The 124,503-nt window shown below is 37.1% G+C and overlaps 4 protein-coding genes and 1 pseudogene across 6 annotated transcripts; 2 read left to right on the top strand and 3 right to left on the bottom strand.

Annotated features, from left to right (window-relative positions):
• Positions 1–2,928: 2,928 nt before the first annotated feature.
• LOC105059781 (condensin complex subunit 2) lies at positions 2,929–39,953 on the bottom strand. Of its 3 annotated transcripts, none has more exons than XM_019855573.3 (13): positions 39,459–39,952; positions 39,244–39,345; positions 39,005–39,125; positions 27,643–27,716; positions 27,510–27,570; positions 27,230–27,430; positions 26,846–27,129; positions 26,625–26,769; positions 26,296–26,543; positions 26,178–26,208; positions 6,591–6,730; positions 3,992–4,060; positions 2,929–3,280 (listed from the first exon to the last, which is right to left on the bottom strand). In XM_019855573.3, the coding sequence occupies exons 1-13, from the start codon at positions 39,753–39,755 to the stop codon at positions 3,077–3,079; spliced, it is 1,977 nt and encodes a 658-aa protein (XP_019711132.1). In that variant the 5' UTR covers positions 39,756–39,952; the 3' UTR covers positions 2,929–3,076. The 3 variants fall into 3 exon arrangements, with proteins under 3 accessions (XP_019711132.1, XP_010941516.1, XP_073101144.1); XM_010943214.4 differs by having other exon boundaries at positions 3,992–4,102; positions 39,459–39,946; XM_073245043.1 differs by lacking the exon at positions 3,992–4,060 and having other exon boundaries at positions 39,459–39,953.
• Positions 31,608–33,833, top strand: LOC140851963 (uncharacterized; annotated as a pseudogene).
• Positions 39,954–41,885: 1,932 nt separating the features above from the next.
• On the top strand, positions 41,886–88,532 carry LOC105059780 (short integuments 2, mitochondrial). The gene is made up of 8 exons (XM_010943213.3): positions 41,886–42,291; positions 50,876–50,980; positions 51,194–51,271; positions 52,842–52,983; positions 53,108–53,178; positions 78,143–78,239; positions 84,793–85,019; positions 88,029–88,532. Exons 1-8 carry the CDS (start codon positions 42,130–42,132, stop codon positions 88,308–88,310), a joined length of 1,164 nt encoding a protein of 387 aa, XP_010941515.1. The 5' UTR covers positions 41,886–42,129; the 3' UTR covers positions 88,311–88,532.
• Positions 88,533–93,419: 4,887 nt separating this feature from the next.
• On the bottom strand, positions 93,420–99,536 carry LOC105059779 (neutral/alkaline invertase 1, mitochondrial). Its single transcript, XM_010943212.3, has 6 exons — positions 98,693–99,536; positions 97,578–97,743; positions 97,245–97,456; positions 95,503–95,996; positions 94,201–94,249; positions 93,420–94,109 (listed from the first exon to the last, which is right to left on the bottom strand). The coding sequence occupies exons 1-6, from the start codon at positions 99,338–99,340 to the stop codon at positions 93,774–93,776; spliced, it is 1,905 nt and encodes a 634-aa protein (XP_010941514.1). The 5' UTR covers positions 99,341–99,536; the 3' UTR covers positions 93,420–93,773.
• A 9,169-nt stretch (positions 99,537–108,705) lies between these two features.
• LOC105059778 (transcription factor MYB78-like) lies at positions 108,706–111,254 on the bottom strand. Its single transcript, XM_010943211.4, has 3 exons — positions 110,979–111,254; positions 110,242–110,371; positions 108,706–109,459 (listed from the first exon to the last, which is right to left on the bottom strand). The coding sequence occupies exons 1-3, from the start codon at positions 111,136–111,138 to the stop codon at positions 108,973–108,975; spliced, it is 777 nt and encodes a 258-aa protein (XP_010941513.1). The 5' UTR covers positions 111,139–111,254; the 3' UTR covers positions 108,706–108,972.
• Positions 111,255–124,503: the final 13,249 nt, after the last annotated feature.

The following is a 124,503-nucleotide window of genomic DNA, read 5'->3' as shown; positions in this document are numbered from 1 at the left end:
TTAATTTTATCAATATATATTTTAAAGATGTAGTTTGTAAGAATCGCACCATATGTTAGAATGATCAATTTGTTGCATGAAATTTTAAAGTTTGTCAGATGAAAATTTATTTTCATGAATGATCAGTTTTGTGCTTAGCAAAATTATTGATTTAACAAATCTTTCTGAAAACAGGAACTTCAATTTTGTAGGCATTATCATTTTTTAATTTTGAACAGGTCATCTATTCAACATGATAACTTGGCATTCTTGAAAGGAAATCACTCTCCTCAAGTGCATCCAAACCAGATCACTTTCTTTGAAAACGACATATTTCATGTGCTTGTTGGTGTGACATTGGTATTTTGCTATTTGTCAAAGAATCCTTTATCACACCTCTTCATGTAGCTTTTTGATCTTCTTTCCTTATGCATTAACATCTCCTCTGAATTGGCACACCATTGGTAGGGACACAAGGCCTATCGTATTCAAATGTTGTTTGCCACAGATAACTTCAAATGGACACTTCCTAGTTTCTCGGCTCACTAAATTGTTGTAGGAAATTTCAGCTTGGGCCAATAAAAGATCCCAATGTCGCACATGGGTACCAATAGAACTCCACAATAAATTCCCTAAATCTCGGTTCATAGCTTTAGTCTAATAGTTTATTTGCAGATGGCTGCCTGAGCTAAATTGAAGTGGAGTACTGATCTTCCACCATAAGGATCACCAAACTAATACACTTCACATCCCTATTAGATGTTATTATCTTAGGAATATATTAGGTTATAGGCATCCTTCAAAATTGGGACATCCATTTTGATACCAAAGAACGATGGTTGCAATATGGCCTTCATTCATATCAGTGTTGGGCATCTTCTTTGCTTGGTAAGGATGCCTTTCTATTATAGAATGGATTAAAATGTTCTACTTCTTCATTGGAACACTTTAATCATCAAAGGGCTCTCCATCAAAATAATGATTGGACCACCAGCGGTGTTAGCATTCATATTGCAGCAATGAGGCGGCATCTTAAAATATCAACTGATGCTAAGGAGGTGTTGAATTTTGGCTATAAACTCGAAAAAGAAAGAGTATGTTGGCACAACCTATTGTAAGATAGAAATCCCACTACGACACGCACAACACAAAAGAAGATGATATTTTGAAGATGATTTTGGAGAATAATTTTTATGATAAAATTTTCACTGCTCAAGAATTTTTAGTATTGATTACAAGAGAAGCCCACTTTGGATATTTATAGGTAGTATAAAGGTTTTTTTTTTTTTTCAACATGTCAAATGAGATTTTAAGTCATATTCTAATTTGAAGAATCCTAACTATTTCCTAATAACATCAGAGATTCTCAAAAGAAAAGTTTGTAAAAAGTCAAATCTCTCTAGAATTAACTAACATCAATTTTTCTAACTGAAATAGAAAAATAACTAATCATCAGAAACTAATTATCCCGGGAGGGTGAGACCTGTGCATATGGGACCTGTGACCCGTGCAACTGGGATGTGCGACCTGTGCAGTTAGGATCCGCAACCCATGTTGCTAGGACTCGCGACCAGTATGGCAGTCACGTGTGCTAGGCACTCCTACATCACAAAAGAAAGAAGTGGTGCACGTGGCTCATTTTGGGTGTTTTCCTTCCCCAACCATTTTTGGCTTGATTGGAGAGCTGTAATAGTGATAGCAAAAATGGAAAATAGAACAAGGAAAGGTCAACAATGCAAACAGAAATGTTTTAAGAAAAGGGTGCTACATCGTTAGATGATTGGATAATTGATTTTATCCTCATTTTAATGAAATTTCAATACATTATTTCTGATATTGAGATACTCGAATGGAACACTTTGGATCTTTGAAAAGCCCTCCATTGAAAAGCCCTCCATTGGATATTTTTTCTGTTAATTACTTACGTGGATTGTGAAAGATGATTATTACTAAGTAAATTATAATGATATCCCATTTAATGGCACAACAAAGGAAAAGAGTGTGGCATTGCTCTTCCTTGGCTCATTTTTTGCAAACATTTATATCCATTCTGCATCTAATATATATAAATGTATACAGGGCCAAGGTCTAAAATAATAAACCATTTAAGTCATGAGACGGGAATTAAACTTTCAATCAACAAGGAAGAAACATAAAAGTTTAATCAATCAAAGGACCAAATGTCAATTTTCCGAGTCCAAAATAGTTTGTTTCAGCAAAACAAATGTAGCCTTTTTTTGGATGTATGACAATAAAGGGGAGTGTATGAACCGAGCTTTTGCTTAGTGGTCACAACCCCTCTTCTACAAGCAGGGGTAGAAGATTCAAGTCTAAAGTGATATCGTCCTTCAAAATATTCAACTTTCCAGGAACTTTCTCAACTACATATCCTAGAGCAGCAGAGGTACCTCTTCCCCGATGGATAGGAACTTCCCTCATCTCCAGCGAAAAAGAAAAAAACCGGGAAGCATGGGAATGTGTGTACACTGCAGAGACTGCAGAATCGCTCCCACAGCACAACTGTTTCTTCACAAGTTTAGGATGGAGACTTCTTCTGTTTAGGAAGCCTGTGGGAATGGAATATCTCGTTCCACAGCATAAGAAAAAAAAGGATGAAAGAGGAAAAAGGAGGCTTCAGAATTCAAGCCCCAGTTGGCCCAACTGCAGTCAGTTCACATTATAAATTCTGTGAGTTTAGTACACTAGAAGTTTGCTGATGGATCTTGCTACCATGAGCACATTATGCTCCATATAATTTGCATTGCGTTTTAAACTCATCTTAAGAAGCAGCTTTAAAACAATGCTTCACATTGCAACAATGGCTTGCCAAGTCTAATTTCAGATCTCAATGACAAATGCAAGTGGCCTTTGACAGCTCCATGAAGTCATTCCGTACTCAGTCTGACACACTAAACCAAAGCAGTGTACATGAAGTAAATGAAATACATATCATGAAAAAAGTGCATGCTTTATTTCATCTGAGCACAGCATAAACCTCAAAACCCTGTAGCACAACGTACTTTTTGTGGCTCAGTGGAAAAATATAAGCAATATGTTGCAGCTTGGCATGTGGCAATGTGAGCTGCTAATCTGAACATCACTTCACAAGTGCTGCAGAGGGAATGTGGATGTCAAGCTCATCTAAGCTTGGACAATCGTGGATGCTCAAACAGTGCTCATTAGCTAAATGTAGGAGACAGATGAAAAACAGGTGTGGGGAGATGTCATTGGCCGGAGTTGTAGGGCAGTCACTTGGAAACTGAAGTAAAACCTGCCTTAGAGACACTGTAGCCTCATGTTCCTGAAATATATATATAATGAACCATGGAATATGAATGAAGGGAATAATGAAATCAAGATTAAGGAAACCTATTGTCAACAAAAAAAAAAAAAAGAACAAAGAAAAAGTGATTTTCTGGTTAAGAGCTTAGCAGCCACTTCTTCAAAATAATTTAGTAAAACTGGCTTAAAATCTATAGAGGCTCTGAGCACTATCTTCAGCTGCTAAGTTTTAGCATTACAAGATAATAAAGAAGAATCAGCTGTACCAAACAAATGGCATAAACAGTTATATAGGTTTGATAAATTTCAAAAATGAAAAATCCTTCCATACCGTTGGTAAGAATAAGAATTAAGTACTACTGTAAACAGTTCCATCAAATAAAGATATAGAAGAACCTTTATGTGATGTCCATCGTTGTCAGTTAAGCATCATAAGCACAAACAAAAAAAGGTTACACTTGTTGTATGCTAGATTATATTTATTCATCAACATATCTATAAGAGAGAGCAGAATGCATGATTCAGCTCCACTAGTAAACAAAACAAGCATGATATCAAACTCTACAAAAATTAAGTATTTTTCTCTGGTTTCTCATTTAAGCCATTAGAACATGCTAGATGTGCAATTTTGACAAATATCATTTATCTGTCATGATATCAAACTATGACAACCAACTACGCTCATTAAAGAGATAGATAGTTTTTAAGAAACAAAGCAGAAATGACTTACCACACCAGAAATCTGAACAGATTCTTGTATATGATTCCAGAGCATATCTTTTAATGCATGAACATCAACCTGTTTTGATACTTTGTCATACTGAATATCGACTTTATTTACCTATATTAATAAAGGAAATGAATAAAGCTTCAGTATATAGATCATCATTTCTTTCTTCTTGTATTGAAATAATCAATAAGAATTACTTCCATGCTCATCTTCCTATAAAAACTTCCAAATTTTGCCAACTTGTGTGAAAGATGGAATATTTGGACAATAAACATGCCAACAGTTCTCCAATTAAATGTTTGCTTTCTTTTAAAGGTTTTTCTATATTGGTTTGGGCCCAATATGAAACAGCATGAGGACATACTGAGCCATACCAAAGGCAGACCAATCCGGGCCCTGGTACTGACACAACAAACCTTGATTATAGTAATAATTTTATATTTATATATCTTCGCATATAATTGTATCATATTATATGACTATATTATAATTATATAATATATAGCTCTATATGATATCATGAAATTCATTATTACATTATCATATAAGAACTATTACACAAGAATTATGATGGTGTCATAAAATGGTAGCCTGGTGCAGGGGTCCGAGGATGGTAAGACATGCATAGACTTACCCCCACGTGTAGAGGTTGTTTGCACGTTTCCAAGCCATGACCTCCACAGAACAATGGAGTAACCTTACCATTACACCAAACCTCACCCTCATCCTGATAATATTTCATATTCATAATCAAAGTTTGCCATATCGATTGATACTATATCATATCTATGTCCCATACTGCACCGGTATCAAACCGATATGCAGTCTCCTACCATACTGACACTCGGTATGCCTCACCATCTCATACTGTACCGCATTCTAACACTGTAATAAGATGGTACCAGTATGGGATCTGGTACCATGATGGCAAATCTTGTTCATAATTGTAACATTACTGACATATGATTATTGGAGAGGAAGGAAGGTGATGGTAGCACTTCAATGCTAGTTCTAGAGCTTGCATATAGAGATGTGGCTATTTTTGGCTACATCACTAGATGCAACAAAAGGGCAATTGGATGCAACTCAGTGGCCGCGTCTAGCCTAGTTGCAAGCAACCAAATACCAGCATCTATCTACTTGCAACTAGGATGCAGCATCTAAGGCTCAAATGAAGGCAACCAATCCCTTAAAACAATACTCGGCATGAATTAGTAGATATGTAAGTGAAGAAGAACATGCTTGCAAAAGATATAGGATAGATGAAATTATGAAGAACCAGATGATAACAAGGTTATGAGCAACCAAAAGAATATGATTGTGATGATGATGACAATGATAATGATTAGATGTAACTGCACCATCCTCACAATAATAAGCTCAAAGATCACAAACCTCATTTCCATATTGTAACAATCCAAGACCTCATATAAGAAAACTAACCAAAAGTTATCATTTATATTCCCTGGCTCCATATAAATACCCAGGATCTCCCCAACGCATAATTGATGTGAGACTAAATATACTCACACACTCCCCCATTTAAGCCCTAGCATGTCGGGCTAAGGGTCCAAATCCAATTACCAATACCAAGATAGGCATGTCATCATCTTAGATGGGACTGTGTTGCACTGTCCCCTAGTTACACATGGGTCATAGGCTGGGTCAGCTCTAATACCATTTATAACAATCCAGAATCTCAACCAAAAAGATTTGACATAAGTTATTGTTTGGATTCCTCGATCCTGTATGAGTATCCAAAATCTCCCTAGTGCACAAATATGGGACTAGATGCCTCTATAATGACTGATAATCTCATCCAAAAAGACTGATCGAAAGGTATTATTTAGATTCTTTGACCCTATATAAGTATCCAAGATATCTCCAATGCACAGCCGAGTGGGACTAGCACATGCCTGTATGGACTTTCATATATTCTCCATATTTAAGTCCTGGCATCCTCGCCAAGCTAAAGGTCCAAATTCAATCACAAACACCAAGATCTACCCATGATCAATATCAAAAGGCTTCTACTACAATTTTCCCCAGTTCATATGGGCTATATTTTGGATTTGCTCTAGTCCCAATTATGACAACCAAAGACCTCACCCCAAAAGGCTAGCTAGCAATTATCATTTAAGTTCCTTGGCCCTATATAAGTATCCAAGATCTCCCTAGTGCATAAATAATGTAAGACAATGCCTGCTCGCACAAGTCCTCACAAGTTTAAATGACATAGAAAAAGTAAATCAAGTGTCATATTGGTCCATTTCCTATCATCTATAGGATACTACTAACAAAAGGTGACCTAATACACAAGACTCTTACCACTACAGAATCTGGGGCCGATTAGTAGTATATAACCTTACCTCCCCCCCAAATGAAGCTACTTACATGTTTTGAACCAATGTCACCCATGTCACAATGGAGCAACCATACTATCTACAAGATATTGCTAAAGTTGCATTATGTCATTTGTATATGATGGATGACATCCTTCGAAACAAAGATAAATGAAGACGGTATCTATGACTACCCCTAAAAAACAAATTGAAGTAAAAGAAAGGAATATGACACAATAACAAGTGAAGAAACAAACCTGGCGTGGCTGGCTAACAAGAATACCTATATCTTCATGATCACTATAGACATTTCCATCATCACACGGATCATTGTTCATACTTTCATTGTCCCACGATGTCAATGGAATGTTTGTATCAGTATGTTGCTTTATGTCATCTATAAAATACAAAAGCAAAATAATAAGTATTCAATAGCTTTAGATATCTTAGGTGGTAAAAGCAAATAGTGAAAAGAATATGTTCACTCGTTTCATATGATGAACCAAAAAACTATTCTAATATATGTCATACTTTTGCTTTGAGAGTGAAAATATTACAAAGCACAAAGTCATGCAACTTTATGAATCACAAAGGAATTCAACTAATAAGGAAACCAAATTAAAGCCACAAAGAAGATTTATATTGTGGTAATTTATAACTAACTTTTATAATAGCAATAACTCAATACAAACTCAAATTAACACAACATGGTCCCCCACCAGTTTTAGTTGGACATGTACATCTCTGTTGAGATCCAAAAGTAAAAAAAAAAAAACTCCAGGTATTTATCTTTGAAACTTGGTCAAGGAATCTACGTAAAGAATTTAGTAAGGCCATTTTATGTGAAACAAAAGAGAATCTTTAACAATGTTCAGGAATTATTGAAGGAAGACAGAACCACCCTAGTATTACTAGTCAATTGATTAGCTAGATGATTAGCTTCCAATTGATAGACGCCAAAAAATTAGTAGTTTTGTTGTCATATATTCATTTTCTAATTAATAAAACAAACTTATCAAACAAGTAATTATAATTTCCTTTTAGGAACTTCAAAAGCATTCATCAACTTAGTCAAGATCCACACTTGAAGTTGCCTTTTCTATTTGGACAGCATTCAAGATGACTAAAATCTCCTCCTAGAGAACATTATTAATTATTTTTACTAGCTGAGTCAACACTTCTAGGCTATAGATAAGTCATATCTATTCCAAAGTTATGCATGAATCCACCTTAAACAAAAGAGTACCTTAATACAATTAGCATAATTAAGTGTTTCAGCATAAATGAAGTAATACCTTAATTTCTTCATCCCACAAGATAATTAGTGATGGAAATCCAATATCTCGTAAAAGGGATAAAATCCAACCACCTGATAAATAGCCAAGATGGGCGAGGAGAGGCTAGCAAATGTTATTCTTGATGGATTTATTCATAAGTTTCATAAGAGCGACTGACCATGCAACGAGTTCCATGTTAAAGAAGAAAGGCTGACTAGCCAATTATATGGATCCCACACATAACCATAGGCAGGGATTTATAGTGTAACGAGTCAACTAAAGGAGAGGTAGGTTCAATTGGTAAAAGGTAAGCTAACTTCCAATTTAAGACTAACACTTTTTTAAGGGGCTTTTCTCTATTCAACCAATATTAAGGATAGAAGAAGGTCCATCATCTTGGGGTGCACCCGAGCAACTAACCATAATAAGGCATGCCATGTATCACCTTAAGCTTTGTCTAATTGCTAAGATTATGAAAAGGAAAAAAAAAAAAAGGAAAAGCAGAATCTTCTTTTCCAACACTTGGCAAGGAAAAGAAATTTAAGTAGAATATCTGAGGTAAAAATTTCTCACAAAAAATTAACTCTAGTTTAGACGATAGAAAAACAAAAAAAGCATGCGATGTTTTCTCCAAGTATTGTTCACAAATTTAGCCAAGATCTAGTAGAATAAAGAAACCTCAGCAAACTAATCAGTTTTCAGTCAAAATAGAATGTCTTATTAATACAAAACCACCAAATTGATAGCCAAGATGGATGACGAGAGGCTAGTAAATTTTATTCTTGATCGTTATACATCACAAATTTCATAAGAGTGGCTGACTATGTAAAGATGTTAAAGAAGAAAAAATGGTTGGACACTTATATGGGCCCCAATCCATCACAAACTACAAGTAGAGATTTATAATTTAATGGAGCAGCTAAAGGAGAGGCCAGTTCAACTAGGACTTCAAATATGAAAAAGAAGCCAAGAAGCACCAGCTGGCTACATAAAGTATGCTCAATATAAAAAGGGGATAAAGAAATAGAGTTATAAAATTCCAAGCAAAAGAGGAATAATAAAGCAACTTGCCACCTTAAGGACTCCTTGACTGACACCTTTAGGGAGCTTTTCTCTTTTCAACAGCATTAAGAACAAAAGATCCATCCGTTGGGGTGCCCGAAGCAATTAGCCACCTTAAGATCTATCTAATCAATGATACAAATTAATTTAAAAGGAGAATCTTCTTTTCCAATACTTGGCAATGAAAAGAAAATTTAAATAGAAGCTATAAGATGAAAAAAATTTCACTAAAAATGAACGGCGTTTTAGCTTGGATAAAAAGGAGGGAAAGCAAGGACCATGCAGGCCCATATCTAGTCAAAAAGGGACACTACAACACAAATCCATTTGGGCTAACCACAAGCTGATTGTGGTACTTGTGACTGGATCTATCACACTCTTAATTGGATTTGGATGGATCTAGATCCTTAACCTGATGAGGATGCCAGGGTTTAAATGGTTGGAGTATGTGAGGATCCATATATGCATGTGTTTGGTCCTATATGGGTTATGTGCTGAAAAGATCTAGGGTACTTGACATGTGTGCAGGTGTGTGTTTCATTTGACATTGATTATACATCGGGGAGATCTTAGATAACTAGACAAGACTAAGGAACCCAGATAACACCTTCTGGTTAGCCCTTTTAAGAGACATCTTGAATCATTATAAATGGTATTAAAGCAGATACGGTCCATTGTTCCATTTGGGTTGACTACAGGCAGATCATAGTGTTTATGATTAGATTGTGGTACTGATATTTGAATGGAATTGGACTCTCGGCCTACAAGAATAGGAGGACTTAATCAAGGGGAGTATATGAGGATCCGTAAAGGTGTGTATTTAGTCTCGCATCAGTTATGCTTTGAGGAGATCTTAGATAATTATACAAAGCCAAGAAACTCAAATAACACCTAGCTAGCCTTTTCAGATGAGGTCTTATGTCATTGCAAGGCCAAGGAATCTAAAGAATATCTTCCAGCTAGCCTTTTTGGATAAGGTCCTATGTCGTTACAAAAAAAATGGCATTTTTTCCAATTATTCTTTGTCTACTTGGCCAATCTAAGTCGTGAAAAATCCGAGTATATTTCACATACATAGTTATTAAAAGATCCTTTTCAAGAATGAACTTTTAGTAATTGTGGAAAATCCATTAGATAAAAATCTTGAATTTTGAAACACTATAAAATTTAAAACATGGAAATGAAGGAATAAGTGATCACAAAGTGCTAGTCTTAAGTTCAAAGAAGGCGCCTCTTTTGGGCCAAAACTATTTACTTTGAAAGGTTTTGGATAGAGTAGAAACATACACAAAGAACAATATAAGAGGCTTGGAACAACGAGCTGGCAACTCCAATGAAATATAGCATTTATTTGCTACTATCTAGAATAACATGTGCCCCTAAATAGTAGGATAAATAGAATAAGGGTGCCATTCATTATAGATTCAAGGTATCATGGGAGAAGAAAATGTTGTTGCAAATTCAAGAAGGAACAGGCTTAGAAATGAAGAATTATCAAACTTTGTGCTTTGAAGAACCACTACAAATGAGACAAGAGGAAATAAAGCTACATTAATAGTCTAGACCAAATGAACTGGAAGCGGCAATGCTAACATAGGAAATTTACATGTAGTTATAACAAAAAAGATGTTGACCCAACGATTGATTTTGATGAATATAAAATATTTAAGTATATAGTTTGGTATTAATGAGTTATTGAAGTTCATATTGAGAATGTTTCAGAAAGCTTAGTTCACTCTCAGAAAGTCTTTTGTGAATGCCAAATTAAGGAGCCAAAGAAAGTAGATTGAAAAAGCCACATCATGAAAAATCAACTGGAGAAAATCAAGAGCCGACTCTAAGTTTCAAAGAGTCGACTCTGGCATGCAAAATTTAAGTGGTACAACCTGTGAGTCAATCCCTACTTTTGTCGAGTCAACTCTCTCAGGCGAGACAGAGTTGGATTCTTTAGCCTGATCTTGACTTGGCCCCTGCTTGATCTCGAGTCGACTCCTGAACAGCTCCAAGCCGACATCCAATAGCTGAGTCGACTCTTTCAAGAAAGATAGAGATGCATATTTTTCATATTAGATCTCAAGCCAACCCCCACTTTTGTCGAGCCAACTTATAGTCATCCCGAATCGACCCCTACTTGATCCAAGTCGACTCGACTATGACTGACAGCTCCAACAGCTAGTTTTACATAAGTTCCAAAATTATGTCGAATATGTCTAACGGCTAGTTTTTGGTCTCTAATGCCAAAAAACATATTTGTGGACAATTTAAGATGGTTTAAAGGTTACCAAACAAAAAGAAAAGCCAAGAAAAAAAGAAAAACAAAGAGAAAATCCAAAGAGCATTAAGTATGCATTCAAAAGAGAACTACAACTTTCCAACCACCAATTTCTTGAAGTCTTTGGTGGTTTTCAGAGAAAAAATAGTGCATTCATTGTCAAACTTCCTCGATATAATTTTTAAGAGCTTCAACGACATTCTTTTTACTCTTTTAGGTGTTGAGGAAAATGCCTCGAGATTCGGTCCACAATAAGCCAAGAATGAGATCCAAGACGACAACAAAATCCAACAAGCCCAAGAACAGCCCAAACAGAGTCCAGATGAAGGAGATACACACAAGAAAACTCACGAACGCGAGAGGAGGGGCCCAAGGGGGCCCAGGCCCGACTTGCAGGCCAACAGGGACCCAGGCCCACGGGCGCGGCCCAGCCAGGCGCTAGCGCATGTGGGCCGACCCAGCAGGCGAGAGGGCACAGTGTATCGTGGTCTACCGCGCCATGCAATCCATGGGAGGCTGCGTGGACCAGGCACCGGTTCCCAGGCATTTCTCGCAGCCCATCATGGACCGACGCACGATCTGATGGCTGGCGATGCACCCGATCGCAATCGAATGGCCATGGTGAAATCCCAAGTTGATCAGGAGCTTGGGGATCCTAATTGTGCGATCGAACAACTTTGGTTCGAGCCGATCATGATCGGATGGTCCAGAAGAATTCTAGGGTTTGATTTGAGTCCGGTATCCTAATGAAACACTTTTTTGATGATTATGGAGCCTATATAAATTGATGAGCCGTTTGTTGCATCGAGTAGCTGGTGACGTCCAGATCATGTAGAGAGGCTTCAAGAAAGATTTCAAAGAGTTTTTATGAGGGTTTTGGGATTTTTTGTTGAGAGATCTTTGTATAAGGGTGGAATGGTGAGTTTCTCTTGTATTTGTTTGATTTTCTTTCTCCCATAGTGAAGCTTGCACGCCCCATGGAGATAGGCTTGAGGTCAATCCATGTTACTTAATTTATTTGTGGTATTTTTCTCTCTCTTTCTTCTTTCTTCCTCCCTCAATAAGTGGTATCAGAGCACAACAATTGGTATCAGAGCCTGATTACCATGGACAAGTGGTACCAGACGATCCAAACAGAGATGGTGTTGATCGAGATTGGAGATGGAGAAGACAAGCACAATCAGGGTGAAGATCAATCGGTTCAATGAAAAAAGCAATTTCTCCTTATAGCAAGTGAGAGTGAAGGACGTGCTCATCCAACACGAGTTTATCGATGCTCTCTTGTATGAGAAGAAGTCAGCCACCATGGACGAGAAGAACTGAGAGCGGCTACAGATGCAAACGGTGAGTACCATCCACTTATACTTGACGGATGAGAGGGTGATCATGTACTTGACGAGACTTCTCCGATGTTACTGTGGTCGAAGCTCGAGGAGTTCTACATGATGAAGTTCCTCACCAACACTCTCTTTCTCTGGAAGCAGTTCTACCAACTGCTAATGGATGAGGGACAGAGTATGCAGGAGTATCTCAACCACTTTCAAAAGATTCTCACCGATCTTCTCAGTGTAGGTGAGAAGGTTGAGGAGAAGATCAAGATGTTGGTCTTGCTAGCATCGCTTCTCTCTTCATATAAGTCCTTGGTAACTACTCTTCTAATAGAGAAGAGTACCATCAAGATGGATGAGATCACCATGGCGATTCTTCAGAACGAGATTATCAGACAAGAGAATCAGACTTCAAGATTAGATAGTGGCAACTCAGTTTTGGCGATTTCTGGAGGAGCAGGTGGCAGCAGACAGAGTGATAGAAGATCGCGAGGAAAACGATCCAGGTCCAAGATGAGGGATCCCAGTAAGATCATGTGCTTTCGGTGTGATGAGTTGGAGCATCGTGTCAGAGATTGCACTCAACTCAGAGATCGGATGAAGGCTACTGCAACGACGACCAGTAGCGAGTCAGAGGATGATGTCTTATTGATATCTGACGAAGTATCTATTTCTTTCCAGCAGTGGATTTTAGATTTTGTATGCATCCATCATATATATTACAAAAAGGAGCTGTTTGACTCCCTAGAGAGTAGTAGGGGCACTGTTCATCTGCCGGATGGATCAAGCTATGTGATCAGGAGCACCGGGATGATCGACTGGAGGACACATGATGGTGTAATGAGGAGATTGGACGAGCTCCGATACATATTCGATTTCAGATAGAATCTTATCTTACTGAGCAGACTGAATTCAAACGGCTATAAATTGGTAGCTGGTGATGGAAATCTGAAAGTTATGCATGGCGATAAGGTGATATTGGAGGGGAAGAAGAGGACAAGAGGACATTACTATCTGATAGAGAGCCCAGTGCGAGATGGACCTTCAGGAGCCAAAGGGAGTCCAATGCAAGATGGAGCTCCAGGTGGAGGTGGATCAGGCACAAGATGCGAGACTCGGGAGGATGAGAGGTGACGTTGCAGAGTGAAGTTCCTATTGCGGCAGAAAACTTCCTCGAGCAGATCTTTGGTCAGAGTGGACATAGCCCATGATGAAGGTGGGATTGAGCGGCATCACTCGACTCCCATGTTTGCCTATCCATGAGATAGCAGGCGTGCCCCAGGGCATGGGGGAGAGACAGATCACAAGCTCTCAGAGATAGATGGAGACCTAATATCGAATCGAGATAGAGATTGTTGAAAAAAATACCTCGAGATTTGATTCACAATAAGCCTAGAACAAGATTCAAGATGATGAACAGAATCTAATGAACCAAAGAACAGTCCAAACGAAGTCCAAATGGAAGAGATACACGCGAGAAGATCCACGAATGTGAGAAGAGGGGCCTAAGGGGGCCTAGGCCCAGCATACAGGCCAGCAGGGACCCAAGCACGTGTGCACGGCCCACCCAGGCACAACCCAACACGCAGGCAAGCGCAACGCACGGACGCATGCGAGCCAGCCCAGCAGGCGAGAGGGCACAGTGTACCACGGTCTATCATGCCGTGCGGTCCATAGGAAGCCGCATGGACCAAGCGCTAGTTTCTCAAGCATTTCTCACAATCCACCGTGGATCGAAGCACCATCTGACGGCTGGCGGTGCATCCGATCACGATCGGATGGCCATGATGAAATTCCAAGTTGATCAGGAGCCTGGAGACCCTGATTGTGTGATCAGATGACTCTGGTTTGAGCCAATCACGATCAGATGGTCCAAAAGGGTTCTAGGTTTTGATTTAAGCCCAATATCCTAGTGAAACACTATTTTGATGATTCTGAAGTCTATATAGCTCCGATTGATGAGCCGTTTATTACGTTGGATAGCTGATGATGTTCTAATCGTGCAGAGAGGCTTTAAGAGAGATTTCAGAGAGCTTTTGTGAGGATTTTGAGATTTTTTGTTGAGAGATCTTTATATGAGGGTGGAATGGTGAGTTCCTCTTGTATTTGTTTGATTTTTTTCTCACATGGTGAAGCTTGCACGCCCCGTAGAGATAGACTTGAGGCCAATCCACATTACCTTGATTTGTTTGTGATGTTTTTCTCTCTCTTTCTTCTTTCTTCCTCCCTCAACAAGTGGTATCACAACACAACATTAGGAGCTTTTCTTTGTGCTTTATACATCCTATTCTCTATCATAAACAAGTTTCAATTGGAATTGAAATTTGAAAATAGGCTCATCCAAGCCTTGAATTGGAGTGTGTTTGTTATGTAAGCCAAAGAGTGGCTTAAGGGAGTGGTTTTGGCTGATTTTCACAGAAAAAATCAATTGAATTTTGATTGTGAGCTCAAAAAAACTATCAAACTCTAATCTATGAAAGGTTATGGTGGGATCCCAAGGATGGCTTGGAGAGTGGACGTAGGTGATGGGTTTGAAGCTAAACCATTATAAAACTTTTACATTTTCTTGTGCCTTTTTCTTCTCTTTATTACTTATTATTTTTATGTTCATGCTGTCGTCATATTGCATAGCTCACTACATATTGCTTCACTTAGTTAAATTTTTATACATAGCAAGATTTTGAAAAACACAATTCACCCCCCCCCCTCCCCTCTTGGGTTATTTATCTAGGCAATAAGTAGTATCAGAACTTGGTACTCAATCTTGTTTGATCTAACAATCAAAAGAAGATATGATGGCAACCCAAATTGGACTGTCACTTGCCAACAGGCAATCGACAAATAGACCTTTGTTGAATAGCACCAATTATATTGAAAAGCACGCATGTGTATTTTCATTCAAGAATTTAATATGATCTTTGGAGTGTCATAATCAATAACCCACACACACCCATAATCATGGTAGATGGCATTGTCACTCCCAAACCTGACAAGGATTGGGATGACTTAGATAAAAAAAATAGCCCAACTCAATGCAAAGGCCATGAATATTCTTTAGATACAAATGAATTTAATAAATTTTTATTTTATTTCTGCCAAAAAAAATATGGGATCGTTTAGAAGTTACCTATAAGGATACCAATCAAGCTAAAGAATCTAAAATAAATATGCTTGTTCATAAATATAAATTATTTAAAATAGAAAATGAATCAATTACTAAAATATTTACTAAATTTGCTAATATTATCAATGATTTTAAAGCTTAAGAAAGTCTTATACTAATAGTGAGCTTGTTGGAAAAATTCTTAGGTCACTTCCTAGAGCTTGGGAGGCTAAAGTAATAGTTATTCAAGAGGCCAAAGACCTCAACATTCTGCCATTAGAAAAACTTTTTGGTTCTCTCATGACTCATAGGCTAACCATGAAGCAAACTGATGAAGAGGAAGCCAAGAAAAAGAAGACATTGCGCTCAAATCCATAGCCAAAGATGAGGATGATAGTGAAGAGTCAGAAGAACGAGATGAGGATATCGCACTCATCACTAGAAAATTCAAAAGGTTCATAAAGAAAAAGAAAAAATTTTAGAAGAAAGCCCTTCTCAAAAGGTGAACCTACTAAGGAGAAAGTCAAAGAAAAAGAGCCGCTCGTGTGCTATAAGTGCAAGAAATCTGGGCACTTCAAGATTGATTATCCCCTTCTCAAGAAATCCTCCAAGTCAAGAAGAAAGCAATGATAGCCACTTAGAGCGATAGTGAAGATTCAAGCTCCAATAAGGAAACTAAAAAAATGGCAAAGCTATGCCTTATGGCACATGAGGAGGAGATAGCTTCTAAAACTAGGATTGATTTTACATTTAATAAATTGCAAGATGCATTTTATGACCTTCTAGATGAATTTAAAAAGTTTGGTTTGAAAAATAAAGAGCTTAAAAGATGTAATCATGTTTTGATCAAAGAAAAAGAAGTTTGTTTGAAAGAAAAAGATTCTTTACTTCAAGAAAATCAAAATTTAAAGAAGTTGAAAAATTTAAACCCATTGTTGAAAAATTTACTCTTACACAAAAAAAACTCTAAATGATTTTAAGGAATGAAAGAGCTATTTTCAATAAAGTTGGCCTTGGTTATAACCCTTTTAGGAAACAAAAATTCAAAAAAAAATTTTGTAAAATTCACATCAAATACATCTTCAAATGTCCCTTATTTTTGCTATGAAAAAATTGGACACAAAGCTTGCTTATGTGATTTCAGAAAATTAAACAGAAATAATGTCAAAAAGGTTTGGGTTCCCAAAGGAACTATTATAACTAAACTTAAGAGACCCAAGAAAGCTTGGGTACCTAAAATTACAACTTAGTTTTCTCTTGTAGGTATGTCTTGCAACCCAAAAAAGAAAAATAAGATGATACCTCGATAGTAACTGCTCAAGGCACATGCCTGGTGATAAGTCACAGTTCGTCACCCTTGATGCTAAGGAGTGGTGATCTTTGGTAATAATGGCAAAGGGCATATCATTGGAGTGGGTAATATTTGTATCACTCCTCCTTACACTGAGAATATTTTGTTTGTAGATGTTTTAAAACACAACTTTCTCAATATCAGTCAACTTTGTGACAAGGCTTTAAAATTGTTTCTGAATATTTAATGTGCATTGTTTCTAGTCCCAATGATGATGGTATTGCGTTCATTGGACATGGATATGGCAATATCTACATGATAGATCTAGATGATCTTCCCATAAAGAATGGTCAATCTCTAGTTGCAATAGATGTCAAAGTCAATGAAACTAGTTGATTTTGGCAATATAGATTAGGACATGCTAGCATAGATTTGATTTCAAAACTTATTAAAGTAGATCTTGTAAAAGGCTTGCCAAAGATGAATTTTGAAAAGAGTAAAATTTGTAATGCATGTCAACTTGAAAAACAAAACATAAGTTCTTTCTAATTGAAAAATATATTATTTCAACTTCTAGACATTTAAAATTGATTCATATAGATTTGTTTGGACTTACTAGCACTACAAGCCTAGAAGGAAAAAAATATGGACCTGTGATAGTTGATGATTTCTCTCATTTTACATGGGTTTTGTTTTTCGCTTAAAAGAATGAAGCATTTTCTACATTTTCAAAGTTTTATCAAAAAGTTTCAAATAAAAAGAATTCTTGTACTAGAACTGATCATGGAACTAAATTTAAAAATCAATAATTTGAAAGTTTTTATAACGAAAAAGAAATTAAACACAACTTTTTTCCTCCTAGGACACATCAACAAAATGTAGTGAAAAAAAATAGAACTTTAAAAGAAATGGCTCATATTATATTGTGTGAAAGCGACTTCCAAGATCTTTTTAGACGAAAGCAATTAACATAGCATGTTATATTTTAAATCGTGCTTTAACTCGATCAATTTTGAAGAAAACTCCTTGCGAGCTTTGGAAAGGAAGAAAATCTAATATTAGTTATTTTTGTATTTTTGGTTACCAATGCTTCGTTTTAAATAATAGAAAAGATAGAATTGAAAAGTTTGATGCTAAGTCTAATAAAAATATCTTTTTGGGATACTTTTCATCTAACAAGGCACATGGAATCTTCAACAAGAGAATATTAGTTGTTCAAGAATCTATTCATGTTGTATTTGATGAAACTAACAGTATATCTTCAAAAAAAGAAGATATTGTTGATGATGATGTTGGAACCTTAGATAAAAGAATGCAAAATCTTACTCTAAGAGAAACTCCAGCACAAAATGATGAAGGAAATAATAAGGATGCTAAAGATGAAGAAGGAAATTATGAGAGCACTCAAGGACAAAATGAAAGTCTACCCAAGGAATGGAGGTATGCCTATGGATATCCTAAAGATCTTATCATTGGTGATCCATCACAAGTAAGAACTCAATCTTTCTTGAGAAATATCAATAATTATTTAGCTTTTGTATCTCAAATAAAACCAAAATCAATGGAGGAAATTAAAAACAAGTCTAATTGGATCAATACAATACAAAAGGAACTTAATCAATTTGAAAGAAATAAAATTTAGACATTGGTAAGAAAAGCTGTAGATCATCCTATAATTGAAACAAAATGGGTATATAGAAATAAATTAGATGAAAATATAGTAGTAAAAAATAAAGCTAGATAGTTGCTAAAGATTATAATCAAGAAGGAATTGATTTTGATGAAACCTTTGCACCTATAGCTAGACTAGAAGCGATTAGATTGTTGCTTGCTTTTTTATGTTTCATGAGTTTCAAACTTTATCAGATGGATGTTAAAAGTATATTTTTGAATGGATATATTGCTGAGGTGTATGTTAAACAACTTTCTGATTTTAAAAATTATGCTTTCCTAAATTATGTTTTCAAACTAAATAAAGTATTGTATAACTTGAAGCAAGCACCTCGTGCATGGTATGAAAGATTAAGTAAATTTTTGCTTGATAATAAATTTACTAGAAGAAATGTAGATACTACTTTATTTTTAAGAAAAAAAGATGATGATTTGTTGTTAGTGTAAATTTATGCGGATGATAATATTTCTGATGCTATTGATAAATGTCTTGATCAAATATTTGTTAATGCACGAGGAGTTCAAGATGAGCATAATGGGAGAATTGAACTTCTTTCTCGTACTCCAAATTAAGCAAACCAAAGAGATGTTCATCAACCAAGCCAAGTACAAAAAGAAAATTCTCAAAAAGTTTGGAATGGAGAATAACAAGCCAATTAGCACCTCCATAAGTACCTCATGTAAGCTTTATAATGATGACAATGGTGAGAGTATTGATCTCAAACCTTATTTAGGTATAATTAGATCTTTACTCTATCTGACTGCTAGTAAACCTAACATAATATTTAGTATTTGTATGTGTGCCAGATTTCAATATAATCCTAAAGAATCATATTTATTTGTTGTTAAAAGAATTCTTAGACACTTATTTGATACTTTCAATATTGATTTATAATACTCTAAACATTCTTCTATTAAGTTGATTAGATTTTCTAATGTTAATTTTGCTGGTTACAAACTTGATAGAAAAAGTACAAACAAAATTTGCTAATTTCTAGGAGTTAATCTCTTGGTTTAGCAAGACATAAAATTTAGTAGCATTATCAACAGTAGAAACAGAGTATATTTGTGGCCGAAAGTTATTATGCTCAAATCTTGTGAACTAAGCAACAACTAGATTATGGCATTAAACTAAATAAAACTCTCATAAAGTATGACAATTCAAAAGCAATAAATCTAACTAAAAATCTAATTCAGCACTCAAAAACTACACACATTGAGATAAGACATTACTTTACAAGAGATCAGGTTCAGAATGGTAATGTAATGCTTGATTTTGTGAGCACTGATAGACAATTAGTAGACAAATTCACCAAGCCCTCAAATAAAGAAAGGTTTAGTATAATTAGAAGAGAGTTAGAAGTGTGTAATCCCTTCGATTAAGCAATTTCCTAGCCCCTTTCTCTCTCTTTGAAACTTTCTAATTTAATCACCCCTTGAACCTTATTTGATTGATTCCAAATTTGAATATTTTTTGTTTGTGATCCCTAAAGTCATCTCATTGCCTTGAGTGTTGATTTTTCTTTTGAAAAAATTATTTTTGGTTTGAGACCAAGCTTGAGTTGACTCAAGCAGAATTCATGAGTCGACTCGAAGTCGGGACCACTCGTTTAAAATCGAGCCATCCCTTTCCCAATCCTCTTTATTCTTTCACTGTTTGTCCTAAGTCCCTCTATACTATTTCACCAAACCTTTTTGAGCCCTCCACTTGTCGTTTTCTGTCAATTCCTTCTGGTTTTGAGCACAAATGGGTCCCAGGAAGTAGTTGGCCTATCAATTGAAGCACCCACGTGTCCAAAACTAAGTCAAGAGGAGGACCAAAGCGCGGAATGACACTTCTTCCCATTGTAAGCCCATGCCTTCCCCTCCTCGCCTCATTTCCCTTCGTCCACAGTGCCTTTTGCCGCTCGTGTGGTGACCATCAGCCATAAGATTAGGAGTTCTTATATAGTCCAACCTACTGACCTACCCCAACCTCATCCGAGAGTTACTACGGTAGCCTACGTCGAGGATCAAAGAGTGTCAAGTCTTCAATGAAGGGCACCTTCATCGTTTTAAGCGGCAACTAGATCGGATTCTTCAATTGCTGAGACAAAGAGTTGCACCCAGCAGACCTTTAGATCAAGGGGCAACTTTGCGAGTTATTTTGGAGAGGCAGGAGGTTAATGTATTGGAGATCTTGGCCAACCAGTCATCCATCGAGATGAGGCTTCTCCACCATGGGAAGATTTGACTTTGTTTCAGAGGAAAACATGATTGTGATGTACCATATGGTTCAGGGCATCCCCCCGAACCTCCCAACCCTGATGATTCAGCAGATGCAGCAAGCAACCTACAAGGCAAAGGCTTGTCTTCCGTATGGCATGGCTCTTACTCTTGTTTTTAGAGAATTTGGTGTGGCACTTGATGGAGAGACTACTAGAGTTCTGATGCACTCAAATACCACAACAACCGATCCCTTCATCGTATGGGGCATCGAAAGTTGGAAGTAGATGGGTTTGGAGGAATTTATGGCAAGAGAGAGAGAGACAAAGCTGAGGAAGGACCCAACCAACCTTAGCCTGAGTCTCCACCATGAACAGAGCCACAGACCCCATCTACAACAGAACCACCATCTTCCACAACCCCAGTGACACCTACAAGAGCATCTCGACCAACTCAACCCTCCACTGTACAATTAAATGATGACTAGATAAGGAGGATAGCTAAGCTCGTGTTGGATGGATTAAGGACAGATAGAGAGCAGCCGGTGGCACCTCCGACAGACCTGACACAAATCTCCTCGATAGTTCAAACTGAGCTATGAGGTTTGAGGATCATGCCAGCTTGATTGAGAGGGAAGCAACTTTGGAGTAGTGAGCCAGACCAAAGGATCATGAAGACTTATCAAATTTGGCTTACAAGGCTACTAGGCTCAGAGGGAGGATAAAGACTAGAGTTGCTCCAATCCAGTCAGAAGTCAGAGACTTAAAAGCATCATGGAGATCAAGTTTCTCTCTCTTGACCTTGATGAGACATTCGATTGAGTAGCTTGAGAGCATCGCACCTGGAGCCGCCACAGCAATTGCCCCCCAAGCTCATGGTCAGGGACAGAGTTCTCCTACTAGGTCTTCTTCTCAACAGTGCCAGTTGACTTAGCATGCCCGGCCTTCCCAATCCTTTTAGGACTTATACCGAATCCGATGTTGGTTTGCCCACCCATGCACTAGGCCCCTCCAATAGGACCCAAAGCAGGAGAGGTGGAGACTCATCATCTAGGGCTAGCATTCCTTCCACAATTGACTTGTCTTCTGATGAGTAGGTCTAGGATCTATCCATTGTCTTGAAGTGGCTCACTTATGTTCTACCATTATTATTATTATTATCTAGTTTACTTATGTATTTTTATTGATGTCTTTGTGTTGTATCATGGTGTACTGTAATTGATCTCTTTTTGTATACAGTACATTTATTTTGGTTGATACTCTTGTAAAAGACACCTTTATGTAATGAAAATGTGTTCTTCTTCTTATCTCTTGCTAGTTGTACAATGTATGTTTTTGCTGATGACAAAAAGGGAGAGAAAGCAAATAAATGATAAGTACAAGCAAATAACTGATAATTGACAACTAAAGAAAATAATTAAAGAAGACTATTTGCTCTAACATTGAATTAATATTATAATTGTTTTGATGCCTTGAATGCATATAATAATTGCGCTGAATCTGATGTCTTGAATTCAATATTGATTCTTCTAGCTCTGATACATTTTCTCTTCCTTTTTAGCTCTGATACATTTCACTCTAATACATTTTCTCTTCTTTTTTAGATTTGATATACTTTGCTTTGATACATTTGTTTCTAGCTTTGATATGCATTATTTTTCATCTCCTTTTCAGCTTTGATACATAATGCTTCAATTTCTTTTTGCTCGAATACCTATCTAGTTTAGCTCATCATACTCTGATGCGCACTCAAGTTATCTTAATACATAGATTTTCTACTCTGATAGTTGATTCCCTTATTAATATTTGGTATGTGACTGAATTTCAAAGTGTTCACAACAGGCCAAATTCAAGTCACAAAGAAATTTCACAATCTTTCTATGCATGCTTTGCACTCCAATTAAATTACTCTTAAGATAAGATGAAACCCACTTTGATACATTTACATCAGTTGCATTATTTGCTTTTACTCAAAGTTTTGTCAACATCAAAAAGTGGGAGATTGTTGACCTAAGGATTGATTTTCATGAATACAAAACATTGAATATATATTTTGGTACTACTGAGTTGTTGAAGTTCATATAGAGAATGTTTTAGGAAGATAAGTTCACTCTAAGGAAGTCTCTTGTGAATGCCAAATTAAGGAGCCAATGAAAATAGATTGAAGAAGCTACATCATGAAAAATCAAGTGGAGAAAGTCATGAGCCGACACCAAACTTTAAAGAGTCGACTTTAGCATGCAAAATTCAAGTGGCACATTCTGCAAGTCGACCCCTATTTTTATCGAGCTGACTCTCTCAGGTGGGATAGAGATTTGGATTCTTCAATCTAATCTCGAGTCGACCTCTACTTGATCTCAAGTCGACTCCTGAACAGCTCTGAGCCGACTACCAATAGCCGAGTTGACTCTATCAAGAAAAATAGAGAGGCATATTTTTCAAACTAAATCTCGAGTCGACCCTCACTTTTGTCTAGCCGACTCATAGTGACCTCAAGTTGACTCGATTGTAGCTGACAGCTTCAATGGCTAGTTTTGCAGAAGTTTCAGAATTATGCAGAACATGTCTAACAACTAGTTTTTGATCTCTAACAGTTACAAACGGATTTTTGAAAATTTTAAGATAGTTTAAAAGCTACCAAACAAAAAAAAAGAGACAAGAAAAAGAGAAAAACAAATAGAACACCCAAAGAGCATTAAGTCTGCATTTAAGAGAGAGTTATAACTTTTCAACCACCAATTTCTTGAAGTCTTCAATGGTTTTCAGAGAAAGAGAGTGCATTTATTGTCAAGCTTCCTCGACACAATTTTCAAGAGCTTCATTGACATTCTTTTTACTCTTTTAGGAGCTTTTCTTTGTACTTTATTGTACTCCTATTCTCTATTGTAAACAAGTTTCAATTGGGATTGAAACTTGGGATAGGCCCACCTAAGCCTTGAATTGGAGTGTTTGTTGCGTAACCCTAGGAGTGGCTTAAGAGAGTGATGTTGGTTAATTTCCACTGAGAAAATCAACTGGGTTTTGGTTGTGAGCCCAGGAAAACAATCATACTATAATCTAGGAAAGATTATGTGGAATTCCCAAGTGTGGATGTAGGTGCTAGGTTTGGCGCCAAACCTCTATAAAACTTTTGTATTTGCTTGCGCCTTATCTCTTCTATTTATTACTTATTATTTGCATCTTCATATTGTTGTTATATTGCATAACTCTTACTACACATTGCTTCACTTAGTTTAATTTCTATGCAGAGTAAGTTTTAAATTTTTTGTAAAACCTAATTCACCCCCACCTCCTCTTTGGTTATCTATCTAGGCAACAAAGGAGATGGAAAAAACACATTGATGAATAACTAGAATAAGATAATGAAGGAATTTAAAAAACATCATGACAAAATTAAAGCTTTCTAATTTCACATGAAGATGAAATATTCATTAGCAAGTCACAACTAACTTTGGGCACTATTTTCATCCTTTAAGCAGCAACCAGCAAATTAGGAATCATGACTTTCAATCGATTTTACGATACATTGGTGATGCAAACAAATAAGTCAGAAATATTTTGCAACTAATCACCCCATCACAAATTCACAAACTCTGCAAAAACTTCGTAAATATTATGATTTTTATCCTTGCTTTATTTTATAGAACTTTCTTTCCTATCAACCAAACAAGAGAAATTCTGTCATTTTCCTTTTGTAAAAAACAATTAATTTGTTGTAATCCATTTTCTTGGAAACCAAACACATCCTAGGTGATGAGGACCCACTCAGACTATTATTCTTTTGTCTTACTTTTTTTATTTTTCGGCTAGAGTGAAAATCTTATTTTTAAAGTTAGAATGTATGTATAATTTCACACTTAGTTTTGAAATTCTATGAATTCTAAATGATTTGTTGTTGTCTTTAAAAATCTTTGAATCATCAATAAGTTGTCTCTAGGAATCAAAGTGAGTTTGATTTTTAAGTGCAATCATCACAAATAATCCAAACTAAGATACAAAAGTCTTCCTTATGCATCATATTGCATCTTTAAGGGTTGAGATCTAATTTCAGGAGCAATTTGTAATTTGAACAGCAGAGGTAGTTTTTGTTTTATAACAGCTACCTTTTTGATTTAAGAAGAATCACTTGGATTTGGTCTAGGGCTGGAGTGAACTACTTGGTAATTTTATTTGATTACGATAGCTAGCATGTTTCTTTGTTTGAGAACAAAAATCCAACAATTATGAAATTCAATCACCCTACTGTTATTTTGAGCATTAATTTTTCAGATTGTCCAGCACAAATAGTTGATTATTTTAAGCTAATTATGATACCATTTCAGTCAACCATGACAGCATGTACCTTAGCCATTTTTTTCCTAAGAAGATGTAAGTCCAAAGACACAAAAGGTCCTTCAAATTTTCCATTGCAAAATGACCGAAAAATATCATATTTTCCAATATATATCTCTAAGCCACACAATTAACATAGCTGCTAAATTCTCGACCATCAACCATAAATAGCAGATGAAGTTTAGTTGACTTGATAGCTATATTCTAAAATTGATGAAGTGTTGGATACATGACCTTGAAATATTTTACAACATAATACTTTAATAGATTAAAAAAGAGTGACCAAAAAAAAAGCTGGACACCATTAAAATAGTGCATACCAGTAAATTTTGAAAACTTAAAAGTTAAAACACATGTAACAGCATTTCCTAGACTAGACATTTCAATCGATCATTTCAACTGTAGAAGCTTAAAATGATTGCTGTACATTTCATTTTTCAAGTAACAACAATGCTGTGTCTTGTCATGTCATGTCCAAATGCCCACATACAGTTCAGAATTTCTTGAACTGAGTTTACAGATAAGGCAAAGAAAATATGCATGAAAAAAATATTATCAGCATCCAATGATAGAAACTGCAAAAAAGTGTACTATAATGTTTGAAAAGATTAATATTAAGTTACTTCATTCTAAACAATATAAATATAAACATATACATATATACATAATGCATCTTCTTCATCCATTATCACTTGCGATTAATTGCATCAGTTTGAATCCACAACCTTAGGGTCAAAATATCTTGTTCAATCAACAAGTTATGGTTCAAGTAGGAAAACTACTAGAAGAATGGAAAATCCAGTACAGCTCTTCATTTGGCTATCAACTAGAAAAACAAGATAAAAACACTAAATTAATTAATCTACAATTGTAAATTTTAACCAAATTTTTACATAATACTCTAGGGCATACAGCTGATATTTTTTTAAGAAAACATTTTTTATTGTTAGAAAAGCATGGGAAAAAAAAGAAAAAATTGCACCATGGATGTACAAATTCACTAGAATGCTAAAGCAAATCTCGAAGCACAAAATTTTCTTAATTATTAACTAAATGTTTCCAGCACTATGCATCTTAATGCTAATGGCTATACTTATCTGCACTCTAGCTATGGAAAGACGATGCTTGCAAAATGTATAAAGTACAAATAGAAGATGCTAACGAAGTAAATATATGTCCATGTAACAAAATGCAGATGAAAATCCTATAATTATAGGATTTTACATGGCAATAAGGAAATAACTAACCAGGAAAAATTTGCAAGTTGTAAGACTCTAGATGATGTTAAAGAGAGAACTACTTACCAGAGGAATTTCTTCCTTTCTTCCCCAGACACTGCAAGAAATTTCGATAATATGTTATGCAAAACAGAAGGAACAGAGACTCCATAAAAATCAAGTTTCTCTGAAACAATTGTTGTACCATAACATTAGGAAGAACAAACAATTTGACCAGAGTATCAGGACTGTAGTGACAGTCTTCTGGAAGTGTGATATTGCAGGGCACTTTGTTCATGGGTAGTAGTAATGATCTTGGATTCTTCGGGGGTGTAAAGACAGGTGGCATCTCATTGTCCAGTAATTTCATGAAGTCAACATCAGGGACTTCTTTTCTGTTCTTTGCCTTATTGGTTACTAGCTCTGGTTCGCTAGCTGAAACTGGAACTTGTTCTAAACCAGCAACAACATCCATAACATAACTGAACTGCATATATTATAATCAGTAAAAATTAAATGTTTATTCTACCTTACCTTTAACTTTTCGATACTTCCAATGATCAGGACCTGCCCATGCATTTGATTTTGAAGTAAATCCCAAGCCTAGAGACAAGAAACAAGTGATTTTCTCGAATTTTTCACCTATATCTGGATCATCCAACATATATTCACCATTTTCCTGCATCAACAGCGAAGATCTTGTTAATCACATGACATTTGTTAACATACATAGTCTGCAAAACATAATCATATACCTCTTGATGGCTAGCGGAATTTGGATTTGGGCTAATGGAGCTATCATGAATGACATTTGTGTGGTCATCATGATCGAAACTCAAAGGTCCACCATCATCAAACAAATTATCATCCAGCTCTAGATTGTTATCCTCCAGTTCATGACAAAGCTCAAGCACTTGTGCTAAAGATTTTGTGTCTGATGGCCTTTGATTATCTTCATCAAACTGATTCACAATATCCTTTAGAGTTGGTGAGATGTCATTTCTCAGGGGCATGTAAACCATCATCTTCTCAACATAATCTGTGAGGAAAGAAAACGTGTAATGCAAACAAGAAAAGAAGCTTGTATTTACAATTAAGGCTTATGCAACAGAAGCAATTCTGTGGCATTGTATCCATACCTTTGCAAAATGAAAGATCAATCATTTCAATTTTGTTGTTTTGTGTTTCAAGCGAGACACTCCTCTCAGGTTTTTCAAATGAATCAAAGAGTATACGACAGCCATCGTATACTCCAAGGTTGTTTAATAGTAGACCTTTGGCACCACCTTCATCAAACTGTGCAGAAGTTTGATGATACAGAGGATCCACAGTGAATGCCACTAGAATGTAAAAAGTAGCAAAATGGTTTTAGACGAGGCATTAAAATTCTTATATTACAAGTAAGCCATATGATTTTACCTTCAATTTTTTTCACATTAAGAGCCTCAAAAAATGACTCCAGCGTTGATAAAGGTGACATCTGTAATTAATGAAGTGGTATGAGCTGAAAATAACAAATGAAAAATATCAATTCTTCAGAAACTATATATACCTTCCTTTCTAATTCTTTCATAGAAAGCCCATCCTCTCGAGCAATTCCAGTATGATCACCATCCATCACAGTTTCTGTTGTGGCAAACCACAATATTAGAATATTGATCAAAATTACAACAAAAAACTGCATGGCTCCAGATAATAACAACATTGAAATGAAACCTGGACACCATAGTAGGAGGCTAGAAGCCCAGATAGAAACTTAAAATAGTGAGATGTAAACTTGAAACAATGGCCCAGTCAAAGAGAAAATTATCCTAGAACTTATTATGATCATATTAGCAAACTAGGGGAAAAGAAGAAAGAAAGAAAAAAAAAGTCTATGCAGTTGGCAGCATTCATTTAGGTGGGACAACCCGGAAAGAAATGATAAGAAGGAAAATTAGTTGATCAGGCCTTGTTGCTGAGTAATTTACTTGGATCTTCAGGTTGAGTAGACAATTTCACCAGCATACTTCCCTCCGGAATAAAGCCAACTCAATCACTTGAGAATGCAAAAGAAGTTACAAATCTTGAAAACATATGGAATCGAGAACCGGAAGAGAGGTTGAAGGGCACTAGTTGTAGAAATCCTAAGATGTTTTTGAGCAGAAATCTAAATGGACCCAGACCAAAACATATTTTAGCTGTACAAGATCTGGGAAACTGCACATGTTGAGGATATATAGACAAATATAAAGAAAATCTGATAGGTCAAGTGACAGCAGTATATCTCCATATTTGATGCAAAGGAAACAATATGTATAGATGTCAGTTATAAAAGGAACAAGGTGAGCTTTAGTGAACAGCAAGTAAATTTTTTCCAAATATTAATAAGCATCTGGATGTGAGAAAGTGGTATTGAATTGTAGTCAGTATAAAAGGAATCTTTTCAGATATTACCAATGTTAGACACATGAAATGGATGCGAAGAGTCAATCATGATTTATTAGCAAAGATGATGATACAACTTAATTTGTGTAAAACAGGGTTTAGACTAATTTATCATAGAACTAATTTTCAGGCACTATGATTTTGAGAGGCTGCACCTAGCATGTGTTTATACAGGACCAAGTAACCCTAATAATACCTTCTGCTTGCTTTTTTGGATGAGGTCCTGGATTGTTACAAATGGTATCGGAGCAAACCTAGCTCATAGCTTATGGGCTATAGGACGCTTTAGTACAAGTCTTTTTAGGGCTGACTATAGAATAATCATGGTGCTTGTGATTGGATTTGGAGCTATAGCCTAGCAAGGATGCTAGGCCTTCAATGGAAGGAGTATGTGAGAGCTCATATAGGCGTGTACTTTGTCCCATATAGGTAGTGCAATGGAAAAATTTTGGATAGTTATACAGGGCTAATGAATCCAAATAATATCTTTCAACTAGCCTTTTGATTGAAGTCCTAGATTGTTGTAATGATCTACCGATTTTGAAAAGCAGGCTTTATGGAAAAAGCCATTAGATTTCGTGTACCTAATATAACTAAACAGTCCCTAAGTGTCCAGTATTTACAAAGAACCACCAATCCCACATTCATAAGACACAACTAAAAGCATGCACAAACTTATCAAAAACTTACCAATTGCAAGATTAAAATAACTTGTCCATGATACTTTTTGATAAAGGGAAAAACTTATGTTCATGTCATATAACATAAGAGGGAATATGGTGAGAAACTTCGCCAGAATTCTTCATATAGTTTAGACTTAGCACTTGAAATAGTTAATATTTGAAGTGCCATAATTTAGAAAAAAAAGTATTTTTGGACATGATAATTCAAAAAACTGCACAAAGTGCCAATACTTCTAGCAAATATATGCAAAAATATTTTAATGGTTGAAGTCAGTGTAGGGGTGTGTTGGTGCTCTGGAATATTGCAAACTAAAGAGTCCCCAAGCAAATAATTGGTGTCATCATGAAGAGATCAGAGATGACATTTAAACAATATGCTTTGTGTCATATCAAACTTCTAGAAAAAACCCTCAAAAGAATCTTAATTAACGATCAATCTTTAAATGCCGACGAAATCATTCGACAGCACTTATTTTTACTAAATCAATTATGAGAAGTAATGTGTAGACTAAATGGAAATAAAAGGAAATAATGTCAACAAGCCCATTAGGTATCCTTTATCTGATACAGAACACATATAGGAAAACTAAATCTAATAATTCTGCATGCTTATAAGACTTCAAAGTAAAAATACAACATCAGTTAACTTCTATTAAGCCAAATAACAATTTACTCTTACAAGACACTTAAAATCTAAACAACTGAGTGGGTGTTTAATTACTCTAGCAAAATCCATTGATTTATCTCCATTTTCTTTTTGTAACAGGTTATTGGGTATGTTAAGCCTATAGCTTCAGGGCATTGCCACTTTAACCAGCCAACTAAATAGCCAGCCTTGAACAGGAGCAGTTATTTCATCAGCCCCTCATTAGTGCGCCAATATAGCTACCAATGCTACGAGCTGGTGATATGGTACCACCATCCACCATCCCCTTCTCTCTCTCTCTCTCTCCATATATATAGCCACAACCATTAAATTGAGAAGTGATTACACATAATCAGCAAAGCTTACTAGTTTACCTCACTAAAATAAGAGGGTAAAGCAATAAAAACCCAAATGGAAATCTATAATTAGTACTCTTCTCCAACAATGTACCCAAAACAACTCTCTTGCATAACATGTGGATCAAAAAGTGCACTCCCAACTGTTCCGTGGTTGAGAAAATAAGTAAAATGTAGCTAGTATAGTTAGCGACTATTTTAGTAAAATACATTAATTGTCTTGTGTTTTCAATGGGGATGGGTGTGGGTGTGAGCCAAGTGTTTGGTCAAAGGGAGGTTGTTCCTAACTTAAGTGATATTTAAGCAAGGGAAGCACTACAATGACTAGGATTTATCAAGATACCCAATTTGTTCCTCCCCCACATCATTTTCTCCATCCCAAGGTCCACCATTTTCTTGAATCCCAAGTTCTCTCTTTCTTTCTGAGCATCCCCTCTTCCCAACATAGTGGTGAAATCTCTGTTGTTAGAATCGTACGAGTCAACTCGTGACTCGTACGATTCGCGACGATTCACAGCGTGGCCGAGTCGAACTGGAAGGAAGAATCGGGAAAAGAGAAGAATCGCACCTGAATCGTGAGTCCATCGGCTGAATCATGCGACTCGAGGAATCGTCCGATACTGTCGAGTCGGAAAAGGCAAGTCCGATGGTGGTTTCTTGCCATTTTTGGAAGCCGAAGAGCCAGGGAATCAAAATAGCACAAGCAAATCAAAGAGATTTCTTACCTTTGAACTCTCCTCTGGCTGCTTCAAGCGTTCGAAGACAACGACGAGAAGAGGAAGAGGTCGCATGGGGAAGAGGAAGCCTCGAGCTCGAAGCCTTCGAAGCATCACCGCAAGTTCGTCGTAGGTCTGGTAGGTTCCTCTTTCCCGTTGCTTTGTTTATTTCTCTTCCTCGGTCTCTCTGTTTCTCCTTTCAAGAAGCTTTTTTTTTTTTTGATCAAACCGAAACCTTCCCAATCCCTCTGTTTCTCCCCTATTTCTCTTCCCCGAAGCCACCCGAAACCCTCCCCTGTTTCTCTTTCCTGAAGCCGCCCAAAACCCCCCTTGTTTCTCTTCCCCGAAGCCGCCGGAGCCTGCAAGCCTTTTTTTTCGATCAGACCGGAGCTTTCCTTGTCCCTTTTTTTTTAAAGCGGGACTTCTCTCGAAGCTTCGAGACCGAGAGGTGAGAGGGGAACGGGGAGAGGTCGGTGACAGTCCCGTTCCATTCCGTTGCCACCAATAGAACAGAACGGTTTGTTTCTTCTTCTTTTTTTGACTTTAGATAAATACTTATCCACTTAAATCCTCACCCAAAAAAATAAAAAAAAATAAAAACAGCAGTAATAGTAAGATTAAAATTTTTTTTTGATAATTTTTTTTAACAATTTTTATTTTTTTAACAGAAATTTATTTACATACTTGTAGTGGAATTGTGTATTATTATTTTATTGAATAATGGCACCTAGAAAAAAATCTAAAGTTGTGGATCTCACTTGGAATCATTGTAAAAAATTTGATGATGGCAAAGGAGGCGATGGAAATCGATTACATCTTGTATGCAATTATTGTAACAAGAGTTTTTGGGGAGGAGTGAATAGAATGAAAAATCATCTTGCTGGTACACATAACAATGTTTCTCTCTGTACTCAAGTTTCTGAAGAAATTCAAAAATTTTTTTAAAATTTGTTGGGGGAGAAAGAAATAGAAAAAAATTTGGGTGATGATGTTGAGTGCTTTGAAGTAGATGAGCCAAATGCAAAAATAAGGGAACTATGGATTCATTTATGATGAAAGGAAAGAAAAATGTATGTAAACAACGAACAATGAATGAAATGATAAAAAAAAAGAGAACCAGTGGTCAGAGATATTTGTAGATTTCTATATGGACATGCATTGGCATTCAATTTGGTCAAAAGCCCTTTATTTGCTCAAATGATGAAATCTGTTGGGGAGTATGGAAGAGGATTGAAACTCCCTTCTTATCATGAAGCCAGAGTTACTTTCTTGAAGAAAGAGGTGGAAAGTATTAATGAATGTTTGATAAAATATAAAGATGAGCGAAAAAAAATGGGATGTTCAATCATGTCCGATGGTTGGACTAATGGAAAAAGTAGGTCTATTACTAATTTTCTTGTGAATAGTCCAAGTGGAACAATGTTCCTCAAATCATTGGATACCTCTGATGTTAGTAAGGATTCAAATAAATTGTTTGAATTGTTTGACAGCTTAGTAGAGGAGATTGGAGAGAAAAATATAGTTCAAGTGGTGACAGATAGTGCCTCTGCTTATGTTGGCGCGGGTAGACTCTTAGAAGATAAGAGAAAGCATCTTTTTTGGTCTCCATGTGCAGCCCATTGTTTAGATTTAATACTTAGTGACATTGGAAATATTCCAATTTTTTTTAATACACTTGGCAAGGCAAGGCAAATTACAGTTTATATTCACCGTCATACTTGAGTTCTTAGTTTGTTTAGAAAATATTCTAAGAACAAGGAATTGACAAGACTGGCGGTTACTAGATTTGCGACATCCTATCTCACTTTGAGAAGCATACTAGACAGGAAGATTGCTTTAAGGGCTATGTTTGCTTCAGAAGAATGGGCAAGGAGCACTTATGCATGCAAATTTGAGGCTAGAAAAGTTCAAAAAATTGTATTGAGTGATAACAGATTTTGGAAAGCTACAAAATATTGTTTGATAAGTGTCCTTCTTTTAGTCAAAGTGTTGAGACTTGTTGATGGAGATGCAAAACCGGCTATGGGTTATATTTATGAAGCAATGGATAGAGCAAAGGAACAAATTGGCAAAAATTTCAACAATGTTAAGAAGAGATATGATCGGATTTGGGAGATAATAGACATTCGTTGGGATTTGCAACTTCATAGACCACTCCATGCGGCAGCATATTATCTTAATCCCAAGTAAGTCACACTTTTTTTAATTTACATTATTCCATGAGTAAATTTTATTATTTTAAATTTAAATTAATTTTTTGATTCTTGATCTTTAGGTTCCAATATGATCCTAATTTTAATACTGATGCTGAAGTAAAAATTGGATTGTTTAAGACAATTGAGAAGATGTATCCAGATGTTGAGACAAGAGTCATCATTCATTCACAACTTGAAAAATTTAAGAAGGCCGAAGGTTTATTTGGGATGGACATAGCGGTATCAACAAGAAATAAAAAACAACCAGGTAATTATAATTTTAATTTTATGAATTCATTTTTACCTATCAAATTTAAATTTAATTTATCTTATTTTATTTGTCTAGCTCTATGGTGGGAAAGTTTTGGAGAACAGTGCAAAGAATTTCAAAAGCTAGCAATTCGAGTACTAAGTCTTACTTGTAGTGCCACTGGATGTGAAAGAAATTGGAACACATTTGAACATATTCATTCCAAAAAAAGAAACCGTTTGGAGCAACAAAGATTGAATGCCTTGGTATTTGTCAAGTACAATATTCAACTTGAGATGAGACAACAAAAAAGACAAGAAAAGGGGGAGACATATGATCCAATATATTTATCAGATATGGAATCAGATGATGAGTGGATAACTGAGCAAGAAGAGCCATGCTTACCGGATGATGTGTCTTGGTTGGATGTAAATGAATGTTTTGATATTGATGAGGGACCTAATAACTGAACAAGGAAGAAAGGTATGCAAATTATTTTCTAATTCTTTTTTTAGTTCTTAATTTTTAAAACAATTGCATTATTTTCTTATTTGGCTTTGTTGATTCTTAAAATATTTTTGTAGGACCAAGAAACTTAAATCTTGATAGTAAAGGTAAAGGAAAAGAAAAGGTTGTTAAGGAAGAAGATATTGAAGTGATAGAAGAAGATGAAGGTAATGAGGAAGAAGAAGAGAATCAAGAGATGATTATGCTTAAAGATGATGATGATGACAACGACGACGGCAGCGGCGGTGATGACGACATTAGCCTTGAGGATGATTGTGATGACTGAAGATTCTATTAAATTTTTTGAGTGAATAGTGAATTAGTGATACTTCATGTTTATTTTTAATTTATATTTTGGACGTAGTATTTTAAACTTATCTATACTTTTTGGACATCTTTTTGAGTATTCGTTAATGAATAGATTGGTATACATTTTGATTGTGCTTTTTGTTACTGAATCTTACGATTCGAGTCACGATTCGAGTCACGATTCGAGTCGCGATTCCAGTTAAGGCATGGATGATTCACGAGTCGAATCCCGATTTGACAACATTGGGTGAAATTAAAAATTAATTGTGCAATATTATCTTCTTTTAGGCATACCTAATTCGCAATTAGGATGCTGCAATTGTCCTTTGCTTACATCATTCCCAACATGTACTGTTCTCTTTTGCATCCCTTATATCACCATCTAGTATCTTCTATCACATCAAATTTAGTCCCTATGCATGTCATTGATGGTGGAGGTTCCCTCTTTTTCCATAATTTTTTTTTTGTGGTAGAAATACTTTGTATTAGAATGTCCTATACTAAAGAAACCATAATGTCTAAATTATATTCATAAAGCATAATCATAAATAGCAAGCTTTCCAGCTACTCAGGGTATACTACATGAATCCTCATTCAAACATATTTCCTATGAACGGTTATATCTGATGTTCTTGCAAGCTTCCCAACTTCTCTTAGAAATGCATCCACATGACCTTAGGCCTTTTCCTCTCCCTTCTTAAGGCCTTCAGCACAAAACTTGAGTACCTCTCTTAACAAACATTTCCTTGTATGTTTGTTGTAGATGGTCATACACCTCTTTAGTTCATGCAACACTTATAACTTCTCTAATATACTCATTTCACACTTTATTCCTTCCAAGAATTATCATATATTCAACTTGTCTTCATAGACCCACTTTCTTGCCATTAGCTTGTGTCACAACATTTTAGGCCTTACTATCACTGTGCATATTTTTTTCCAAAATTCATCAAGCTGCAAAAGTCAAACAACACCATAGAAGCACCTTTCCAATTAGTCCATTTGGCTTTAATTTTATATCTATCTTTTCATCTATCTTTCCACTCTTTTTAGAGAACAAAACAAATGACTTTCTATATCCTTTGTATCAATCTTGACTAGGAAATTATTTTCATCTTTATTTTGGTTAAAGTTGCCTTGCATTCCATGTACTATGATTTTGTTTAGCTAACTCATTAAGGTCTTATCCTCTGCATCTTTCTTGAAACACTGAATTTAGCATTTGATTTTATCCTCTTCCAATCAAATGATACTATAATTGGTACTAGGGCTCGTAGCTGTCAGTGATTGATTTGGCATAGTACAGGTCCATACTATGCTGTTCAAGAGCGCGCCAAAACAAGGAAAGGGGAGGGGGACAGGGATGGAGAGAAAGAAAGAGAGAGGAAGAAAGAGAGGGAGGGGGGAGAGAGAGTGAGAGGGCGAGGAGGCTTGCTAGTGACAAATCCTCCTTGTTCCGGCAAGCTAGGAATACGAACACCATGCACAGTGGCAAATCCCCTCAAATCAGCCAAGGTCCAATTGAGAGCCCATAGGGGTTTGGGGACCATGGAAGAAGGCCACTATTCACCAAGGTAGGCCCATAATCCGAGGATGAGGGCCATGGCAAATGTGGAAAGGGGGAGAGAGGGGGAGGAGGATTATTGGTGATGGCCGAGAGGGCAGTGAGTGGCATCCCATGGCTTTGTGAAGGAGTGCCCTCAAAGGCTCACAAATCTTCGAATAGAGGCAAGGGAGACCATCAAACCATCGAAAGAGTTTTTATAGCTGAATCAAGGTGTGACGCTAAACCATTCCAACTGGGTGTCATTCGATTGAGTATAGGTCAAACCACGCAATTCAGTTCAGTTCAGCAATCACTGCTATATAGTATACACCATGGTACTTCTTGATGAATATTATCAAAAATCTTATCAATTGTAAGCATAAAAGGGCATAAGCTTAGTGATTATCTTGAATATATGCCCACTATAACTAGAAAGAAACTAGTCACACTACAGGTACTCCTAATACTTGTCAGTTCTCTGGCGTACATGTGCCTAATAATTTCATTACAATGTTTATGCGCATCCTTTCTTCTTAAAATCCATTGCATTTTTTCGTATGCTACAGTTAGTTTTCCTTCTCTAAGTTGATAAATACTATGTGCCAGCTCTTTTAATTCTACATTTCTTTCTATAAATTGCATTAGCAAGAAGATAGATAGTCTCAAATACATTGACCTTGCTGACAATAAACAAACTTGTAGTTTGAGATTGTTGTTTTCATCTTAATGTTATAACTTTAAATTCAAAATACTTGGATCAATTTTCTGCCTCTTTTCCTACAGAAAAGTTCCATAATATGTCTACAATTAATATTTGGTATTCCTTGGTTACTAAAACCTCTGAATAAACTAGTAGACCAAATTATCCCAACACTCGCCATGATTTTCCGAACATATTTGATCTAGCCCTAATGACTTGTCTTTTATATCCTTTGCAAAGCTATCCCAACTTTGGTACTTTTGGATTTAGCTAAGAAAACTTGGCAACTACCAATTCATGCATTTATACAAATTTCTCTAACAAAATCTAATTTAATTTATAGAACATTCATCTTGAATATCCTTAGTCTCTCACCAAATATCACGATCCCATTTTTAAATGCATAAAACATGATTCATATCTCCAAGATTTCACATCCTCCTACAATTTACTTTTAAAAAGTTTTGTTCTCATAATTTATAAATTATCACGGGCCCATATTTAGCCTTGCAAGCTCTTCTTACATGTTTCTCAACTTTCTCCATATCTTTCAAGGTCCTTCATACTGATTTTTCTTTATCTTTGTTTCAAGAAAACTCTTTTTTAAATTTAATTTCTTCTTGTTCCTCATCATTCAACCACCAATTTATCTATGTATATGGCCTTTACCTTTCAGCTCCCAAGAACATCTTAATATCTCTCTTAATACACTCAACCACATAATCTCATGTTCTATTGGCATAATTCTCAGGTTCCATTTTCTTTCATCAATAATTTATCTATAGAAGATGGTTACATGTTCCCCTTCTAAACTTTGCCATCTTATCATTGGACATTTCATGATTTACTTGCTTTTGTTCCTGCACCTAGTGAAAACATTGGGACTAGCAGCTTATCTCATGTGATCAATCTTTTCCTTGTTTTCACCTTACAATTTGTGCATTCTAATGTCTCTTTTTTCTCCATAGGACAATGTGATCTAGTGATGAAATATCAATATACTCCTTGAAATATCAATATACTCCTTGAAATGTAACTAGAAAATTTTCATCTCTCTTCTTAAAATATGTGTTTAATTTGCTAGGTAAGAAGCCACTACAAACTCAAAAATTGAATCTTCCTATAAATTCTTATAACCAAACTCGTATCCACCATTACCCTCTCATATCCCATATCACTTTCCCTACTTTCCCATATATGTCGATGCTAATATCTATCTATTCTCTTTTTGGTACATGGAATGAATCCATTAACATCCAAAACTACTAACATACTCCTTCCTCCATACCCGGTTGCAATAAAAAAGTACTAGCTACATTAAATGTCTCCTAATCTATATGAAACCTAATAATCATGAGTATTCTCTGCCCTTTTCTACATCTACAACATTATCCTTTGTTTCTTTGTCCACTATGACAGTGTTTGGTTGCGGAATGATCATGGGGTACCCCACAAATAGGGGGATATCCTCACCAAGTGCAAAATGGACCATGGACTAGGAACTTATGCCATGTGGGAGTATAAATGGGCCCACACGATATATGTTTATTCTGCCAAAATGGAGGAATAGACATATACTATGGAATAGGCTTGTCCCAATTTCCTTCAATTATCATTTTGTCCATATCTACATTATAAACAATCAAAAAAGTGAGAGAGGTATTTGGTCTCTTCCATAAAATCTAAATCATCACAATGTTTAATGTGCATTAAATGCACCTTATTTCCTCCACTTAATTTGTGCACTTATTCCATCAGTCAAATACTAAAATATGCCTCTTTCACAGAATAGGATATCCTTTCAACAGTATAAGGGATATCCTTTCCAAAGCTATTTTGCAACCAAGCATCCCCTCTAGTATCTACTAAGTTTCTAGTATTTTTCCATTTGTACCTATAGAAGCTTGTAACAATTGTATGTGCCCAATAATTTTCGAGCTTTCATTCTTGAAAACATACAATGTTGATTCCCCTTCACATAATTCTATCCACTAAGTACTCTTTCCAGTCAAAGTTACAACATTTCAAGTTGCAAAACAAATCTTTCTTTTTCTCTAGATTGGCTTCTGTTCTTTGTTAATTTGATGTGGAACCTTGTCTCCATCCCTCTTCCATTAGACACATTTGGAAAACTTTATCCCTAGGAGGCCTTGCCTATTTCTTGCTGCAATGAAGATATGGCATGGCACATTGCTTATGAGTGATGATTTGATTGGCAAGTGCTCAGTTTGTTTCACAACATGGTCACATTACAGCACATGATATATGAGTGGTATCCTGGCCTACCCCCCTGCCAACTTACTGCAAACTAGTTGGGTCGTGGCACTTGCATACAAGAAAAGTCTTAGCACTTAACAAATATCAGATTAAAAACCATTTCAAAGTTTGCCATGCTTTTTAAATATGGGCACTGTCCCAGCGCCAACCCTTTACCTTTTTCTACTAAATCCGATACCAGCGTTGGCTGTGTTCTTTATTTCATTCATGGTCAATATAAAGTACAAAAACCACCTAGAGGACGAAATTAAAACTTTTTTAAAAAAAGAGAGAGAGAGAGAGATAAGAAAAAAGAATAAAACCTTTCTCTTCTTCTTCTCTGCCAGCCCGATTGATCCCTCCAAGGACCTTGTATGCCTCAGAATGCACTGAATCTACTCTCATAGAATATATCTTCACCCCAGCCTCCAGAGTGCAGCTCGCCTACACCAGAAATTGTAATAAGTCAGTGAAGGAGACCAACTCTTGCCATGTAAATACCAGCGCCAAGAAATCCAAAAGAATCAGCCAAAAAACAAGAACGATTATAAAAAAAAAAAACCTTCTGGAAATTGGTCTCGTCATCATCTTCGGGTCTAACTCGGATGATCTCGCTGAGATGGTCTATGAGACCCAGCTCCCACGTGTTTTTCTGGTTTATCTTCTGCAGAACAAAAACAGAACAAAAAGAACATGAGAAAAGAAGTTGAAGAAGATTTGAGATCATAACCCTAGATAGACAATGCAGCACAAGGAGGCATGAGGGAGAGGACGAACATTCTCGCTTGCGAGCTTGATGCAGTTGTGGAATAGATCCATGATCTGGTCGTGGTCCAAGAGATCGTGGGGGGCGGAGGGTGCGGCAGAACGGTTGGGGGCGAAGGACCGGCGGCGGATGGAGGCGGCGCGGGCGGCGCGGGCCTGGGCGCGTTCGAGCTCATCGTCGTTGGAGCCCAGAGGAAAGGCGTGGGACGTCGGCGACTGCAGAATGGCGGCCGTGGGAGTCCGTGGCCGGGGCTTCGACGCCATCGGCCTCGAAGGGTTCGGCGGCGGGGTGCGGCACTCATCTCCCATTTTGGTGCCTCTCTCCCCTTTCCGATATCCGTCTACGGATCGACCGCTGGGACGAAGGGTTCCCCTCTTTTTGTTTCTTTTATTTTCTCTCGCTTTAAGAGAGAGAAAGGGGGAGAGAAATTGGATTTCCCTCCGTTGCTGTGTAATTTGAATCCAAGGAAGAAACCGCTCGGCCCTTCTTGAATGATATTTGGACGACTTTAAACCCGGTTTGTCTTCTCAAGATGCAGCGGGTCGGTGATTAATATTAGCCGAAATACCAATTGTGCCCCCGTGATTCAGTAAAAACCGTCGGCTGAATTGCTAAGGTTTTCGGCGTTATCGGGCACTTTCCGTTTCAAATATATGCGACGGCTGTACTGCTAAAAGATATATCACGAGCGGAGTCACGGATGGATGGAGAAGTGGAGCATATGAGGAAGCATTTCACCGAAGGATCTTCAAGCAAGCTTTGGGCCGCGTCCAAGCAAATCTCCCGGTAGAAGAATGGGGCAAAAGTTTCTGTCCAAAGCTTGAAGGATAGATAGAAAGTGGTTGGCGATTTTAAGATCCACTGCATCTCCAAGTTCCATTGCGAGAACTGCCAAAAAGTGATAGTCCGAACAATATCTGAAAGGTTCATTTGGATGATTGGATTGAAAATCCAATGAGATTTGTGGTTGGGCCAGTTTATTTAACAAAATCATTAGATTGCAAATGTACTCTGCCTACAATTCAATAATTTTACTGATTGTACTGACCTAACTTATAAATCTCATTAGATTTTCGACTTAATCATCTGGTCCTAAATTGTCACTTGGGGAAAAGAAAAGTAAATCTTCTATACTTGGATGCAACCCAAACTAAAACCCTCAATCCAACATCAATGTAGGCCCAAAATCCATCCAAACTAAGCTCTAAACGTGACCTGAGCCTAAAATACAATCCAACCCAAACCCAATTGACCAGGACCTAAGACAAAATATTCTAGACAAATCTTCTAGGGAACTACACTTGCACAAAAATGTTTTAGCATGATTCTAGAGTATGAGCCTTGGCCCAACCTAATCATCTAATCACACTCAGCACGTCCAATTATCCTAGCTTACATAGACACCAAGTCGAGCCTTTGCCTCACTATTTTACACCCTTGTTATTCTGCCCCATTCAACTTAGCCTTATCCTCTTTTACATCTTGGTTGAAAGGGAAGAATAGGAGGGAAGAGAAAAAAATGAAAGAGAAAGTTAATATTTTTTTTATAATTTTTTTTATAAGTATAAAAAAAAGAAATGGGACAAACAGATAGAATACAAATTTTTTTAAATCTGTAATTTTTTCTCCTCCAAATCGAGCAAATTTGAAGAGAAAAATTGAAAAGGAATATAGATTTAAGTCTAGAAACAGTTTTTAAGTCCAAACTGATAGAAATGCATCATAAATTTATTCTTTTTAAAATTAATTTTAGATAAATTATTTACTAAAATATTATATTAGTATAAATATTAAAATAATATTAAAATAAAAATTATAATATAAATATTAATATAAATATAGTTTTATATTTATATAAAATTTAGGATAATATTAATATAATGCTATATTAATATTTATTATGATAATATTTAAATGATATTTTTGAGAATTTATATTTTTCATTAATTACATATTTACATCATCATCATAACATCTATTGATATTTTGCAAAAGCTTAGTGATGGATTTTAAAATGATATTTGTGGTAAAAAAATATCATCAATTTTCATTCCATGAGAAGTTTTAAAACCCACATATTCATGAGTTTTCATTTCCTATGAAACATGAGAAGTTTCAATGAGAAGTGATTTTTCTATTCTCTCTCCCCTTAAACCTACAATCAAATACTGAGACTTTCTTCCAAATTTTCAGAAATTACTTCTTTCCTCTCAAATTTTTGTGAACTAAACAAGTCCTAAAGGACTGAATTATGATAATATTTTAATCAAAACTATAATAATTTAACAAAATGATCGAGAAAAAAAAAAAAAAAAAAAAAAAATCCAGCGCGGGCAGGGCTTCATGACCGGGCCGGGGTCCGCGACATTAAACAGCAGCGCTCCGCCTGGAAAATTTAGGCTCGGGTGCGGGCTGGCCGAGGCTCGAGCCATACGAAGCAGTCTCCCACCGCGGTGCTCTTCATCTCTTCTGTTTCCCGCATCGCCTCCAACGCAAACAACCACAGAGAGATGAAATAGAGGAGCAGAGGCATAGCGACATCATATTCTTTCTTTTTTGTCCCCTCACCACGAAAAAGAAACCAAAAGAAAAGGAAAAAAAAAAAAACTGTTTCTCCTCCTCCTCCAGTTGAGCGTTTCCTTGGGATTATAAGAGTTTGTTCTAGTGCTGGGTTTGGAGGGGATGGGGGTAATGGCGAAGGTGGGGAAACGGATAGCAGATATGGGGTTCAACGCCAGCGGCGGGGTCATCAACTGGTTCCCTGGCCACATGGCCGCCGCCACTCGGGCCATCCGCGACCGCCTCAAGATTGCTGACCTCGTCATTGAGGTCCGCGACTCTCGGGTCAGTCATCCTTTTGCTTCGCTTTCTTCTTCTCGCAAGTGCATCGTTATGAATCATGAAAAAACAAGCAAATCCCATGCTTTTCTGGTGTTTTTTTAATGGAGACTTTGTCGTTTTGCATAAAGGGAAATTGTCTTTAATAAGAAGAATGGGCTTTGAAGATGCAATTATATCTCTTTAGGAGCTTGGGTGCTTCGATTGTCTTCTTTGGCCTTCCGAAGAGTCTGAAACTATCACCAAGGAATTTCAATTTATCAGTGACGCTAAATGATCGCAAATTCCGAAAAAAGAACCAATCTAAACCTGCTCGCTACTTCATTGGTTTATATAATGATTGAACAAATCAGTCTTCTTTCTTATTTTATGTTGGAGCAAAATCAAGTACTACATATGCCTTATTCCAGAACCTTGCATCTTATTTAAGAACCACCTTACAGAGCCTACTTTTTTGGGATATTCTAAATCCCATTTGGAGGGGCAAGCCTACCACTCGGCAAAAAGAACATACGCAAGGGCAGGTTATGCAGATAGATTTGTTCCTGCTTTTTTCTGTCCAAAACTATTTCATAGCCTTTCTTTCTCTTTCGATCTGAAAGTAGGTCCGCTTTGGTCTCTTATAAGAAAGAAGAGAAGGTCACAGTGAAAACGCAGGTCAGGTCTGGTACGCTATCAAGAAGTGGTTAAGTGCTTGGGCCTGACTCCGTTCGCTTTGCTGCTCGCCCCTGGTCCAATATATCTGAAGCTTGAAAGCTCATTTTCATTCAGCCAGGTGCAGTGGAACCTGGGGAAGATAGACCACAATTAATTTCAGTTGTCATTGCAAAGTTTTTTTCTGAATGATACACTTCTTGAACCTTAAGTTCTTTGCTCTCTTGTCTTGATGGCATGCCGCGGCTTGTATCCTCCCCCTACAGGGCCTTGCACATGCCCATGTCAGTTCATGTTAATAGTAAGTCATCTCTTAGTCTTTAGGATTGATCACAGCCCCCATTTGAATGAAGTGTCTTCTTCATATTATCTTATCATTAATTGGAAGGGAAAGACTTTTTCCCCTCTTAAAAATTTCATAGTATGATATGAATGTGGTTTAATTTTGAATCTCATTGGTGATGCCATATGGATGCCATTTGCATGTTGCCTATTCTTCCCCTCACTTGGGAAGTTTGTGGAACTTGGTGGGATTTTCATGATGGTCATAATTTATCAAAATTAGGGTGAAGGTCTCACTTTAATCATGGAGGTAACTATATTTTCTTTGCAAGAGAATTAATCTTTTTTGCTACATTTGGACCTCTAGCGGCATTTCTTTTGAACAATCTAAATGTAACTAAGCATCTTACTTTGAGCAAAAATTGTCTAAATGAATATTACTTTCAATCAAATTTAGATTAGACAATTCTTTTAAAATCATATATATTTATATCCCACTGGGTCGTATGTAGAATTGCTAATTATAAACTAAAATAAAGAATAGAGCCTTTTATTTTCTCCAACCAGGAATCAGGTTCCAGTCTTAACATTTTAACAAACTTGATAAATATTATTGCTTTGTTTTAAAGAATGACTTTTGTCTATGCTACTAACATTTGGTCCTTGTTACCTATACAAAACCCTACCATAAACCTCACGAATAGCAAGCAAGTCCATGACTCCTCCTGTAAAGCCAACCCTAGTGAAATATTAAACCTGAATTAATTGCTTCAACCATAATGCTCCAAAGTCTTCATGGGTTAGGACATATCCTAATCAAGTTAAACATACATTTTGCCTCAATTTACTTGGATCAAGATAAAATTCTTAAACTATCATGAACAAACATGCACACACACACACGCTCTTTTGCATCTTCATGTCATTTTAATTCTCTTGTAACTATGTAGAAATCTGATTTATTACTTCCAGTTGATGAATGCATTATCAAAAAGGGCTTATTTGAGGGTTACTTCACTTTACAGCGGAAGGGAAATCTTTCCAAAAATTACTTGTGATATAGTCAAAGGCACTCTAGGTGCTTGCCAAGGCTCTTGGGTGGGTGAGGCAACTCTATACCAACTTAACAGTTCCCAGGTGAGGCAGGTTTAGTAAGGTGGTGCCTGGGTAAGTGCTTGGGCCAAAGTGAAGGTGTTCGTGTTTGAGAGAGACAGAGAGTGCCTCTCTAATTCCAGCACTACTCTTTATATCCTTTTCATGCCCTAAGATTTGTCTTAATGTTACTTTGAGGGTCTTTCTGTTGAGTGAAGCTGATAGAAATAAAGGGAGCTAATGTAAAAGGTTAACTTGAAGGAGATAGACAAGGAGGATGATGATTATAAATCTAGTGCAGATAGAAGTGATGAGAATTCAAGTAATGATTTTGATAATAATTTGTGAAGGCATTAAGCTACTCTAGCATGTCTACTGATTCGTTTTTGTTATGTTTTGTTCAGCTACATGCTTTGGAAAGTGGTATTTTGATGTTGTTTTTGAACTTTAAATATGCTTTAAGATGCTTGGTGGTTTACTTCTCTCTCTTTTTTCAAGATCATGTTATGGAAAGTTGTATTTTGATGTGATATTTTTCAAATATCTAGAGATTAGGGGCAAATAGATGTAACAAAGAGAATATAGAAGGGCTATAATGCTCAATAGAGAGCAAATATTCAATATATTCAATATTTGTCATCAAAAAAAGATTTTTACACTCTTTTATAGCAAAAAGGACCATATGGCTTTACTAAATTTGACTCTTTAATTGACTTGGACGAGGACTTGTTCCGTTTCACTTTCCTAGCGAAAAGAACAAACTCTCCTAGAATAGAAAATTTGTATCTCCATAGGATCTGTCGTAAAAGGCCGTCATGATCTTTTCAAATCACACTGCTAATAAGTTTAAAACATCCTATTCCAATCTTGACCCAGAGAAGGACCTTTAGATGATACCTTAATCAGAATAGTACTCAAAATGTTATTATAATAATGGCCTCAAAATTAAATATCTCTATGAATTGACCGAAAATAAAAATTAGAGAATTTAAAGTTGTTCAAGTGAATCATGATTCAAAACTAAACTACATCATAATGTGAGTGTTCAAGCTTAGAAATTAGTGTTCAGCCTTACATGAGGGGCATACAACTTCGGGTATGATTATTTCCATACCCAAATAGATGGAAGGATATGGATATCTTTTTATATCATTACATGATGAAAGCTTTGATTGCTGTCACAATCAAAGAGAAGGAAAATCTGTATCATTACATGACATTGTCTATTGACTCAAATTACAAACTTAGGTATGGTTTAGTCACTACTGTAGTCTAGACATTAGGAGACCTTTACACATTTATTGTGCGGAATGTTTTGTTTCTACCCAACAACTTAGCCAAGTCAAAATAATATGTGCATCCTTTAATTTGATTATTTTCACATTATTTTATCCTAAATTTATAAATGTTTTAGGAAAAAACAAGAGGCTTACTCCTAATGCCTTGAGGCTTATGTCTATCCCGTTAGGAGTCTGAACACCTTCCCTTGCGCCACCTGCTTTATCAAATAGTGGACAGATGTGCGAATGATCTTTAGCCTAGAAAGGATGCTCCGGTAGCTCCTTGAAGAATATCTGTAATGTTTGAGTGTCCATCTGGATATGAGGCTTTATTTGAAGTTCAAGAAGGCTTTTTTAATTTGTCATCCTTTGTTATCTAATATCTCATTTTATGTTCATGTTATGAGGAAGGTAGTTGAGGACATTTGCAAGGTTATGATTTGACTAATTTTAGATTTCTAATATGTCTTGTTGGAAGGCCACCTATCATTTTTCCTTTTTGCCCATTTTCTCCTTTGGATTTTAGATACACGTGTCTCCTCTTGGACATGGCAATGGTTTTCTCCTTTCACTATTGCTTATACTTCTTGAAGTTTGAAAATTTATGCATATAGTTAGTCCTTTAGGCATTTGAGTCATAATCTAGAAGAATGAACAGCTTCCAAGTCTCCTCTTAGTGTTCACACATATTATTAAGGAAGAAACTTTACTTTTGTAGTTTCCAATGCATCATTTGTATGCATATATGTTTTCAAATCATCTAACAGAAGTTTGAGCAAAGATATACAAGTATTTGAGTGCAGGATTGAGAAACAAGTTTTGGTTTCAACTAGGCTTATAATGAGTTTCATTTTGGCAAATTTTGTAGTTTTAGTGTTTTAAACTTTATCAGATTTCACTTGAACTAAAACTAGTGAAGAATTTATAGTAATAAAGCAAACTAAAATGGGCCAAGAAAATAGACTAATTATCATGTTAAAATTTATCTTGTTCAGGCCTTTAAAAAATTTCTGTCTAATAAAAAACTATTTATACCATATTATGTTACTTTATATTATATCAACTATTGTAAAAATTAAGGTTCACCATTTCGGTATCGGACCCTGTATCCGTACCATCCTATTATAATGTCGGTATACAGTTCGGTATGATACGAGAGTGTTGATAAAGTGTTTGTATGAGACACTGTACTGGTATGGTGCAGTATGCCCTGTATGGGGTGGTACAACAAACCTACTAAAAACTATATTTTCTTTTAATCCCTATGGAGCATAATTTTATAGTGCATCAAGAATCTTCTAAGAATTCACAAATTGGAGCTTGATCTAAATAAAATGTTTTCAAGATTGAAAGCAAGGCTTAAAATATCGATTCTAGACCCTATACCAGTTTTGAGCTAGAATGGTAGGATATCAGTATAGTTAGGATGGACTGTAATAGTTAATATCAACAAGAATGAAAAGGAACCAGTCATACTGACTCCTAGTGCATCTTGATTGTTGGTATAGTATGATCGTAAAAACCGGTTCCACCTTTTTTGGCATCCCACACCGAGTATCGATCCCATTTCTTCATCAAAATGGTACAGTACCATAAATATTGTCCCATGTTGATGGTATTTGAAATCTGATTGAAAGAAATGAAGAAACAATGAAACCTAAAGACCAAATATCTGATATATATATAATGAAATGAAACTAATCATGTGCTGTGCATGGTATTAAATGAAATTAACCGGAACAAAGAGACAAGGGGTTTTTTATATTTTATCATGTTTCTTAAATACAATACATAATTTAGAAATAACAAAATAAAAATCCCTTGAAGTAAGCATGGATAAAATAATCAGATCATGTAACTATATGTTTGATGGAGCCATCCAAGAGAGGATGGGGAGCTTTGGCATATTCCTATTTGTTCATAAAAAATAAAAAAACATTATACACAACACATTATCAACCCCCTGCTCACCCAAAATAAAATTAATCAAGGAACTATCAAACTATACATGAAAAAATAATACCTTTGTAATTGATTATTGTTGGAACTAGACATGGGAAAAATTGGCTCGCTAAGACTTTTGGTCCAATTAGTGTGAAAGAGTTGAGTTTTCGATCGAGTTGGACTTAGGCTTGCCATATTTTAGCTCAGCCTTGCCTGACACAAATTATAGATATAATATATATAACATATGTATTTTTTATGTGAAACTTATTGGTTAAAATTTATATACTATACAACATAATTTTTTTTAAAACTGAATTGAAAAGAAAAGTTAATAAAAGAAAAAAAAGGAAATGCAGAAACTCTAAACCTATTACCCTCTCCAAGGAATGCCGAACTGTTCCAAACCACCTAGTTTGGGGCTTGTCGGACCGTATCAGTGGCCCATCGGGATGGTTCTGCTATTCAAAACAAGAAACTGGCGAGGAGAGAAGGAAAGAGAGGAAAAGAGAGAGGAATGGGAAAGGCTGGGAAGGCCATTAGAGGTGGCCAGAGGGCTGCCAGAGGCCCGTGGATGCTGGTGGTGCGCGGGATAGGATGAATCGAAGAGAGAGAGAGGGAGGAAAAAAGAGGGAGAGCCGTTTATAGTCGGCGATGGCCATCAGCCAACTGGAGGGCTGGGGAGGCCCCTAGATGGCCCTGCCCCTCAGTGCGGCTGAAACAGGGATGAGAAGCCCTTGTTACAATTGTGAAATTGCGATCTTTATTTTTTTGGGGATTTAATAGTGAAGTTGGCAATTGGTTTGTTGGCTTCACTTAAGTGAACCCGACAAATCAGTTGCCGACTTCATCTTAAATCTTTCCAAAAAAAATTACTCTAAAATAGGGGCATGTTGTCCCTGTATCGACACCATGGAAGCTGTGGGGCCCATTTTTGCCATCAGGGGCCTCGACGAGCCTCTGATGGCCTCCCCACTGCCTTCCCCTCCTTTTCTCTTTCTCCCTCCCTCTCTCACTCTCTCTACTCTTGTCTCCTTTGAGAGATGGTGGAGCTCTAGAGGTGTTGCTGGCCCTTTGAGGGCCTCCACGGCCCTCTGGTGGCCACCATCGGCATCTTCACCAGTCTTCCTTTTTTTTTCCTCTGTCTCGTCCCTCTCTCGCTTTTTTCCTTTTCGGTTCTTCCTCTTCCTTGCTTTCACTTTCATGTCGGTTCGGGCTTGGTATGGGTTGCTACAGGACGTACCAATCCGTACCGCCAGCTGGCTGGTATGGGATCCGGTTTCAAGTCGGCAAACTTTGATCCTCTCCTCCTCTTGCCACCCCCACCCCGACCCTTTGCTCCTTTAATAACTTGCTCTCTCCCACATGAGATGGGTACCTCTATCTCCCCCCTTTTCCTCCATCTCCTGCCCTCTGTCGCCCTCACTTTGCTCTCTCTCTCTCTTCATGTGACCACCATTGGCAGACGGTGAACTTAGTCAAAGTTGCTTGCCGAAACCACCTCCTCCTTTTCTTGCCTCCCTTGCCTAACCAAAATGGCCACCTCCTCTTTCTCTTTCGCTTCCGTATTTCACGGTTTGAAACCACCACCACCTCCTCCTCCTCCTCTCTCTCTCTATCTCCCTCTCCTGCTTGCTCCCTTTATCCAACCAAAATTTCCACCACCTCCTCTCTCTCTCATTAAGTCAAGTACGATTAGTGCTTCTTATTTGGGTTGGTTTAGGTCGGACTATGCTGAGGCTCTCTTGTTTCTCATTTTCAAGCTTGAGATCAGATTGGGAGTAATCAAGTTGGAATAATCAAGTTGGAAATAAAGATCGCATGCTAGAGAAAGCTGAAGAGATATTGGATTTCAACCTTCTAGGTATAGATCAAGAAAAAAACATAGAAAAAGTGAAAAAAGTGAGCACCAAACTAACCATGGGAGGGATAAAGAATATAGGATAAAGATCCATTGTGAGTTGTGAATAACTTGATCGGATACAGAATCTTAGATTCAAGTTTTAAACAATACAGAGATGGCCTACACCATAATCTACCACATACCTTCAGAGCATCAAAGATATTCAAACTAGATTTAAGAAATAGCATTATTGGTTTTCTTGTTGAGTCCTAGTTTTTTTGCTTATTAGAATAGGAATCATGAAAGAAAGGTGATATGGAATAAAGAGATTGGAGATGGGGAAAGTAGAATGAGAAGTGGCTCTTTAGTTATTAGACTGTAAAGAAGAGTTATAAGGGTCACACATAGAGAGAGTAGTCCCATGTGGGGAATTCATTTAGGCTGGATGTTTTTAGAAAAATTATGTCATGGATGGGAATCTTATGTGTGTAGAGCTCTCTTATGCAGGAGGGGAACCTACACGAGTTACCAGATAACAAGAGGACTTGGATTTATGCGATAACTAGGTTTTGTGGAGATTGAAGTGTGAGGTGGCTTCATGGTTGATTTTTTTCAGTTGATAAATTTTTATTATTTCTGGCTCAAAACTTCCTTATCTATATTCTATAGTATGTATAATTGGCTCAAAACTGGCTCTAGTTTATGGTTTGGTTCTGAGACAAAACTGAGACTTATGTTTCCAATATAGAAGTTTTAGGTGAAACTTCAAACTTCCTGCTTTGACTATCCCTTGTGGACTAAGGGTGCTAGGTTGAGAGTTTTCAGTCATTCCATGCTTACCTACCCTTTTAATGCTGTGTTTAGATGCAATCAGCCCCTCTGGTGGGTATTTGCGGTTTGGATTCTTTCCTTTGTTTGGGCTGTTTACTTTTGTAAGAACTTTTTTATTCTCTTTTTTGATCTAGATGAAGGGTTTGAAACCATGTATTCTCTCTCCTTTGCATATATATTGTTGATGTTTTAAAAGAAATGTAAGAAAGGATTCTTAATTTTTGTGGTTCAAAGAGAAACTGAAGTGTTTTAATGTACCAGTATCACGATTCACGAGTCTTTCTATTATTTGCGCTCATGTCATTCTTTTCTTTGTTTGCTTTTATTTAGTGGTTTGATAAGTATTCCTAGTAGATTGTCAAAAAAGGTAAATTTTCTTGCACCTGATAGGTTGTATGTTATTGATCTGTACATTTTCTTTCCTTTTTTCTGTCAAGAGCTTAGCATCATAAAATTCTATTTACATGAATCTTTTTGGCCCAAGCATTGCCAAATTTATGCAATCAAACTCATCAATATGAGGCTGCAACATTTACAACTTCCAGTGCGAATGCTTGAACAATTTTAATTTGAAAGATATGAGGAGATCCAAGACAATCTCTTTTTGACATTCTTTTTATCAGTTGACAAGAAGCTTATTTCTAATTCTGTGACTTATGGACAGATTCCATTATCCTCAGCCAATAAGGACCTCCAAAGTGTGCTTTCCTCTAAGAGGCGTGTAATTGCTCTAAACAAGAAGGATTTAGCAAATCCGAATATAATGCATGTAAGTGGTTTTGCTTTAATTCATTATCTTGTTTGGGCTGATGGTATGGCCTCCTTTGAAGTTGCCGTCTTTACTTCTGTTTTAATGTCCTTGTTTCCTTTTCAAGGATTTTAATTATGGCCTTAGTACTAGCTGTTTTTCTCCTTTCTCATTCATTTAAATTTTTGAATTTGTATCCTGTGCTATAGCATTTGTTTTTCTCATAATTTGCAGCATTGGGTTCGGCATTTTGATTCATGCAAGCAAGATTGTCTTCCAATCAGTGCACACAGTAAAAGTTCTGTCACCCAGGTCAGTAAACTTTATCATTATATTACTATTATTATTGCCATTTACCGAATAACCATTGCATTTATAATATTTATAAAATACTAAAAATAGAAACATTTTGGTTGATTATCCCACTTCTTTGTGAGCAATGAATTCTTTTCAAATCATATTAAAGATAAATTCTTTTTGCTATGTTATATACTTTGATATCATTCAATACTATGCAGTTCGTAATTGAGTTTGGTTTGCTTTGGTCAATGCTCGCGTGTGAACATACAAGGGCTGGTATTGTATTGGAATGCAACCAGCCAACTATGTTCCAAGTTCTCAACACTCAAGTGTTGGTATGATGGCTTCTTGGCCTGGTACCAACTCAATGCCTAATTGTTACCAGAATGGGGGCCAAGGCTAAACCTTAATTGAACATTATAGTCTCATGTGAATGACCAGCCATGTTTGTTGACCTTGAAATTTTTGTGGTTGTATAGATTTCTTTGACATTCTTATCTACATCAAATATTGGGGTTAGCTTTACTCATGTTGCGGGGGTTGATGATTCTTGGTATAAACTCTTTGTTAGTCAAAATGGGATATTTAGTGTTTGACCTGTTGAAATTCTTAGATATATTTTATTACTTGATAGAAACAATTTGGACCTTTAAAGATCAAGGACGGCCATAGTGGGGCTGTACCTGATTAATTACTAATATGTATTGGTTTCACAAGTCTGCTTTGTTGTATTAAGCTATTTTATCGGTTTGAGCTTGTTTCTGCTTAGACAAACAATGAAAAGTATGAAAGTTGAAGTGCTAAAGCTAAAAGGAGAATAGATATCTGCTTTCTGGTTAGGCTTCTCTGGTCGATCATGATGTCTTCTACATATGTCTTGCTGGTTTTAGTTGAAAGATGCCAATTTGTCTTTTTCAGCCAAATGCTAGAAGCTTATTTTTTATTATTTCTTTTGACCATGAGGCTCCAAATAGGCATACCATGCCAAAAGTTTCATGATATTGAAGGGATGCTACTCTCATACATATAATAAGAGTTCAGGGATACAGGTGCACTTGTCTTAGAGTAGATGTACTTGCCTTCTATGGACCTGACTGCTATTGTTGCTGTTGTTGTTTTTGCAAAGTTGGGGATATCTTTGTTTGATGGTTTTATCTTATTTAAAAAAACTTATAAGATGTTTAAGAAAATCTATGATGAAAAATATCCCTGAAGCTCAATTTTTCTTTCAAAGCACATATATTTGCATTCTTGAGGGGTTGTTACATGAGAACCTCATAATTGCTTCTTATTATCATGATTTAGTATGTCAATTGGCTGGACCCAGCCCATATCTTATGTATGAAAATATTCTTTTCTTCCATTCAGTTAGTGGAACATTATATGATTTGTCAAATTTTAAATGGTGACTTCCAAGATGCTTGACTTCAGGTCATAAGCATTTTATGCTTTGGCTAAGAGGACGTAATAAATAGTTCAAATGATTATCTATGTTTCATGATTTTTGAGGACTACTGCATTTTTGTGATTATGTTGTAGTACAAGTTACAAAGAAATCTGATTTGTGGTTTATGAATGAAAGCTTCTTGCACTTGCGGAATTAAAGTTGAAAGAAGTGATCTGTAGAGAACCTACACTTCTTGTCATTGTTGTTGGCGTTCCTAATGTTGGCAAGTCAGCTCTCATAAATTCCATCCATCAGATTGCAACTTCTCGTTTTCCTGGTAAGATATGAAGTTACAAGTATATGATATTTCGCATCATTCGTTAGAAATATTGGTGCATGATATCTCATCTTACCCAGTTTAAAAATATTAATCACATATTATTTTTGATGCTTCTCTGTAGTGCAGGAGAAGATCAAGCGAGCTGTAGTGGGACCATTGCCAGGTGTTACGCAGGATATTGCAGGATATAAGGTCAAGTTGATTTTTTTGAGCATTATTCAAAATGATTGTTATTATTGGTGTTCTTCGTGGTTTACTTGAGCTAAAAGTGTTTCAGTATCCTATATTGCTTTTGTTATAACTTCTATCAAATCTCAATTTAAAATATCTCTGATGGCATGTTGATTTATCTGCAACCAAAGATTTAAGTCAAGGTTGGCAGAATTGGCATTGGGACCTGTATCGGTAGGCCCCCAGTTTTGTATGGTATCGTACCAACATGTGGTATGCCATGGCGTGCTGGTTCCGAATCAGCATGCCATTTTTTGTTTTTTTTTTTTTTCAATTTTTTTAGGGTTTAATGAAAACTAATCATTTTTTTTAGGTTTTTGAATGATTTTAAATCTAATTTTATGTTTTTTGATGTTTCCATCATTCCAGTACATCCTATATAGTGCTTGTTGATGTTTTAGAGTGATTTTTTTACATCATCATGGCATTGTGCTGAAACAAATTAAAAAAGATACCCTACAACCTACATAAAATCCTATTTTTGGTGGGTGGAAGCTAACAATGGTGGTGGTGGTGGGTTTGCGAAGGGTGTCATCTCTGATACTGTTAAGGATGATTTAACAGTAATGCCAATATCCACAATCTTGTCAAGCAAGAAATTCTGTACCGGCCCGAATCGACTGGTACACCCTGTACCGTATTGGACTGGCGGAGAACTGGCATGGTTCAGCTGGCGAAATCGGTATACCAGAGGAGGGAGAGGGAAAGAGAGAGAAAGTGAGAAAGAGAGAGAGGAGGAGAGGGAGGAAAAGCCCTAGCCGTTGGAGGCCAGCGGTGGTCCGCTGCGGCCATCGGAGGACTTCCGCTGCAGCCATCGAAGGACTTTCGCTGCGGCCATCGGAGGACTTCCGCGGCTTGGTTATTGCCCGATAGGGCTTTTGCGATAGAGAGAGCTCAGAGGGGGGAGCAATGTACCGAAGGACGCGCAGTTGACGGAAGGGCTGTGTCGGTGTTTGTCGGGTAGCCGTCGTGGCCACCGGACGGCAAAAATCAGATGGGTGGAGCCGCAACTGCGGAACAGGGGCGACAGCTCCTGTTCATCTTTTTTAAAAACGAAGATGAATAGTGAAGCCGGCAATAGGTTTGCCGGCTTCACTTTGGAATTTTTTTTTAAAAAAAGGCCAAAATAGTGAATCCGACAATCGGTTTGCCGGCTTTAAGTATTTCAGAATTTTTTTAAAAAAAATCGCCGTGAAACAGGGGCGAAGTGAAGCCAGTAAACGGATTGTATTTCGGACTTTTTTAAAAAAAATAGCCATGAAACAGGGGCATCGCCCCTATTTCACGCCTGCAACATTGCACGCATGGAGTGCGCCATCCGACGGCCACGGCGGCCAGTCGGAGGCTGTCTGACGGCATCTTCAATGAGTTTTCCTCCTTTTCTTTCTTCCCCCTCTCTCTATTTCTCTCTTTTTCTTCTCTCAATTCACTTTCTTTGCCTTCGTCGGTTCAGTACGGTATGGGGCCGTACCGTACCATGCCGTCGACTGGTTGGAACGGCCATTGGCAGCAGCACAGCAAGCCTTGTTGTCAAGCGAAATATCATCAAATAAATTTGTGAAATACAAAACATAAAATGATAGAATCAATTGCCTATATTTAAACTTTAAAGTACAACATACATATTGACATCTAGATGCTCGTCAAGTGTCATTGTCTCTCGTAGATGTCCGGATCAGTGTTTGTCATATCGTGATGAACTGACCGGTACATCTTGTATCGTACTGGACCGGCGGAAAACCGGCATGATTCGGCCGATAAATTTGGTACACTGGTGGTACGGAAGGAAAAAAGAGAAAAAATGAGAAAGAGAGAGGAGAGGGAGATGGGAGCCGTCGGAGGCCGGCGGTGGCCGGCTGCAGCCGTCGGAGGGCTTTCGAGTTCGTATCGTCCGATAGGGCTTTCAAGAGTGAGAAAGAGAGAGTGCTCGGGGGGGAAAGGATCTATTGGACGGACGGTGCCTCCATCATGAGGCCCCCGGAGGCCGGCGAGCTGACGCCGACGGCCTGAGGGGGGTCGAGCAAGCGGAGCCCCTCCGCGGTTTCGCCCCCTTTTTCGAAACAGACAGTCGTCTGTTTTGTTTTTTTTTGGTTTTAAACTCTTGAAGTCGGCAACTGGGTTGCCGACTTAAGAATTTTTTTTAAAAAAAAATAAAAATCATGAAGTTGGCAAACTATTTGCCAGCTTCACTTAAAACTATCTTTTTTTAAAAAAACTTGCGAAACAGGGACGACGCCCCTGTTTCACGCCCGCGGCGTCGCACACGTGGACTGCACCCTCCGACGGCTAGTCGGAGGCCGTCCGACGGCCCCGTCGGCTCCTTCCCCTCTTTTTCTTTCTTCCTCTCTCTTTATTTTTCTCTCTTTTTCTTCTTCTGGTTCGGGTCCGCTTGCCTTCGTCGGTTCGGTATGGTACGAAACCATACCGAATCATACCATCGGTTGGCCGATACGGCCGGCGGTACCGGTTCAGCATATCTTGATCCGGATTACTTGCATAATTAGAAAGCACATCAGTCTACCCCTCTAACTGAGCAGTATTGTAGTCTTGTATGCTAATCTCATAAAGGATGAGATCTAGATTATAATTGATCTCGGATTTCTCGCTCTGGCTCTTAGAGGTGTCCTCCGATTGATAAATGGTTGTGGAGGGGCCCATGCAATATGCTAGCAGTAAAATCTAACCTATAAGGTGCTTTAGGCTGTGTAGGGTAGTAGCCATTGAAAGATGATGCCTGAACTAGGAGAGGAAAAATCATTTTGAAAAAGGACCGTTGTGCTTTAAGATTGGTGCTTGGAGGTCTTTGCTGCTGATCGTCGGTGATCGCTGCGATTTCCTTCGGGCGGCGTGTTTCAGCAGGGATGGCGAGTGACGCTAGGATCTCTTGGAGGGGAGGATCGACAGGTTCTGACTGGAATAGGCCAGTTGGGGGGCATTCAGTGTGGGTTTCATCGGAACCCTCTCCGAAGGAGGTGGAAGCCCTTGTCCAGTGCTTCCTAGAGGTGATTGACCTGTCGGAGGATGCAGTTCGGGTGGAGACGGAGGCGCTAGTGGTCTCGGCAATTGTTGCTAAGAGCCTTGGCCGGCATGTTGCAGTGGAGCTGGCGATTCGAGATTTCCGACTGTGGTCTGGTGTGAAGGGGAAGGTGGACAGCTTTGCTTTGGACCACAGCCATCTCCTGTTTTGTTTTGAGATGATCGAGGAGCGGGATCGGGTTTTGGGATGGCCATGGGTGGTCGCTGGCCAGGTTTGGCGATGGAGCCCTGGCGGTCGAGGTTCGTCTCGGTGGAATGGGCGATCCAATCGGCGCTTGTGTGGGTGCACCTCTCGCGGTTGCCGACGGAACTTTGGGCGGAGGCGACTCTTCGGGACATCCTCGGGCTGGCCGGCTCATTGTCGGCGGTGGACGATTGCACGGCAGCACGGAGCTGGCTAGGATTCGTGCGGGCTTGCATTAGGATCAACCTTGACTGCCCTCTGCGGTCGGGCATTCAAATCAATGGACCGGAGGGCCCTCGGTGGAAGCACTTCATCTATGAAAATTTGGATGGGGTGTGCCTTCGGTGCAGTCGGTTCCACGCGCGACGACGTGTTCGATCGGAGGAACAGGAGCCCTTGACATGGAGAACCTGATGAACACCATCGGGGAAGAGAGTTACGGGCCGTGGCTATTGGCCGTTCGATAATGGTTGCCCGGATCGGAGTCCACCGATAGAGCAGGGAAGAAAGGGGACTCTGGCTTGTAGCTTGCTCAGGAGCCGCCCCTTAAGCCGATCGGTGCCCAAGCCCGTGTCGACTCTGAGGATGTGGTCGGGGGCTGGACCAAACCCTCCAAGGTTGCCCGACGACGATCCCCCCTTCGGTGTGTGGTGAGCGGTGAGGGGGATGGTGGATTCTATGGGCTGGAGGATGGCATATAGGAGTGGCAGTGGGCCGGCCCAACAGTTTTAGTCTGTTGGAGCTGGGCCCTGAAGGTGGGGGAGGCCCAAACGTTGGGGTGGAGGGGGTGGTCCCCAGTGGGCCGTAGCCCGACCCACCCCTCAGGGTGCAGTTGGGCTCCAATTATGCCAAGCGAGCTCGGCCAAATGATTTTGATGCAGACTGGGCTCCTATGAAGCCTATTGGGCTGGAAAAGGGCAAAAAAGGGCCCAAAAGCGGGAAAAAGGGCCATGCAAAGGGGAACCGTGGTGATGGCAAGGCTCTAGTACATTCACTGGTGCAAATCGATGTGCCAGCTTCATCCGATGACTTTGGGGTATTCTGTTTCTCCACTGGAGCCCTAGGGGAGGAGGGCATGTCTGTGACCCAGAGGGACTCACTTATGGGGGGTCAGGTAGCCCCATCGCCAGTTGGTGATCAGGAGTGGGGGGCAGAGGCCAGGAGGGAGGCTGACAGCACGCACCATGTGGCCCAGAGCATGGACCATGAGGAGGTGGTGGCGCGTTTTAGACAGGCTATTCAGGGGGGAGGGGAGGGGAGTTCTTCGGCTCTGGATTCCTCGGTTATGGAGGCTGATGTTTATGCAGAGGGGGGCCTTGCTATAGACCCTCCCCTTCCCCAGCCCCCCATGAAGCTGTTGATCTGTAACACCCAGGGGGTGGGGAGCCCTCATTCCGAACTGCATTCAGAAGGCTTGTTCAGCAGCATCGTCCGGACATCTGCGTTCTCCTTGAGACCCGACTTTCAGGGGCTAGTTTGGCTCGAGCTAGACGACGGATCCCGTGGGTTTGGAGCACATATGCTATGGAGTCCAGAGGCCTATCCGGTGGGATTTTGGTGTTATAGCATCATGGCTCGATCAGAGTGGATGCTTTTTATAGCTGCGAGCAGGGGGTGGCCCTTGTCATTCAAAGCAGGTTGGGGGCCCTTGGCTGTTAGCTGGTGTGTATGCGCGCACCGACCATGGGAGATGGAGGGCTTTTTGGATTGAGATTTTCAGGTTGGGTGCACAGGGGATCCCTTCCGTCATTGTTGGTGACTTCAATTGCATTATGGGGCCCCATGAGAAGAGGGATGGCAGGAGGTATGAGGATACCATTGAGGCTAGAGAGTTCAGGGAGTTCATTGGTGATTTAGGATTACTTGATCTTGGCTTCACTAGCCCTAGATTTACCTGGTGCAACAATCGACAGGGTGGAGCTAGGGTTTGGGAGAGGATTGATTGGGTTTTTGCCACCGCTGACTGGGTCAAGCGCTTCCCAGGACATTCGGTCCAGCATCTTCTGAGGACTGCCTCGGACCACTGTCCGTTTATCTCCCTTGATGGCCAGAGCATCCCTAGGGCACCATTCTGGTTTGAGAGCTTCTGGACTCTCTATCCACGGTCATGGGATCTGGTCAGGGAGGTGTGGAGGATCTCGGTCCATGATGATGCGAGGTATTGGATGACTTATAGGATTGAGCTGGCTCGGCGCCATCTTGTCTGGTGGAATCGAATCGAGGTCGGCGATATCTTCAGATGGATTGAGGGGGTGGAGGCAGACATTGCAGAGCTTCAGAGGAGGGAGGATACTGAGGGGGGCCTTCGAGAGCCTGAGCTGAGGGAGCTGCGCCTGAAGCTCTCCGAGCATCACTCCTTACTGAGGCAGCAGGAGACTTTTTGGAGGTAGAAGTCAAGAGTGCAATGGATTAGAGAGGGTGATCGGAACACCAGATTCTTTCAACAGACGATGGTCCGGAGGTCTACGAATCACATCAGACAATTGAGGGACACGAGGGCAGGATGGTGGAGGACAGTGGTGCGATTAGATATTTGATCTTTCAGTTCTTTAGGTCTCAGTGGACTGCTGCTCTGGATGGGGGGCCCATTCTAGGTGTTGGAAAATGTGTCCTAAAGCCTATCATCTACGTGGTAGATGATTGAAATTAGTATATGAATTATCTAATAATAATAGTTATTTGGCAGATTCATTATAAAAGTTCTATCTTCCTTAAATGAACTCCTAAATTATGATGAAGTCTTTAGAACCACAATCAATCGATAAACGAGGATTTATCGGATGGTTCTTAAATTGTTCACGATCAAATGATAAGTTATTAACAAAGACGATAATTTATCAAGTGTAGATCGCTGTATGCCATATGCGTTGGTTGTCCTCATAACCAAGTGGTGTGGAGACACTGGTATGGCATCTAGGTGAGATGTAGGAGTACATTTGCATTGAACGTGACCAATGTAACAGTCTACTATCAAAAGTAGTTAGCTAAGACCAATGGGTATAAGTGTCCTTCCGACCTGAGATCACCATGGTGACTTGCAAGCAACTCACTGTGCTTTGGTGCCGGACTGTCTGTATTTTTAATATAGGTTTGAAAGATTTCTGGATACAGACAAGTACTTGTGAAGTCGGTGTGTGAGTCAAGATGGGATTGACCACTCCTGATTAACTTCAGGAAGAGAATGTCTTACTGTGCTTCAATTTAGCAAAATCTAGACCTGGATAATCCTTGTGAGGAGTCACGGGATTTGCAAAATTTTGAGACACAATAGAGATGACTTGTATGAGTGATTGCCAGCATACTCGAAGTCGTCTTGAGCATTATTGGTCAAAAGGATGAATTATACGGTAACCATGGATCAGGATTCTTAGAATGTTGTTTTGCATACATTCGACCTATCTAGACGTCGGAAATCATTGCTAGATGGTTACTTCGATTGGTACAGGAATTGGTTCGTGTGCTACTAGTTTAGGTTCGAACCTATAGGGTCACACACATAAGAGGTTGTAACCTAATCAGATGGTTAATCGATGATTGAGAATCGTTCTAAAGTTAAACAATCAATGTAATTAATGTTTGACCTAATGCAAGTGTTGCAGGAGGATAATTAGCAATTGGATTGCTAATTGGCTCAATCTGATTGAGCAATTGGGCTAAGATCAAGTCTAATTAAATATGATTCAATTAGAATTGGTTTGGATTTAATTGGATTAAGTCTAATTGGTTTATTGGATAAGCCAGTTGCAAGGGAGAACAAGTCCCTGTTTGATTAGGATTTGTATGCACCTAATTCCTAATTAAGTTAGAATTTAAATTAAATATGATTTAATCTGATTTAATTGGACTCCTAGGTGGATTAGGATCACCATTAATTAGGTTGTAATTAATTTAAATTGGGTTCAAAGTATTTGACCTAATCTAAATAAGAATCCTAGTTAGACTAGGATTCCATCTTCTCTTGCGCCACCTAAGAAAATCAAAGCCCACGCCCACTAATTAATTCCAGATAATTTTTCTATGATTTTCACATCTAAGGGAAGTAATCTCACACCACTTATTCTAAAGATTTGAATCAGATTTGATCTGGTTCAATATGAAAATTAATTTGGTTCATTGTGGAAAGTGGTTTAGCCTATTTCTCTTTTTGAAAGAGTCATTCTTTACAAGGACTCTTCCCTTCCTCTCTTGCGCCAACTTCCCCCATGTTTATCCTTCTTTTTGTTGCATCTTTTGTGGTTATTTTCATGCTATCCACGAAATAAATGAGATAGGGGGCGTCCAAGAGCTGGACGCCCCAAGGACTCCTTGTTAGACTAGGTCTTATGACCTAGTCTGTCATATAAAAGGAGGCCGCCTCATATGCCATGATATAGGAGTCAAAAAATTCGTGGAAAATTGAGAGAAATACCAGAGGAGAACGAGGAAGACCTGGGAGGTTTGAGGCACCAAAATTCATGAAGGAGAGTCCTCTAACAAGAGATCAAAAGTTGATGTCTTGTAGAGAAGAAAGGTAAGAGAGAAGATTGTCTTCTCTTATTGGTTTTCTTTCTTATTTTTTTTCTCTTTGTTTTTGTGTTTTTATGTGATAAAAATATAAGAGAGAAAGAAGGATTACATGGGTGGTTTGAGGTGCCAAAATCCTTGGAGGAAATTCTTCAATCAAGAGATCAAAGGTTGATGTCTTGTAGAGAGAAAGATAAGAGAGAAGATTGTCTTCTTTTATTGTTTTTCTTTTTATATTAATATCTCTTTATTTTATATTTTTTATATGATAAAAAATCTAAAAGAGAAAGAGGGATGGCGTGGTGAATTCATGCTCCAAAGAGTTGGAGCATGGTGATCTTATTTTGGACATGATATGATCATGTTCTGATGGAAGAAGAAGAAGAAAAGAAGGTTTTTTCTTAAGATTTTTTTTAGAACCCTTCTCCATAAATCATGAGATTTTTCTATGAGAAAAATCAGATATCATAAGATCTGGAAACTAAAAAAATATCAAGAGAAGGTCTTCTCATGTCCTAGCATAGAGATGTTTTCAGGATATCAATTGTTGATGTACTGAAGGAGAAGATCTGTCTTCTCTTAGGATCTTTTTCTATTAAATATTAATTTTAATTTTAGGAAGGTCAAAAAGTTTAACTTCTCCCTTATTCCTCATATTCTTCATCTCTTGGAATGTTCAAGAGATCCGAAGAATATTTTTTAGATTAACCATCCGGAGGGATCTGCAAGAAGCTAGCACTTCGAGCGGATCTTCGTTCGACGAACCTCCGATTTTGTTGCAGCCTCGTGTGGATGACCTGTAGAGGCCGGATGTGTGTGCGGCTCCAAAGGCAACAAAGAAAATCAATCGTGGAATTCTCGACCCGCATGAAGGTAAGAGATCTGATCTCTTTTATCTAGATATGATCTAGGTTTTAGATTTGAAACTGTTTCAGATCTAGGGTATTGATTTGATCAAATCTTTTATTTTCTGATTTATAAATGCAATGTGACATATTATAGGTCCTAATTGTAGGGTTTAGTAATTTGATTACATGCATTTGTAGATTAAATTGTTTAATTTACATGTTCTGCTGCGTTATATTTCAAAAAAATTTTGAAATTCATGCATGAAACCCTGCACCTTTTCCAACATTAGTATTAGAGCATCTAAGTTCTTTTATAACATGTTCATAATTGCATTAAAATAAATCTGAAAAATAAAATAATGATCGTACGAACTGTAGGTTGTCTTGCTGTAAGGTTTATCCCTTACAGTGCAAAAGTTGTCTTGGTACGTTGCGATCTAGAAAATTTAAAAGAGTTTAAATAAATCTTGTCATGAATGTTTTAGATTAAGTCTATTTCATTTCATGAATTTTTATGTAATGTACATAGATTAAAATCAGCCTAGAACAGGATCTTGCGAAGGTTCTATTTGCTGATCGGGCCAGCTCGACCAGCAAGCCAGCTCGACCAGCATGCCAGCTCGACTGAAAAGTTGGCTGAATTATATTTCTGACTGATTTTAATTGTTAGTGCTTGTTAATGAAATAAGCCGACCCATTTTTGAAATGAGTCGACCTATTTAGTGAAACAACACTAGATTGTATTAAACCGTTCAAAAGTTAAAAATATTTTTCAAAATGCTGAATCCCAACCCTCAGCCATGAACTTAATTAAAAGAATTAAGTGATTGTTTAGGATCTAGATTTGTGATTTAAAGATCCTAAGACAATTTCATAAAATATGGGTTAAAGGGTAATGGGTTAGCTTTGATCAGATCATTAACTGGGTTAGACCTAGGGTTAGATTAAATATGGACTAAGTTAAGAAATTGATCAAATCTAATTAAAAGTTAATTAGGATTTGATTATTTTTATAGATCACTTCAATAGTTGTAGTTGATCAAAGTCCATATATCTAATAAATGGACACTGATCGTGGCTCAGCGGCTGAGTCCGAGTCTTTAGGCAGACCAAATCAAAACTGATAAACCAGTTGGTGTCTAAGGTAAACTTGACCAATGGTTTTTAATTGGGAGCATGCTTATCTGGCCATTTCTTATGGTGTCTAAGGCAAGCATTGGCTGACCCTCCCATCGATCATACTTACCTGGCCAATGTGGTTAATCAGGTCTTGATTAGGTTGCTCATTGATTCATGCTAACCCATGTCACATAGGAAATCAGAGTCTGATTTCATTCAGTGAGACTGATCTAGGTGCCCATGGACCAAATTTGATCCTAGTCCTTGTTAATGACTTGAGAAGTCAGTGGGAGGACTTGACTTGATGAAGTCAGTGGGAGTGAATTGGTCCATGTCTTTTCTATCCTTAAATCACTGATAATTTTAAATCCTCTAAAATTATTAGGTCTTTAAAATGACAAAGTTATGGAGATAACTGAGTCAGTCTCCCAATAAGGTGTTTAATAACGAGTCCATTAATTCAATAATCATTGCAGACCCAAAGGCCTGGTGCTTGTTGACTAATGGAATTATCACTCATCATGTGACGACTTGGATGTGTCTCTCTAATGGTGGTTAGGTTAGCCAACCAAAGTTGGACTTAATCATTTGTTGGTTAGATGCACCAAGTATAGTCATGTTAATAGTTGGACCTACCCGGATCCTTACAGTGGAGGCCAAAGCCTACTGATTAGGTTTCTAGGGCAAAATTAAATTACTAGAAGTTGTTTGGAGAAACAATTGGTTAATGAACCTACCTGTAGATGCACATGGGTTGGCCGACCAAAGTTGGGCTTGTGTGTAGTCTATGTGGATTCTAGTACCTACTAGAAAATTAAAGTAATTTTTCGAATTGAAAGTAGAGGCTACCAATTTGAATAAAATAGTGGGAGAACCTTGAGACTAAAGTCCAAGTCTTTAGGCTTAAAATAATTCATATACATTAGGTCATTATTCTCTTTTCTCAAAATAAGGCTAAACTTTAATTGCTCTAATCGCTGTTAGACAGTGATGACTTATGGGACCCAACTTCATTAATTAGTATCGAAAGTTGAATTTGGTTCAGCAGTACGAATGGGTTCGTATTGGGGCTTCTTAGTCCAGTCAAAATAATTAGTCCAAAATTGATCCAAATCAGGCAAAAGCACAGGGTCATAGGAAGAAGAATTGTCTTGCTTCCCTTGACCATATAGGCTGAACAAGAGAAAGGAGCAAGGATTGCTCATCAAAGATGTTACCTTAAAGTTTCTCTATGTAATTCCACTACCTAGGTATTAGATATCGATGGTTTTATGCAATTTATTGCTAGGATTACAAGTAAGTGGAATATTTGAAAATGGTGAGAAATTCTTGAATGTTATGGATGGAAGTTTTATTCTAATCCTAACTTTAGGAATTGTAGAGCTTATTTTCAAATATTGTCATTTAAAGTAATTGTTACTATTGTCCATTGTTTATAATCTTTGTTGGCCTTTTGGCTAAAGATGATCATCATTCATAAAGGAAGATTATTGTGGTATTATTATGAATAATGTTACAATAATACATGGACAATAAGGAAATGACATTTACACAGCCTGTTAAGTGTAATGTACACACCCAAGTTAGATAATGTCATGAATGTCTATCTTTGGCATTATAGACTTAGTCATCTTGACAAGAACAGGATAAACGGGTTAGCTTGAGAGAGAAACCTCGACATCAATGATTGTGAATCATTGGTAGCTTGTGAGTCTTATCTTTTTGGAAAGATGACAAAGTCACCTTTTAATGAAAAAAGTGAAGGAGCTGATAAAGTTCTAAGTCTCATACATAGTGATGTATGTAGACTTGTGAACTTAAGTGCCAGAGGAAGATATTAATATTTCATTACAGATGACCTATCTGGGCATAGGTGCGTCTGGCCAAATCATTTGAAATGTTCAAATGATTCAAACGATGAAAAGGATGACATATCTAGGAGAGAATTAGATTCTCTCTTAGTGGATTCTTTTTCAGAACACAGTGTATCTGAAAGGAGAAGTTGAATTTTGTTAGACATGATTCAATCCACGATAGGGTTCACTAATCTGCCTGTTTCGGGATTGTGCTCTTATGTGATTACTTGTTTTACTCTGAAAATATACTAAGTCTGTTGTGCAGATTCTATATAAGATATGGATCGGGCATAGACCTAGACTCTCTCACCTTTGGGTTTGGAGTTGATCGGCCTATGTCAAAGATTTGCATACAGATAAATTTGGTTCATGGTCCAATAGGTATTTAAGGGTTACTAATTCTATCATGCTGAAGAACATAAGATGCTCATCAGCAGTAAGGCATTCTTTTTGGAAAGGAGTTCCTTAGAGAAGGAACTGATGCCTATCAAGTTGAACTTGAAAGTTTGACTGGTAGAAAATGAACCGACATAATCTAGTAAACCTACAGAACCGGATTTGATTAGATAAAACTCAGAGCCCATTAAAGTAAATGCAATGCAGTGGTCTAACTCTGAGAAGTGGCTTGGAGCCATTAAATCCAAATTGAAGTCCATGAAAATCAATAGTGTATGGACACTAGATGATTCTCCTGAAGGAATAAAATCCATTGAGTGTGAATGGATTTTTCAAAAGGATCAGAGTAGCACAGACGGAAAGGTGGAGACCTATAAAGCTCGTTTCTTAATTAGGATATGTTGGAAAAGGTGCAGGGTTTCATGCATGAATTTCAAAACTTTTTTGAAATATAATGCAGCGGAACATGTAAATTAAACAATTTAATCTACAAATGCATGTAATCAAATTACTAAATCCTACAATTAGGACCTATAACATGTCATATTGCATTTATAAATTAGAAAATAAAAGATTTGGTATTGATCAAATCAATATCCTAGATCTGAAACAGTTTCAGATCTAAAATCTAGATCATATCTAGATAAAAGAAGAGATCAGATCTCTTACCTTCATGCGGATCGAGAACTCCACGGTTGATTTTCTTTGTTGTCTTTGGAGCCGCACACGTGTCCAGCCTCTACATCCACACGAGGTTGTAACAAAATCAGAGGTTCGTGGAACGAAGATCCGCTCGAAATGCTAGCTTCTTGCAGATCCCTCCGGATGGTTAATCTAAAAAATATTCTTCGAATCTTTTGGACATTCCAAGGGATGAAGAATATGAGGAATAAGGGAGAAGTCAAACTTTTTGACCTCCCTAAAATCAAAATTAATATTTAATAGAAAAGGGTCCTAAGAGAAAACAGATCTTCTCTTTCAGTACATCAACAATTGATATCCTGAAAACATCTCTATGCTAGGACATGAGAAGACCTTCTCTTGATATTTTTTTAGTTTCCAGATCTTATGATATCTGATTTTTCTCATAGAAAAATCTCATGATTTATGGAGAAGAAAGGTTCTAAAAGAAACTTTAAGAAAAGACCTTTTTTTCTTCTTCGTCCATCAGAACTTGATCATATTATGTCCAAAATAAGATTACCATGCTCCAACTCTTTGGAGCATGAATTCACCACGCCATCCCTCTTTCTCTTTCAGATTTTTTTATCATATAAAAAATATAAAACAAAGAGATATTAATATGAAAGGAAAAATAATAAAAGAAGACAATCTCAATCTTCTCTCTTATCTTTCTCTCTACAAGACATCAACCTTTGATCTCTTGATTGAAGAATTTCCTCCAAGGATTTTGGCACCTCAAACCACCCATGTAATCCTTCTTTCTCTCTTATATTTTTATCACATAAAAACACAAAAACAAAGAGAAAAAAAATTAGAAAGAAAACCAATAAGAGAAGACAATCTTCTCTCTTACCTTTCTTCTCTACAAGACATCAACTTTTGATCTCTTGTTAGAGGACTCTCCTTCATGAATTTTGGTGCCTCAAACCTCCCAGGTCTTCCTCGTTCTCCTCTGGTATTTCTCTCAATTTTCCACGAATTTTTTGACTCCTATATCATGGCATATGAGGCGGCCTCCTTTTATATGACAGACTAGGTCATAAGACCTAGTCTAACAAGGAGTCCTTGGGGCGTCCAGCTCTTGGACGCCCCCTATCTCATTTATTTCGTGGATAGCATGAAAATAACCACAAAAGAGGCAACAAAAAGAAGGATAAACATGGGGGAAGTTGGCGCAAGAGAGGGAGGGAAGAGTCCTTGTGACGAATGACTCTTTCAAAAAGAGAAATAGGCTAAACCACTTTCCACAATGAACCAAATTAATTTTCATATTGAACCAGATCAAATCTGATTCAAATCTTTAGAATAAGTGGTGTGAGATTACTTCCCTTAGATGTGAAAATCATAGAAAAATTATCTGGAATTAATTAGTGGGCGTGGGCTTTGATTTTCTTAGGTGGCGCAAGAGAAGATGGAATCCTAGTCTAACTAGGATTCTTATTTAGATTAGGTCAAATACTTTGAACCCAATTTAAATTAATTACAACCTAATTAATGGTGATCCTAATCCACCTAGGAGTCCAATTAAATCAGATTAAATCATATTTAATTTAAATTCTAACTTAATTAGGAATTAGGTGCATACAAATCCTAATCAAACAGGGACTTGTTCTCCCTTGCAACTGGCTTATCCAATAAACCAATTAGACTTAATCCAATTAAATCCAAACCAATTCTAATTGAATCATATTTAATTAGACTTGATCTTAGCCCAATTGCTCAATCAGATTGAGTCAATTAGCAATCCAATTGCTAATTATCCTCCTGTAACACTTGCATTAGGTCAAACATTAATTACATTGATTGTTTAACCTTAGAACGATTCTCAATCATCGATTAACCATCTGATTAGGTTACAACCTCTTATGTGTGTGACCCTATAGGTTCGAACCTAAACTAGTAGCACACGAACCAATTCCTGTACCAATCGAAGTAACCATCTAGCAATGATTTCCGACGTCTAGATAGGTCGAATGTATGTAAAACAACATTCTAAGAACCCTAATCCATGGTTACCGTATAATTCATCCTTTTGACCAATAATGCTCAAGACGACTTTGAGTATGCTGTCAATCACTCATACAAGTCATCTCTATTGTGTCTCAAAATTTTGCAAATCCCGTGACTCCTCACAAGGATTACCCAGGCCTAGATTTTGCTAAATTGAAGCACAGTAAGACATTCTCTTCCTGAAGTTAATCAGGAGTGGTCAATCCCATCTTGACTCACACACTGACTTCACAAATACTTGATGTACCCAGAAACCTTTCGAACCTATATTAAAAATACAGACAGTCCGGCACCAAAGCACAGTGAGTTGCTTGCAAGTCATCGTGGTGATCTCAGGTCGGAGGGACACTTATACCCATTGGTCTTAGCTAACTACTCTTGACAGTAGAGTGTTACATTGGTCACGTTCAATGCAGATGTACTCCTACATCTCATCTGGATGCCATACCAGTGTCTTCACATCACTTGGTTACGAGGACAACCAACGCATATGGCATATAGCGACCTACACTTGATAAGTTCTCGTCTTTGTTAATAACTTATCATTTGGTCGTGAACAATTTAAGAACCATCCGATAAATCCTCTTTTATCGATTGATTGTGGTTTTAAGGACTTCATCATAATTTAGGAGTTCATTTAAGGAAGATAGAATTTTTATGTTGAATCTGCCAAATAACTATTATTATTAGATAATTCATATACTAATTCCAATCATCTACCACTTAGATGATAGGCTTTAGGACACATTTTCCAACAACTCCCACTTGTACTAAAGCCAATCAGAACGATATCAAATATCCTATCTTCCACTTGAGTTCGTAGAACTTCGTAGTTCCGAGGCCTCAGCAAATGGGTCGGTCAAGTTCTCCTTTTCCATCGATCTTCCAAAGATCGATGTCTCCCTGATCTAAAATCAAAAGTGATAGTAATACAGAGTATGCTGGTCCTTCGATTCTTTAGCCTGACCATCAGTGGAGGGTGCTACTCCCAACCTGCTAATAAAGCTCAGCAACTACACAGCTTCTATGGCAGCATCATATGCTACGATGTACTCTATATCACTAACTTAGTAGGCTAAAGTATCCTGTTTGGAATCTTTCCAGCAGATTACTCCTACAATTAGGGTATGATCTGATACTTTCTTGTTGTCATCTTGATCTGACTAAAATCGAAACATCCACATGTTTAAAGTCAGTATTTTCATATTTGAGTCACTGGATCTTAGTATTTTTCAAATACTTAAGGATTGTCTATACAATCTTTCAGTGATTTTTACTTAGATCAGACTGGTGTCTGCTCACTACCATTAGTGAGCATACCATATCTGGTCTTGAATATGGAGAAATTAGATGACACCCAAACCTTTATTCCTTGCAATGCTGGAATGCCATTCCCGATTAAGAGAATTTCATCCACAGACAACACAAGGAATAACGCTACAGAACATTTTGCCCACTTGTAAATGTAGGGTTCCTCTTTATTCATAACAAAGACATATGTTCAAAACGTATGTTCTAACTCTGGGATAATAGCGAAACGAGCTTTATAGGTCTCCACCTTCCCGTCTGTGCTACTCTGATCTTTTTGAAAAATCCATTCACACCCAATGGGTTTTATTTCTTCAGGTGAATCATCTAGTATCCATACACTTGATTTCTATGGACTTCAATTTGGATTTAATGGCTTCAAGCCACTTTTCAGAGTTAGACCACTGCATTGCGTTTACTTTAATGGGCTCCGAGTTTTATCTAATCAAATCCGGTTCTGTAGGTTTACTAGATTATGTCGGTTCATTTTCTATCAGTCAAACTTTCAAGTTCAACTTGATAGGCTTCCTTCTCTAAGGAACTCCTTTCCAAAAGGAATGCCCTACTGCTGATGAGCATCTTATGTTCTTCAGCATGATAGAATTAGTAACCCTTAAACACTTATTGGATCATGAACCAAGTTTATTTGTATGCAAACCTTTGACATAGGCCGATCAACTCCAAACCCAAAGGTGAGAGAGTCTAGGTCTATGCCCGATCTATATCTCATATGGAATCTGCACAACAGACTTAGTATATTTTCAGAGTAAAACAAGTAATCATACAAGAGCACAATCCTGAAACAGACAGATTAGTGAACCCTATTGTGGATTGAATCATGTCTAACAAAGTTCAACTTCTCCTTTCAGATACACTGTGTTCTGAAAAAGAATCCACTGAGAGAGAATCCAATTCTCTCCTAGATATGTCATCCTTTTTATCGTTTGAATCATTTGAACATTTCAAATGATTTGGCCAGACGCACCCATGCCCAGATAGGTCGTCTGTAATGAAATATTAATATCTTCCTCTGGCACTTAAGTTCACAGGTCTACATACATCACTATGTATGAGACTTAGAACTTTATCAGCTCCTTCACCTTTTCCATTAAAAGGTGATTTTGTCATCTTTCCGAGAAGATAAGACTCACAGGCTATCAATGATTCACAATCATTGATGTCGAGGTTTTTCTCTCAAGCTAACATGTTTATCTTGTTCTTGTCAAGATGACTAAGCCTATAATGCCAAAGATAGACATTCATGACATTATCTAACTTGGGTGTGTACATTACACTTAACAGGCTGTGTAAATGTTATTTCCTTATTGTCCATGTATTATTGTAATCCGGATCACTGATGGGGAGTATGATGCCCTGGTTTGTCCTGTTTCGGTGGAGGTGCGGGGTGCCCTTTGGTCCCTCGGATAGGATAAAGCTTCGGGTCCAGATGGCTTTCCCCCTCTTTTTTCGTCGATGCTGGCCGATTGTTGGGGAGGAGATGACTGACGCTATCCAGTTGGTTTTTGCATTCAGAGGGATCCCTGTGCAATGGAAGAAGACTTTGATCACCCTTTTTCGAAGAGACTTGATGCGACTGCCTCGAGGCACTTCAGATCGATCAGCCTCTGCACCACTCTTTACCAAGTGTGTGCGAAGATCTTTGTTGGACGGCTTTAGCTTGTGATCCCGCAGTTGATCAGTCAGGAGCAGGGAGCCTTTGTCAGCAGCCGCAGCATCTCCGACAATGTTCTGCTTACCCAGAGTTCATGCATGATTTGCAGTGGCCCCTGTTCGTCGGAGCTTGATGGCTATCAAGCTGGACATGGAGGGTGCATAAGATCGTATTAGCTAGCGCTTTCCATGATGGTCACTCTGTGAGTTTGGCTTTCCCGACAGATGGATTGACTGGGTTATGGACTACGTGGAGGCCCCAAGCTTTGCCATTCTGATCAACGGCACTCCGACGGAGTTCTTCCACTCGATCGGTGGTCTTCGCCAGGGATGCCTTCTCTCTTCCTATTTGTTTATTTTATGTGCTGATGCATTGTCTCGTGCACTCCAGGCAGCTGTCCAGGGGATGGAACTGGAGCCCTGCTGGCTGCCCCGAGATCCCAATCCCTCTCACACCTGTTTGCTGATGACTGCTTGCTTCTGGGACGTGCCTCGATCTCGAATGCGAGATGCTTCGCATCTGTGGTTGAGGCGTACTGCCATGCTTCGGGCTAGCTGATGAACCTCCAGAAGTCGTCAATTGTGTTCAGTCCAAAGACCAAGAGTCAGGTGAAGCAGGCGATTAGGATCAGGCTGGGGATCCCAGAGCAGACTGGGACTTTGATCTACCTGGGGGTCCCCATCATGGGTCAGAGGCTTCGGCGGGCTGACTGCAGGGCCCTGGAGCAGTGGATCTGAGATCGATTGGAGGGTTGGCAGGCTAGCACCCTTTCTATGATGGGTAGGATCACCCTTGTCAGACATGTTCTCAGCTCTATTCTGATCTATCTCTTGGCGAACACCATTATGCCGTGCTCCTACCTTAGGGGTATGGAGCAGCTGTTTCGTGACTTCCTCTGGGGCTCCACATAAGAGGGCCATGGACTTCATTTACTCTTTTGGGAGGTGGTTTGCGAACCTCTGTGATATGGTGGATTAGGGATCCAGTCCGTCTTAGTTAGGAGGGAGGTCATGATTGTCAGGCATGCCGTCAGATTCCTTCTTCAGCCTAACTGTCTGTGGAGTCGTGTGATGAGTGCCCGATATGGCTCTTGAGATCGAAGGGGCCCGACCAGTGCTTTGTGCAGTTCTTTCATTTGGCGGGAGATTTGCATCCGAGCTCCGGCTATTGTAGCCCACATCAAATGGCTGATTGGCGACGGGATGTCTGTCGAGGTGAGCCAAGATGCATGGATCTCCAGCCTCTTGATCTCTCTCTAGCCGACTTTTCTAAGCACGGAGTTGGGTGCCGTGATGAGGGTCCGGGATTTGATTTTGGAGGATGGTAGGGGCTGGAGAGTGGAGGATGTGGCCCGTCTGTCTGGAGAGCCACTTGCGGTGAGGATCCTTGCTACCCCCATCTCTGTTCATCATGGCCGAGACATAAGGGTTTGGGGTCGGTCATGCTACCCTAAGATGATGATCGGGGAGCTCGTCGCATGGTGTAGGTCTGTTTCAGAGAGGAGGATCGACATTGCATGGATTTGGAGGGTGTTGATCCACCTGAGAGTCCGTCTGTTTCTTTGGAAGGTGACCTGGGATCGACTGCCGACCAGGAGTCTTCTTCGAGGTAGGGGCATGGAGATTTCCACTGCTTGTCCGATCTATGGCCTGGAAGGACAAGACGATGAAGCATGCTCTGTTCTGATGTTCGAAGGCTGACTTGATTTGGAGGATGGCTGGTGGCCAGCAATGGGAGGCTGATAGTGGCCCTTGGATTGATCAGTTCCTAGATGTGATTCGTTGGCTTTCTATCGGCGGCGGGAGGATGGCTTACATTGCGTACCAAATTTGGCTATCTGGGAACAATGTGGTCTTTGATGCTAAGATGGTGCCGGCTCATCGGGTGCTTGAGAGAGCCTGCTGTCTCGCCAGCGAGTACAGTTGTTTCGACGCTGCTGGCCAATTCCTTGCCTCCCTGAGCTCCTGGGGCTTCCTTGCTGCATGCACAGTGACCCGTCGGGTACTTCTGATATCTTGGGAGCCTCCACCCTCAGAATTTGTCAAGATCAACTTCAATGGTAGCATCATAGATGATCAGGGTGGTGCGAACTTTGTCATTCGTGGTCCAGACTCCAGGCTGTTAGCTGTCGGGGGGTATCCCCTAATCAAGCCATCGGTCTTGGGTGCTGAGCTCCATGCTATCTGGGCAAGCATCGCCTGTGTTTGTCACGAGCTGCGGGCGGAAAGGATTTTCATCGAAGGTGACTTGGCTACTGTCATCGGTTGGATCCAGTCTGAGTTGAGGCATTAGATGGTATATCTTCTTCTTCATGACATCTGGACTTTCCTTGGTAGCTTCTCTACGTCGACCATTCGGCATGTCTACAAGGAGGCGAACAGCATTGCGGACTGAGTGGCATCCTTCATTCGCGGACCATTCCGGAGGGTGGACTTGGCGCCAGGATGATGAATGCCTTGGACCTCTACATGACCTTTTGTATGTTGATCGCTTGGGCTATTCTCATTTCAGATTGGTTTGACCCCCCGTTTGTACCTAAAAAAAAAAAAAGATGATGCTTCTGATACATAAGCTGTATGAGTCATAAGCTGTTTGTGGTTGCAGCTAATAAGATATAGCATACGGCTTGGAACTAGGGGTGTCAATTCTTGTTTGCGTGTTGTAATCGGGTCAACATGATTTCGACACGAACACGATTATGGAGAACACGAACACGACATGATTAATAAATGTGTCAGGATTCCCCAACACATCCGAATCTGTTTATTAAACGTGTTATCTGCTTAACACGATTATTAAACGTGTCGTGTCAGGTTAACATGTTTACCCGACATGTTTAACATGAATAATCTGTTTTACATAAAATATATATATATTTTTAAAATGTGAGAGAGAAAGAGTTGAGTTTAGTGGCTGTGTGGGGGGTGATATGTTTGTTCAGATTTTTTTAGGATTTTTAATAGAAAGATAAAAATAACCATTGACTTTGTAAAAAAACTATAAAATTACATATTTTTTCATATATAGGTTAAACATGTCATAAACGGGTTCACAGGTTAACATGCGACACGCTACGAAATTCTTCATGTCATAAACAAATCAACACGATTTTGACATGACCATGTATAAGCCCAACACTAATACAAAAATTTCGTATCATGTCGCGTGTTGTGTTGAAAATTGCCACCCCTACTTGGAACCTGATACGGTTATGAACCTTACTCCATGTGTGAGGTTATTAGTAGCTGCATTGTGTCCAAAAAGATCTCGAGGAGTCCATCTCCTATATGCAATCATATACTCATGGGTTTTATCTGCTTGTGCATCGTGGTCTCTATCCTATGTGGTATGTGTAAACTAAGACTCACAGATGAATCAAAGACCACTTTGCGGCGATATCTTATAAACGGTGATTTCATGTCCTCTACTCCCTAGCCACTAGATCCATGATCATCAGAACTGTTATCGTTGCTCTCTTTGGTTTCTAAATCTAAGTGAACTAACTCCACTCTCTCTAATGGGTCGGCAACTATTTTTTCTTTTCCTTTCACCCTATGTTGAGCAACTGCCTGCTTTCCTCTCATGCTCCTCTTGCCTGGCTATGGTGGGAGGATGGATATTGCTCTGTTGTCTGGGATAATTGGATAGCATGATGACCTCATCCCTCATTTAAGCAACTTTCGGTAATATCTTTGGGAGGATGTCTTGGACATGAAGGCACATGATGATCGGCTCCTTAGTGACCCCATTGGCTCTAGCTAATTGGCTTGAAGTGTGCATTGAATGTTGTGATCTGCTCATCGCTTTGCATTTACCCTAGCCTTGTTGGCTATAAAAATGGCTGGTCGTGGAGGCAATTTTCGCTCATCAAGCCCCAGCTTTGCTGCTGGCCTGCAAGCCATCTGATCATCTGATCATCCTCATCCTGAATGAAAGCATTATGGATTGGATCTGAGTACTAAAGCTCCACTTTCTTTTGAATGCATTTCTATCCCAACCTTGGATTGTAGTGAACATTTATAAAGTCATTGAGGTGTTTTTACATCAGATCGTTCCTTTGCTTCTATAGATGAGGACAAAGGTAGACTGGTTGCGCTTATAGCCACTTGAGGAGATTGTTTAAAAGAGGATCCGGATGGTAAGCTGCTTAGAAATTTTTCGCCAACAAATCAAAATGAATCCACCATTCAGTTGCAAAAGTATTGAAGAAATTTGTGTATGAGATAATATCATATTAGTAACTATTTAACATCAAGTAATAATTATCTTCATTGATATCTAATATATCTGGATTTATACTTTTCTTGCTTACAATAGTTGCTGGGACTCTAAAGCTATCAATGCCTTCCCTAAATATTTTCATCTGCGAAAAAGATATTATTGATTGCAGATAGAGTTAACAAAAGCATGCCACTTAAGTTAACTTATCTCTTATAGACACAAGGCTGTGACTTTTGGAACAGGCTTTATCATGTATATCACACTACACAGGATGGTCAGAAGTTCTTCATCCTTGTCAATCCCAAGTATGATATACTGGAACCTTGGGTTTAGATAGTAAGCTGCAAATAGAGTTTGTAATTGTTTTAGTAAAATTGTACAAGTATAGGAGCAGTCAAATTTTTAGATGGTTCTTGACTTCTTGCTTTCTTGCTAGATGCAAGTCTCTATCCATCTGCTAGTCCCACCACTGTTTAATGATGCTGATGTACTTTTCGGCATGCTTCGGGTCTGCTTCCCTAATTTGATTCTTTGTCCTTTCCTTCATATGATATAGTAAAGTTTTTTGGAGGTATCTCTTGCTATCCATAGTCCGAGGCATTCTGTGTAATAGATAGCCTTCACTATCTTCTCGGTCCATTACCAGAATATGCGTCATCACCAAGTTCTCGACATTATTTCTCTTAGTGCCATTCTTTGCATATCTACTTCCTTGTCACTCGGCACTAACAAACATCCAATGTAGGCCTATTTTTCTATAAGGAAGCTATGAAGTGTAATGTAGTTTGTAGTGAATCATATCACACTTGGTCTTAAGATTTCTCCCCATGTATCTTCTTATTAGTGATAGGACCCATGTACGGTTATATATAGGTCTGGTGATAAACTAGGTGTTCTCCACCGTCTATTGCATCCTACAAAGCTTCCTAACGTTCATCAATATGAGGTCGATACAATGTGCAGTATAAAGGATTCAAAAAATATGCGGCCATTGCTCTATCAAGATCTTCCTGGTGGTCTTATACTGTGGCCCATTATCAATGATGACTTGCATGATATTTTTCTCCTACCTGATCAATAACCTCCTTCAATCTTAGCATGACATGGTGTCGTGCATCCGATCAAAAGATCAACTGATTTTTGGAAAATGTCTGTGTCATAGCATGTTAGAAAATTGATGATGCACCCACTTATTTATCTCCTCATTGTTGTCAATAAGCTCCCCGTACATGTCCTTCGGTTTTGAGGATGTAAACCTAGATCAGTAACCTGCATGGAGGAGATAACAGATTTATAGTATGTGTTGCATGTTGCATTTGCTGGGATGTGACTAAAGTGGAACTAGAATCCAATAGCTCTCTACATATTCTTCTTATTTTTTTTTAGCATTTTGTCAATCCTTTGCTACTTCGAGTCCCTATTAGGAAAAGCATGTGGATCTAGGTTTCAGCATAGATGCAATACGGTCACCACCTCTATTGACGGTCTTATTGAGGTCCTCATGAACTCTTGATCTCCCTTGCCAGTCATAGACCCAGAGCCCAACTCATAGTATGACGATCTAAATCGAGCCCTATGCTTAGCCATCTTTATTTTGCTGCCACAGATCATCTCGGCTCGCCTAAATGGAGGTCTTGATCAGTGCCTTCCATCATTTGGAATGGAGGCCTCTAATTTCCTAAAGTGATAAGAAGATGGCTCTACCTCTTGGCGGTCCACCTCTGCCTTCTTCTTGGCAACCCTTTCTTCCGTCGTTTTGAAAGTAGTGAAGTATTTCTTCATTAGCTGTTGGACTTTTTGTGGACATTTCTGACACATAAATATGTTAAAATATCCATCAGCTAAGTATTGCTTCAACCTGATTATCTCTCCTTCCTTGAACTCTATGTTGTATTAGTTGCGCCTCCAATGGTGTCAACCCTAGAGCATTTGCCCATGGTCTTAATCAATATCATGCTCATGGTCCTTTTTCCTCAATGGATCCATTCTTATAGGTTTAATAAGCATGCCAATATATTAATTATTTAACGATAATAAAGTTTTGTTATTATGAAAAATATGTTTTCTACTTCAAGAAATAATTCTGAATTATGTAATATGGTTCTAATTTTTCATAACTTTTTGTGTTATTTAGATTTTTTAATAATATTTCAATTACAAAATAATTTAAATACCATAAATTCAGAAAATATATTTTCTACTTCAGAAAATACTTCTGAATTATCTAATACGCACTAAATGTTCATAATTTTTTAAATAAATTTTAGTATTTTTTAATTTAAAAATTTTAATAAAAAAATTAAAAAATTAATTTTCGCTCAGATCCATATAAAATCCTATCATAGATGCTACATATATTTTTCTATACCCATCGCTATGCATCAAAGACTACTTGCTCAATTTTATTTAAATTTGGGCCTAGACCACTATGCACATGATTGCCTCCAATACCAAATTTAGGTCAAGAGTAGCTTGCATGCCTCCAAACAACGCCATAGATTTTTTGAATTTTATTTTATTTTATTTTTTTAATCTGAAAATATATTTTTTTAATTTAAAAATTATAGATTTAACGAAAATTAAAAATTTTGGTCTCATTGTGTCATCCATAGATATACAATATATCATGAGACCATTGTTAAAATCGAAAATTTTGGTATGACCTTCCTTTTTTTTCCCCCTATTTTCTTGGTAATTTTTTATGTTGAAAATGGAGGAAGAAATGAGGTGGGGGAGAACTACCTTGCCTTGTTTTCGGTTGGTTCTTCCTTTAATCCTCGAAATCTCAGAGTTTTTAGCGAAATTGCAGGGGGGGTGTTGTTTTGAACAAGAAAGGAAACTTCAACCAATGTTCCTACTGCTATTCAATGCTTGTTGCTAGTCTTATTTTTATGAGAATTTGTTTTCTAGAATATTCTTTGGACATTGTGCAATAATATACTACCTTTTTATTAATCTATCTGAATGTCTGTCTGTCTCATGTTTGGTCTGTGTACATGTATGCTGATTAACATTTTCTAATTCCATGAACGTACATTTTGTGATTTTCTCAAAATCTATAAAGTAAGTTTAAAGATATGGTTGACAGATTGCAAACCGACCAAGCATATATGTGTTGGATACACCAGGTGTGTTGATGCCGAGCATTCCAGATATTGAGACGGGATTAAAGCTTGCTTTGACAGGTATGTCCTAGTTAATAGCTACTACTTTGTGTCTATCATAGAATTGCTGTTGTTATTTGTTTTATGTTATTGTTTGTATTTGTTTTAAATTCAAATTTGTTTGAATGCAAATTCTTTCACTAACAAGTTCCTTCCTTCGATCTTGTTTGGATGGTGCACCAGCCACCAAGTCTCACCCTTTGTTTATTTCATATTTTGTCTTATAAGAGTTCCAAACTCGGCCAAACACTTTCAAATAGTTTTCCATGTTATGGCTTTTAGTTGTGTCTGAAACGTTTGATTCTGGAACTCATTGTGAAATGGATTTGAGCATGCAAAACCACCTCACACAGATACAATGATGTTATAGAACATGGCTGATTTAGATATTCAAATGGTTGCATGATGAGGGTTGCCCATATTCTTTTATTGAGCTCTTAGAGAGAATTACTTTGCTTTATCTCTCTCTCTCTCTTTTCTATGACGTTCTGATGCTGAATCAAAACAGAAGAAGAAGAGGAGGAAGACAGATGGCAGAACAAAGGGAAGAGAAGAAATTTAGGACGCGCAATCGGAGAAGATAGACAGAAAATTCTGTAATTTATTTCAATTCTCAATCAATCAAATATATCAATCATGGTATTCTGTACCGGTCCGAACCAATAGGTACATCCCATACTGGTGGGGAGCTAATTCGGTTTAGGTCGGATTTTCAGAAAATGATTTGAATCAGATCGAATCGGTCGGTTCGGTACGGTATCGGCACGAACTGCCCGATATCGGGTGGTTTGATCTGGTTCGTTACAGTTTGGGGCCAGTTCAGTTCGATTTCTTTTTTTAGTGCTAGTGGGTGAGATTTTTTTTGATTTTTTTTTATTATCGATATGATACGGTACAGTTCAATACGGTACGGTATGGTACCATACCAGCTGGCAACTAATACGGGTTTCGATACCGAGTTGGTGAACTTTGATACCAATGATGTCTTATAAGTCTATATTTATAGGTTTACAACTTCACAGTTGGAAAGTAGCAAAATTAAGCAACATGTCAAAATAAAAAAATATTCAAAATAAATATAGAATTCTGTAAATAAGAAAAACCAAATCAAATCAAATCAGCAAACTAAAAAAATTCTAATCAAATCAGGATTTCAAATCAAATTAGTAAATTAAGAAAATCCTAATCAAATCTGGATTTGCGCCCATGCCTAGTGTAAACGCATAAGGATGGCTTAGGATTTTCATCATTTCTTTTGGGCTAAAAAGAATTCAACTCTGGCGAGTTATGATTCTGGTATGACTCCATAAAAGATTAGGATCAAAACGATAAAATTCGTCAGTAATTCAAATAGCATCAAAGATAGGACATCCTTTCCAGTGCACTAGATAGCGTTGGAATCTACTGTGTCGAACCAACAATCTCATCCTCAATGGCACTTAATCTGCTCTTGGGCTAACTGATGAATTGACGGAAGCTTAGGGATAGGTGCAGAAGAAGTTCGACCTCCACCTGTAGGAATATTTGCAGACACTTTGGGAGGCTCGAAAGTACTTCGATAAGAAAATAAATCCTCTATGTTGAAAACAAGACTAATAGTCATATCAGAAGGTAAATCAAGTAATAAGCATTAGGTCCTAATTTACGAATGATATGAAAAGGTCCAGATGCTCTAATATGCAATTTCTTGAAAGAATGCTTAGGATAGCGCTCAGGACGCATACGCACCATTACATAACATCATTAAAATCCTGATTTCTATGGTAACCAAGTTTATAAGTTTCATTACTCATTGCAATCTTACGTCTGATTGCGGTATGAAGGTCTCGAATATGATGACCAAAGGACTGCAGATTCAGAAGGACGAAAATCATGGGGTAAGGGCACAAGGTCAATGGGCTGGCAAGGGGCTAAACCATGGACAATTTGAAAAGAAGATTTACCAGTGGACCTATTAATAGAGTTGTTATAGGCAAACTCAACAGTAGGTAACAACAAGTCCTAGTTTTCTAAGTTTTCTCCCATAGGGCATCTAAGCAAATCTGCTATACTACGATTAACAACCTCAGTCTGTCCATCAGTTTGAGGATGGAAAGCAGATGGAAACTCTAGAGTTGTCCCAAATAACGTTCAAAGTGTCTTTAAAAATAGCTAACAAACTTGACATCCCTATCACATACTATGGAAGAAAGCAAACCATGCAGTCGAACAATTTCACGGAAGAACAACTGAGCCACATGTGAGGCATCAGTTGTCCTCACACAAGATATGAAATGGGCCATCTTAAAAAATCTATCTATAATAACTAAGATGGAATCATGACCTTTAACAGTCCTAGGCAATCCGAGAATAAAGTCCATGCTAAGGTCTTGCCAAGATATGTGTGGAACATGCAATGGTGTGTACAAACCAATATTTCTTTTCCTAGCCTTAGCTAACTGACAAGTGTGACACTGGGACACAATCCGAACAACATCTCTACCTTGGGCCATAGCTGAACCCTTTTACAGTGTTAGAATTCTGGTCAATAGCTCAAATAAAATCCTATTCTAATACATTTCTTTGTTCTTAAATCGGATAATAAGTGGAATCAGATTACGGATCATGAGAAAAATAAAAGAATAAAACTGTAAGATGAGAAGAGAGGAGAGAGTAGAAGAAATGAAGAGAAAAGAATATGAGAAATGTTATATGAGAGGAGATTGATTTTATTCTCTTCCAACCAATCCCATTATATGATGATCTGATGATAGTGTGAAGACAAAGATGACCCCAGTTACGGTCATACTAATACTAGATGGCTACAATCAAGAAACACACATACCGAAAAGACCAAAAAGGAAAAAGCAACACTGCAGATAAGGAACATGGCAAGTGAGGAAACAAATTTCTCCACACCATTTGTTTGAGAATTGAGGAGATTTCAACCTGAGCAATTGGTGTTGCTTGATTTTTCATAGAGACTATAGTGGCAAAAAAACTTGTATACAGGCAAGGTTCAACTGGGCGAACCTGCTGATGCATTGGTCATTGAAGATTAACTACTAAGGCCTTAGGAAGGTGCAATGGCTCCAAAAATGAGTTTTGGAAGCACTTAGGTTCTTGTTCTTACCAAAAGAGGGCTGAAATCATGCAGTCGTCAGTTTATGAGGGTATGCTTGGATCACATCCATCCAATTGGCTAATTGAAGGAGCAAATTTAGGTCTTAACGGTGGATGAGATGGTTCAGATTAGGTTAGACCTGGTTCCTTTTTCATTTCATTGTTTCATGGGACATTTTAGGAAGTTTACATTGATCAAATAAAGGGTTCTACTATTGATCATGTCACTATAGCATCAATAGCATCTTTACTACAGTATCATGGGTATTACGAGTCTTAGCAGGTGCGAAACAGGTAGCCAATAAGTTGGGATATTATGGGAAATTTGAGAAAAGCTATGAGATGCTATGATTAAGTCCTAATTGAACTCTGATTTAGGAAAGTTCAGCTACCAGTTAGCTTATATAATGGACTCTTTGAGGTGCCTAAAAATAGTGGATTTATGTGAGTATTTAAAGGAATTGGGTTATGATTTTATGATGAACTGTTTAATTAAGCCCAAAAAATCCTAGATCTTACCATTGTTCTTCACTTATATAATCCTAAACTAGGATTATTCATTCCTTTGTTTACCTAGAGAAGAAAATCAGTTTATTGCTTCCTTGGCCTCCTTTTTGGGTACAAGAGCACAACAATTTAGCCGTGAGGCTGCATGAACATGTCGCTTGTTCTGACTGGAAAAAGACAGAGAAGCTGTGGGTTCTAGCACCTTGAAACTTCAAGGACTTTCAGTTTCAGAATGCTGCCTACTCTAGGAGGGCAATTGTGATAGATTAAGCTACAAACTGTACTATTAGTAGATGAAAGCAAATTTAACTGGAAAATAAAGATAAACATTTTATTGATTGATAGCCTGGAAAGGGGTCATTGCTTTACCATTACAACTTTAGTCTTTTCTATAACTACTAGTACAGATGATGCTCTCCTTGTTGACACCTATCGTTGATGTTTCATGCCTCCACTACTCACAGCAGGTACCATGTCCTCTGTTATTTGTGCTTTACTCCCTATTCTGCATGATCTGCATCTTTGCATCCTTTATCGGTTATTTCCCATCAGGATATATTGTTCTCAACCGACTAGAGTACCTTGTTTTAGGCCGACGATTTTCTCTCTCTGTCACTTATCTTTTTTGGGAATTGTCTCCTGTATGGTCTGCATCTTGGTATTTTCATGCTTGGTCTGCATCCTAGTACTCTGCACTATGTCTGCCATTTGATATTCAATTTTTACTCAGTCTTTGCATAGCATTTGGCCTATGCTCAGTTTTTATTCTAATGCCCGATCAAGGCTCAGTCTACTTCTGTGCTCGGGCTACCCTTTGGGCTAAGAACTTTCATATTTCAAGTTGGGTCATTGGATACATGATGGTTCTTATCCTTCCTAGGAGTCTTCATTTCTCGGCTTGTTTATGGTGATGTCACCAAATCTATATTTGACCATACCATATCTCTTGACCATGGCCTAGATGTGGTGTAAATATGCTGTTCTATTCTTTGATCTTGGTTAGCGAACAACTAATTTAAATCTAAAGCTTGCATGTCCTCTTTCTCAAGTGCTCTCTCAGATTACACAGGCCATCCTATTTGGTGGCCATCCCTATTTGGTCTTGCTTCACTTGCCAACTGATAATGCATCATGGGAAAATCAAGCAGCTTTTAAGAAATGGATTCTTTACCCACACCTAAAGGATATACATTTTTGAAGGGGAAGAGATTGAACTAATGGGCTTCATCCAACCAAGCAAATTGGGTCAATCCAAAACCCAGCCATCTGATGACCTTGAAGTAATTCAATTAAGGGAAACTTGGACATTAGATTTAGGGCTTGAGGTCCTTTTTGCCCTGATGGGATTCAGGCTGGCCCACTCCAAAGCTATTCCTAGTATTTATGAAAATAGGCTTGGCCCACCCTATAATCCTATGATCTTGCTTGTTGTACTTGCCCAACCCATGAATCTAGTAGGATTTCCAGCTCAATCATCCAAATAGGCCTTAGTAACAAATTGTTCCCAAATTAATGGTAGGCTAAGGTTTCCATAATTATGGAATTTTGTCTATTTCTTTTTACTTGTGAGGGATATTCCAAGAATTTATGCAGAACTTTTGAATGAAGAGAAGGCATCTTAGAATGCTCCCCATTCTCAAGCTCTAGCTTGGAGGTTTTCCTTGAAACCTTGCCAGCACTACCATATTTCTATTATTTTCATTTTTTTCAAAGGAGTTTTTCTCCTTCATCTTCATTAGGCTGAGAGAGGTTAAGAGAACAGGCAAACTGGTGGTCTAGTAAGACATGGAACTCTCTCTATTCCCCCCCCTCCCTCTGTCTGTGTTTTTGCACCTTTTGGTTTCGGCATTGTCATGGTAAAAATGAAAGGGAGGGGGCAAAGTTTGACGGATGAGAACCTTGTTTGACTTACCGGTATTTTAGATCTAATGATTGGGAATGGCACAAACAGTCTAAGCAAGCGCTTAGGTGATATACAGTAGTCAAAATCCTGGAACATGCACTCGAGGCATGTCCTTCCCATACCGGTCTGCATCCAATGTCTCATGTCCCTGGATGTGCATGAAAAGAGAGAGAAAAAAAAGAGGAAAATCCCAAAGGTGCTGGTTTAGATAGCATTTCTTACATTGCCCCTACTGTATGTGGTGATATTAGAAGTGCTGCTGCATGTATCATATGTAACAGTAGCTATTGCAACCTGTGACAGATCCTGGTATGTCAGATAGACAAAACTACAACATCAAGGAAGAGATGAGAAGAAAGAATAGGAAGAATAAGAAATGGAAGTGGTGGGAGAGAATGGAAAGTTGGAAGAAACAAAATAAAATGCACTTGTGGCCACTTGCAGGTCACCAAATCCTACAATGGTGCTGCCAACTGGTGCCGCTAGATGCCCTCTCCACACCTTCTGTTTCCATTCCTAGCCTGTCTCTAATTCTCAAGGACATGATGGAAGGAGAGGGTCCTTCAGTCTTATGCATTTGCATCTAGGCTAATGTAATCTAAACGTGGCTCAGGCAGTGGCCTAGGTGGGCCACATAGACAGGCTGCCTGGGCCCTAGAAGTGGTTTGCAAGGGTCTGTCCTACCTGAGGTGGGTGCCTGGGCAGTTGCTTGGGCTTTTTTGTAAAACATGGAAGCTGACCCAGATGGCTGTAGTGGTGTTAGATGGTAATGGTTGTTCATGGTTTTGCTTTCAAAGGAGTTTCCTTTTGCAGCTTGCTATATGTCAAATGAATGAATTAATAAATGAATAAACAATGTGGTAGTTTCTTTTCTAAATTTACAAGATTGGGTGCTCTCCATAAATGACATGTCACTGAGATTTTGCATAAGATAATATTCAATTTTAGAACATCTGCTAAATAGACTAGTACATCAAGCCACTATCTTCAGACTTGGATCTTCTATTAGGATTATAAAGTATGGGATAACAACAACCTCATGTGTTTCCTCATATTGTTTAGGGGCTGTAAAAGATTCAGTAGTTGGTGAAGAGCGTCTTGCACAATATCTTTTGGCTGTTCTAAACACTCGGAAAACGCCCTTACATTGGGAGCGCTTGGTGCGCTCGGACAACTATCAAAGAGAAGGACCAGCATCTGTGCCTGATGAAGAGAATGAGAACATATTTAAAGATTCATCATGGAAGAGGAGAAGGGGGCTGAATCAGTCTGATGTGTTATATATTGAGGTATTAAACATTTTACAATTAAATATTTGTTATTGTATAGTAGCTTCATGCTACTGATGTCCATATTCAAAATTCACAAAGTTTAACTAGGGAGGTAACTATAGTGAGTTTTACATTTGGATGTCTAACAGCTTTAGTTTATTTATTATTGACTAACAAGGTTCACTAAATAAATATTGACAATCTAGTTTGATGTCTTGTATATTTTACAGTTCAATGTTTACATCATTGTATGTTACCTTCTTGTAGTTCACTTACAAAATTGTTTGTGTACGCTAAAGCTCACATTCATATTTTGGTGTAGGATAAGATGACTAAAAGAAGGAACATGGTATTGTTCACCCATGGCTGTTGAAGATAGTGAAATGTCAAAATTGCTTGCTTGTCCAATAAATAGACTTGGAGACAAACTACTAATGCTTTTCTGTCACTCTCTTTATTTGCCCTTCTATATGCTTATTGCAACATCCATTTATATCTTTATCCACTTTTCTACATGGAACCACGGTAGCATAAGCAATTTGTTTTCAAATGCCCTCATCCTTTAATCCAATTGCGTCGCTGATTCAATAAAAAATTATACATATATACATACATACATTCGTATGTACGTATAAACCCACACGCAAACATATATACATACATTGATTCATGGGGATAACCAGAGTAGATGTGGACTACTTTGGCTATGATAGGAGGATTGGACAGGGTCCAAAAATGAGATCCACCATATGAGGAAGCTAAATTGTGTACCAAATTTTTAGAGACCAAGACTTACCTTACGACATATGGTTAAGGTGCTCATTTATTTGAAATTCAAGGTTCCCCTTGTTTAGAAATTTTAGCTCCTACTAAATGAAAACTGGAGATGGAAAAATGCCTACTCTCCCATCTCACAATTGGACCCCTTAGCATTGCTAGGAAGTCGACCACTCCAGTAGATCTGAGAAGACTCAATCTCTTGCATCTAATTTCTGTAACTCTCCAACAATGCAATCCTAGTCTAGCAGCCTTTCTGCTCAAACCATAAATGATCTACAGCCAGCAGCACTAGTTCCTAGCCTTGGTCTTCTTTGCTCCAGAATCTCAACAACCTACTTGCCCCACTTCTCGCCTCTCGATTCCACCAATTGGTTGATTGAGATCGAGATGGAAGGCTACTCCTTGCCATCATTCCTCATTGACGATAACAATGAGGACACTCCCTTCATCTTGATTTCAGCTGACTGATCAATCGAAAAGAGATGTGAGAGCTACCCCTCACATATCTCCCAATCCAGGAAGAATTAAGTGGAGATCTACCTCCTATACGATTTTAGCAATTTCATGATTAATTTCACTAATCATATATTCATATCTATTTTGCGAAAGCTATGTCCTCTATCAACTGGAAGAGGAATGCAGCCAGAATTGTACGAAGAGTGGACCACTAGACTATTTTTGCCAATTTTAGTACTTATCCTAAATTTTCTTAAAAAATTCAAGTTGAGTGGATTAAGAGAATTATATCTTTCTTCCCTATTGAGTCATACTCATAAATACATACATAAATTCATAAATCACCAAATATTTAACTATTTGGGGTCTAATTGTGAACTGATTGCAGTTATTAATTAAGCTATATTTCCTGTTAGCACAGATTTTCAAATCCTTGATGCAGTTGACATCTAAGTTCTTTCAGCTTTTCACTCCTTTACTAACCCTTCAACTAAATCCTATTATTGTGGCTATAATATCTTTTGGAAGATGCCTTTAGCGGTTGAAATTACTCTTCATTATCTTCAGTTGGTATGATTTGAATTGTTTCTCTTATTCGTTAATTTTTGATCCTATTCTTAGTAGTTAAACACATATACATGGTATGTGGACATAGAATTCTTTTGTCCTCTAGCAAAGATTTGGAAGCTAATTCACAAACTTAGCCAACCTAGTGGCTAGGATATGCTTGTGCTCCTCGATCCTTTTGTTATACTTTTGCCAAGGCTTTGTGAATGCATGCTTAATCCTTTCGAATAATATTTAGATAAGAGAACCTGCTCCAATATGCGAAGTAGGAGATGATCTGAAACTGCAGCACACTAGTATGTACTCTAATCAGGAAACATTTTAATATTCATGCAGATAAGTGTGTACCTTTTATTCATGTTTGCTATGAATCGCCTTTGAATGTTGGACAAACATAGTAAGTTCTAGAAGCCATGTTGTGCAAATGACATCACATGATCATGCCCGTAACATGTCTGTGCAGCTCCCATGTTGTTTGCATTATCTGTTAGGTGTAATTGGGATGAATTCTGGAGGTGACAGTTTTAACCAGACATAATTTAATATAATATTAGAAAGGTGATGCACAAGCCCAAAAGTAAAATAAAAATAAAAAAAGATGAGATCGGTTTTTTTTTTTTGTGGGGGGTGGGGATGGGGTGGGTGGGGGGAGTATAAACTGGTGGTGGAATTGAGGCTGTAAAAAGTGTAGCAAAGATTTAATTGTTGAATCCCATAGAAGTGTTGTTCTACAAGTTAATTTTAACTTACAGATATTATTGTTCTCATACTTGTAAATCCTAACTTGATCTGAAAGAGATGAAAATCTAGTAAATGCTTTTGTAGCATATTTTTTGTAATATGTATGCTCTTCTGTCAATATGATGTTGAGATTCTATGGTATTTCAGCAGAGCTGTATGATCTTTTATTCTTATCATGTGGAATATAATCATGGACTTCAAGAAGATTTGCTTCTATAATGATATACATAACTTGATTTTGATTAGTGAAGTTGCTACAATAGTTTCTCTGTCGTCTGTAGAATTTGTCTCACAACCAGTTGACGACCAGGGTTGCTCATAGACATCCACCTCACAGTACCTCTGCTTGCTAGTTTATTGATGAACATTAATTAATAATTTTGTTCTTGTTATTGGCTTGTTCTGCATGTTAAAAATCTCGATATCCTACAAAACCATCCTTTTATCCTTGTATGTTAAATCATTGCCATTTGTTCTCCACAGGATGTTGTCAAGGAAGTACAGCGGACATTGTATGTTACATTTAAAGAATTTCAGGGCAACTTGGAGGAAGAGAACGAACTTGAAAGTCTAATCGACACACAACTTGCAGCTCTCAGAAAATCATTCAGAATACCACACAAGGCATCTGATGAAGCTCGAACAATGGTCTCCAAGAAGTTAATAACTTTATTTAGAATGGGAAAGCTGGGCCTCTTCATTCTTGACAACCTTCCAAATGCTTCACAATATGTTCGTTGCCACTCAAATGAGCAAAAGTGTTAATTATTTTGTATATGCGATATTCATAAGAGCCATGACACTCATGCGTAACTGCCCCTTTCTCTCTTTTTTGTCCCCTCTGACAAATGGAATGTAACAGGATAAAAAGAAACGAAAAAGGGCAATGCAAAGGCAAAGGGTCAAATATAACTGAAAATGGTTAGCTCATCTTGAGCTTGTGATCAATGGTTTTTGAATGATAATCTTGTCTGGCTTAGTATGAGATCTGCAAAAATTTTTAATTATAGTAAAAGTGTTGTATCCATATTGGCAAATGGTGCCATGATTGATGTTTTAAGGGGCTTTTTGGCACTAAATTGGTTTTACCCTGACCTGAATGAGTTATATGAAAATGCCCGTTGCTTGAAGCCTGTACTGGAAAAACTGTTAGGTCTAAGATATGTATACTTTGTTTTTGAGCCAGATTTTACGGTGGATTAAATAAAACTTAGTTACCACCAAGCAACCCCTTAATGTACTCACCATTTTTCAGCTGATTTCCTAAATCAATGGTAGCTTTAGGCGACCAGTTCTAGTTATGGTCATAGTTTTACCTGTGGTGTTTCTGACTTGCTATGAGTGCACTGATTGTTCAATGGGATGACATGGCATCTAATATTCAGAAAAATTTGGGGGTTTTATATTGTTGGGCATGGAAAAACTAAATGACCATTCAGTTGGCCCTACTTTCTGAAAGGAAAATATGGTGGCTGATGTAGACCTGTAATTATTTAGCGACAGCTCTTTGGTGATTGCTGCTGCTGACAATCCAGGAACCCATAACTTTCAAATCCGTGGATTCTTTATGCTTTTGCCATATTTATGTTTCCTCTTTTTTCTTTTTTCTTTTTATTTTCTTTGTTGGCATGACTCAATGATCTTGCAGAGAATAAGGTGTGGAATGCCTGGATTTCATGTCTTTTTCTAGAGATTGACAGTCACATTCTTCACATGGCTGTGCCAAAAGGGAACTGGCCTGATTAAGATAATAATCAACTACAGGTAATTATTATCGAGGCCTACCAGTTGTGCATCAAAATAATTCAGATAATCCCAGATTTGAAGTCAAAAACTGCCCAAGAGTGAAACATCTCTAGTGGAAAATTTGCTGTGGTCGGATGCATTGTGAACCCTTCAATGTTTGTTTCTCGGCAGCAGTAAGTAATGCATTTTGTAACGTCTGCCCAGAAGACATCCAAGTGGTCTCAAGTTGCAGTCATGCTAATCAGATTTGGATTCTCCTCTCCCAAGTTTATGATGAGAACAATATTGCATTTGACTTATCTTCTGCATTTTGTATTGTCTGCTCAAACTCAATGATAGGAAGAATTGCGATGCTTTTGCTTGTTGGTTCACCATATTTTCATGAGATTCCGGTTGGTTGGTGCCAGGAAGGCTTTTGTTTGGCTATAAGTTCAGTTGTATGGCTTAAGAAGGCTAATGTGGTTTGGAAGGTTATCTATTTGCTTATGGAATTTAATACCAATTAAACTGTCTGTCATACCTTCGATCCGAGATTGCCAGTTCAGGGATCATGACAATTATTATATACTTATGAAAGACTCTCTCTGTAGGAATGCAAGATATTCGAAACACGATATCATTATGTTACAGTTAAATTAACAATAAATTAAATTCAAAATTTTACTAATTAAAATCAACTTTAATTTTTCATAAGATTCTAATGATATTCAAAAGATCTTGTATCAATTAAATCTCAAATAATAATCTTATAAAATATAATAATAAATGTGTCTAAATTTGGTTATACTGTCGACTCTCGCATTTAAACTTATTTTCAGATCATTATCCAGTTCACAATTAAGAATCTGAATCTGAAAAGAAAGATAATGAGCTTTATAGTCTAGTAAATAATAAATATCTTAACTAGATATTTCAAATACTATCAAGATATGATGTTTGAAAAGAAATGCCATGAATAAGCATAAGAACATTTTCATACTAATTCAATATAAATCAAATCCTTTTAAATAGTCATATATATATATATATATATATATATATATATATATATATATATATATATATATATATATATATATATATATATATATATATATAAAATTATAAATCGATTCGAAACAAATCAAATATAATTTAATAGCCTTAACTATGACCATACTTATATCTTATGCATGGTAGGGTCAGAATAGAAATAGTAAGCTTAATTAGAGTGCCAACGTATAATTTTCATTGGCAGGATTCAGAGAATTAATGTATAAGCCCCATTGGCAAGATCCAAAATATCAATACATAACCTCCATTGGTAAGGTCTAGAGTATTAATGTATAATCCCATTGGTAGGATCCAGAACATAGTTAGGCTGAGAGCACAAATTCGATCCATATCAAAATACTTTTGTAACAAAACATATAGATGTCATAATTTTATTCAACATATTCATATTCCATAATAAATTAATAAATTATAATATTTTAAAAATCTTAAATTTTCAAATCACTTTTCATTCAAAATATAATTTCATAACTCATACATAAATCAAAGAATAAATATTTATTTTTAAAATAAATTATAAAATATCTCAAGAAGATGGTTCATTACTTATCTTTGCATAATACTGAATGGACAAATTCAATCAATTCTAAGAGTATCCTTCAGAATATTATTCAAAATATATTCTTCTATCAGTCTTAAGATAACTAATAAAAATCTTAAGTTTCAACATCCTCGTAGGACTGATAAAAGTGGTATCATCCAACGTCCTAATTAGTCTAATCAAGATAATTTTATATGATCATTATTAGAATAGAAAATAGATAGTTCAATAGAGATCAATGATGATCAAAGCTATTAGTGCCTGATAAAAGTCAAAGTGGAGGTTGGTACGCTGATTGGCATTCAGAAATCAATTTGATCAAGTAGTTTCATCTAATTAAAAATAATTAAAATATAATTATTTGATAGAGATCAATAAGAATTAGATCTTGCGATGCTTGATAAAGACTTAGATGATGTGGGCATATTGTCCAAATGATAGAGCAGTTCAAAACTTCCTACTAGAATTGACTTAGATTCAAAGCAATAGATTAGGTTCATTGGATTCATAAATCACATAGAGAAAGAATATCAAAGGAAAGAAAAATTGATAAGATGGAACATGATCGATCAGGCAATATTATCCGACATTCCAATCGATCTGTCAAGATAATTTAATTTAATCATGATTAAATTAGTGTATAAATAATTTAACAAAAATTATGGATGATTAAATCTAATTGTATCTGAGTTTGGCCAAGGTGGATACCAGTACACAGTCCGATGACTGCAGTTCAAGATTTTTCACTAAGCTTGATTAAAATCATTGAAAGAAAGTCTTTCGCTAGGCTAATCTTAGACAAAACTTAACAGAGAAAGGCATAATTCTGGAGAAAGAAAATATTGTAGGAAGAAAATAGAGAGAAAGTGGAGAGAGAAACTGGGAAAAGTGAGGGAGGTGAGAAGAAGAGGGAAGAGAGAGAATCTCTCTCTTTTTTTCTTTTTTTTTTTCTTTTCTTTCTCTTCTTACCTTTTTTTTTCTTCCTTCCTTCTATTTTCTTCCTCTTTTCTCAAATATTTATTGAACAAAAAATTATAGAATTTGGAAATATGATTCTTGTGAATAAGAAGCCTGGAGCACTAATATAACTACCATCCTCTGGCATTTTGCTTTTCTCTTAACACAAATTAAGAACATTGAAATTCTCTTATATTAGCTTATAAAAATACCATTTTATTCACATTGAAGTGGGAGGGCAGTTATATTTATTTAGGTATTTGAGAAGTTATTTTTTAAAAAAAATATAATTATATATAATTTCAAAAAGAAGTAATTTGTCTATTACCTCAATTTGACAGTCTCCACTCAAAATCCTTGGATCTTTGGTTTGCAATTACTGTATTAATTGAGTTACCCATCTTTTTGGGGAATAATTTATTGAATTTCACAATTTTGAGATATACAATAAAAAATACTTTATTAAAATTATTCTTAATTCAGCTATTACATAAAATAGTTTGACACAAATCAACAAATTTTGAGTTATGAGACTATTTTGCTTGAAAAGATAATCACCTTTGAAATCCACTAAATAACACAAGTTTAAACAGCTCATTTACATAGCTAAAGTAATTCTCCAGACAATAAATCGTTCATTTACATCATCTTTAGCTCTCTATGTAGGTCTCTTGTATGGCCATGGACTGGTTCTATAGGGCTGGACACTCACTCGTCCTTTTTAATGTGTTTTTTCTTTCATTTGAATGCACAATTGCACTGCCATACAAATGTTTTTAATTTGTGCCAACTTGTACTCTAGTACAAATGGCACCAATCGCATGGTAGCTATTGCCAAAATATACATGAACTTTGTTTCGTTGTGGAACCATAATCTTTTGTATCCTCTTAAGTATTAAACATCATGTTCTATCTATAGGCTCGCATTCAGGCTCCATTGCTAGCTAGATGATATGATGATGATGATGATGATGATAGTGAGGATGATGAGAAAATATGTTGGGACCAAAATAAATGAATGACTTTGACCTTCACCTTTGCTTCACGTAGTTTCTTATATTGTAGGGTGGATAAAAGATTGCTTACCAAGACAAAAGCATTAGCATGACCACAATGACAATGTATTCTGGGATCAAGATAAATGTCCTCCCCCGCTGCACATAGTTCTATGAAATTTTCATTGTAAACTGCATGAAAGATTACGGTGAATTGCGCATGATCTCATCGAAGAAATGGAGATCAATCCTACTTCTACCACTGAACGTTACGAACATATTAAAAATATAAGAAAATAGATTCTATCCAAGTCCGGCACCTGTTAAGAAGCATTAAGGTAATAGTTTAATGTTATACGTAGAATTGAAAGTGCAACCTTTACAATCATCTGGAGCTTTAGACAATTCAGCAGCCTGTCATACTGACTCAGAATGTTATTCAGGAGCTGTGAGGGCCGCCGCAATAGACAGACATTCTCTTAGTTACCAAACATATATCCTTATATTTATGTCCAATGATTGCGATGCTACTCTGATAACACCTTAAGAGAATCTTTAAACAAAAAACTCAATAAGCCACAATTTTAAGAACCAATATATTTTTTTATATTCATACAGACTTGTAATCCAATACAATATGTTAGCAGTAGTGTGAATCAGTCACTATCACGGGAAATTACACACAATTTGCCTGTTGCAGAACCTGAGACCTATGATCATGTCCTCTCAAATATTGAACACGATGCTTCATCAATGCTAGCTCCATAAAAATAATGAGCATGCATTGTGAGAGCAAGGTGGACTAAAAAATCTGCACTGTACTGCAAAGAGCTCCATTTTTTCCTAATACAAATGGATCCCTTTGTGCTTATTTTCTGCTACTATAAAGTGTAAGTACATTAGGAAAAAAAATAATAATCTGTAGTCCTTGCATGGTTATACAAGGAGCTGAGATTTAGCAGCAGTGCGTGAACACTTTGTTCGTGTACCCTTGGCACTCTTGGATAGACTGCAGGCACAGCCCTCAAGAAGCTCAAGATCTTCCTCACACGTCAAAATGGATGCCATCCCAGGATTTTCCAGGAACAATTTCGAGGTTAGGTATCCAGAGATTGTCCATGTCTGATAAAGCCTTGCTTGCTTCCCAATAAACCTTCCAGTTCGCGTATCATAGTATTCTGGCCACTTGTCAATAGAAAGCCTCTTCTCAGCAAGTGCAATAGCCTTGCGTGCCAATTCAGGCCTGCCTATTTTAATGCAAGCTAATGTGAACTGTATCAAGCATTGAGGGAGTTAGCATAGCAAGTTTGAACTTTGGAGAAGACAAGAACAAGAGACGAAGCAGCAATGAAACACTAGGTACCTGCCATAGTAGAGTGGGCCAAGATCCCCCATTATGATATGACCAGGGGCTGCAAAACAATGCTTTTTATTAGATGAAACTTCTCAACCCTGGTGCTCCAAAAACTAAAAATTGAAAATGCAACATCTGCAAACAGCATCCTCTAAATATAGATGAACGTTTCCTTTGCCCATAAAATGAAAATAACACAACCCAATGTTGAGGGTTACAATTTACCAGACTGTTGAGTCTACTGTTACAGTAGATATCAAATCACACAGGGAGGCTTGTCAACATAGTTGATACTAGCTAAAACAAAACCCTTTGATAATATACTTTTATGTCATATGTTCACCTGAACATTGTTGTTGGATTTTAGTTTGCAGTCCAGTAGTTAAAGGTGAATAAAGGTTGGTAACTTTATAAGAATTAAACATGTATTTGAAAAGCCTAAAGCATTTAAATTCGTCATGATAGAGTTGACCCCAACAATCAACCTGGAGACAAAGGCTTTTCTAGCAAATCTTTGTGGATAGTGAGAGTGTCCATTAGCAGGCATGTTATCACAAGTGCCAGTACATAAAGCATAAGATGCTTTAAATGCTAAGCTCATAGTCAGAACATGCATGATACTACTCCAATGACAAAGCTTGAGATCGATGCACGTAAGTGGTTCATCAAGAAAGATTTCCTAACGTGCTTATCATGATATAACCAATTGTTCAACAGATCCGCCATCAACTTTGACAACTATAGAACTAAAGGTTTAAGTTAATGCAGAAGTATTCTTGATCATCAATGAAGAATCGAAATACTATTAGCACAAAGTAGCCTTCGATAGAAGATGACTCTTGACATAACAAGGAGAGAATGTACTTAACACCCTCAATAATAGCATGAAACCCAAGTATTGAGAGTAGCTACTCAATAATTACATATTTAAGAAGACGAACTTCCTCTAATCTGAGATCTCGATTTATCTTATCAAGATGAAAGGTTGAAGAATTCTAAATACCTTTATTTACAAATAATTGAGATATTTGGATGTCTTAAAGTAGAGACTGCTGAAGTTTACATATCGATTTAATATTTGGTGAGTATTACCAATAAAAGTCTTGGTCAATATAGTCATATCATCATGGCCGATTTACAGGTATATGTTGCTTTATGCCAAGCAAGGGAAAAAGAAATAAAAGCTGCTCAAGTGACCAGCAAACAAAACCAACGCATGTCAGAATCCATAACAAGATCTCAGACCGGATGAAGACCATGACATCGACAGATAAATGGGATAAAAAGGCCACAGACTCTGAGAAAACTTACGTATTCTTTGGATCACTGCCGGTAATTATGTGCCACTCATCAAATTCTAAAGCAGGATAACATATCTTGAGGGGCATGTTCCCCATAAGATCATCCCATTTATCTTCAATAAGATTGAGAATGTCCTCAGCTTGTCGAGGAGTAGATAAAGATGAAACTATGGCCCAAAGGTTACCAAGCGAGAAGAACCTAAAGTCCATGTGAGCTGGTTGCACATTCCCAATAAGGTAGCCACCTTTCTCAGGAATCCAATTTACTAGCCAAGAAGGGATTTGTTCTGGATAGATGTTGAACTTGTTAATAGCATCTTGGGAATATTCTTCAGTCTTGTAACGGTATATCTCATTGATCTTCTTCATATCCACCCAATAGTACTCTCTGATATGGAAGGACAATGCACTGAGCCTATTATTGATGGCACGCAGAAGGTTCTTTGATCCATCATTGACAGTGATCATTTCACGGGAGCATCGTAGAGCAGAGTAGAATAAAGCCTGTGGATTGGACTTGGTCAAGCATGTAATAAATCTTACTTTTGATTCAGATATTCATACAGAATGCCCACTAACCATAGACTAATAACAGTAATGCAGACCAAGCATTTAATTTGTTTCATCCAGTGTCCGGAAATGCTGTTAAGATATAAAGGCAGTGAACCACTAAACAATCACTATGTTTAATATTGACAGCTAGCATTGCTTCAGATATAGAATTCAACAACCATAACTTTGAGCACTAATATGCATAATGATCACTATCACTTACAGAATACTTATGTTGGACGCTATATTTGGTTTTACCTGATCCCAAAGAAACTATGAAGAGTGAATTTCTGTGTCTCTTGCCACTCGTCTCTCATGGCTATATTGATTCATACGCATGATCAATCAAGGCATATGCTACTCAAAATAACTCAACTTCAGGCATTTTTTTTTTAAAGCAATGGTTTCAACCCTGTGTTTGCAGGATCCACCATGAAGATTATTATGACAAAGGAAATTGTAGACAGTGCACATATTAGTGACAGATCAAAGCTCCAAATCATGCATCATAACATAGGTAGACTCACAAGACAGCCAATGCAAACTCATACAATACCATTTTGAACTTATCTATCCTATCTTTAAGTAATTTGAGCAAGACATATGATGTGCACTAGATTTACTTTTTCTTCAGTGGAAGATCTGAAGATGTCAGCATAGCAAAACTTAACTCAAAAAATTCATCCTAGAAAACACCACAACCAGCAGATGCTTTTTGGCATATCAGGTTATAAGACATGCTATCATTCACATTGTCTCCTGGTGGGTTGAATTATGCAAAAGGAACTTCTGAACTTTTTTGATCTTCTTTCCTATCTAGAATACCTAAAATTTATAAATCAATGATAGTTACTTTACAAGGCAGTAACTTCATGACCTTTCACCTGTTTCCAACGGATGCTAGGAGTACACAAAACTACATTTTGTATGCAATCTGTTGGGCATCTGATTTAAAGATTAGACACATATGTATCCACGATGCTAGGAGTGCAGATGCCACACTGATCAAACAAACAACCATTTATGCGAGAAATTACTCTGAAGCACCATTATGGGGCTTCAATTTCATGCTATCCTACAATTTTCCTTCTTCCTTTTTCCTTTTTTCCCTTCTTTGTGAAAGTCTAAGTCAATATGGAGATTGAGCACTTAAAACTTATAACCATCACAAGAGGAGATTCAATTAATATCCTAACTTACTTGGATCTCAAGAGGATGGCCATGGATGCCCATCCGTCGATCTATCATGCAAGAGCCATCAGTTACTAGCAGAGAAGGGAACATGTCAAACCCATCAGATAAACATAAATTTAATATCAGTCTAATGCCTGTTTGCACGTCCACTCTCTCCTGTAATGCATAGTCCCCAGTAATCTTCCCATAAGCTCTCAATAAGATGATCCACCATAATCCTGTCCAAACAGGAGGTATAGTTAAAGTTCTTCCAACATTAATCAGGTCCATAAATCATGTTTATCTTCAAAACTAGATAAACCTTGGCAGTGTAAAAATCATAGAAATATTCAGACTTACCAGAATCCACTGGGGCTACACGCCCAATGGCCGACTCACCAAAATCAGGGTCCAGAACCTCCTCGTATGCTTCATTGCTTCCATCCAAAGGCAGAGTTCTAACTTTAAAGCTAGCCGGCATTAACCCTTGTCCGGGGCTATAGCAATCCACAGTCTTTTCCCAGCTCTAGGTAGCAAATAAAACACAAGCACGTTTGACATCTTTAAAAAGCAATTATGTAGTTAATTAACAGTTACTGCAAATTTTTGAAGAAAACAGTGACTGAAATTAGAAAGCCCACTGGTTGAAATGCTCTCCTCTTCTAATTGTTTCTTGTAACAGCTCTGATATATTTTTAGCTAGCACCCAAGCAAAATTTACCAATGTGTCGTGAGGAAAAAAGATAAAAGAAATCAAGGAAGCTACTGAACACAAAGAACAATCCATAAATTGGTATATAATGAAATTGAAAGTTCTTATCCAACAATCACTGTTGAATTGTGGAAAAAATTGTTTGCAAAACAGATATGATGCATCGACTTAAATCTTCTTCGCACCGTTAACAGGAGCTGGATTCATCCAAAATAGCAATTTTGACAAAATTAAGTAAGTTAACGGCCATGAAAAATCCTAATCACCTTTCTTTGGAGCATAATGGTGGCAAGCGACAGCAAAACTCCTAATGATATTACTCAAGGAGAAACTCAAAAAAGGGCAATCATTTTCCATCCTCAAATTAGAAGAAGAAAATTAAACAGAACGCAGGAAAATATAAGATTATAAAATCGAACTGGAATCAAACACAATTATAATTCATTAAAATTGAATCAAATTGTAATAAGTCCCCAATTAAAAAATTATCACAGGGGTGATGAGAATTTAGTATTTATTTATACCTGCAATCCGTTAAAAGATTACCAAAAAAACCATTAACAGAAAGAGAGAAAAGAAAGATGAGATTTTTTTTTTCCCACATCTATGCGTGAAATTCATTAAAAGATAACCAAAGAACCACTAAGAGATTGCACAAAAAGATAAATTATTTTATCGCTCATGCCTGCAATCCATTTAAAGATTTATCACCAAAGAATGATTACAGAAAGTGAGAAAAAAATGAAACTGTTATCAATTATACCTGCAATTGCAATGTGTGCAGGAGGAAATTCTTGACGATGTCCGTCTCACCCTTGAGAAGAAAGGCGAGGGCCGACGGCACGAAGTCCCGGATGAAGACCTGGTCGTAATTTAACGGCTGCGCCCCCGGATCCTCGGCCGCCACCGTCCCCACTGGGGTCCCACAATAATTCACCACCGCCCTCTTCAACAGCCTCCACGCCTCCTTCTCCGCCTCCGACTCCTCCCTCCCCTGTGCCCTCTCCTCCGCCACCTCCGCCGGCGGTGGCGCCGCGTCCTTGATTTCCTTCTCTTCCTTCCTCTCCTCCTCAACCCTCTCGATCACGAGGGGCTTGACGGCAGCAAGGCCGCCCTGGACGTAGATCCGCTCGAAGGCCTTGTCGCCGGCAGCGCCGGGAACGGATTCGACGGAGGTGGAGAGGCGGCGGACATCGGGGGCTGAGGCGGGGGCGACGGTGGCGCGGACGGAGGAGGGTCGGCGGTGGTGTCCGGCGGCGAGTGCGCGGAGGACGGCGAGGCGGTCGTTGGGGCATTTCGGGAAGAGAGAGGGGGAGAAAGAGGGAGGATGGGGGCATTTCGGGAGGAGGTGGAGGAGACGGCAGCAGGGCCTCACGGTGGCGGAGAGTCCCATGCTAACCGTTGCACTCATGACCCGAACTGGAGACTAAATTAATAAAATAATTAAGAAGCTAAGGGGTTAAATGAAAGAAATGGACGCAATAAGAAAGTGAGAAGGAGCGAATGGAGTAATAAAGAGAAGACGGAGGATTTGTCTGCGAAACAAGCGGGTGTTGGTCTGAAATTTGGGAAGGAGAAGGAAATGGGGATGATGGGTTAAATATAAAGGGCTGGTGGACGGAAGGAAAGCGCGGAGACAGCGGGTGGCCTTCGGTTTAATTATTGGTTACATTCTAATTTTAGAGGTGAATATGGGCGTCGTCCTAAAGGAAATTACAGGGATGCCATGTGCTTATATTAAGGTAGTCGTTATTATGTGTATATTTCATTATCTTGTGCTCTTAATAATATTTTCAAGAAAGAGTACAAGAAAAGTTTGTTTTGTTTCACTACCATGTCCAGCTTAACTGTTAATTGATTGGTCAAATTGTTAATTGATTCACTTCAGGCGACAGCAACCACAATCGATCATTCATGTTTCCTAGATATTTGCAATGTCACTATCAAATTCAGGTTGTCTCAAGTTTCATGCATTCTCAGGATCCTCATAGAAATTTTTTTAAGGTTGTAAGCAAAGAAATCAGGGATCAAGAAAAATATTTTATTGGTTGTCTTTGTAGTTATTCTAAAAGAAAATTGATAAGTTGTTTTTTGGTACCTAGAAAAGCAAGTTACAAATATTTTAGTGCATTTTGGTTGCTAGGAAATCTTAAATATGGAAATTAAAAAAGAACTAAGATTTTTCATAGCCTTTTTATAAAAAATCTATAGATAATTTTTCCAAAATTATCCATTTTTTTATTGCAATAACCAAATAAAAATTTGATTTTCCATGAAAACAAAAAATATTTCTACAATTTTTGCTTTATAGGAATCCAAAATTATATATGATTGTCCTTAGGTGTGAAAGGTAATCTTACATCGCTTCTGTTTATACGCAGAGAGGCGCGATTGCTTTTTTTTTGTGAAGCAGTCTTTGTTTTTAAGCAACTGGCAATCAGTTCTAATTATACAATTCAAATATCTGGTTTGTAGAAAACAAGGTTCTAGCTCATTTAATTCCTTTAAAAGAAAGAAAAACTAAAAATAAAAAATAAAATAAGCTACCCAACCCAAGATTTGACAAATATTACAAATAAACTGTAATATAAGGATAAAGCTGTTTGGGCTGGTAGAATTTTCCTTCCTCCAGTTTTTTTTTTTTTGCTTCTTCTGGAATGACTTATGTGAAGAAGTTATAAGAAGATCATATGGCGCTTTGTTCTCTCTGAACATAATTGGAACGTGGTTTCTGACCTGGCGGTCAAAAAAAGTATCCAAACGTGGAAGCAACGATCGCGTAGAGGCATCACCCATGGAATCCATCTCGCATGATGCCTGCCCAAACGTGTCAAATTTCTTAACACCATAATCTCAGGCTATGTGTAATTTCTCAGGGCGGATATTATCTTTTATGTGAAAGACTAATTGTTCTTTTTCTATAATGCCGTATTGGATCACATTTTATATAGAGATGTGCGATCTGATTAGAAGATATTTTTAAATCAAATCAATAAATATCAATTTTATAAATCAAATCAGATCATTTTGCCATTCAAATCAAACTAAATCATATTGTTGAATCATAGATTGGTCTAGTTTGATTAACAATTTGAAATATTACAACACGAGAGGAAAAAAATTTTGAAAAAAAAATATTTTAGTTAAATAAAATTTTTTATATAATCATGTATCTATAAATATAATACAATACAATAATAATAAGGTATGACTACTATTCTCATGTCTCAAAAGAATCTTCAATTCTTCCTTGTATTATGGTTTGCGATTTATTTTGATTTAATATATTTATAAAATCATATCAGATCATTAAATTATTTTATATAAAAATTATAAATTAAATCAAATAATTTTAATTTTTAAACAAGATCATACTGATAAAAATGATTTGATCTGATTCAATTTAACAGTTTGAACCATTTTATGAATGCCCATCTTACGCACATCTTAAAGCATCCTAAATTTTTTCATTCATTCATCTGTACACTGCAAAGCAATGATCCAGCAGTGGAATTGCACAAAGGAAAGGGAATCCTTCCTAAAAATACAACTCTCGTCCTGATTCCTCGTGCATACCATGACATCTCAATCACATGGGAATTAGTTTCTCAAGTAATTACAGACTACATGAATATCTCGAAGGAGAGCGGGAGACATGAGAGACGGGTGGATTAGGTTTGTCCGGGTGCTGACGTGTTTGAGATTTTTTTCTTGTCACCAACCGCACGTTGTATCCACAAGACATGAGGTTTTTTTTGGTGGCCTACAGGCGCGTCCACTATCAGCTTCTTGCCACTTGCCAAAAGATTTCAATATTGGACTTGTCTAAGAATCACACTTTCCTATCTTTGCATTGATCCCCCACAATTCAAGGGCTGATCTTTTCAAATTGATGCAGTCCGACTTGATGGTTCATGATTGATGAATACGAGCACCATAGACCCACTAAGTTGATTTGGTCAAGCCAGATTTAAGTATGATCCAAGCCCAGTTACAGTTTGGACTTGATGCAACATTTCAATCAATCTCCGGATAAAATAGTCTCTTAGGTTGATCCTGGTGGGCAACATCAATGAGAATTGCATGATCCGATGGAGGGAGAAAGAAGTAATTCTCTCAATTCATTCAACATAAATTAATCTACTAAAAAAATTTAGAAAAATATAGAAGATCTGAAAAAAAAATAGAGTTTAGATCCTATTTTCTTTCATTAATGAATAACAAACTAAGTTATGTAATCTCTATTTATATTATTAAGGCCTGTCCTCACATAATCTAAACCGAATTTCTCTTTTAGTTGAAAAAACACATCTTTTTTGAAATAAATATAGTAAGTGAAAATAGTCATAAAAAGCTACAATTTCACTAAAGATATATCTCAGCATTAATATCAACTTTACCTTCATATATTTTTGTTATTTCTTCCCTAATTAAAAGATAGATCTGATCAAAATTCTTTCTAAAAAAAAAAAAAAAAAGGGATTGACCAATATGTTACAAAGTCCAAATGATAAGATTAGGCCTTGGTTGTTTAGTGGATCATACCCTTTCAAGGTAGTATAACATCACAGCATTTAAAATGTTATCCAACTTCAAAAGAATAAAAAGAGCATCAAAATCAAGCATCATATGAGCAAACTTCTCACAGCTCCAAACTGAGTAATGTCTCACAGGAACTAAACATCTTCTGAACTTATGAAGCTCCCTTCCTTTCTTTCCTACATCGGTCTTGACTTCCCACTCACTTTTATTGCATTTTTTTCTTTTACAATTCTTCTACTAATTCCTTTTTAGCATATCCTTTATTTCACTAAGGTAGGCTGACTTAGGCATTAAAGGTTCCCTATCAAAATATTTCCAGCAAATAAACTCTCTCTTCTTTTAATGTTTTAGGATGCGCATATAGATCTCACATGTAGATCTGGCCCTTCAACTGCTTCGAGATCTCCAACCAGCTTCCAAGAGATCCCAAGTCATCATCCATAGCCTTTTGTCGATAGATCCAACACGTCAGCTTCAGCCAGAATGGTCCTCGATGGCAACAAATATTATTATAAGAAATTGAACCTTGCATCTTAAAAGAGGAAAATGAGTATCTTATTCTTTAAGAAATGGCGCGTAACGATATAGATTATATATTTTAATCATCGCTGTGTTTACCAACCTTATGTCACAATCGAAGGTTAATACCTCATATAAATTTCTCTCTCTCGCTCTCACTGGAATTAAGTAGAAAAGAAATGCACAACCGGCCATTCTATATTCTATGTGCGTCGTATGGGCCCACATATATCTAATTACAATAGTATTCCATGCTGCATTGAGCCTTTTCCGTTGGCAGAACGCATGGGTCCCCCTGCCTACAAAGTAGAACCGTAGCCAGAGTTGTCACTAAAAAGCGACCCTATATACGTTGTCTCATGCCGAATTCTTTTCAAATAATACTTACCACTACGTTTTCCTCACGTTTTTTGCATGTGCTTGTCTCCACCCCATGGTGTCTGAGCAAAAATCATCTCTAGATTTTTGATCCACTGTAGCACGAGAGGATGCAGACCACCAAGAATTCAACTGGACTTGGAAATATCCAACTCGGCTATCACTTGGTCTTTGGATCAGCTCGTTGGGGTTAGACTAGAATTAGTTTTGCATGATGTTTGCAGCTCCCGTCACAAAGTTCTGCACTCATAGCCACGCGATCTTAGTTGAACGGTGAATGAAATATAAATTACATTCTCCAAGTACGTTGAAAGGAAGACAAACAAAGTTATTTAAAAAGAATCTAGATATCTCCCTTCTAAAGTAACAATTAAAGGTGAACTTCCAGCTAAGATAACAAGGTACCAATGTTGGGTTACCGAACCTTTATTGTAATACAAGACCTCGATTAAAAATCTCGATCTTTCCCTCTTGGAGTATCCGGAGGTTTTAGTTGCCATTTTGTAGATATTAAATTTTGATGGACGAATTTGATCAAGATCATCTACAATTTAAATAAAAAACTCTTTGTGCACTGCAGGCAGTGCAACTTGGCATGCACCGTCTGCAGTGATTGGCTCGGATGCAGAATCGAAGAATAGTACGAGAAAAAAAATATATTTTTCATCCAACTCTGCATCCGAGCCAATCACTGCAGACGGAGCAGCCGAGCTGCACAGCCCGCGACACACAAAGAGTTTCTCAATTTAAATATTAGAGAGAATAGTTGGAAGTAGAAGGGAAACTATCGAGTGATTTTTTTGTGTCCTTATTTTGTCTAAGATTTTTCGGAACTTTTCATGTCCAAAATCTCTCCCAAGCAATTTTTAAGTGTTGTAAAGAAAGAACAAGATATACTTTCTTTCATCTTATTCTTGCATCAAGAGCGGTACTTATTCCTTTTGGAATCAGCTGAATGAATAGAATAGAGTGTGAACATCCTTGTTGGTTATAATTCTTATTAATATACTCGATGTAAGCAAGAGTAACCTGGTCTACCAACCAATGAGTTTAGGAATGATGCTAAATATATAGAGAGAAATCTATTGTTTTTGTCCAGTTGGTGAACCTTTTTATTTGTAAATGAAACAAAAATACACACCTAAATTAATTTCTTTTTCATGGAAAGGTTGGAATTGCTGCAATGTAGATGCAGTCACTCAAGAATTTCTTATTAGGAAGCAAATATACAAATTTGATGTCTCTAGACGCTGAAAGACTGGAGCAGGCTCATTGCCTTGTATAAGAACCTTCCATCATTGTTGATGTTGTTTTGAGTAATCATCTCCATTACGTTGTTTTGCTTCTTCACTTCATTTTGCTGGTGAAACCCAAGTGAACAAATTATCCTTATCTTCAACCGTTTTATCATGACTATCAATGTTATCAAATCTACATGAGAACGTTTTTTCGTCCTTTATTTCCTCTTTGATAGCTTTCTAATATTGTTGCATGCACGAGGTCTTCGGTCCTGTCAAGAAATATTTTTTCAATCTCAACCTCTTTTTTCCATTTCCGAGCAAGTGTAGGTTGAGACCTCTCTCTTCCTCCCCACTGACTGTCTAATTCTACACCAATGAAAGAAAATCATTTAATTCATAGTGATTGATTTAACAAAATTTGATCAAATACTTATTATTACCATAAGGCTTCACATCCTAAGTGAGTTGGTGTGTTCATAGAATGCCTTAATGGCTTGATGCCATGCCATATAAATGCTCCAAAATAACTAGACACTTAACTATATAAAGGTGTAGAAGTCATCATAGTCAAAAATCTAGATTTATAGCTTGAGAAAGGTTCTTTGATGCATTATTAAATGAACCTAGTGATTCCGAACTACAATGATGAATTTATTTTACTTTGCCACGCCAACATGCTCTAATTTAAACCAATTAAACCATGTTGTTACATAGATGGCATCATGGATTCCTTGGGTGTCCATGGCAGAGCCCCCTCTCCATGGAAACCACCTTCTTGAATTCACCATGGCCAAGTAAGCTTCAAACCTCCATGGGTACTACGGGAGTAAGAATACTAGTTGTTGAGGAGGAGACACGGAGGCTCATCCATTTGGACCTGATTTATAATATCAGGATTTATCAATGTAGTAAGTGAACATAGAAGGTATTTAGACTGGTCACTATATCCTGCAGGATTTAGACTGGTCAATAGGTTCATGAAGAAAAATTAATAGCTAGTTATCTATCATGTATTTTGAAGGATGCAAATTGGAAGAAATAAATGAAAGTTTATAGGGTTTGTGGGTAAGTGCACGAACTTTTTTTTTTTTTTTTGATGACATTGGAGACAAACAGGCACTTAACTCATTAGTCACCAGCAATCTTATTGATAATAAAATAATTACAGAAGGTAAGTTACATAGGAGAAAGCACAAGAAACAAGAGGAGTAAGTGCATGAACATGGTACGAAGTTTTAGGAACCATATCATGTATTATCACAAAGTGGGATACCAGTTCATGGACCAAATGTTATGAGATTGCAGTATCATATTTTGTATCTGTGTCATTATTTACAGCTATATTTGGAAGGATAGTTATTGGAAAAGAAGTGAAGTAATGTTTTGATCTATAGGATAGCATGAAATTTAAGGGCATTCTATGACCATGTCTTTTAGGATTTGACTGCAGAAATTAGGTCAAATACATTGAAAGGCCAGATTCATTTCACCAGCCTAAAGAGGGCTTGGGCCTACCAAACCCCCAACAACCCAATGTCCCCTTGGATTGAGCATGTGCCATTGCTATTGTAGACTCCTTGGAGGAGTCTTCTTCTTCCCCAGATTTCGAGTGAGAGTCAGACTCCCACGGATTTGGTTATGGAGCCATATCCCTAATAGTATCTCAATCTAGCCTAAATGGGTTCCTCAGGGTTTCTTATTAGGCTTCTAAGACACTGAAAATGAAATTGATTTAAATTTTAGTGAGCTTGAATTGGTGAAGCTAGTCCATCTACTAAACTAAGATTTTGAAGCAAGGTATATGACCTAATTCTTTGTAGTATGTTTCCTAAGAGATTATAGATTATTACGATTTATATGTACATACATACTGCATACAAACATTCAAAACACACAGACACATATAGTCTTCAGGTCATGAGCCTGATGAGTCGATCAATTTCTTTACCCCACTTCTTTCTCTGACCCTCTTTCCATTGGAGTTCCCTGAATTTTGCTTGCTTGGCTGGGATAGAACCAGCAGTTAGGTTGTGGCTAGGCACTCTGGTTGGAGCTCCCTTCTTCCCCTCTCCTGGCCTTCATGCATGAGCAAAGCCGTCCTCTTCGAGGCCATCTAGAAAAAGAAAAGAAGAGTAGCAAGCTAAAGCAACTAAGTAGATGAGAGGGCCCCACCCCAATATTGTTATACTTTGCTTGACTCTCTTTCTCGCTTGCTACTATAGTTGGTAGTGTTATTATCAATCTTCGAGACTTGGAGAAGTAGGGGACGGTGTAGCGAGATTGATCACAACTATAGGAATAGATTCAACTCTTTTAGTTGGAAAGTGAAATTCGTTTAGTATGAGATCGCTTCACACCTCGCGGTGTTTACACCTTTCGCCTATTCAAGTTCTCTTCAAAAACCTCATACAATAACTTGTATAGAGAAGGATTTTTCATGGCGCAGCAGTTCTTCCATACCAACTTAGTTACCCGACGCTGCTATAGGTATGACAACTGGTACACCATAGGTTGACCCAACGATAGTATAATATATATATATATATATATATATATATATATATATATATATATATATATATATATATATATATATCTTGTCTTATTATCTCTACTTATTGCTTAATTAAATAGCTTTTATGAATCCTATTTGATTAAATGGCCAAGCATGTCATATACTAGTACCTTAATTGTTTTATCGCTAAAAATGATATAAGAATAAAACAAATATTTTATATTCTTGTAATTCTTCATAGTGTATATTTCCTAAGAGACTTTTGAAAATTATAATTTATGCATGCATACATACTACATACAAACATACATACACACATATATATCCACACACACCCCCCCCCCCACACACACACGTATTCAGAACTTGTCGTATCATCTCTACTTATTGCTTGATAAAATAGTTTTTATGAATCCTATTTGATTAAATGGTCAAGCATGTCATATTAGTACCTTAATTATTTTATCTCTAAAGATGATATAAGAATAAAATAAATATTTTATATTATTTTTAAAAATAAATTGGATGAGAAGAGCAATGTAATTAAAAACAAGGCTAGATTGATTACATAAGGTTACAATCAAGAGAAAGGAATTGATCTTAATGAAACATTTACACCAATTGCTAGGCTTGAGGCTATTAGATTGCTCTTAATTTTTTGCATGCCTCATAGATTTCAAATTTTTTCAAATGAATATAAAAAATACTTTCTTAAATGGATATATTATGGAGAAAGTTTATATAAAATAATCTCTAGATTTTGAAAATAATATATTTCTAAATCATATTTTCAAGTTGAATAAAGCATTATATAGTTTAAAATAAGTACTTAGAGTATGGTATGATAGATTAAGCAAATTTTTTATTTGAAAATATTTTTTTAAAAAAATATGGACACAACTCTTTTTATTATAAGAAAATCTAATGTGGATTCTGATGTTGATTTAGCATATAATCGGGGTTCAAATATTTGCGAACGTGCTGTTGGTTATATGGACTCTAATCGGGATTCAAATATTATAATGATGACTTGAATAGGAAGAGATCCTTGATTGGCTATATCTTCACTCTTTTAGATTGTGCCATCAATAGAAAAGCAACTTTACAATCTACTACTACTTTGTATATTATAGAGTCCAGGTAAATAGTGGTAGCAGAAATAGTGAAAGAGGCCATTTGGTTACAAAGTTTGGTTGGTCATAATTTTTGTTTACAACAAAATCTAAGCTCAGAGCCCACCACTGACCTCTTGTGGGGATATCGGCGAATAGCCCCTGCATTACGGATCCGATCCATTTAAACTTTAGCCCGTTTGGATATTTTGATCTTTTTTTGTTGTTTTCGGATTTGATGACTATATATTATAATCTCATTTTTTGTTATTTGAACTGACGCACACCATGGACATTATTATTTTTATACTCCATCTTCCTGATATAGTGAAATCTCTTTATCTTCGTCCATAGATATAAACCAAATATCAAATCACATAAATTATCATATTTTATTTTTTATATTTAATTTATTATTATTATTTTTTGATTTCACATTAATTAATAAATAATCTTACAACAATTGAGATTTATTATAATTAAAAAGTCACAAACTTTAAAAACATTGTTCTGTTACATCTTAAAACAAATATTACACTCACATATCATGAAATCAAGAGATTATATAAATCAAATGGCAGAAAGGAAAAAAAGAAAAAAAAAAGATAAACTCTGCATATATCTCTTTTTATCTTTTTTTTTTTTCTATTTTTCCCCTTTTGTTCTTAACTCGCACTACTCTTAAAAATAAATATTTTCTCTGTAATTTTCTTTCAGTACTTTTGAATTCTAATTCTTAGTTTTGCTGTTCCACGAACCAAATGTCCTCCAAGCCCCAAGAATTCTGCCCCCACCCACCACCGTGCTCAAAGTCCAGCAGCCCCTCGTTATCACACCATCCATCGACCATTTCCAACCGGGCCTCCTGGATCCCGTCACCGAAATTAAGCTCACCATCGGGAATGCAGCCTGAAAAACAGCAATCACCGACAAATGAGTCCGTGGCGACCGGTGACGAGAACTGCATCCTGGTCAAGTCGGTCGAGCTTGATGCGGGCGGGCAGGCGGGCAGCTGGGGATCGGGGCCTTGGAGGGAGCTGCCCGAGGCTGCCCGGATCCGTTCCATGAGGCGAGGCATCCAGAGGTAACGCATGGTGTCTTTGAACTTCTTGCTGTCAACATCGCAATTGAGCTGCTTGGCTTGCTTTTGCACTCTAGTCCTCCAATAGTTCTTTATCTCATTATCAGTCCTCCCCGGGAGGTACTGTGCTATCTTGGACCACCTGTTGGGGGATTCCAAAAGGCAATGAGAAATGAGAAGAAGAATAATTTTGATAGAAAAAGCCATGCCGACCAGTACTTATCTATGTCTCAATTGGCATGTACCATAGCTATGAATGCATGCAGCCATGATACACTCTACATTGATTGTTATCTGTTTATCAACTAGCATGTATCGTAGCAATCCATGTCTGCGAGCAATTATCATGTCGAATTAATGCATGGACATATCATCAGATAGTGATTGAAAATTTTATTGGCTAATCTACTACATTGATGATCAAATACGAATACAAGTGGTGGACCATGTGGAGGATCATTATTTGACTTTTGATTAAGATGGTTTTACAAGCTACTGCATGTTGCGACTTTTGTAACCATGTTAATTACATGCAAGCCAAATCAGAAGCGGACACATGTCAAGCTTGGAGGGGAGCAACTTTGCCATTCCTCGGACCAAAAAGAAACACATCTATTATAATTTTTTCAAGAGCAGGTTAATGGCAGTTGTTCTGAAGAACGTGGTTATATTGTTCCACCAAGATAATGTAGCAGTGCGTTATATGCTGTGGAAAGCTAGCCATAACATCAAGGACCGCGGCAGTACCGAAAGGAACATCAGGACTATGCATGAACAGTCATGAGAAATGAGGACTTCAGAATGATATTACAAGAGCAATAATTTACTATAGATTTAGTCAAACCAGTTTCCCTTTCTTTACCTCCTTTTTCTATGAAGAATAATTCACAGGATCATAGAACAGGCATGGATGGTAGACTTTACCTGTTTCCCCAACGAGAGTGAAGCTCGAGGATTAGCAGCTGCTCTTCAGGAGAAATGTTACCACGCCGGACATCCGGGCGGAGATAGTTGAGCCATCGGAGCCTGCAGCTCTTCCCGGTCCGTTTAAGACCTGTCTCATTGGACCATGACAAACTTGTTTCAGTGGAGCAATCTCGCATGATAAATTTAAACAAATCTAATGTGAAGCTTTGGCGAGGTTAATTTATGAGCATCATTTGGTGTGGATAATCTTCTCCACGTTTTTTTTATTTATATATTGGAGTATGCCTCAGTTTTTACTTGTTCCCTTTTCTTATTATGAGAGAGAGAGAGAGAGAGAGAGATTGATTTGGCAATCTGTATGTTTAATTATAGTTAACGTCAATGGAACCCTTAGTTTTGTAGGCCATATCATGGGTGGTTAATTTATCTAAACTATGTCTGTTATCCAAAATAAGAAGGCCCACCTTATCAATCTACCATTTCTTTTAATGGAAAATTACATCATCAACTTCCATAAGAGTTGTCTTCACAAAAAAAAAGCCTATGAAAGTCTATGATATATAAAATCTCATTTTTATTACGAATAGATCATCTGTGTGGTGTTACATTCATATTCTGGTTTATGAAATAGGTTAGGCCAAAAAATAAAAAAGAAAAAGAAAAAAAAAAAGAACAGGAGAGTTCTAAAGATAGGAGAATAATCGATGTTGGTTTCAGTAAGCTTTAGCTCATACCTGCACCACGGGCGAGAGTGTTCCAACGGCCCTCACCGTGGATGGCGATGTAGTTGATGAGTTTAAGGTCTTCCTCCACGGTCCAAGGGCCTCTTCTGAGGTCCATCTCCTCCGCACTAGGTTGCGTTGCAGAGCCAAACACCCTCCCAGGTACTTCCATTCCCACTCCCTACCAATTCTCTATGACCCGTGTCTTAAATATTGATATAAATTGATATGTAGAGAGAGAAAGAGATTGGTTTAGAGAAAGAGTTGGAAAGATAGGGAGATAATTAGTATGAGATGGATGGGGATGGTAATGGAGTTCTTGAGGGGGATTTTATAGGGGGTGAGAAAGAGACATGTGATGCAAGTGGGAGAAGAGGCCAAAACTGTGGCGCGCTTACTTCCAAAAAGCTAAACAGCGTGAGGGAGTGTTTGACGCCTGACTTCTCTCTCCTCCTCCCCTGTCTGCGATCTGAACAGACCCTTAGAAGGTGTGAGCCACGTAGGATAGTTAGTTTGATTTTTCTAGAATTTTTGGTCCAATTCTATAGTAATAGCCAAACAAACTTTTAAAAACTTTGAACTTTCCTGGGGAGAAATCTACACCCGCTTGATGTTTCTAAATGCTCCTGGAGTGCAAGCAATAATTCTTCTTGAGATTACTGGATATACGTCGGAAGAAGCATTAATGTATTGACTTGTTGCTATTTGGAATTTGGAGTGTCCCTCGTAAGGGTTGTACAATGTTAACATCCAATTTTGTTCTATTCCTTGATAGAAGAATAACTGATTTAATTGAGTCATTTTGCTCGGAAACAATTATCTTTATTAATTTGGATCCACATTTAATATTCTTGCTTACTGGTTTAACTGGAAAAATATTCTACTCACTGCTTTCATCACGCTCATCATTGGTCTTGCTGCTTCTTTTAGATCTTTCCACCAATATTCAGCACTCCATTTACTAGAATTAAATATCAGGTCTTTGCTGTAGAGTCCCTTTTTTTTTTTTTTTTTATGAGGAAGACTTATGGGTGTAATTCTATTTGTTTTGCCAAATTTATTCAAAAATAAAAGAAGGGAAGAATGTACGAAATTAGAGCATATTAGTCTAAATTATTTTAAAATATTATATATCTATATGTAGGGTTTTAAATTTCGTAGGATAGGACTGTCTCAGTTTTTTCATGAAATAGAATGCATCACCGTCCCGTTCTGTTCCGATAATGAGAATAAAAGATGTCCTAAAACATCCCGATCAGGATACAAGAATGTTGGTGAGACAATCATGTCCCGACATATGAGATAGTATCTCATTCCGATGTCCCGTGAAACTTATTGTGGGATCTGAATCTTTGTTCGTGTGCTCTACCATTTTTTCGAGTACACATTTCAATGCAATCTACAGCACAATCTTTACCGATTGAAAGGCTTTCAAGAATTCTCATCTAGTAGGTCACCCCAAAATAAATGAGCACTTTTCCCCATCCAGTCATGAGAACCAACACTCACATTAACATAAGCTTCTAAACAATAAATGCCTCCATATAATAAGCAAACCGTGTAGAATCATAGTTATGAATTTTATGAATGTTAATTCTTATATTGAAGCTACTCAAAGATCAATTGCTAGAGTATGTTGATAAAGCTCCAAAGCAAGTCCCAATATTTCCTGTGATCCTCATCAATAATTAATGAAAAACATGCCCCAAAAAAAAATTTAGAAACATTATTGTGCTCTTGGTAAGCAAAAGGAGTATCAAAATAGTACTCTACGTTCTTCTCATCAAAAACGTTGTCTTGAAAAGCTAGATCAATTTTTAAAAAAAAGACCGATGCATGGGTTGAAAATCCTAAACTTGATGTGGTGTCCTATTACGGGTGCTGTTTTACACATAAATTTGCTTTACTTGGGCTGGAATATCAAGGGCGCAAAGCACCCTTGCAGTTGATGAGCATGAAATCGAGCCGGAGTTGCGGAGATCAAATGCCGCAACTACGGGCTCGGGGTCCAACATAGGGGGCTGAACCTACTGCTCATATTCCAAGTAGTTCCAAAAAGTAGACAGAACGAGGGAATGACAAGAACGATGAGTAGGACAAGTCGGCTGAGAATAAAATAAAGTGGACCGGTGAATTTGAAGTGCTGGCATCCGTTCCCATTTTTATCTGTGGACCAGAGCTCAGCAGACTTGAGGCTTGTATGGTGAAAGAAAGGAGGAGGTCAATCTTATGGTATTACTGGAAGTTTGCTGTCATCCTTCTTTCCTTTCTACCATTGCGAGTGGGAGACAAGAAAAGGCGGAGAGAAGAAAAAAGAGGAATGGGGTTGAAATGTATTTAAACATCTAGTCATCGTTTCCTAGTAATGGAATGTTTTAGTCATGAGTTCAATGTCTAAATTCTGATCATCATTCCATCAGAATATCTCACACGATACTTTTTAGAGGAATCTTGCCACTCCCCGATCCGATGGTCCAAGTCGGACACGTAACTAACAGCCGCACATCTATACGGTTTAATTCCTTGAGAATTACAAGGCCTGCATTTACATTCAAATATATCATATCAAATTATACTGAGACAGTGTTAATGAAAGCAAGCTTTTAATTTTATTAATTTAAATAAAAATAGTCCACTAATAATTTATGAGGTTGATTGATATAAATCAAGATTAATATTTATTTAAAAATAAATTAAGTAAATATCTTCTAAAGTCCTATGCTCCTCATTGTTCGGTCCCGATCCCTATATGCTCTTTTGGATCTGAGAGATCCAGCATAAATTAAAATCTTTTTTTTTTCAAATATGACAATTTAATAAAAATAAGATGCGTATGATAATATAAATTACTTTTGCAACACATATCATACATAATAATAAAACACCAAATCCACTCTCAGTCTTTGGTAACTACGGCCATGATCAGCTCTATAACTAAATCCGAAGAGACTAGCTCCTGAATATAAAATATGCGATCAATCAGTATATATCAGTGATCAGTCTTACTAGCTGGCCCAAAAGGAGACTAGCTCTATCTCGTACCGTCATGATTAAACCTATGATAGGGTAAAGAAATTAGTACTGAAAATAAATACGTGATACATTAATATATACGAGCGATCAACCTCAACTGGTAAAGCTTAAAAGGACTGATTCTACATGCGATTAGCCCCAATTGACTAGGCCCAGGAGAAACTAGTTTCTAATCATGTGGTTAATGATCGGTTCTATTAGCTAGATTCAGATCATAGTCTAACTAAAAAGTTTTTCCTATAATCAACATACTTAATTTTATAATATTTTTTAATAAATTTTTATATTTTATTTCTAAAAATAATAGAATATTTTTTCATTCAAAAATTCGTGAAAACGTAAAATCATGCAACATAGAAGAACCATCATATTTAAAATTTGCAAACATGTCAGGAATACTATCTTGATCCATAATTTTGAATACATACATTTTCAAACTTTCAATTTTCTAAACCTTTCAATTATTTTTATACAATTTCTAATTTGAAAATATATGAAATACACTAAATAAAATCTCAAAGATAAATGAAACTTACATTCAACCAGATCCAAAATTTATGATTTTTACAACTTGATCTCTAGAGTCAGTTCTCTTTCGGTGATGAAGGCTCTCTAACATAACAAATTCACAAGTTTTATTAGCCTTCAATTTGAGATAGATTAAGATAAATAAAAAGAGGCTCTCAGTCTAGCCCTGCACTATAAGAAAATAGGGCTTCACCCGTATAGTGAAATATTGCTAAAAGCAAGAAATAATACTACTAATATCTTAAGCAGTATTTTTATCAAATGTTAAGTTAATATTATCAATAATTATATTGCTCATTCATCAGCATAAATCAACGACGCTTTTATTATGCTGCTAAAAAATTATTCATAGTAAATTTTTTTCAATATTTATCAATATTTTAGCATTGCCGCAAATTTAATTAGCACACTGAAAAATATCACATAAAAATATAAAATAAAAAAAAACTAATAGTGGCACATTGAAATATAACTAAATATTAATTAGTGGCATCAACAAGTGCTGATAAAATATTATTAATCAATGATAATTTTATAAATACTGCTAAAAAATTATTTTATTAAAATTTTGAAATATTTATCCATATTTTTGAAATGCTACTCAATCATATTGCTGCACAAAAAAATGCCACACAATAGCAAGATAAAAAGATATGGAATAAATAGCAGCGGTACAAAATGCCATTGAATATTAACTAGTGGCACTAAAAAGTACTAGTAAAAGAAAAGCTAAATCATAATGATAGATTTATCGACACTTGTACATGCGAGTAATATCTTTATAATTTAATTTTTGAATACTTTTTTATATTATTATATATATTAGTGATAGTTATTTTGAACGTTTAAATATCATTATTTTAATTAACCAATCTAGACCTTGCTAGACGTATATATTGGATGTTTATTAATATATTAAAAATAATATATCCTACAATTAGAATTATGAAATTAAAAAGTACTTTTAATAAAATCATCCATATAAATCAATAATTTCTTATTGATAATTTCTAGAAACAATAATAACATTCCACGGATCAAATTAAAAAAATAAATTTAATCTTAAAAAAAATATAAACACTCCATAAAATAGACAAACCCAAAGTACTTCTTATAATTCATTAAAAATTATGTATGTAAATATGAAAAAGAAAAACTAAGTTCTAAAGCAATTCATCCGATACCTAAGCAGGTGCTACTTACAAAACAAAAATAAATCAAGTATTTAGATCATGATTATATAAATTTATATATAAAAATAATAAAATAATTTATAAAGTATATTATGTTAATAAGTTTATTATAAAAGTCGAAGGCTATGCAATGTTTACTCCAATGACATCTCTAATTCTTCTATAATATTCATCAAGTCTTATCAAAGGCTTATTATCTATTTTTACCATCTCAACACATATATCCCAAAATTGAGTCTCAAATGCACTCTTTCCCACAATTTTATTAGGATTCCTACTTACAAGAGTTCCTACTGCTATATCAAGATGAGGTTTTTTGAAATTCTTTATCACAACTTTATTTTTTTCCTATAAATAGCAATTCATATGTCATAATATAAAATATCAAAAAAGTTTGAATAGTAAATTTGTAAGATAAATCCTGAAAAGTAAGATTTATTTACCTTCAGGGAAGAAGCATATTATAACTTTGTCCTTTTTGGTCTATTTCCAAATAATGTGAAAAATGTAATTATTAATTTTTATTGTAGTATAACTATTAGATGGTTTCAACTATGTCATTAATTTATGTGCTTCCTGGCCTATCATCTAGATAAGAATGAAACATAGAAATACACACACACACACACCACACACACACACACACATGATAAACATGAAAAGCATAATACATAATAATAGGTGAGGATTCAAATGTGAAGTAATAAATAAGATAAATAAATTATAACAAGGTTAAAATATTAGCTGACAATTTGGATCAATTTGACTTGAGGATGTTGAGCCGAGAGGATATATTGGTGAATCTTCATTGTTGATCCTAGATTTAATTTTAATACATAATAGAATATTTAAGTATATAATTACTATTAATGAGTTATTTAAGTGCTTACGGAGAGATTTCAAGAAGCTAGGACTATATTTCAAAAATGCTTCAGACTTTCATCTTGAAGACTCAAAGAAGCATGATTGAAGAGGCAAGCCATGTTAATTTTTAGTGAAGAAGGCCAGGAGTCATCCCTTGAAAGCATTGAGTCGATTTTGGTATGGTTTCAGGATTTGGCATAGGCTCGAGACGACTTAAGATTTTCTAGAGTTGACACTGGCATACAAGATCCAACCAGCATAGATCTCGAGTCGACTCCTGCAATCCTCGAGTTGACTCTCTCAGCAAGACAGAAAGATATTTTTTCTATACCCAGACCTAGAGTCAACTCCCACAAATCTCGAGTTGACTTTCTCAAAAAAAACAAAGAGGCAATTTTCTATGAACACTCATCGAGTCGACTCCAGAAGACTTTGAGTCGACTCCGTTACAGGTGACAGCTCTAACTGCTAGTTTTTAAAAATTATAAAATTATATAGAACTTCACCAACAACTGTTTCTCAACTCCTAATAGCTAAAAATCTATTTTTAATAATGTTAATATGGATTTATGGGTGTCTAAACCATTATTGAAATGAGAGAACTTAAAAAAATTAAAGAGAACAAGAGAGAGCATTAATACACCTCAAAACTTCTGTTATGCATTAAGTGAGCAATCAAGAAAAGAGTAACAACTCCAACCACCTACTTCTTAAGTATTCAAGTGATTTTTAAGAGGAAGAAGAGAGTATTAATTGCAAGAGCTTTCTAACTCCTTAGATTGTGCTTCAATGACACATCATCTACTCTTTAAGGAGCTTGAGTTTGTGTTAAATTTATGTATTCAATTTTCTATGTGTAACAAATTTTAATTAATTTATTAACAAGTTACTGATAACTGGTAAGTAGTCTGAACATTCTTAAGCCCAAATGGCATGACCTTATAGCAATATAGGCCCTTCTCAATAATGAACGCTATTTTCTTCCCGTCCTTGTGGGCCATCCAATTATAATTGTATCCAAAAAAAGGCATCCATGAAGCTCAATAATTTATAGCCCAACATCGCATCTACTAGTTGATTGATTCTCGATAAAGAAAAACTATCATTGAGGTAAGCTTTATTTAGATTGGTGTAGTCGATATAAATTCTTCGCTTCCCATTATTCTTTTTGACCATAACTATATTGGCTAACTACTCTTGATAGTGCACTTTTCGGATGAAATCTGCAACCAGTAGCTTATTCACCTCTTTATCTATAGCTTGTTGTCTTTCTATAGCAAAATTCCTCTTTCTCTATCGAATAGGTTTATACATTGGATCGATATTTAATTTATGAACAATTACCTCAGAGGGGATTCTTGGCATGTTCGAAGCTGATCAGAAGAAGATATTTGCATATCTACATAGAAAATCTGAAAGTTGATGTTGGAATTCAGTGGTCAATAATAATCCAATCTGCATGGTCTTTGTAGGGTCTTCATTTTTAAGTGGGGTTGAGTCAGTTGTTTGGGGGGTTGAGGTCAATTTTTCTCATCTCGTAGATCCAATCCCTTAATTGATAGTGTCACTTATGGCTTTTTCTTTTTTATCATCACCATTAAACATTGCCAAGTAAATTGTTGATCTCCTCATATTTTGCCCACTCCATTTCTCATCGGAAAATAGATAAAAAGATGATAAGTTGATACAACCATTAGGAGTGCATTCAATTTTGACTGATCTTATATTGCATTGTAGGCTGAAAGTACCTAGATAACGAGAAAAGTCAACTGGTTGCTTGTTGAGATTCGCAGCTAGTAATGATCAGGAGGATAAATTCTTCTTCCACTTTTACCAAATCATCAAAAAACTTAATTAGTGAAGTGATAACCCTCCTTAGTCGATCCGTAGATAATTTTATTCAAAAAAATGCATAGTAAAATAATACATCAGTAGAACTTCTATTATCTATTAAAACTCTTTTTACATCATAATTTACTATTGTTATAGAAATAATAATAGCATCATCATGAAGAGTTTAAACTCCTCGCATATCATCATCAAAAAGAGAAATAATTTATCACCCCACTGCCTCTTTGGGATGCGATCCAGACACTACCTCCCTAGGGTCCCCACCTCCAGAGATCATATGGATCACTACAGCCATCGATTGGTTACTCATTCCCTCGTCAGCCTATAGTCGAGCTAGCTGGTTGGTTGCCACCTGAGCTTGATGATCATGAACAAATTTACTAAGATAGCCATGCTATATCAAGGCCTCTATCTCATCCTTCAGTTGAATATGGTCCTCTGTATCATGTTCGTGATCTTGAAAAAATTGATGGTACACCTTGTGATCACGTGCTGTCGATGGGGCCTTCATATGCCAGAGGCTCTAAAGGTACTTCTGCCCCTTAATCTTTATGAGGATTTATGCATCGGGGGTCAAAAGGGGAGTGTAATTGTCAAACTTGTATGTTAGACTCCTTAGCCTAGGGCTTGGTCATTGTCGGAGGGCTTCCTTCTCCACATGAGCTCTGCTTGGCTCCACGAGCTCATTTTTTTCTTAGAAAATCTTCTTCCTTTGACTTCTTGTCGATTAGTCACACCCTTCTTGACTCAAGCATACGTCAATACTTGGATGAGGAGCTCGGAGTAGGATTTCGAAAACTTCTTGTCTAGAAAAAATTTAAAATCAGTCTGGATCTTCAGAGTCCCCGCTTCATGGCCAACATGGCTACAACTTCATTTAGGTTATGAATTTTTTAGGTGGCAGTGTTGAAACACACTATGTAATCCTTTAGAGATTTTGCTTTCCATTAATTGTTGGATTGAGAAGAGACTATCTAAGTTTTCTGGCTACCTTCTATTGTTACTAAAGTACGTCACAAATTGCTTCTCTAGCTATTCGAAAGAGTGAAAAGTACCCAATTGAAGACTAGAATACCAGACTTGAGAGTCATCAGAAAAGTAAGACAAAGAAGGACATTAGTTACCCCTTGAATTATCATGAGAGCTTTATAACTCTCAAGGTGGTTGAGTGGATCCAAGGAGCCGTCATATGGCTCCAATTATGGCATTTTAAATCGAGGTGGAATTGATTTTTCTATAATCCTTCTGAAAAATGAAGGATGGGTATTGAATTCAAGGCCATTTGTCTAACCTCTATTGTCTTTCTGTAGCTTAGCAAGTTGTCAATAAGCTCTTCAAGCTTTCGATTGTAGTCATCCAATCGACAGAAATTGCTATGATATTAAGAGTATCTCGGAGTTGAGTCTTCATCAGATGATCCTGAAGGGGAGCGGCATCATTTCTCCCACCTCAAGCTTTGGTGATAAGAGGTGGTTCACTGGGTCGAAGGATCCAAATGATAATGCTATCAAATAGGCTGAGATCATCGATTGTGTCGAGATAGAGCGGCATGTGGACCTTGCTCCTCAGGTTATTGTTGGTGCCTCTCCACTATTTATTGGAGACTTTGGACGATGGCTATAAGAGTCTACACTTGTTATACAAGAGTAACAAATTATTGCTGGTCAGCTGCTATGATAGGGCAGAAAGAACCAAGTTCAGCTTGTGGAGCTGGTCGTTCATTTCATCATGAGGAATACTGATCAGAATTAGTTGAAGCATTTCACGCTTGTGTCCTTGCCATCTCCTCCCTCAAAGTTGATTTTTTTTTATCTGGCACGTCAATCTATTGCCGCAACTCCAGTGGTGATGCATCCAAAGAACGATCAGGCACCTCAAAGAATGCGAGCTGCTCACCACAATCGAGGGACCTGCAAAGAAGGTCCACTTGTTGGGGTATGTCCGACAATGGATCCTCCAATGCTTAAGTCAGTTGGAGTTTAAAGAATAGTCGAAGGAGGAATGAGGAGAATAGAAACCACATTTTTGCTCTGGAGTAGTGCTTTACCTTCGAGTCCTCTTTTTTGTCCCTTTTTATATAGAGACAGAGCCATAAGCTATTACTTCATAATCCGATAGGCTGTTAGGGCCTATGAGGCCACGATCATGATCTGACAGGTCATTGGATCCATCCACTAATTTGTGAATTAGGGTTATTCATGGACGTCAATAGCGGACCATGCCTGCAGATCAAGTTTGTTAGCCGTGGGTGTCGGTCATAGATCGTACCCACGTTCTAAAAGTCACTGAAAGATTTTAGGAATCGTCTGCATGGTCGAATAGGCTGATGATCTAAGGTCAGGATAGAACTGAGGCTCTATCGTGGGTATATTCATGTTCGTGCGGACCATTGAGTGTCATTTTCTCATTGTTGGTTGGGTCCCAACCTTGAGACCGTAGCCATCCAATTTGAAGATCGGACAAAAGTCAATGATATAGAACTATTTTGTCTTGGATTCTTGGGTCTCTCCCTGACATCCAAGGTGGTTTCATCGAGTCATCAGTAGGTGCTTGACTACGACTTGAGGAGAGGAGGTTGGGTCGGATAGCGGATAACCTCCATAGCACTCGCATTAGCTTTCTCCTTATTTGACCTATGTTGTGGTCTTCAGCTCCTAGAATATCTTGGAGATTGATTCGATCATCTCGCACTACCTAGTTGCCATTTAACTTCATATGCCTTATGTTGTGATTGATCATAGCTAAATTTTGATCCTGTCGACTTGTTCCTCAGTGTGATCGCTGAATTCTTCCTCTTCAGTTTGTACATCTATGGATGGGATTTTTCATGGTTGAATCCTCCCTAGCTCAGCAAGGGTCACGTGATTTCCATGCATCTTCCTTTATTTTATCTAACTTTGTCCATGTGGGCCTTACTCGCGGCCTCCTGCTGGGATGTTGAGATATAATGTGAATACACCAAAATACGGATTATTGATTCAAGAAGAGATTTTGAGATTAAAACTATAGAAGAATCAAGATAAGGTGGCTTATTGTACTCAAGCTCACTAATTAATGAAAGGGAATGTGAAAGGAGCCCATGTCTAATGTAATGAAACGCTGAAAAAGGATATATAGCTTGCATGCGAAAAGCACAGTCATTACTACTACTTGATTATTACAATATAATTAATTTTATTGGATGTTAGTCCAATCCTTGTCAATAACATTAGCTTTATCCATCTTTTGTCAAAAAGCATGCATCGATCCTCTACATTTATTAGCTAATCGGGGCCTTTCCTTACCAATTTTGATATCACTACTAATTGCATGTAACCGTTAAATTTAGCTTTAATAATTAAACATTTGGAAAATATTAGTTAATAAAGCCCTTCTTCTTTTGTACTCGTTAGTCATATACTTTGGTTGTCATGTTAGAAAAAGAGGGAATTAACGACTAAAATGACCAAAATAAAGTATGGTCAAAGCAAAAGCAAAAGCAAAAGACCACGTAGCCCAAGCTTTCTAGAAGGAGCTTCCACATATATCTCGCTTGTGTGCTGGCAAAAAGGGACGAGAGTTGAAGTGTGAGGCAAGTGGACCATCTGCTGTACATCATACGGTACAATACACAGTATGATGATCATGTATGATCGTATGTAATGAATGCATATTCATATATGATTGTCCATGGTGGACGGTGTGTTATGCAATGCATCGTGTGATGCACAATAAAGGATCGAAATTCGAAAAAGCCATACTTAGTCCACTAAAGAAGCTCCCTACGGACCACCTCAGCTTCTGACACGCGTCCTAACGTTGAGAGCAATTTTCTTTCGTACTGAACCCAAACACTACCGACTCACGCCGGTTCTAACTCCAATACCAGTTATTCCACCGCACGTGAGCTTGGAGAAGAATGTGATGTGCAAATTCCGTCAAAAAAGAGGCCCACGTTTCCGAGTCTCATGTTTCATCCATTACGCTCCTTTTTCATCATGGTATCATAATTTTTCCAAGTTGATGACCTCAATTTTTCCAACCTTTTGACCGACATGACTGGGATTTTGTGTGCTGACATAGAGTAGATTTATACCATAACTCCATTCTAGAGGCGCAAGGGTGTCAATGATTTGAGTCGGATCTTCCTTTTCTCCAAATACAAATCCGATGGGAATTGTTGATCTGAGTCTAGACACACCTTGCAAGAGGATTCAGTGGTTCAGAGTGATAATTAATACAGACAAATGGTTGATGTAAGTATTGCTGAAAAATGAAAATCACATAGCAATTGAAGTTAAAGCATGTTCCTTACAGTCACGTTCATGATTTAATTCTAGTTGACTAAAATTTGAGTGCAAATGATTAACAATAAGTCATATTCTATTTTATCCATAAAAGTGGGAGAGATAGTGTGTTATGCCTCCGATTCATGATTACGAAATAGGGGTCGCAGATCACCGCATACTCATAGAGAACTCTCTCTACAAGAATGCAAGATTTCTCTTCACGATATCACAAGACAACAGCGGAACAAATAATCAATAAATTAATATTTAAACTTAACTCAAATAATCAAATCAAATATCTTACAAAATAATATTCCATAATCCTTTGTCATATTTCAATAAATCATAATTTAAAACAAAAATATCAAAAATCTGCCTTTAATTCACTCTCCCATAATGAATCTTCGAATTAAAATGGTTCTCTAAATATATAAAAATAGTAAAATATAGAGTAATGAGCTAGACAGTCTGATAGGTAATATACTTTTTATTTTGATAAATTAAGTAATAATAATATATTAAAAAATAAACATGCAAGATGCATCATTTCAAATATATAATACTAATTGAAATAAAATCTATGCGAAGGTTTTTTCAAAATTTACTTTCAAATTTTTTTTATTCATAAATCAAATTTTTTCAGAACATCCGATTCACCTCGACAGTCGCAAATTATGACCATATTTATGCTTTATGGTTAGACTAGAATAAGCTCAAAATAGTCAAAGTGCCAATATATAACCTCCACTAGCAGGATATCGATATGTTAGCATATAATCTATATTGATAAAGTGTCGGTATACCAGTGCACAATCCCTACTGATAGGATATCGATGTACTAACGCACACTCTACTGACGGAATATCGATGTATCAATGCATAACCTCCACTGGCAGGATATCAATATACCAGTATATAATTTTCACTGATAGGATATCAATATGCCAATATATAATCTCTATTGGTAGGATTTCGATATATAGTTAGGCCGCGAGTTAAAATCCTTCTCGAATAAAATTTTTTTTTCGATAAAATCAGTTTCGTATTTCAATCGACAATACACAAAATCATTTGGAATCGAATTCAATTAATTATAATCCATAAAAGAATTAATGCCTTTGACAATGCATCAAATAATATTTTATAATAGATTTAATAAATAAATATCATGCTTTATATTCATAAATCACAAATAATATGATTTAAAATCAATGATATAAATACTATATAATTTATCAATAAATCTAGAAAAAGAGTTATATTATTTACATGACACATACTACAACAAATCTGCATAATTATATAATTTTTTTTTAAAATTTTTAATTCATAGATCAGATCGTAGTATCCCACTATTGAATATCTTTTCATCGAGATGACTATACTCCTATACAAAAGTAAGTCCACTAATTAAAAAGATTATGGATAATTAAGAAAGATGGGATTGATGGATAGTCATATTCAATGGTTTGGATCAATCTAGTTATTTAACTTCATACGATCAAGATCAATTAGGATTTAGAAAGTTCTATAGAGATCGAGAGTGATCAAATCAGTAGTATTCGATAAGAGCGAAGATGGAAATCAATACCATACTCAATGATTAAATGTCAGTTCAATCAAAAATCTTTATTTAATCTATATCACTTAAGATATAAGGATTCAACAGAGTCCGATGAAAGCTAGATTCTATGATGCTTGACGAAGACTCAAGTGGTATGGACATGCTACCTGATATGATGGTTCAAAGTCTCTCTATTATGATAATTCAGATTCAAAACAATAAGACTCATGACACTT

Source organism: Elaeis guineensis, chromosome 10 (assembly GCF_000442705.2).
Source record: "Elaeis guineensis isolate ETL-2024a chromosome 10, EG11, whole genome shotgun sequence".
Classification (NCBI taxonomy): Eukaryota; Viridiplantae; Streptophyta; class Magnoliopsida; order Arecales; family Arecaceae; genus Elaeis; species Elaeis guineensis.
Note: the sequence above shows the minus strand (reverse complement) of the source record. Positions and strands in the feature narration are given on the sequence as shown.

Bases quoted from the DNA above. Each gene is read 5' to 3' on its own strand.
- LOC105059780 (XM_010943213.3), top strand. From the start codon at position 42,130: ATGGGGGTAATGGCGAAGGTGGGGAAACGGATAGCAGATATGGGGTTC. The intron at 42,292-50,875 runs GTCAGTCATCCT...ACTTATGGACAG, and splicing joins TTGAGGTCCGCGACTCTCGG to ATTCCATTATCCTCAGCCAA. The intron at 78,240-84,792 runs GTATGTCCTAGT...CATATTGTTTAG, and splicing joins ATTAAAGCTTGCTTTGACAG to GGGCTGTAAAAGATTCAGTA.
- LOC105059778 (XM_010943211.4), bottom strand. From the start codon at position 111,138: ATGGAAGTACCTGGGAGGGTGTTTGGCTCTGCAACGCAACCTAGTGCG. The intron at 110,372-110,978 runs GTATGAGCTAAA...CCAATGAGACAG, and splicing joins CACTCTCGCCCGTGGTGCAG to GTCTTAAACGGACCGGGAAG. The intron at 109,460-110,241 runs GTAAAGTCTACC...ATCCCCCAACAG, and splicing joins CACTCTCGTTGGGGAAACAG to GTGGTCCAAGATAGCACAGT.
- LOC105059781 (XM_010943214.4), bottom strand. From the start codon at position 39,755: ATGGGAGATGAGTGCCGCACCCCGCCGCCGAACCCTTCGAGGCCGATG. The intron at 26,770-26,845 runs GTATATGATTAT...CTGTTGATGCAG, and splicing joins ATTCCGCTAGCCATCAAGAG to GAAAATGGTGAATATATGTT. The intron at 6,731-26,177 runs GTAAGTAGTTCT...TGTATTTTATAG, and splicing joins GAAAGGAAGAAATTCCTCTG to ATGACATAAAGCAACATACT.
- LOC105059779 (XM_010943212.3), bottom strand. From the start codon at position 99,340: ATGAGTGCAACGGTTAGCATGGGACTCTCCGCCACCGTGAGGCCCTGC. The intron at 97,457-97,577 runs GTAAGTCTGAAT...CTGTTTGGACAG, and splicing joins TGTAGCCCCAGTGGATTCTG to GATTATGGTGGATCATCTTA. The intron at 94,110-94,200 runs GTACCTAGTGTT...TGCTTGATACAG, and splicing joins GGCCCACTCTACTATGGCAG to TTCACATTAGCTTGCATTAA.